At 42.7% G+C, this 144179-nt stretch overlaps 6 protein-coding genes across 7 annotated transcripts in view; 2 read left to right on the top strand and 4 right to left on the bottom strand.

Moving 5' to 3' along the window:
- Nucleotides 1–8556: 8556 nt before the first annotated feature.
- On the bottom strand, nucleotides 8557–22452 carry gprc6a (G protein-coupled receptor, class C, group 6, member A; the record flags this gene model as incomplete). Its single annotated transcript, XM_084356549.1, has 6 exons — nucleotides 8557–10031; nucleotides 12324–12447; nucleotides 12701–12916; nucleotides 15111–15914; nucleotides 17524–17818; nucleotides 22250–22452. The coding sequence occupies 6 exons, from the start codon at nucleotides 22450–22452 to the stop codon at nucleotides 8914–8916; spliced, it is 2760 nt and encodes a 919-aa protein (XP_084212675.1). The 3' UTR covers nucleotides 8557–8913.
- Nucleotides 22453–25270: 2818 nt separating this feature from the next.
- cnih4 (cornichon family member 4) lies at nucleotides 25271–31122 on the top strand. The gene is made up of 5 exons (XM_084357763.1): nucleotides 25271–25369; nucleotides 26153–26221; nucleotides 26437–26549; nucleotides 28266–28406; nucleotides 28547–31122. The coding sequence occupies exons 1-5, from the start codon at nucleotides 25301–25303 to the stop codon at nucleotides 28572–28574; spliced, it is 420 nt and encodes a 139-aa protein (XP_084213889.1). The 5' UTR covers nucleotides 25271–25300; the 3' UTR covers nucleotides 28575–31122.
- Nucleotides 31123–32611: 1489 nt separating this feature from the next.
- On the bottom strand, nucleotides 32612–61899 carry wdr26a (WD repeat domain 26a). The gene is made up of 14 exons (XM_084357385.1): nucleotides 61246–61899; nucleotides 59557–59656; nucleotides 59351–59407; nucleotides 45366–45502; nucleotides 43674–43771; nucleotides 41763–41919; nucleotides 41274–41412; nucleotides 41023–41163; nucleotides 39089–39208; nucleotides 38599–38744; nucleotides 36599–36677; nucleotides 36346–36475; nucleotides 35417–35611; nucleotides 32612–35066 (listed from the first exon to the last, which is right to left on the bottom strand). Exons 1-14 carry the CDS (start codon nucleotides 61542–61544, stop codon nucleotides 35044–35046), a joined length of 1821 nt encoding a protein of 606 aa, XP_084213511.1. The 5' UTR covers nucleotides 61545–61899; the 3' UTR covers nucleotides 32612–35043.
- A 4173-nt stretch (nucleotides 61900–66072) lies between these two features.
- On the bottom strand, nucleotides 66073–102958 carry adcy3a (adenylate cyclase 3a). The gene is made up of 21 exons (XM_084358659.1): nucleotides 102423–102958; nucleotides 100390–101620; nucleotides 96254–96403; nucleotides 92265–92395; nucleotides 88698–88809; nucleotides 86254–86381; nucleotides 85722–85880; nucleotides 84069–84234; nucleotides 83709–83828; nucleotides 81775–81917; nucleotides 81058–81219; nucleotides 80601–80688; nucleotides 77601–77717; nucleotides 77072–77340; nucleotides 76815–76896; nucleotides 74706–74864; nucleotides 74314–74460; nucleotides 73930–74043; nucleotides 73524–73650; nucleotides 72664–72788; nucleotides 66073–70572 (listed from the first exon to the last, which is right to left on the bottom strand). Exons 2-21 carry the CDS (start codon nucleotides 101062–101064, stop codon nucleotides 70393–70395), a joined length of 3354 nt encoding a protein of 1117 aa, XP_084214785.1. The 5' UTR covers nucleotides 101065–101620; nucleotides 102423–102958; the 3' UTR covers nucleotides 66073–70392.
- Nucleotides 102959–109412: 6454 nt separating this feature from the next.
- Nucleotides 109413–119889, top strand: preb (prolactin regulatory element binding). Its single transcript, XM_084357402.1, has 10 exons — nucleotides 109413–109578; nucleotides 110381–110570; nucleotides 111076–111274; nucleotides 113392–113645; nucleotides 114723–114803; nucleotides 116036–116163; nucleotides 116290–116463; nucleotides 118324–118396; nucleotides 118496–118655; nucleotides 118758–119889. Exons 2-10 carry the CDS (start codon nucleotides 110436–110438, stop codon nucleotides 118850–118852), a joined length of 1299 nt encoding a protein of 432 aa, XP_084213528.1. The 5' UTR covers nucleotides 109413–109578; nucleotides 110381–110435; the 3' UTR covers nucleotides 118853–119889.
- Nucleotides 119890–143048: 23159 nt separating this feature from the next.
- lyplal1 (lysophospholipase like 1) overlaps nucleotides 143049–144179 on the bottom strand; it is a 14923-nt gene continuing 13792 nt past the window's right edge. For both annotated transcript variants that reach the window (XM_084356713.1, XM_084356714.1), the window contains exon 5: nucleotides 143049–143456. In XM_084356713.1, the coding sequence (XP_084212839.1) occupies nucleotides 143217–143456 (240 nt within the window). In that variant the 3' untranslated portion in view covers nucleotides 143049–143216. The remainder of the gene's footprint in view (nucleotides 143457–144179) is intronic.

Raw genomic sequence — 144179 nt, forward strand, 5'->3', positions numbered from 1 at the left:
GAGATTCAGTCGAAAATGGAGAATTTGAACGGTTCAACAAAAACAAGCTGGAGATAACAGTTTACAAGAAGTTAATATAGAAATGAAAAAATGTTGTAGTTGTGGTTACAATAATTCTGACTTATCGTACTGGTACTACATAAGTGTGTTAAGACATATGTGTTCTTATGCTCATAGTTAATAACTTCAAAGAAAGGGGGATGTGTTGATATTAATGTGTCATTACCAGTGGGGACCAATAGAGGAGGCTGGTGATTGTGAACAACGGATAGAGGCACTTCCTGTAAAAAAGGTGATTGAGTACCAGAATGAGGATGTAAATAAAAGTTTGAGCGTTAGCTCATATGAAAGACAAAAGCCTCATCATTTTAAAAGATGAACAAGACAATTACGTTCTAGGACATTAACACATCATTAACATCAGTGTGTCGAGCATTTCATTAGTGTGACTGGTATTGTCTCAAATTGAGCTCTTTCCCCACCTGCATCTGTGGCCGGACACCAAACACTTCTACAGTCAGCCACGTCTGAAATCTGTGTAGAACACTTTAGAATAAAAACATGACTCAGTAGAACCTGACGGTAGACATTTTTGAAATATATCACATAAACTCGATCCCTGATTAGTCTTAACACAATAAATGCATTTAAAAAATATTTATTTATAAAATAAAATCTATCAACCATGATGGAAGTTGTGTGAATTTGTTACCTGCTACAATAACATTCATCTTGTATATGACAGGTGCCAATTTCAGGAGTGTTTAATCAAGAACTATATTTCGCATACCTAGAATGTGATCTGACTGTGGACATCACAGACATTCACAAATACAGAGCTAAACATTCTTTCTAGTGCTTAGCGTCCTTTAAGACAGCTGTGTGTCTTTATCCCAACAAACCTGTCAGTCTCATATCCAACTTCTCTGGTGACCTGCATCATGTCACACCAGCACTCTTGTTCTCTTCTGGTTGTAAGGGACTTTTTTTGATGAACATTTAACAGTTGAAAATACTTGTCTGCTGAGTCAAGCATACTGATGCATATGAGCAAAAGACTGTACCTTATTAACAATACCCCGTGACAAAACAGGTTACCAAAGTGAGGACCACAAACTTTACATTCAACAAGCGCTGTAGTTTTGAAATGACTAACCAATTTGGTGCCCTAGGCAAGATTTTGGCTGGCGCCCCCTTGCATCGCAGTCAATTTCACAATCAATTTTCATACACTCACACAGAAACTACATGTATGTATTCAAGAGTTTATTTCTTTTAAGTCAAAAATATCACACCAAATAAAAACTGAAGAAAGAAACAAGTGATAAATTAAAAATACAATATAAATAAGGTATTGCACAAACATATTAAAGAATATTCTATTTACATACAAAATAAAAACAGTCTGTATTCTTTGGGAGGAAACCTTTTGCAGCACAAGCAGAGCAAGCTATCATTCTTTTTTGAGTACATCAGCCAGCTTCTTTTGATTTCTTCCCCACTGACTAAGACTCAGGTAAAAAAAAGTCATGTGGACACTTTCTCCCATCTTTGTTTTTGGGAAATGTGTAACTGTTTTTTATTTGAAATGGTCCTCTGTGAACTAACTCCTTTCTTACTGTGTCAGTTAGAAGAGATGGCCAGTCAGCAGGGTCTGTTGGTGCAGCCTTTAGTTCTGATGCTGTGTCACTCTGGTGTGCTGAGGTAGAGGACAGGAGCACCTGATGCTGTGTCACTGGGGGTGGTGGTGAAATATTTTAAAAGTGCATCTGAAGAGAGAAGAGAAGTATATGTGACCACTGGATGTTACATTTAATAAAGAACAGATGCTTGGTGTGTGCTGTACATAAGACTAATATAGACTAATAATGAAAATACGATGAGATTCATTCAACTATATCATCATTGCAATGCAATTCAGTCTAACCAGAGTGCAAAAAGCAGTAAAGTGCAGTGACATTTATATATGTAGCCTATGAATGATATGGGAAAGCTAAGGTATGGAGTATTAACAGTAATACACTTTAACTGCTCTTTAACACTGATGTAAACTTTAACAAACAAACTGTGACACAATAAACCAAAGGCTTACAACTGCCCTGTTACTTATGAAGGGGATGGAAATCTAATAGCATTTTAACTGACATACAAGCAGGAAAACACAGCCAGCAGGTTAAAATAACACCTGAACAGGCCTGACGTTAACTTTCCAAATGTCCCTGATGAATTTAACGTGGAGTAACATTAACTTACGTCGACTCAGCTATTTACTGATTATTAAACAATGATACTATCGTCCGAAGTAAGCTAGCAAGCTAACACTCTGCTCCAACAGTGGTAGCTACGATCATTAAACTATTCATTTCATTCACTTCATCACGTTGACGTTACTGTACCTCTTTCTTTTTCACGTTTTGCTTCCTCTTCTCTCCTTCTTTTCCTTCCCTGGGCGCCGGATGGTTTCAGTCTTTTGGACATTGTGGTTCTGCTACAGTATCAATAAATCTCTCTCTTGGTCTTGGGGTCACGGTCCGGTCAGATTCAGGCAGCTCGCCTCTCGACCAGAAAAAAGGCCTCTCCACTATTTAATAGGCTTTGTTATGAAGTTATGTTGCTGTGGGCTCATATAATATTTTAAAATAATAGTAGTAATTGCACTGGTAAAAAATAGTTTTTTTTTTTTCTCCCCCTGTTTGCGGCGCCCCCCGTGGATGAGGCGCCCTTAGCATTCGCCTATACTGCCTATGCCCAGGGCCGGCCCTGTGACTGAAACATGTATACTGCATGCATAAATTAATGACAACTCCAAACATGGGCAAGTTGAATTGTTATTTCTCTCTCCCTGCCTCCTTTCTCCCAGTTTAAAGGAGTCAAAATGTGTAACAGCTCGCTCTGTAAAAGGGATATTTTTCCAAACTCTGCAGCTGTTCCTCCGGTGCGTCTTTTATTTGGGTCTAAATGTATTTCTTGGATACAGCTTTTATACTCTGCCCCTTCTGCTTGTGTGACAACTAACTTTCAAAGGTCTGAATATTTCCCTCTATCAAGAGGGACCCGCCAAGGTTGCCCAATGTCTCCCCTGCTTTTTGCCATTGCAATAGAGCCTCTTTCCATTGCTCTCAAATCTTCTTCATGTTTCACTGGTATTTTTAGAGCTGGACTGGAACATCGAGTGTCTCTCTATGCTGATGACCTGTTGCTATATGTCACCGACCCAGTTAGCTGTGTAGATAATATTTTACAAATCTTAACAACTTTTGGATCATTCTCAGATTATAAATTAAACATCAGTAAAAGCGAGTGTTTTCTGTTAAACATAGCAGCTAAACAGAACCCATCAGATGCACTACCATTTCGATTAGCTCATAACAGCTTCCGCTATTTGGTATTAATATTTCTCACTCCCTCCCCTTACTATATAAAAATCTGGTCTGATTTGGTGCGCTGGGACTCTGTCCCTCTCTCTTTGATAGGCAGAATCAATTCTACTAAAATGAATATTTTTCCGAGATTTTTGTTTCTTCTCCAGTGTCTTCCAATTTTTTTTTATCTAAATCATTTATACAAATGTTAGACAAAATTATCTCAAAATTTATTTGGGCTGGTAAAAACCCAAGTGCGCATTGAACAACATTCCAAAGAAGCAAATCAGATGGGGGCCTTGCACTGCCTAATTCTCCCAGTTTAGACTGGTGCATAATGGAAGGTGCTTCTTGCCATCCCTCATCTCTGGCGGCTCTGGTTTGTGCCCCTCTAGCTTCTCGTTGTCCTAGTTATATTAAAAACCCAATTGTACTTTCCTCTTTGAAAATTTGGAAACAATTCAGGCAACACTTCAAACTTTCAACACCCATCCCATTAAGCCCTACTTGCAACAATCATTTCTTTCCCCCCTCCAATGCAGACACAGCTTTCACTTTGTGGAGAGAGAGAGGTGTGGTTCGTTTTTCAGATTTATATTCGGAGGGCTTATTTGCTACATTTAATGATCTCCGTGCTAAATATAATTTACCCCAATGTCATATGTTTCGATACCTCCAAGCGCGGAATTATGCTCGCACACACTTTACATCTTTCCCTCAATCTCCAACAGGATCTCTTATCACTGAGGTACTCTCTCTTCCAATAGCTTGTAGTAAGATTTCAGTATTATTTGACCTCAAATCATCTTCGAATAAGTCCTGCCTTGTGAGGGTCAGGGATAGTTGGGAAAGGGAGCTTGGCTTTGATTTGACAGATGAGTGGGGGAGAGAGGCACTGATCAGGGTCAATTCTACATCTTCTTGTGCTTGTCTTAGTTTAATCCAATTTAAGGTTCTCCACAAAATTCATTTCACAAAAAACAGACTTAGTAGGCTATTTCCAGGCACAAATGATATCTGTGATAGATGTGGTTTATCTCCAGCAGACCATGTTCATATGTTTTTTTCTTGTCCCAAACTAGTCAATTTCTGTTTTGTTTTTTTTAAATCGTTAAAACCATCCCCTCAACATCATGTTAGAACCCGGCCCACTGATATCCATCTTTGGGGTACCTCGTACTCCAACTAGTCTCACTAAGAAAAACTCTGATGTTGTTGCTTTTGCCTCGCTAATAGCCCGCAGATGTATTCTATTACATTGGAAAAGCCCAAACGCTCCTCCTATTTCTTGGTTAAGTGATTTAATGTCTTTTCTGTCTTTGGAAAAAGTTTAATATTTAATATTTCCTCTTAATATATTAAGAGGCTCAGCAGCCAGTTTTTATAAAAGATGGCAACCTCTCATCACATATGTAAACACCCTCACCTCTCTGGACCCCAAATGAATCGATTTGATGCATCCAATTTTTTATTTTATCAAATTTTTTAGTGAGCACACTGGGCATCCTTTTTTTATTTATCTATTATTATTTTTATTTTTTATTTTTTTCTCTTTTGCCTTACTTTATATTATATTTTATTTTATTCTATGGTTCTATTTTATTTAAGGGTGGAAAACAGCTGTTTACTACTGATTACTACAACAATGTAGTAATCAGTAGTGATTACAAAATGGGTCAGACTGTGAATACAGTATGTTGCAGCTGGTGTGATCCCATGTGCACAGAGGACATGAGAGTCATTCATACTGAAGGGTCATATATGAATATAAATATGAGCATACACCTAACCCGACATATTACAAACAGTAAAATACTGTACATTTAAAGGAGTCCACCTCCAGCTGTCTCTACACATGTCAAAAACAAAACTATAAGAAACTGCGTCAGGCTGTTTATCGTTAAATGTGATTATATCCTTCAGTATCAGTGAAAATAGATTACCAGACAGGAATGTCAGCTCACTTATATCCCATTACAGCATTGCATTCTTTCCTAGAAGGAGGCTGGAGTTTACGTTCCTCACAGCTGTGAGAAAGATTCAAGTTTCTGCTGAGCTCTCAGGCTCCTTTTCTCCCTGACGTCATTAAATCAAGGGTTTTAGTGTCATTTTGGCTGTCCACTTCCCACAATCCTAATCTCTCCTTTTAATAAACACACACTCACTGAAAGAAGCAGGATATTGGAGCACTGAAATGGATTTAAACCGTAACTGCGTTGACATTTAATATTTAAGGTCGTCATGTTTCTCCTCTCGCTTCATATCTTATGTTATTTTTTGTTGCACAACCAGACAGACGAGTTTAGATCTGGGGATTTTTCAGCGCGGATGAAACTGGTGACGAGCAGCACCTGAGGCTGTTTACACTCTACCCTAACAGGCTGACCACAGTCTTTTTTATGCATTGGATTCAATGTTTGAAATGTCATTTTAGTTTGTGTTGTGTATGAACCACTTTGTTAAATACTGGCTTTGTTTTGTCTCTGTTAGCATGACATGACACATGATGACTGTATGTACATAAATGTGGTAGCATATTAAACACAAATTGATAAAGCAGAGCAAACAAATTTGGTAGAGAGGAAAGAAGACGACACACCCGGTCTGATGAGCTGTCAAAACAGGAACATCAAACTCAGTGATGAGAATAGGACACTAATTCATGTTCTGTGTAGTTACCTAAAGTTGAAACACTCAAACTTTACCATATTAAAGACGTGATTTGATAAATCCAAAAAGCTGAACTGTTTGGCAGAGGGTTTCCATTAGACACCATGGGCCTATGGTGTCCTAATCTCTTGTGTTTTATTTGATGGACAGATTCACATGATCATGATTCATTTTTATGATCATCTGTGACAAAAGTATTTGTAAATTTGGTCTAACAGTGATGGTTCTCCACAGGACAGAATATGATGTTAACTGCCAAAAGCACAGCATTTGTTGCGATGCAGAACAGCTCGCTGGCTGAGCCACACAAAATGTGGTCTTCACATCTTCACCCCCCCCATCAGCTCTCAGACATGCAGCTCACATTCACACCCTGGAGGGGGGGTGTGGCTGCAGACACGCTGGGCTGTTGTCACCTTCACTCTGGCTTGTTTAGCAGGATTTCTGCCTTCAGGTTAATGGAACAAATGATCGCTTGTATGGAGGTTGGGTTTAGGGGTTTACCCAATATGGATGTAAACACTCGAGTAAACACCAAAGAAAAGTTTAAAGACAATTTTAAAGCCAGTCTCTGTAAGTTTTGCTATTATTATCATTATCACCATTAAGCCATTAAAGTGACTCGGTATGGTCTAATATACAGCAATATCTATCTAAGGTTTGCTAAAATTAGCTACCATAAGACACCATTAGCTATGTCACACCAAACCAAGTTTAATTTAATTAAATGAGGTTGTGATGTTATAATATTTATTGTTGAGATATCAACCTTTCTTTGGAAAATGAAGACTTTCAGAAGTGAGACTGTTACATAATAAAAGCATTGTTTCATTTCAAAGCCATTGGATCAGAGCCAAAACCAAGGACATGCGCATGGTCAGCTAAAGTAACCTATGATTGTTAAATATTAAGACCATTAGACCAAATTAAAGTGCTATATCATGAAAACTTTCAGTTTATTCATTCAGTGACATTGATAGTTTGTATTATTTGCTAGGTCTTGGTTCAAAATCAGAGTGGCTGAAATAAACAGGAGGATCAATTTAGTTGTTTCCCAAAAAAATGTCAAACATTAATTTTAATGCTCATAGAGAGCTCGAGTCGTGCCACTTCCTGTGGACCTTATGGGACTTTATTTTGGAAATAAATTGTACAGAGGTCAGGAAGGAGAGACAAATACATTTTGATCCTGTTTGAGCTGTGTCATGAATCACACATATGATGCTTGTGAATTGAACCGAACACACTGTCGAGTCACTAAAGTGTCAGTTTGTTGTAATGAAAGTAAAACCTCATGTAGCTTTGTGTTACAGCGCTCAGTGAACTACATCGTCTCTTCAGCACACACCACCAGCACCAACATGGAGCCAGCTGGGCTCAGAAAAGGTCGTAAACAAGATGAACATCACAATCACTCTGATCATATTGACAACTGCAGTTCTGTGAGAGGAGAGTTGGTTCTGGTTCAGTTCTGTGAGCTGCTGATACACAGGAGCAGCTCTACAATGTTTAAGTTACAGGTTTTAGTGAGCGTTCAACGAGACGACGTCACTGAAGCGACTGTGGGCTGTGTCCTCTTTATAATGACGTATTTTCACAGTTAGTTTGACAAACATCATCTGTGTGATTCATGACACAATTCAAACAGGATCAATAAATGATTTGTCTCTCTCCGTTCACTACCAGACAATGTTTTTCTGAAATAAGGTCCCATGAGGGACACTGAAGTATTACTACTGGAATGGGTTGCACCATGTTTTGTATAAAAGGAGCACATTGTTTTTGGAATATCGTGTTTCATTTTTTTCAAATAAATAGTTCCAGGTTCCATTGACTCCACTGCATTAGGGTGTAGGAAGATATTTCAAAGCACTAGCTTTCTTATGAATCATGTATAATTGAAAATGTCTGCATGGTTGGATACAATAAAAAGCTGACAGAGAATCTTCTTTGTAATTTGACAGAAATGATCCTTTAAAAAGTGATCGTGTGCTAACTAACCCGGACTACTGACTTCAGCAGCACAGGGTATTCACCATTGATTAAGTGTCCAGACCGTTGCACAGGTTTTGTTCTTCCTCATTCTTACATGTCCTCAGACAGGTAAGCATTTGGGAGAGATGGAGCCATCGCAAAAACGCCATGTGGCATAACCTGAACAGTTAATGATGTTGCGTATGTTATCACTGTAATCACTGACCATCCAAACATAGGGGTAGACATCACCTTTTCTGTGTTGTACATTTTGGTTTAGGAGATATGATGCAAAATCCATAACTCAGTTATGGCGGAAAGCAAAACCGTCACCATGGCTGCCACGTGGCGTTTTTGCCATAGCTCCATATCTGAAGCTGTTCACAGCCCTAAACTGTACAACTGTACCAAGTGCACCAGGTTTCATTCAAGAGGCACATTCACACATCATAACGTTGAGATCTGCCATAGGTGAAAATTAAGTCTCTCTACAGAAGCTTATTTTGGTGGCCTATACTTGTTGCGGACATTGAGAGGAGAGTCTGTGTGATATATGCAGTGTTCGGGATAATGCACCACAAAGTAATCTCTTAGAGTACTCGGATTACTTTTTTGCTGTAACAAGTAACGTAACGCATTAGTTCTGCAATTCAAGTTATCCTTTACTTGAAAAAAGTTGATGTCTTTCCCTTTTGTCGCCACAAAAATAGAAGTAAATCTCTGAAGCATTGTCACTGTTTCTGTTTCTCTCCTGCTGCTTCGGGAAGTCTCTAGCAAAGAATAGAGCAGTTGGTGGCATGTTGTTGCAGAATTGTTTTAGGTCCTGTAACATGTAAGACAAGACATGTAAATCAGATTTTGCATACAACAAAGAAGGTGCCTCCTGAATGGGGTGTATATTAAAAGTTTAAATGCTGGTGCTTCTTCTGAGGCAGTGATGTCTGACTGAACCTCTGTGCAAGCTTAAACAGTTAGTTTGGTCTGTGCAGTTTGTCACCACAGCAGGTGTGAGAGGATTTGCTGCAGATACTGAGAAGACTGAACCACTGGTGATGTCGTGTTGACCACTGGACTGTTTTCCTGACGTTGAACTCTCAGACACAGAGGGAGAGTCAGAGGTTTTGCTCGAGTATTCATACAGATTCTTCCTGAAAGCACTCTTGGTGTTTTGTTCTTTCTTAAAAAGGATTATATAACACTTTGGGAAGAAATGACAGCTGAGGATGCCGTAGTTGGAGATTAGAATGACCACCATCTCCACAGCTGGCAGGTACACTCCTGAAGTGGTGACGTAGACAGGGACAAACAGCAGCCAGGAGATGAGGTAGAGCAGCATGCTGAAGGTGATAAACTTGGCCTCATTGTACTGCTGTGGCAGCTTGCGTCCTTTGAAGGCACAGACAAAACACACAAAAGCCAGGACAGCTATGTAGCCTAGCATCACCCCGAAGGCCAAATATGAGCCCTCATGACAGTCCTCCAGCAGAGTTGTCGGATTCCTGATGATGTGCTTAAATGGACTTTTGAGCACCAGCCAGCAGATGCAAGTGGCTGCTTGTAGGGCCACACAGACACAGACGATGGCGTAAGGCTGGTGGAGCCTCCGCAGAACCTCCTGCAGCCTGGGGTCGAACTGGAAGGCCAGCTGGATCTGCAGGGTCTTGACCAGAATGCAGGAGACACACAGAGTGAAGCTGATGCCAAAGAGCACCTGTCGAGCCTTGCACTGGAAACTGTTGGGCCGTCCGACAAACAGCATGGCACTGATGAAACTGATGACCAGAGAGAACAGCATGGCCTGGCTCAGCGGCCCTCCGGCAGCTTTCACCACAGGGGTGTCACGCTGATGTAGAAACAGAGCTGACACCAGCAGAGCCAGGAGGATGCCCAGAGCAGAAAACGTCAGGAGCACCACAGCGAAGCCATCCTGCCAGGAGAAGAAGAGCAGCGCTTTTGGGATGCAGCTGGAGCTGCCCTTTGGAGACCACTCTGTGTTTGTGTCACAGCTCAGACACTGGTCCATATCTGCAGGGATGAAGGAGCACAAGCACAGGAACACAATCAAACCATCACACACAGGCTCACAAAGGTTTTACTCTGTGCACAAAGAACTCCAAGGAGGGGTTGTCCTACACAGGAGAGCACCTCTCATGGTTGACACCGAGCTCAACTGGATCTTCTATGAATGATAACACCATGTTTCCAGAGAATTGATTAGTCAGAAAGCAGTGCTTTTACATCTGTTATCTGGAACATGCTCCCAAGAAGGCTAGATGTAAACCACGGGTGAGGTCACACTTGAGTTGTTGGTCACATTACAGTCATGTGAGAGTGATTAGCCACATGAAGTGATGACTGCCTGAGAAGGGACATCATCATCATCATGGTGGTTACTACTTTAAACCCACTTTTCACCAATAACCACATCAGGACAGGCTCATACTGATCTGAAGTATTCATGTAGCAGCATGATGTGCACCTGAGAGAGGTAGAGACGAGTCCTCGCTCTGAGGAAAGACTCTGTCCTCCTGGTGTTTATTGTAGTGCAGTGTAATGCTGCTTCACAACATAAGCCAACACACGGCTAATGTGCACAGTAAAGTGTTGCATACATTCAGGACCTGGATATGACCGGTGGTTCTGTTAATACTACACTGGATGTCTGCATACCTACATGTGTTCAAAATATGTTTATGTGTCAAATGTCTAAATGTTTAGTCATGCAGAGTTTAATAGCTATGTCAATGAGATGGGTTTGTATAAAAAAAATGAGGGAGCAAACAATTAGCAACAAATAAACACTCCCCACGTTGTCTATTTTGCTTACCTTCCCATTCAGTCACTCAATAGGGTCATTCCTGCCAACTCACCCAAAATCCAGAACTTTTCCCAGTTCATGTCATGGATTTTCTTGAAAAAAATCATGTTGAAACTTCTGTTAAATCCATGAGACCTTGATAAATGATCTAGCTTTTGCAAGGGAAATTATCAAATGTCTCTTATTATTTTGATATTTTGTTCTTACATATGAAACTTAACAATATAGATACAACATTATCATTTATGTAAAGTGAAATCTTGTGTCTGTTGGCTTCAGACATGTATTCATGTATTGTATATGGTGTAGTGTGCCGTGAAAACTAACATAACAGGAACTCAGTTAAGGAATTCATCCTGAAGGGGGTTTGTGAGTATTCTGTGTATATGTATTCTGAAACTAGGCTGATGTTAGACGCAGAACAATGGTTGAAGTGTATAGGAAGTTTTATTTTTATCCTGAGGTGGATGTGGAGACGATGGGAATGTTGTTTTGAGTGAGATCACATGTAATCTTGCGACTGCTACAATTGTGAGTATTGTTTTCTGCTATTATAAAGGATGAAGAGAGACTGTCTCTCTTCAGTCACCATCTATGCGCTGCTGATGTGTGACTCTTGCTTGCAAGCAATAAAGAACTTCTAGAAAATAAATATTGTGTCGAACTAGGTGAGAGTTGACCAACTCTCATCTGCACTAGACAAGCGATTAATAACACAGAACCAACATTTGGTTGCGAGAAAGTGAAAACTAGTGGAGATGTGAGTTTTTGAAAATGACCGATACTTCATTCTGGTAAAAAATACTTCCTGTTATTATTTTTGATAACTGTAAACATTCAGCAACAATGTGGTCAAATTTCCTCAGGGTCTCTCCCAACCCAACCCAGTGAAAAATAAGTGATTGGTAAGGTTTAGAATACACATACAGAGAATCAATCAGTGCCAAACTTCAAAAATCAATTTGTATTTATTATTTGTATTAGTATTTGGAGTACAGCTATAGGATTTTTCAAGCTCTCATGAATTTAATAGAAGTTTCAACATGATGTCATGAACTGGAAGGCCCTCGGTGAGTTGGTATGGAATGTAGGAGAATAGTGGACTACATAAACCATCGCTCTGACTGTGCTGCTGCCTCTTGTTGTGTATAAATGTGATCAAAACTGTCTTTTTTAAATCAGTTAGTGGTCAGATTTGCCTAATTCATTGGTCTTCAGATGTGGTCAGAACATATACAGGACTGCATAAATGGAACTTTTAGCTCCAAGGATCAAATATCTGCTCTTGTTTCAGATTGTGATCAGATCACAGTTCTTCCTCATTGCACCTTGAGAGTGATCACAGGGTTTCTCTGCATGTAAGCACCAATAGTTAGTAATATGATCACCTAAAGTACAACTTAATATCAGGTGGAAATCAGATTCCTATCAACAAATCAGACACGCTCAGGCTCAGACATGTATTATGTAGTGCATGTAAATGTATAGAGGGGTCTTGCCTGTGTTGTTAGAGTAGTAGTTCTCAGTACAGTTGATGCACTCATAACAGCAAGTGTGTTGGCCCTCGGCTGTCTTCTTGAACTCTCCAGCCACACAGCTGTTGGAGCATTTTGAGATGATGTGCTGAGGAAAGCAGGAGAATCCATAATCATGTTCTTGTTTTGAATTCAATGTATATTTACTGTATTCTACACAGCCTGTTTGATTGTAGAAAACTCATGCTGTATATCTGGATATTTAAACTGAAATACAGTATTTTAGAATTGCTCAGGTCAGCTTTAACACTGATGTTTCCAGTAAACAGACACTGCAGTGTGTGTGTGGTTTTCTGTTTATACAAATGACATGCGGGCAGCAGAGTGCGGGCCTACTGTACCTTGAGGTCCTGCAGATATTGGGTGGTGTTGTTGTTGTTGTGGGTAAAGATGTTATCTTGTGGGTTATACTCAGCCACAACATCATGGACAAGAATGTTGCCTCTGTCTGACCTCCACATGGTCACTTCGTAGCCAAGGTTCAGATCCCCGCTGCTGTCAAACTTATAACTCTTTCCTCGAAGTTTGAACTCCTGCGTCCGCAGAGCTCTCAGCACCTACAGGACATGAGCCATGGTTACATCTATTGAACCTGCTTACTTGCAGGGACATTCTGTTTTGTATTTACTGTATGCATAACTATACTTGAGAAGTCCATCACTTTTTCAGAACCAGAATCAGCTTTAGTGGCCAACTTTGTGTGCACATACAAGGGTTTTGACTCTGGTTTTAAGTAACCCTCAGTGTGACTACACACAGTCCCAGGAACAATACACAGGTAGATAGATAAACAGCTAAAAACAAGGAAACAGAGCTAAACTTAAATAGGTAATTGAATCATATTGCCATCCTCTGGCTAGATGGAGATACAGTTTTAGCTGAAGTTCAAGAGCGGGACCACACCTCAATCACTCCCCTTCCTGTCTAGTGCCTATATAAGTCTCTTTCTAAGTGCTATAATGTAGGCAACTGGACTTGTTTCAGTTTCTTGAAGACGACACCTGGGTCAAAGTCAGAACAAGCGAAGTGGAAGCCTTCACAGAACATATAAATGCTGTTGACAATAACATCAAGTTCACACAGGAAGATGTCAGAGGAGACAGTCTGCCCTTCTGTACGGTGCAGGACTGGGCAGTACACACTGAAGAAGACAGAGGCCTCAACATTGAGGTGTACAGAAAACCTACACACACAGATCAATACTTGCTGTTTGACTCATCACCCACTGGAGCACAAGCTGGGGCTCATCAGAACCCTAAACCATCGGGCTGAGACCGTGCCCACAAAGCCAGAGGGGAAGGAGAAGGAGCAGAAGCACATCAGGGGAGCACTTAAAACCTGTGGCTACCCAAACTGGACCTTTGTCAAAACCTCTAAAAGATCCAGAGCAGACAGAGAGGAGGAGACGAGACAACGTAACATCTTCATTCTCTATGTCGCAGGAACATCTGAGAAACTCAGGGGGATCTTTAATAAACATCATATCCCGGTTCACTTTAAACCTACCAACACACTGAGGCAGAAACTTGTCCATCCTGAGGACTAAACACCCAGGCAGTAACAGAGTAATGTAGTTCATGCTGTTCAATGCAGCCAGGACTGCACAGATTTGTACATTGGGCAGATAAAACAACCTTTCCATAAACGAATGGCACAACACAGGAGGGCCAACTCTATCCATTTAATCCATCTATGTCAAACTGGAATGACTGTCTTTGAACAGAGGAGGTGGCCTAAGACATTACTTATCACCCACCTACAATGCAGTACTGAGTTCTCTCCCCAGACAGCTCAACAACCATTCACACCTGGGCTCACCTAGCCTCAGCAACCCACATGAAGGCCGGTTGGATCAACGACCCACAAGAGGCTCTAACAACTCTGAAACTCAGAGCTCACAAGTGTCCTTAACGACTCTGTAAGGACACTCCCACACAGTTTAAAAGCCTGCAACTCCCCTCCAGTTAGTTAGAACTGAAGAAGCCTCTTGGATGAGAGATGAAACATCTTCAAGGTCCTTCATGGACAGTGATGGTGTGCTCCTTGCTTGTGAACTGATGCATAGATTTTGAACATCATTAATAAATCTACAATATATTCAGTCTAATTGGGTCCTATTGTATTGTCACAGGTCTCAGGTCTCTATTTCACAGAAGGGAAACAAATTAAGGAACTTTATCTTGGCAAACCTTTTCCCCCCACCAGATCATAAAGTCATAAACACAGGAGAGAACAGCTTCAAATAAGACTTGAAAAAAGAAAATCATTTCTTACTTTCACCTCAGGGCTTCCAGACCCGGGCAACAAAAGCAAAAATTAGTGGAATGCTACAAAAACACCTGTTTGGTATCAAAGGGGCATCCTATTAAAGGCTCTGCCGTTCAAAAGAGACGAGCGAGGTTCACCACTGTGTGTAACACATGAATGTATAATGGATTTTACTACATGGGCTCAGGAACACTTCCACTTTCTAACAGTGTCCCAACTTTACGGGGAATTGTAGCTGTAGAACCTGCAGAACCTGCTCCAAACGTCCCACAGCTGTAAGAGAGAGGCTGCCAAAACTCTCAACCCTGTGTTTATGGTAAGTATACCAAGGTATCATATTTAATGTGACCATAATCTTTCCCATCAGCCAAAACCTAATCCCCAACTGTTAGTTGAATCTAACCTTACCATTAATCCTTATAAATGTGACACAAGAGCATTTACACACTTGTAAACACACACTCGTGTATTGCATGTCAGTACCTCCCAGGGTTGCACGGTGCCTGCTGTTTTGCAGTCTCGTCCCCTGCAGACAGATGCTACAGCCTGAGCGATGGCGCTTACAGCCATCTCAATACTGAAGACAGTACCAGCTTGAACTTGTTCTCTGAGTGTGTTCACAGCTTTTGACAGAAGGTCAGTCTCTCCAGAATCTGTACTATCATTTAGCTGCATGTAGAACTCCTGCATGAAGGAGTTATTCACTGTGTGCTCACGTCCAGCTGCCTCCAGCATGCTCAGGTACTTATGGAATGATGACATGGATCCCCTCTTGAAGGTGAAGCCCACAACATGTCCTATGTCCTCCAGAGTCAAGTTCCCTTTCACAGGGCTAGATGAAGACCAGCTGTCACTGGCCACCCACACTCGTCTCATGGACTCAATGTTCTGTCCTGCTGTCAGCGTCTGATTCTTAATCTCCTGGAAAAGGTATATCATGTGAGTGGACTTCGCAAATGACACAACCACCTGTGCTTTGGGATTGTTCCGGATGGTTTTGGCAGTCTGTGTGATAGCAAAGTGGACATCCTGACTGGCTACAGATTTAGGTATGATGGATTTGAAGGCCACACAGATCCCTTTTTCAGAAGCCTGGGACACAAAGTGGTCAAGAGCTGATCGGCCATAACTTCCATCTGTGGCAACTATTCCCACCCAGTTCCATCCGTACGTGCTGAGCAGGCTGACCATAGCAGCTGTCTGATGCTCGTCATTAGGAATGGTCCTCATGAAGGCAGGGAAGCGGTTCTTATCGCTCAGAGTGACGGCGGTCGATGAATAACTGATCTGGAGAGAAGAAAAGCAATGATGTCATTTTTGGATTTGTATCATTAAGTTTGCTGATGATTCTGTCATTGTATCACTACACAGCAGTGATGACTCTGATCAACGCCATGGAAATTCACAGACAGACGACAATCGTCCTTCTTTGCCCTCAGAAGGTCCGAATCTAAAGAGGTGAAAACAGATTTGATTAACAGCCAGGCTGTAACTAATGAGGCTGTCCTCTGAGGTCCATGTTGGTGCTGTGTGCAGGAAGGCACATCAGTGCGTTTATTTTTATTGTAAGCGTCACAGTTTTAATGTTGACAGAAAAGGATCTGTTCTCAGTCCTTACATTCTCCTTTGTCTGCTGGTATGGGAACAAACTGCAGCATATTGTAAAAGTGTGCAGATAAAATGCAGATTAGATTAGATAGACTTTATTTATCCCACAACAGGGAAATTCACTGGTGACCTTGAACAACCTCACTCTGATCTATACAAGGTCAGGACTTTGAGGAAGGCCCGGTCAATCCTGGCTGATCCTAGTCACACTGTCCAAGGAGTACAAGTTGCTTCCGTCTGTCCACAGATACAATCTGCCAGGATGCCTGACCAAAAGACTCAAGTATTCATTCATCCCTGCTACCACCGGCTATCACTGAATATGATATGATCTTTTGTATTCATTGTTTTTTTGTCGTCTGTTTGTCATGTGCTCACTGCTGGCTGCACAACAAGATACCTTGAAGTGTAATGATGACTCCCTCTCTAAAGACCATAAAGGTTTCTACTAAATGTAATGTTAATCTGACCGGTTGATGCTGACGTTGCTCCAGACCAAAGTGTTAGATGGACAGACTAATCAAACAAACAACATCCTCATTCTTTGACTATAGGTGTCATGGTCTCTTCCCTCTTCAGTGGTTTTGCTGCCAATCAGCCCCGTCTCTGTTTCTAGTGTTTTTCCATTCATTACCTTCACCTGTGTTTCTCCGCCTCTCTCCACCTGCACCTCACCCCCTTGTTAGTTTAGTTTGTATTTTGGTCCAGTCTTTTGTTCAGTCATTGTCAAGTCATCTGTTGAGTTTTCCCGAGCCTGCCTTTGTGTTTCCCAGATTATTCTTTGTGTTCGCCTGTTCCTTGTGTTGCCGTGATCAAGATTAAAGCTTCATCCATTGCACGTCCACCTTCTCTGCTCCAGCGTGACAATAAGAGGTGCAAAACACTGTTGTTATTTTTTTTTAGGAATAATTCAAAAGTGATGCCTGTATCTGTAAGAATAGCTGTGAATGAAAAACAAAGTCACTGCACAGTTCCTAACTTAATTAATAATTATCAGAAAACTTGCGCGTTTATTTCCTTCTGTGTTTACTCTTCCAGTTAAAGTCCACTCAGATAGGATGCATCTGTTTGTGTTCCTGTTCATCTGTGGTGCCTCACCTTCAAAGCCTGTTTGATGTGATTCTAGAGTCAGTCACGCATTAGCAGATAATTCATGATCATAAAAGGTCCTGCTGATGTTTTGTCAGCTGCCGGTGCAAACCTGTTATGCTTCAGTTCCCTGTAACAGTGAATCAGTCCTGCCAGAAATGCTGCACTACCTGCTCCCTCACAGTGCTCTCTGACTTACTTGAGGAATCATCTTGAGAGTCAGTTGCCTGGCGATGGCGATGGACGTTTCAGAGCTCGCGGCCCCTATAACAGCCATGACAGGCTGGCCACAGGTGGAACTGTTGCTTCCTTTGCGGCAGTCAGCCTGCTGGGTGAAGTCTGCTGTGGCTCTCAGAGCGGTGCTGACATCAGAGCAGGAGTCCAGGATCCGGTAGCCCAGAGTGATGTTGACCTCAGTCAGCGGAGGAGATTTGTTCATGATCTCTATGGCGTTTATCATAGCGAGCACCCTCGCAAGGCCTCTGCCCTGAAACCTGTGTGAACAGTACAGTTTGATCATCTCATAGTAAATATATTACAGATGTAATGAAAAAATTGTCTTCCCAAGAGTTTAAAGGTGCAGTATGTAAAAATTTTAGTTTAAAAAAAAACTGAAATTATCAAATGATGAATGTGAGGAGATAAGAGTTTTTCTCATAACACCACTCACACCACACCACTGAGCTCCCAGTCCGGACCGCTAGCTGTACAGCTAACTGAGCTAATAATAAGTTAGCAGTTACTCTGGTGAAATGCTTCCCCCTATTTGTTTGGAGTATGAATTCAGGTGGCCAACTCTTACATATTGCACCTTTAATTGGTAAAGAAAAATGACATCTTGAAGAGAACAGCATCAGTATTTACTCTACTTTACTAGTGCTGTACTTAAACTCACTACAAGGAACTTTTAAGTGGTTATGAAACAGCCTCAATTTAATTCTGATGCCTCTTTATAACGTACATAAGCAAACAAGACCATTACTGAGAATGAAATCTATTTTGCTGAGGATGGATGAAGGAGTCTCACAGCCTGAGGACAGCAGCTGCTCTGTAGTCTGGTGGTATGGCAGCGGATACGTCTGTATTGCTGGACAGCAGCAGAACAACTGGCTTATAACGTAATTATTTTTATTGGGCTTGCTGCGGGGTTATATCTTGCTGTTGGCATATTATTGTGTAGACATAACATTATCAGGAAATGTTGATAACTTTAGCACAACAAATGAACTATTGATGATTGATGATTATTATATCAAGAAATATTGGCTCATCTTTTGTACTACCATATACTTCTATTATTGTTCTTTCATAACTGTATTGTAAAGAAAGAAAAGGATTGTACAGGCGTACATCTTTTGGCCTCCCGGTGAGCAAATTTCTCTTTACCCTCTTTAAGTCCAAACTGCAAGCGCTTTTATTTTCATGATGCAGGATGTCCAGCCCTGACTCAGATAGTCTGAGAGCCGTGGCTACATCACAGACACTCATACTTAAAAAAGGCTGTGTCAAATCTTGAACTGAGCAATGCTTGATTTCCTTTACGGTGGACACTAATGTATGTCTTAGTTAAAGCACTTCTCCTGGACAATGTGCCAGTGAGTCATCTTTTGTATTGATCAATTTAAATGTCATCATCCATTTTAACAAAAGGGTGTAAAACCCCAAATCTTACCTGTGCAAGGGCAGTGTCACAACGTACTGTCCTCCCCATTATACTGTCATCCTCATTTAACTCATCAACATGTCTGTGATAATTGTTAGTTAATATTTGTTTTATTTTTATACCAATATTGACTCTGACAATACAGACAACACCCTATGTATACAGTGCATCCAATGTACTGTAATTGTACTTTTGCTGGTCGACCAGCAGAAGAGTTTAGTTGCAGCAGCTACAAAACGTAGGACAGAGGACAAGGTTCATGCTGGCATCATATCGTAAAGCTGGTGTCTGCAGGAGGTATAACATCATATTATGTATGATCTTGCTGAGACATGGAAGAGCGATGTCCCAGGGACGTAGGGGCAGGGAGCAAACTGAGCTAATACTACATCTGACCAACACATCTTGATTTCATTGATTACAGTCGCTTATACACCAAAGCAACGTAAGTGTGCTTGTGGCCCCCCAACCTCACCGGGGCTGTGGGGGGCAAACGTCACCGGCCAGTGACATGTAAAAGAAGTGTATGAGTGGTAACATAACTAAAACAAAGTTTTGTTTGTTTCACCATCGTCACTTTACAGTTATCCTTCAAACAGCTGTGTATGAGAAAGGAAAATCGTATTAAAAATATGTTCACTCACTTCCAAATAAATGCATGTGCTAGCCAGATTAAGATCTTTAAAACAGGAGGTGGTGGTGATCATACTCCTTTTCTCCACTGGGGACTCCAGAATCAGGAAAAATTGAAAGATCCTTGTCGCTGCTTTAAGAGTAGTGCTGTAGTTTAGCTGGTCATTTCTATTTTAGGCTGCTTTATCCTGTTTTCCTTTTATAATTAGGGCCCGAGCACTGACCAGTGCGAGGCTCCATTGTATTTGCTCGGATTCTTATTATTCATCTGCGACTTTAAACCCAGTTTTGGCGGCCTGAACATACCCCAAAACTCACCAAACTTGGAACATACGTCACATCTGGTGAAAAATGTGATAATTCAACATGATTGGGGGTGGGTGTGGCCAGGGGACTCCATAGCGCCACCTAATGTCCGAAAATTTGTGCGAAAAACATTTTTGATCGTCATGAAATTCACAGGACTCATAGGTCTCATCGATTTAGCCACAAATTTCTTTTGTTGGAATTTTTGCCGCGACAGGAAGTCGGCCATCTTGAATGGCCTGCGGAAATTTACATTTTTCCGACACTGTTTTCGCGACTTCAGGATGTTCGCAGACACACCAAAATTGGCCTTTAGCTTCTAACCCATGAGTACGTTAATTCGATACCACAACTTCCCTCAGGCGTGGCACCACAGCTCAGTAGCGCCCCCTAATGCCCCCTTATGGCTTTTCCCATTCAGTACTTGGCCCATGCCTCGTACTTTACCGAACTCCTCCTACAGATTTAACACCACAGACTTCACATTCACTCAGGATCATCCTCAGACCTTAAAGATGAAAAGTTATTCCTGATGGGTGTGACGGTGCGCTCCATTTTCATGCTTAGCCAACTTCAACATACAATTTCCCATCTACATCAAACTGATCACACATGTAGTGGGGTTCGCCCTGAATACGTGTCTGCATCAATACTGTGTCATATCTATAGCGCCCCCTAATGCCGGTTCATGTGAACAACAACTTTCTCCAATCTTCATTAAATTTGCAGGGCTCATAGATCTCATTGATTTACACCGGAATTACTTTTATGGAATTTCTCGCCCCAACAGGAAGGCAGCCATCTTGGATTGCATGCGGCCATTTTCATTTTTCAAACAAACAATTTCCCATCTACACCAAATTTGTCACACATGTAGAGGGGTTCGCCCTGAATACGACTATGCATCAATACTGTGTCATATCCATAGCGCCACCCACTGGACACAGGAAGTCACTTACCATGTCACGGTTGTGTTTTGTGTGACACAGATCCCATTTAGGTATGAACCTTTCCACAGGCAACAGGTGAGCAGACATCTAGGAGCGTGCCCTCCGACGGCGCCGCAGCCCGACATATGTGGGTCGAGGGCCCGTTCATCACTGCTTGCAGTTTGAATTTCAATTGTTTTCCATTACATTTAGTAAAATGATATACTATACCCTTTGCCCTACTATATTGATCTGATAGACAAGCTGTGCAAATCATAATTTAACAAACAAATTTGTCAACATTTTATGAAAAAGGTTTGCTAGAAGTTATAAACATCATAGATTAAACTACCCAACCATCTAAAAAGAGCCTGAGCGTTCATTATTGACAATTAAAATTGTAGTTTGACAAAATTATCTTAACTCAAGGTTCACTTAGTAGCTTCATCCAGAGCTTTGAACCTCATCTCATGGTATTCATGTTTGCTCTGAGCAAAACTCCTGCTGAAGAGCGTGAGGTGTCGAGTGCTTGTCACTGAGACATGATGGAAACAGTACAGAACAGTTAGTTACAGTTAGCAAGTAGATGTTTACTGAACAGTTAAAATTGGCATCTACTTGAACCAAATACAGCTACAATCAGTGGTCTGTTCCCTCCAGGCAGTCTTAAGGTAATGATACCCTGACTATAGGAAGAATCTTAAAGGAGCAGTCTGTAACTTTGTGTTAGAAATGTTAATGAGCAGTGGAAGATCCTCATTGGCTGATTATTTTCTGCCTAAACAGACTAAATAAACAAACTCTCTTAGTTTACATGACTGAATAAACTGAATAAACAAAGTGACCTTAAAGGACAACACAGTTTATATTGTTTTACTTTGTTTATATGTGGCGGACCCTGCCACCTTTCTAGCTTCTAACAGTGTTCTGGGACCTTATTTTCCCCTGAGAACAGCTGGTTTATTCACTTATGGAAACAGTTTGTATTATTACCTCATTAATATTGTAAATATTAAAATTCAGACCTTTAGATACACTTGTTTAATTGTTCCCTGCACCATTTTAATCATACTTTAATTCTCTATTAATTTGTCCCTGATATGATTGTGTTCTGCATTAATATCCAATTAGGATATTAAGGCTTTTAAAATTGTTTCTACTTTTGCTTTAGGTGAGGCTCTGATGACCACTTCCACCTTTAAAGAATATTGAATATCATGTGATTTGCTCTCTTGGTCCTCTTTAGATTCTTGCTGCTTAAATGAAAAGAGTTTGTGAGTTTGGGTAATTGCATCCAAAGAGACAGGGTCAAAAAGGATAAATACAGACTCGAATTGAAAAAGTAAACGCATTCATCATTATATGGTTCATTGCAATAGGTTGATTGGTCTCACCTGATACATGGCTGTAGGTGGGGTGCATAGGAATTGTTCTCTTTGTCTACATCTTCATGAATGAGAAAGATTCCTCCAAGGATGATGTCTCCTGGGGCTGAGGCTCCGGGTGCTCTGCTCCCCTTTTCAGCACCATGTCCACTTTCCAGAATAATAAAGAAAAGTGTGATGTACAAATAGATTACAAGAGCCATCCAGGCCATGCTACAGTCTTCTCAACTGTTCCTCAGTGTTGGCTTTAGGCTGTCTCTTTCTCTCTGTCCCCTCTCTCACTGCAGTTCTTCGCCTCCAGCAGAGTGATACTGTTCCTTTTAAGCATCTTGACAAGACTAAAAGAAAATTCCCTCTTGTTTCCTCCTTCATGGTTTACTTCTCTCATATTCTCCCCTGCAGCCCTGCCCATTTCTTCATGAGTGACAGCAGGATGAGTCACTGCTCTGCACAAACAACCCTCATCATATTTGTTGCTGTGTTAAAGCATTTTATGATTGTCACTAAGCTATTTTTACTGGACCTTTTGGTATGTGTGAGGAAACAAACAGTCACTTTTTTAAATGAACAAATTCTTTGTGTACTGGATAACGCTTGTATTATATTTCTATCAAATTACGAGGTGATAGTTGTGACTAAACTGTCACTAACTGAGGAAGAAGGAGAAGTTTTATTTCTCACATACAATCATACAATGTACAACTGGTTCTCTGCATTTGATCCATCCCTGAGGTACGGTAGGCAGCCAACGTGGCACCAGGGACCAACTCCAGATCCAAGCCAGTGTCTTGGTCAAGCATTGACAGGAGAATTTCACCCACAGAGGCCAGAGGAAAGCATCCAAACTCCTTACAGAAAGGTCCTGCCTCAGCTGGAATTCCAACCCAGGACCATGGAGGATGCAGGAGTGTTTTCTCCATTTCTTTTACATTGTTAGATTAGAGTGTTTTTCAAATTTTTGTTAATTTCTCAGGGATATAGATGATCCATAATGCATGGATCTAGATGAAAAATACCAGGGGCCAAATGTCTAAAACTCTGTGTATATTCAGGTGTACAAATCTGTCTACACACTAAACAGGAAACATGCCAACGCAGTCTTTTTGTCAGATTAATAAAACCCCACGTACGTTTGTTCACATGTGTATGTTCCTCATACGTCTCAATCATTCTGAAATTTTATGCATGAGCACGAGCCGTCTGATCATCCCCACAATTTACTATAAATGGCTTTAAACACACTCCCAATTACCTGGTTTGCATATAAAGAGCCAGAATTTAGTTTAGTGTTGAAGAGAAATGTCAGAAGCAAAGAAGCGGTTGAAGAACAAGAACAGGAAGTGTAATTCTACTGACCGTGAACTTGAAGTAATGATTGATCAAACTGACAGACGAAAAGGAGTATCATCTGGAGGCTTCAGTTCTGGCTTTAGCAACAAAATGAAGCAAGTGAAATGGCAGAAAGTGACAGAAGCTTTAAGCCTGTGAGTTCAGAGCCACAGACTTTGGAGGAGTTCAAAAAAGTGGTCTGATTTCAAGCGAGAGGCCAAGAAGCTCATCTCTGTGCACAGTGAGAGTGTGTGAGCTCCTGGAGGAGGAGAGGAGACCCCCTCACTCCCTCCGCTTGATGAGCGGGCATCATCATCATCGTGGGTCAGAACATCAGTACGGTTCTTGAAAACTTGCTCTAGCCTAAATTGCGCATTGGTAACGTCCTCTAGCAACACCAAAGCAGCTGTTGTGTCATGTGGCACGGCCATTACACAAGACTACAGCCCTTATATAGTGCCTGTTACACCTGAAGGCTTCTTACTCCCCAATAACCCAGGAAAATAATCTTTATTTACGTATATAAAGATCATGTATTTATTTGTTCATTATCATATTTACATATTTACATATTTACAGAAGACAGTAGAAACAGGGGTAACAACTCGTGATCACTGTGATCATAGAGAAGGTTTTTAAACTATAGATGTTATCCTGTAACACAATTTAGTGACTAAATATAACATCATCCTGGTTCACACTATTCTTCTCCTTTTTTTCCAACTCACATCATCACACTGATCACACTGAAAAGAATGTGGACCAGCACACACAGTCTCACCCTCTGTGGAGGTTTATACATTCAGAAGATCTGGTGATCTTAAATGATGGTTAAGCAGTTATAGGTGGTTTCAAATGTAGAGTGCTACAGGACTATAGAGTTTCATATTAAATTAGGCTTGATTGAATTAAAGGGGACTGTTTGGCCTCAGTGGAGGTTTGTGCTCTACTGAGTGCCATTCCAGTTTTGTCATGTTGTCTAACCTGATTCTTGGTGTATTGTATTTGGCTTGTTTCATACAGGTGGGTATGATGTGCTCTCCTATTACAACACAACACAACACACCCTATCCCCAGCAGACTGTGTCTTGTAACTATAAATTACAGGTGCAACTACACCAGGGAACACCTCACAATCCTTTACAGCAATCTCCATGGACACAATAGGAGGTTTGCCCAACGCAGCAGGTTCTGGTTCTCCTTTGAGGAGATGTCTCGAGTCTGTTAGCACATTAGTTATTAGTGCAGGTCTCATAGAGTGGTGCAGCGACGACGTATTTGTAGCTAATTAAGATAATAAAGTTAGCTCTGGCTCCCTCCGTGGGATTATTGAATTGGATTTTGGATTATTGCAGAAAATAATCTCTGTGTCACACACAACTTTATGATACTTACAGGTTTTACATCACCACTAAGTTTCTTACTACACTATTCTACACACGAGATATGTATATCTACTAGTTGTACAATGACACACAATCATTTTGAACATTGTGTATTTAGTGTGTAGTTCCTCTGAAGAGCTGTGTGATTCCTCTGAAGAGCTGTGTGATTCCTCTGAAGAGCTGTGTGATTCATCGCGCTCAGCTGCGGTGGCTGTGCTGTCATCAGTTCTCCTCCAGTCCGCCGGGGGGCAGCAGTGCGATAATCAGCTGTCACTGTGTGGGGCCGCGCGCCGCACAGGATTGCTCTGTCCGGAAATGGAAACAAAGCAGTGACGGAAGAAGAAAAATGGAAGCGGCAGTGTTCATCCTGTCACTTGTAGACTGCTGTGCACTGATTTTCCTCTCAGTCTACTTCGTATCCTTTTCGCCAGTGTGTTCTCTGGCGAGTGTCGAGCTTATTCGCCGAGCCGGTCAGCTGGCCGGAAGCGCTGATGAATTCCTTTCTATATACGAGGCTATGTTACATTAATGCTAAGTAGCTAACCGGTTAGCCGCCTAGTTACAACTGTCGGTGCCATGCTAGCGTCAAACCAGTTAAGTTACCAGGAAACTTGTTTGACCAGCAGAGAAACGGTGTGACCAGGTGTGGTCGCGAGAACGTAAGATCAAATAAAAAGTTACAGTTTTACAGTTTTAAATCAACATGACACTGTGCTTTTGTTTAGCTTGTTGCCTCTGTTGCTGTTTCTGATACTGCTGCCGTGTGTGACTATTACAACATTATAAAGACTTCCTGAGTCAGCAAATGTCTACACTTAACAACATTACAGATGACCTTTGTCATTCAGTCGCAGTAAGTGGAGTTATTCCAGCTACTGTCTCGAACCAAGTCCGTGTCTGCGAAGAAGTCATGTCAAAACTTGTGTTAAATTCACAGAACCTTCTGAAATCCTATCGCTCAACTAAACACTGTCGTTAAACATTTCAGCCCTTGGCGCCTAACAGCATGGCGGTTCTTTACATGTGTATTCTAGTAGTTCATTCTATTCGTGACATGAAGTGGGTAAAGTTCTGATTTCTTGGTGACTTGGCATGGAATGATTTAGTTATTTATAGAATTCTTGTTTCAGATTTAAAAATAAGTTTTCTTTATTCAACACTTTCTCACCAATTTGTGGCACCTTGACTTTGGGCTCAGATTATCACCCTGTCTGATCTAGAATGTGACTACATCAATGCCAGAGCCTGCTGCTCCAAGCTCAACAAAGTAGGTCTTCTACATCCATGCATATATATACATACATATACCTGAACTATTTTTGATTTGAGCCTTGTGTTTGTTTGTTGCAATGTATTATGTGTTGATGGCTATTTGGTTGCTAAAACATATTTCCATGTCTGTGTTTTATAGATGATTGAGACGTTGGGAACTTTATAACTATTCTGATTTCTGATCGTAATGTTTGATATTTGTGTTTCCAGTGGGTAATTCCAGAGATGGTTGGCCAGTGTCTCTCCACTATGCTGATGTTGGTCTCCATGCACTGGTTCATCTTCCTCCTCAACCTACCTGTAGCAGCCTGGAACATTTACAGGTACCCAGCAAGCAATAGATGTCATTTAGACGTCTCGGCTTGATAGAGCCTCAGTTTAGTCGGCTGTGTGCAACCCACTTCTAGCCAAAAGATCTTGAAATTGTTTAGATTTTCTTTTTGCTTCTGCAGCTTGCAGGATGTATGATACTCAATCACGTCAGAAAAGCCCACAGTGATTACACAGTGTTTATTTTTATTTCTTTAACATGCTCTGTGATTAGTTAGTTCCCAACTGAACGGACAAGTCCAAACGGTTTGATTGTAGTTTTTGCCTTTACAGCTTGTGAGATGGATAATATCTCATCTTGTTTGGTATGTCAGTCATAAATACAAGATGTTGTATAATTTCTTTGGCATTGTTTGTGTGTTGCCACAATTTCACTCTGATTTGGACAGGTTACGTGCAGCCTGCTTTTACATCATCACAGCTACAGCCCTGATTTAGACTGGTATCAGTCAGGTGAAATGTGGTTACAACATCAACGTGTCATAAAACACAGATTTGTAATTTGTTCATTAATAGGTTGAAACAGAGATGATATTGATTAGTTTTTAGTATTACTCCAGAGTCACTGTTGGGTGAAATGTGGGCTACATGAAGACGTTATTGCAATGCATTTAATGTTACATATAAAATGTAATTAATATGGAACTAAGAGGCCGTGACCTGCAAACAAGAAGCTTCAGGACATCGTAAAGGGAACATTTTTATACATTAATGTTAAATAAAACATTGCGCTTAGTGCTGTGAAGTGCATGTGCAAATACTTAGAAGAAGAACCGAGACTTGTGGAGCAAAGCGCACAAGCTAAAGAAATGCATATGATGCTTTACACTGTTCAGGTATATGTGGCTGTGGGGACACGTCTGGTAGAGCAGCCAGTCACCAGCCAGGAGGTTTGACTCTCCAAATGAAATTTATTATTGCAATTTAAAAAAAAAAAAAATTCATAATAGTGATGATGATGATAATCATACATTTTATTTATAGGCGCCTTTCAGAGTTACACCTTACGAAAAAAACAAGTTAAAAACAAGCGGCAACGTATCAAACATCAATAAAATCAGACAAGGTAATGGTATATCGTGAGAGCTGATACAATAATTCATAAATCATTAGTATAAAAAAGTCGAGGTGAGTGTCAAGAGTGTAGTCAGAATGTCTTTTGACTGAGATCCAAAGTCGTTGGGCTGAGCGGCTGAAGGCTCGACACCCTGTGGTAGTCAAGAGGGCAGATGTTGTGAGCTGGATGGCAGAACAGGTTCTGAGAGGGCGGTAGGGTGTGCATACGAAGGAGTTCAGAAAGATACAGATCATGTGACAGCGATGTAGTCTGTTTAAAGCCTTACATTAGCTTTTTGCTGCTAGAGATTTGATTTACGCTTCAAAAATTACAGTGTTGTTGTGCTGTAAATATTGATAAGTATCATAAACTTGTGTTTGTCACAGAGATTATTTTCTGCAATAATCCAAAATCCTATTCAATAATCCCACAGAGGGAACCAGGGTGATGCTAATTTCTGTTTTAACCTACGAATATATGTCATCTCTGCCGCACTCTTATCGTGCGGGACACACCACAAAATCTGTGGACACAGACGCTCATCGACAGCCCAACATTGGCCTGTAGCGACCCAGAGTGGTGTGTAGGGGCGTACTGTCCGTGTGCCGTGAGGCTCCGAGGTTTACTCTCTCTGTTCCTGACCGCCCTGCAGGTACATGAAGGTTCCAATGGGAAACATGGGTGTGTTTGACCCCACTGAGATCCACAACCGAGGTCAGCTCAAGTCCCACATGAAGGAGGCCATGATTAAACTGGGTTACCACCTGCTCTGCTTCTTCATTTATTTGTACAGGTGAGAGCGCAGCATTTCCAGACAAACTGACATGTTCAAGGCCTTCAGCACCTCCACCTCCTGTCTGTATAGCAGTGGTGGCTGTTTGTACAAGGTCAATTCTGTACTAACACATATCTCTCCCTCCCCTGTTTTTCCAGCATGATTCTGGCTCTGATCAACGACTGAAGCACCAAGCACACTCTCTGACCCAGCTGCCAAATTCCAAACTCCAGGGTTTGCTGTTTTTCCCCTCACATCTTGGTCCTGTACTACATGCATCAAATATTATAGAACAGCAGAGAGAAGAAGCTCTTTCGCTGTGTTCTTACTGCTGTTCACTGTTATTTGTGTTGTCAGAATCCCAGAGTGTTTACTTTGATACAATATGTATATTTATCCATTCAACACTTCAGTACCATCATGACAAACTCTCCTACATCAACTGCTGTGTTTTATTGTGAAAGCCACTAAAGCAATCAGTTATTTTTTTCAGTCTGTCTGCAACATTGTGTTATTACAACATCATCATTACAACAGCAGCTCCACAGCTTCTAGTAGCAGCGATGGTGCGTGTAGACCAAATGTGAAGTGAATATTCGCCTCAAGTTACCCGTGTGGGTTTGATCGCAGGATAATGTTTTTTTATTCGCCCCAAACAGCCAGAACACTATTCTGTACCGAAGCCAGAAGCTTAGCGGTCAACACAGCATACATGGAAGTTGTGTGTGTCTGTGTTTTTAAATGCAGTTACTCGCCATCAGCTCTGGTTCTCTATCTTCTTTTTTCCCCTCTCCTTTTCATAAAATAAAGTACATTTTCCCTCCAGCTCCAGTTAGCTGCAGTCAACACAGAACATAAACAACAGACAATGGAGGTCACCCACGTGGATCACTGCTGCAGTCAGGTTGATAAACAGGAGTGAAGATAAATCCATTTTTTTTTTTAAATCCCAGAAGTTATTTAAAAGTTATATCTGAGCGTCCCTCTCGTTTGTTATCATCTCCGGATCAGAGCAGAATCCAATGTAAAATCCTCCGGACAGTCGAGCTCTGCAACCAACCCTCTCCTCCAAAGCTGACCGGCTCTGGCCAGTTGGAACTCTGCTGTCCCTCCTCAGTCTACCAGCCCTACTTGGCAAAGCCCAGCGACAAGCAAATTTTTTGCTGAAAGTTCATTATTTTCCACAGGTAAAGTCACAAATCATGCAAAAACTTTGCATTGTCTTGTATGTAATTTAGATGCAAAAAATTAGCCTCACATTTGGTCTGAACGTCCCATTAGAAACCTTGACATTTTCACAGAGAGTAAGCCGGGAGAGCAGATGGAAACAAAAAATAGTTGGTAAAGACGTATATAATATCAGGCCTGTCTGAATATGAGGTGGAACACTTGAGTGTTTTTCATGACTATCAAAGCCACATTTGGAAAAATGCCATTATTGCCTCAAACACCCCCCAACACACACACACACACACACACACACAGTAATGTACCACTTAAGCCTTATGTTGAGTGCTTAAATATTATTGCTTTGCCATTTCTTGATGATTTGTGGTCATAGCAGCAGTTTAAAGTAAAGTTAAAGCTTTGGAGACACTGAATCAACAGACTAATGAAACCCTGCACGTACGCCACCGTTTGGTTCATGAGACCCACCTTCGCCCTAAGAACAGCCCGAGTTCTTCATTGAGTGGATTCACCACTGTTCTGTAAAACAGTGAGATTCTTTAGAGCAGGAGATGGCCGCCCACCACTGAGTCCGGTTCTGCTCGAGGTTACTGCCTGTTAAAAGGCAGTTTTTCACGCCACTGTCGCCAAGTGCTTACTCATGGGGGAAATGTTGGGTCTCTAACTAAATGAATCAAGGAGTATGGTCTAGACCTGCTCAGTTTGGAAAGTGGCGCTATAGGAATAAAGATGAATTGATTGATGTTTATCCACGCCTCTCCTCGGGCTGTGGTGAGCCTGTGAGGACGTTTCTTACCAGGCCGTGATGTTGGGAACAGATGGAGGGAAGTCAGACAGGGACTCACATGACACGTTTCCAGCCTGGCTACTAAAACAATGACCAGAGAGATCAGATCTAACAACACACACACAGGGGGTGAGGCGTGTTGCTCTGCTCAGGATGCCATCACTCCATTATATCATTACATTACAAATAGTTGTTTGCTGCCATATTGAAGTTGAAAATCTCACGTTTGTAACCTTTAAGCAGCTGTATATCGCTCCCTGCTTGGGGCTTCAGAGGTCAGTCTGTAGCTCCACGTTTGGCTCCTGCCATCAGTTTATGGATATGTGACCTGCCAGACTTCCACCATCACACTACCCCCAGACACAGTTACACACACACACACACACACACACACACACACACACACACACTCACTCACTCGAGCGAGTGTTTTTCCATAAGACGGTTGTTCTGTTCAGTCTGTGAAGAAATGATCAAATGGTACTGTATGTTGTAAGTTATGGCTGCTGTTGTGTTAGTGTATGAGTGGCAGTTTGAAGAATTGGATTTGACCTTAATCATGCACTGATGTTGTTTACTGAATGACTTTAGCAAAGAACACACACTGTTGTTTGACGTCTGACATTCCCTGTTTGAAAGTTTCCTGTATCGGCAGGTGTCTCAGTGTGTGTGCACAGTTCATCCAAACTGTCTTCTGCAGTGTTAAGTTTCTTTTTTTGGAGGGAAATGTGGTGTTTCATAAATAAAAATGAAAGATTAGCTGTTTGTCTTTATTTGCCTCAAAATTAGTGACTGTTAAGCTGGTTAAGCTTTATATTTTTACCCTGTAAGATTTATGTTTTTAATTAATATGATTCCACATGACGTGTAAAGTAGAGGTCATTGAAATCTGTTGGTATTATTAATTATATTATGTAGTATTCACTATAAGACAATAAAATACATTATACACAATAACACCATACATTAAAATACATGCATACCAATTAAAGGTCCATTCCAAATGTAGTGTGTAGCTGAAACAAAAGAGAAATTCAAGTTTGTGCCAGAGAACATTGGATGTAATAGGGTCCATACTGATGCTGAAGTTAAGCACTTTAATCAATATGGAGATGCTTGCTTACCTCAACTCAAATGAATATATGATTATAAATAAATGCGCAGGCTGTTGGGGCAGCACAGAGGCACAGTGGTTAGCCCTGTTGGCTCACAGAGAGAAGGTCCTGAGTGTGATACCGGCTGAGGCAGGGCCTCTGTGCAGACATGCATGTGAGGTCTGTGATGAGCTGGTGACTTGTCCAGGGTGTACACCGCCGCTCACCCAACGTCAGCTGGGATCGGCAAAATAATTTATAATTGAGTTAAATCATGATTTAATCGGGTGTAAAAATGAATCCTTGATGGAGCAACCTGGCCTTAAATCTGTCTGTTTATCTGGATCAGCATCAAAAATTAATGAAGCCCATTTTGGGCTGAGACCCATCCTCCATCCAAGTTTCGCAGAAATCTGTGCTGTAGTTTTCATGTAATCCTGCTGCCAAACCAACCAACGAACACATGAGCTGCTTGGTGGAGCACCTGCTTGGGAACAAGTTTGCCTGATCAACCTAAAAGGTGATGATGTGTCAACTTGTTGTCACTGCGCCCGGTGGCAAAAAAGTTAGTGCAGAGTCACAGAGTCTGAGCCATGATCAGCAGCACAGAGACCATATGACTGCACACACTGATTTCACTGTTTAATCTCAGCATCGATATACAAACTACAGAGAATAGTTTTATATTGTGCAACACAGCTCTGCTTAATGTTTGTATTAAACTGTGATTGCATCTTATCTTGGATTAAATTAATCTTTGTTGGTGCGACTCCGTCTGTCTCTGTCTGTGTGCTGCTGACCGGGCCAGTGCACCGGGACATGTAGCTCTGTGACGTGGACGGGAGCTGCTGAGTCAGCTGATAATTCTCTGTAGGTTCATCACTACCAGAGACCCATTTCAAATGGTTTTCACATTCCTGTTATTATACAAATATTAATAATAGCCGTTTAAAATAACAATACAATGTGTACAAATGAATCTAAGACACACTTGCATTTGCTGAAACAAACAAACAAACAAACAAACAACCATAAAACATGCAGCGTCCATGGACACAAGGTCTGAAGGTCTTCTGCTCAGGTGTTGGTCAGTGGATCAGGACAGCAGTCGCTCACACTTAGCATAGATCATATGAAGGACATTTCAGAGTAAATTACATTTTAAAACCCTGAATGCTTTATTTAAAATATGCATACATAATACTTCTCCTACAGAACAATACGGAACAGTACAATCACTTTTTGTAATAACACATTTAAAATGTAAAATGGTTTGTGGCAGAAACTGCCTGCAAGCAAACAAAGTTCCTACTTTGGCTTCTTACAGCGAGAATCGAAAAAAAGAGAAGCCTAAAATACTCTGAATGACCAAACTAAAGAAAATCACAGAAGCAGAAACTAACACACCACATCTGTGATTGAATCAAGTGTGTGTGTGTGTGACATCTATTGTAATGTACCACTACGTGTGTTCTGTGATGGCAGAGTTGAAGCTGGTGATGGCTGTGATGGTATCTGAGCAGGTCCACAGGGTTCCCACTGTCCTGGCAGTCCTGCAGGAAGCCTCCAGGACCAGAGAGGTTGGAAACAACCATTGTCACTCTGATAAACATGTAAAGAGAATCTGTAGAAGCGGTTTGGAAAAATGTCACAAAAAGAAGCAGGCTGAGGTGTAACTTTGGCTGCACTGTACTTTGTGAATCTCAAGACTCATTTTTGCGTGAGCAGCTGTAAATGTAAACTTGCTGCTGCAGAACAGTAGTGCAGTCAGGACCATCTGCTGTGAATTTGTAAAGAGAAGCTGAGAGCTTTTTGAAATCGTCAGGTAGAAAACAGGCGTGGGAACCCCATGAAACACACGTCATCCTGTCTGCCATTACTACGCAGCCTCACAATACATGCCATAACATACAAATATACAGCACGTTACATAGAACATCATATCAGGCAAGATTGTTGTTTTGACTCTCTGAAAGGAAACACTTTGTAGAAGTTCATAATAACTTTATGTTACACTTGTGTACAAATGTGTTACTCATTGATTGTTAAAGATACACTCCATCATTTCTGTATCAAGTGTCCTGTGTGATAAGGCTGGCGATTTCCTTTTTTTTTTTAAAAATCATGAACAATTCTCACAGACCAACTAAAAACAATGACAGTATCTCACTAACAGGTACTGTGTGTATCAAAGCCTGATATATCTTCTTCCTCTGTGCCATCCAGCTCCATTGATGTCCAAAAACACATCAGTGAGCGGCAACGTCGTTCCTGCATGAACATGAACACGCACACTGTGGTTTATTTGGACTCAATGCAGTGTACACCACCCTGCTGCCCCGTATACTCGCTGGAGCACCAACTGTGAATTCATCTGCTGCTGAAACAAGTTGCAACAAATGCGCTCTTTCCTCCTGCTGGAGGGATGTTTGTTAGGAACTACAGTGACTGGCTGGAAATTAATGAACCTCTTTAAACAAACTATACAGTGTATCTGTGAGCCAGGGCAGGGAGGTCACTGTTCAGCAATATGAAACAAAGACAATGTAACACCAGCCTTATCTTTTCAAACAGTTCACAGTTGAGCAGGGATTCTCTCTTTAAATATTACAGCTCCGCTTGTAGTGAATAAAAAACAAAGTTAAAACAAAGTTAAAACATGTAACAACTAAACCATACGTTTTTCTTTAAAAAAGCATATGAAGACTGCTGTTTGAATGCAGACAGAGATGGCAACAGGCTGCAGTGGAAACAGAGTGAAAGCAGAGCAAAGGAAACTACACTCAGATAATCAATATGCAGAGGTAAAGGTGACAGATCATGTTTTGATCTCAATAGGTTTCCACACATCAGCTGCTGAAGACAGACAACAACTCAGTGTACTTAAATAGATACAGCAGGACATACGGCAAGTGTAAAACACACCACTTAATCCATCACATACATTGTCCTGTGCGATCCTATGTGACATGCTTATCAAACACTATTCTTTCTCTGGCTATAAGAAGGAAAGCTGGAGGAAAAAAATATCCTGTATAAAAAAAAAAACACAACATAGAATTTTGCATTTAAAAGATACTGCTCAAGTGGGTGTTACATCCATCAAATGTTCTGTAGGTAAAATCTCTTCAAAGGTTCAGGAGGTGAAAGAAGAAAAAAGTTTAAGCCTTCATGTGAGCAGCTCAGAAACTGGACTGAAGAAAACTAAGAACACACACCCTCCACAGACGCTGCTACGTCACAGCCTAGCACAAGTCAGTGAACTACTCATGAATAAATAATGTAGTTATTAATAAATAATAGGAAGTGGGTGGTCCTGGATGGTGCTGAGGGAACGGGTCCAGGCAGGAGGAGGAGGTGGGTCAGACACTGGAGGTCGTGGAGCCCAACATCACCTGCCGACTCTGCTCTCAATAATGTGGCCGAGTCTGACATCTCTATGTTGTGACATCCTGACACACAGCACTGCTGGCCCCGCCTCCAGGACGTAGCTGTCCAATCACATGTTCAATCAAAGCTTTCCCGGCTTCATCCATTCAAGTGTCTACAGAGTCTTAAAGATCCTCAGGTTCACAGCAGCAGATCATCAGCTGTCCATGCTGCAACATTCTGACAGGAAAGAGACAAGCCTCACCATCATCATCATCATCATCATCATCATCATCTCCACCACTCATAATAATAATAATAATAATCATCATTAAAGCTTGTTGTCCAATAAGGTAGAACAGTCCCAGTACATGCAGTCCATTTAATGTACATCTAGAACCTGAGATGTCACAGTGTAACTGTGCTGTTCATTTAGGGATCCTCACCAGACTTATATGTAAAGTGTTGAGGAGACTGATGAAAGCAGTAGCTTGAAGATAACCAATAAACTGTGAGAGAATGTGCAGCCCCAACTTTGATTCCACACAACCTAACAACTAGACAAACTGCTGTAGTGTTCATGTTCATACCATTCAGCCCTTCTGCATCCTGGACATCCAGAAAGGGGGCGGGTCCCCAAATTCGGACGGTCCCGTCGTCAGAGGCACTGGCCAGCAGTCCGGGTAGGACGGGGTTCCAGCTCACACAGTTGACTGTGCGGGTGTGACCAGTCAACTCTGCAATGGGCAGCTCACTGCGCCGGTGCCAGATGTAGACTTTGTGGTCTGAGGAGAGAGGACACTTCATCAGATGCTACCAGACGTAAACAGTAACTACACCAGTTTAACACATGAAAATGTGTCGACTCATTATGTGGAGCTCATCTCAGTCTGGGATTCTGCTTCTCCAGGCTCCACAGTGGCCAATGTGCTCAGTGGGGTTTCAAAAGTATCAATAATTCTGCACTTTTCAGTTTCACTTGTCATCCGTTAATTATACAATTGATAGAGTAGAGAGTACTACAAAACAGATCTACAATCAGATTTTCAACTCAATTCTGTGCAGAAGAAACCATCAGACCATGCCTAGAGCCTTGTTCCTTTTAACAATGGCATAGAAAGAGGTTTTGAGTATCTTTACTACTTTTTATACGAGTATTGTATCAAAGTATAAAATTCTGGTATTGTGACAGAATCAGTGTAAGGCGGTCTCTTGGAGACGATGGCTTTATACTCGTGTTGTACATACCACTTGTACCAAGCTTACTTTACAACTGTTACATTTGATTTTTACACACATGATGTTTTTTTGAGATTCACAAGATGATGACCTCGGGTTATTCGTAACAACCTTGTGTTGGGTGTGGGTTTGCAGAGATGCTTGCAGTCAATGGCTCTTTGTCAAGTCTGAAGAAATGCCCTGGTGATGTCATTACTGATGCTCATTTTTCTTTCATTATAGTGTGAGTCGTCTCCACAACAGAAATGAGTTGAGATAAACTACTAAACTGTGGACTGACCTTCACTGCCACTAGCGATGAAGTCTTCATTGTGCCCTCCGAAGCAGGAGTGGATGGTGTAGAAGCCCTGGGTCACCCCTTGGTACTTCCTCACCAGCACCCGGTCCTGCAGGTCCCATAGGTGCACTCCCTACAAACGCATTTAATGAGACACACATTTTTTTTTAAGGTGCTACTGTAGCAACTAGCTCAGGTTGAAATGAAAGGAAAGTATACTGTGGTTTGTAATGTGAGACAGTAACAGGCTGCTCACCTGAGTAGCAACATTGAGCAGAGCTAATCTTCCATTCCTGGAAACAGTGAATGACATGATGGGGTGGTCCTCCTGCACTCTGGAGTGACACAACACAGAACATCATCCACAGGCTCAGCAAACACTGCTACACTGCTTAAAGACGGAGCAGACCAGAGACCACTCTGTGAGAACGATGTCAGAACGGTATAACTGAGCTGATCCACACTCCAATCCATTAAGTGGTGGTAATAGACCTAAAGGCTGTTTTCCAACCGCCATTAAGCACAGAAGCAGACGGAGACACAGTAAGTGAAGACAAATATAAAGAACTAAACACTATGGGGAGCCCAGTTTAGACAGCGGAGCTGTGTGGGAAAGTTTCAGAGAGCGAGTGGTGGATCAGAAGAGGACACCAGCCCTTTTCACACAGACGCCACATTAGCGCCGCAGCGGCAGTTCGCCAATTCTCCGCCGTTGGTTGTTCACACAGAGCCGAGCAGCTCCGGCGTCAAAGACGAACCAGAGTGTAATTCACACAGAAATCTGACACTTTTACACAGAGGCGGATGTGAGGAATTGGCGCAGGATCCCCGCATGCAAACGGCAGTGTGAATGGGGCTAGTGTGTCTGCGTTGTATGATAGTGTTAGGCGAGTGGAAACTTGTTGAACATCCTAACACATAATAGACACAATAGATCACTCTGATGTGTTCATCACTGGAGCAAGGCAAAAAATAAAAAAATAAAATAAAACAGGAGTCCAACAACTTCTCCCCATAGGCACAAAGGGGCACAGACATGACTGCTAACATTAACATAGTTGCTGTTTTATTGTCTTTTAAATGTAATTTAAAAAATGTCTTATTTTTAATGTATTAAGACTATCTCAGATGGAACTTTAACTGGGCTACTGTCAGTTAAAAAATAAAAGAAACCTAGCCTTATGGAAATAGGATTTTCTGTTACTTTTTCCACCTTGTACCGAACTCATACTGAACCGTGACTTCTGTGTACTACTCCCCTTCATTTTGACTTTAACTACACACCTTTAAAGTGTAGTTACTGTATCTTGCAAGCTTGTGACACTATGGCGTTAATAGTGGTTACTTTGTTGAAAAAGTAGCCACTATCAATAAATATGCCATGCCTAATCCAGACACATTTCATTTCACATCTTTCACCACGTATAACACGCGCGCCAGTTTTCATCACATTTCAAGTAGGGTGTCAAAAATGCTGGAAGTGGTTAGAGAGTGCCACAGAACCAGCATACCTCGCCCAAGATCAAATAAGGAATCAAATATTTACATGTTCAAACATTTTTGAAAAAGTAAAATTCAAATTAAAGGTGTTTTTTTGTGCTGATTGTTGTGAGAATTCGAGGATCTCTAGCCCTCAAAAATGCACTTCAGCAGCAGGAAAATAATGACCTCACATTCTTTAGTGCTTGGGCCCTAATAATAAACCAAGAGAAACACAATGGGATTCTGCCCCTTCAGGACCTGGACTAACATTTAATCTCTACAAAAACATGAGGTCCCTGGCACCAGAGGTGGTCGTACATGGGGCTTTCTACATGAATATGTAGGCTGCAGACAGGAAACCTCACAGCTGTGTAGTTGAGATGAAAATGAAGATGAGGTTCAAAGATAGGTGTGGTCTGACCAAGAAGACAGAGGTAGGAGGTTCAGGAAGTTCTGAGAAGTTCTGAGGAAGTTCATTCTGCCGGCGTGATGAAGCTTTACATGTGTCATTTAAATCAAAATGAAGGCCAAGTCCAAAGATGTGTGTGATCCGACCTGAGTACTGAGTACTAATGCATAACGTCAACATGTTAATGTGCATCACGGCGGGTGTGATCCAATCGCAAGACGATCTGTAGTTAATAATATTATGAATATTAATAGGATTACTATTATCCAAATTATTTGACCACAATATCAAGAGTATGTCTGGAATCTTCAATCCTTAGAACTACTGTCACACATGGTGGTGGTAATGCTCGGTGGGTGACCTACATGTTTCTATCAGTCAGGTCTTCAAAGTTGTATCCGCGGATGCGTTGGTGGGTGTCCGATGCGAGGACGGTCCGGCCGTCACTCAGACACCACAGGCACTGCACCCGAACTCCTTCCCATGAGTCCAGCAGATTTCCATCCAAGTCCTGGAATTCAGGAGGAAACAAAATGCATTCAAGAAGTCCATCAACACCAGACTGCTGCAGATCACCCCATACTGACTATAAAACAACCAGCCGCAGTATTTGACATATCAGGATGTCATTTCAACACCATTTGTCATTCCAAGGATCCTCTTGTAATAAACAAGCAGCGTTTCAGCTCTGAAATCAGGCAAAAGACTGGAATAGTTCTACATAGTATGTTTTCTAAGTGCACGTCATCAAAGTGTCAATATCAGGACAGACCTATGAGACAAAGGTTGTGATGTAAAAGCACTGTGTGTAGTGTTCAGGCCCCGAGGGCACTGACAGCACAGTGTGATACTCACACACTGGTAGAACTGGCCTCTCTGGCCCCCGGTGACGAAGCGTTTGCCATCTGGATTCCAGGCCACGCTGGTCAAGCTATCCTCATGAGACTGACTCATCTTTGTTCGCAGCTCCCCTGTCTACACAACAAAGCCATGGAGAGAGACATGTGACGAAAAGATCACACACACCACACACTACAACACAGCTGAATATTTTAAGTTTTTTGTGGCCTCTAGAGTCTGTCTACATAACAGGGTCCAGACAACAGTAAACAGTGCTACATGTACAAAGACTGATAGGACGTGTTCCAATGAACATGAAGAACCAGCTTTGGATACAGTTTGTGCTAAGTGTGTGAAAGTGACAGGATGTGACAGCTGGTTGTCATGGAGAAGATGGTTGGCTGTTTCTAATTATGATCATAAAATATATCCGAGCTAGGGCTGCATAGTTAGTTGCAGATAATCAGATAATCAAATAATATAACAGGCAATACTCAAGTATTTGTAACACCTTAAATTCAGAGAATTAAGAGACAATATTTTCTCAGTTCTAAAAGCTGCAGGGATCAATGACACAGAGCACTGTGCTGAAAGGATCCATATCCAACATGATCTTACAGTCAAAACCTGTGAAACCATCAAGCATTAAAATCCAACGATTAAATGGTGAAAAGCTTAAGGTTACTTGCGTGACCTCAGTTCTCAGAGTAATATGAGTGAGATGTCTCACTATGGGATATACATCACTTCATACTCAGAGGCATTCATCTCATTACTTCACAGTATACCAGAGCTTATAAATGTGGTGCCTGTGGCTGAATGGGGGAACAAAACTGGCTTCAAGGCCTGGGGCTCTTTATGGGGGCTTGATCTTGACGATGAGGCCAGCCGTCTTCTTTGCAGAGGAAGTTACGGTCAAGCCAACTGCGTTAAATAGTCCTCCTCTTCTTCGTTGGTTTTACCAGCGGACTAAAAACCACACCGCCATCCACTATATCAGAGTATATAACATCATGCTATTCACTGACGGGTGCGCTGTCTTCAGTGAGTGAGAACGGGATTCGCGGCTCCAAAAATAGAAAATTAATATGTGGCGGCCAATGATGATGTTGTGGCGGACCGCCACAAATAAATTAATGTGTGGGAAACATCGGATTGAGATCCTGACCCATCATGCATTGTGGGAAGTGACAAAGAGAAGTTTTTTGCTCTAAATGACATAATTCCATAATCACCATCAGTAAACAGAGGACCCTGTCTGGCTCTCACTCCCGGAGAGGGATGCTGTTTTCAGGAGGAAGTTCACTGAGGACTCGGTCAGGAGGACTGACCGTCACACTGACTTTTCCTCATTAAATTTGAGATTTTTTTCTGTTTAAGTTGTCAGAGACAGTAACTACAACAACACAATAGAGGAAGGTGACAAAGACATGGTGAGTTCTTTGCTCTAAATCTCGTCACATAATCATCTCCAGTAAATGGCAGGAGCTGCCCGACTCTCTCAGGATGACAGACAGGATGACAGACAGGATGACAGACAGGATGACAGACAGGATGACAGGCTTTTCCACGTACAACTGCTGTATTTTTTTCCTCATATAAGATGCTGAAGACACAACCTGCTACCACATTACTGTTGTTTGGTCCTGTAACATTGCTTTGTGGGACATTTCTTTTTTATTTGATGAGTGAAGTATCTGTTTAGTTGTCAGACTGTGAACACCATCAGACCGACACACTCCTGTCCTGTGCTGCTGGCCAACCCTCACACACAGACGTCGTCTCGATCAGAGGCAGAGCGGTCCCCCCAGCGGAGCCCATGTAACCTTCATACAGATGGCGAGGTGTAATGGAGCAATATTCCCACCTTGAAAAGGCAGCGTGAAAGGGGCTAGTGACAACCTTGCTAGCTGCATGTCCACTCTGGACCTGTGTGAGAGATGTTGTACCTGTACGTTCCAAAGCCAAAGCTCAGAGCAGTCATCAGGACCACAGGCTATCAGATAGGCATCATCAGGGCTCCATGCCAGGTATGAAACACCATAAGCATGACCCTCCAGAGTCTTCATCAACTTCATCTGCTGAGTTTCCTGCCAAGAAAAAGACAAAATACTTATTAAACCAGCTATTTAAACTCTCACATGCCAACTCATTTTTCCTTATCCTAAGTCAAATTCATGATAAATAAATAATTGATTACCATATCGACGTGCCACACAATGACTGTGGTGTCTTTGGACCCGGTTGCCAGTTTTGTACCATCATTGGAGAACTTGCAGAACCAGACTTCATTGCAGTGTTCAGTGAGAATCTGCTGAGTGTAGCAAGGGAACTGTTTCCTAAAGATCAGGGAAAGAGACACATCAGGCAGACATCAAGCTTCATACTGCAAATTAAACAAGACAACGTTTATAATCAAAGACATCGGTTCAAAAAAATCTTAAATGACTGCCTATGATATTCTTTCAATGATTACGAACGATGCTTCACTCAATGCCAATGGGAAAATGCTGATCTGAAATTATTCTAGTGTTCAATGGACCAAATATTGTTTCCACCCACACAGAAGTACAATTCTTTAGGCTACAAATAGTAGCACTGTCCAGTATTAGTAAGTGACGAATATCAGATATTCAAACCAAAACCAAAGCCGCCCTGCTGTGGTACAGTATGTGTGCTGGATCCTTACCGGCTGCAGGCATGGTCCAGCAGCAGGGACACAGAGTCCAGTCCACTATCCAGCTTGGTGTTGTGGTAGAGGCAGCGCTCCCTCTGCAGCTCCACCGCCTGCTTCAGCAGAGTCTGCAGGCGACGAGGAGGCAGCATCACTGATGGAGGCAAGTACGCTGCACACACACACAGAAAGATTCAAATTAGCTTGGAATTTATAGTGACCAACTACAGTGGCAAACATTTAAGGATGGAATTAACCAAAAGGTGAAATTTGACACACGTCGAGCAGCTCTGATAGTTACTCAAGCCGTAGTTTTGTTTCCCCAGGCTGAACACAGGCAGACATGCACTGGAGTCACTCAGAGACATTTGTGTGGCTGTTTCTTTAATACCTCTATCTAGTACGTTTTTATTTGCTTTGGTCAACATTTTGACTCAACCTCCAAAAAGGAAGCAACCAATCAAATTCTTTGATGTGCAGATCCTCACAATGCCTTGTTGAGATTTGGGAGGAGTGTGCCTGCCCCTCTGGGACCTACACTTACCCATAACCTCGCCTCGCACAGAGACATCTCAACTGAACCCATAATATATTTTGAAAATTATACTATATGCCAAGATCATTATGGCCTAGATAAACATACCATTAATGTTATTACCCTATTTTGCAAGGTCAAGATACTAGTTACTGTTGTTGAGCTAAAATCTGATTTCAGTGTGTTTAAGAAAGATTCCTCAGATCATGATCTACACTAGAGACCATCCTGTGCTTGGATCACATCTGCCGCAAATTCAAATCAGTGGTTATGGTGTCAGGAACACATGATAGGAGAGAAATTAAGTTTGGCGACACAGGTGAACTGTGCCAGGTTTATTCAACATGCCTAACCATCCTAACATGGTCTCACGGAGTGGTGGACCTGGACCCATCATTTCCTGTAAAGACTGAGCTTTTCCAGGATGCTCATTTCATACCCAGCATGATAATATCACCTGTTGCCAATGAACCTGTTTACCTGTTTACCTTACAGGTGTTTTCCTCAACTTTCATAGTCTTCTGTTGATCCTGTCCCAACTTGTTTGAAACGTGTTGTCAAATTCACAAATAGCGTTTATTTCCAAAATTGTATGAAGTTGATGTCAAAAAGGATTAGCAACTTTCACACATCACATTCTTAGTGAACAACCCAACAGTATATATGAGTACAGCTGATGATGAAATGAAATGATAAGTTTATTAATCAGTCCACTGACAGAAAATTAATTTGAAACTCATTGTTAATCATTAGTAATTTCAAATACTTTTTTAGGTACTTTTAATAAAAAAATTGTAGTACAGTTTCCTGGCTGTACTTGTATACTCTCACTTAATAATAATATTTTGGTGTTATTGCAGTGATAAAAGAGGCAGTTGGCAGTTGGCAGTGGACTGCTTGAATCCTGTTCACAGGATTCTAGGAAATTCCCCCTCTGACCACAATGTGGGCTGTAGCGGCAGAGTGGTGCGGTGCAGTGACACACAATTATCCTCAAGGGTGTGCACATCAGCTGCTCCTGGATAAATTATGTTAAATTACAGTATTTCACCACCCTTTCTCTGCCGTGGTGGCATTACTACTGTATTACTGCAGCCATTATGTCAACTGTTACAGGACATACTGGGCAAGAGACGCACCATCTTCAAAAACATCATACACATGAGAATTTCCCACCACTGACCAAAAATGCTGCTGCTGCAACGTCAATTTACTGGCAGACAGTTAATGGCAATGACCTTACAGAGGGAGTGTTAACTAAAACCATGATTCCAAAAAAGTGGGAATGCTATCGGAATGCTGCTTTTTACACACCATTCCAACTATTTTGGATTGAGGACTTCATGTACAGTAGAATATAAACTGTAGGGTGTGAGTCAGACAGTACTCACTCTGGAGCTTGTCCAGCAGCTTTGTACGGGATGCCGTGCCTTTGCCTTCCCACTCTGCTTTGGTTCGCAGGTCCTCTGCATGACTGCACATTAGGTACCTTCAAAAACAAATGATGACATTTTATCAGTTACTGTCAGACAAAATCACACCTGCATTTACAGTGAGCTCATACTAATGTATTCCTTTGTCAATATATTGACCTTGGCCTTCTCCTTCACTATTACTACATAAAAAGCAAGGAGGAAAATAACACTTATGCAATACTAGACCAGCACCAGTAGCACTTGTGTTCTTATTGTCCATTACTGCCTATGAGAAGCATAAAGCCACAAGTGAATCTGCCGAGCATAATATTAGGCCTAATAGGCCAGCTTTGAAAAGTTTTGTTTGATTGTTCTCAGCTGTATCATCTTCACAGCAACAGAGAGGGAAATATGCCAACAGTACACACAGAGTATTACACATCAGGCCTGACTGGCTTTTGGAGATGCTGGTCAGGTTGGTCACCTACAGGACTGTCACAACATAAATAGCCACAACATGCTAAATTTGCTGTGGATGTTCATGGTCCCCAGAAGAGAGTGTCTTATGTTTTCACTGTTTATGGGGACTGAAACATGTCCTCTGGCTCGACACAGCACGCAAGATCCTGAACCTTGATGAGGATGTTTTTGTTCTCAAACACTGCAGCACTTTCACTCTGTGGGATGTGATGAACACTGCAGTCCACAATGTTCCCTTGTGCTGCAGGTTGAGTCAGGATCAATCTCTTTACAGACAACTGCTATTTCTTGCAGGAGCCTTCTGTGGATGCACTGCACCAAAAGAGTGGTGTCACTGAAATGCATGAGGAACCTCTAGTTTATTAAACAGAGTTGTTGGTCTGTTAACAGCCCTACTGGGAATTGCTCATCAGAAGGAAGACATCAGCAGTGTGCAAGCACAACTGAAGAATCCTGAATTCCATCTTTACTGACTCAGACCTCCGTTCAGCCGTCTCTGTCCTCAAAAGGAGCTCTCCTGTCAGCAGCAGAGCTCCTGAGGATCTTCAGCTGGCTGTGTAACATCAGACATTTACTAGACAGAAATAGTTTTACCATTAGCTCCATGAGGAGTATGCATGGTTCTCATTGAATGATTCATAGATTGATCTCCCCACCAGTAAGCCAGAAAGCTCACTGCAAAACTAGGAGTGTTTATATGAATAAAACTATAGACAGCAGGACATTTGAGTGATTTGAAAGGTGTGGAGATGATGCTTCCACAAACATACCACAATAAAAAAAAACAACAACTTGCAGTGTTAAAAAAATCCCTTTGTGATGTGTATCACATGCATGTGTCTTGGAGTCTGTGTTGACTGTTCATTCATTTGAGAGAATGGAAGAACCATGAGATGGAAACCTGATAGACATCAGGCTGTCCAGTGTTTCAGTGTGCTGTGATCATGTTGTTCTTTCAGGGGGTTTTCATCCTGCTAAGCATGAACATTCTTCACAGAGGTTATTGCACACTGGCACATTTAATCACTGATGTTCATCTAAGACACAGCAAAGCCAATAGAGAGGCTGCCGAAATAATTTTTACCATACCTCCAAGGAATGCCACACATGCTACTGCAACATATAGAAAGCAAAACCTAAACATCAAAGCTACAAGCAATCATTCACATTCTCTGCTGGTGAACTAACCCGCTCAAGATGTGGATACGTTCTGTGTTGTACTTGAGAGGAGTGAGCTCAGCTCTGAGGACTTGCAGGGCCTCCAAGACCTTCCCATCCTCCAGATACTCCAGATATTTCTGCTGCAGCAGCAGGAACTTCATCCGCTGGACAGGAAGACAAAGAGAGGCCAAATATAACAAAGAACATTAACCGTCACAGGCTGTGAGTACTGCAACATTCACCTATATGACATCAAGACAAAATAGTTTCCTAGCATCAGAATTAATTTGAAAGACTCACTGATTGTGTTCTGTGCTTTTAGTGAATGTTTGTGAAAGTGTTGACCAGTCAATGAAACTGTGAAACCTGTTAGTTCTGAGCATCATATGGCTGGAACTAGTGATGGCACAATAAAAGATTTGATCGCGCATCGTGATATAAACAGGATAAATTGATCGTGGTGAATTTCCATTATCAGGATAGTCTTAAATATCCAATTGAAAAAGATGTCTAGCTCTATAATATGCATATACAATATATATGTTGATTTCCGAATTCGTTTTGATTTGCCACAATGAAGAGCTTGCATCTTTCCAGTAATGTCAAAATCTCTAAACTTGTCACCGTGCTTGAAGCTCCACTTGCCCATTCATATTATATTGTTATATTGTTAGCCGATGAATATAAATCATAATACTAAGCCACATTGCTTTCATGGACTTCACAAGCATGGCCTCTACACACTCCAATACAGAAAGTAGCGGTATGCACCTTTACAGTTGGTTTCACATCCACAAATAAACAAAGAGAAGAAGAAGGGCAGCACTCAATTCATGTCTTGCTAGGGTTCTGAGAGGAGGGAAAATAGTTTAACACAATAAATCGAATTAGACCTGTTGAATTTGAAATCATCCATCTTTGCTCACTACATCTGAGCCTTTCTTACCCTCAGGTGTGTACAACTAGGTCAACTACAGATTACGAACTTATATTTTAAAAATACAAAAATTAGATATTACCGGTTATCTTACCAGTATCGGTATTAATATCAACTGAAAAAATATCCATATTGTGCATCCCTAGTAAAAATTTGGTTATTAAATGTTGTAACACTGTCCACATGATGAGGGCTGGAAGGATATATTTTCAAGGTACTATAACTGACATTGGCACATTTATTATTACTATTATCATTATCACTTACAATGACCTAAAGTGGATTAAAAGAGAGGGGTTATAATTTCACAAAAGATTATGTCCTAATACACATGAAACTTCCGCTGCAACCCTGATCTTGCCGTCACAGACAGTTTTTGGAGCTTGCCGACATAAAGCCCCAGATCAGAGGCAGATTGGTGCGCGCTCCCTTTAACCATGGCTGGTATGCGTGAACTGAGAGAAGTCACAGACGGATCAGACAGCCAGGAATGAGCTACAGCCAATGAGAGCAGAGCCCCCTCTCCTTTCTCCCTCTCTCCTCTGCTGTTATCCACAGCAGCTCTCTGGACCCAGTCTTATCTGGCATCTCTGTGTATGGTGCAGGCACAATAATAGCATATTTTCTATTAGAATACATACACACAAGCATTTCAGTACAGTGCATTCATAAAGTATTCAGGCCCCTTTACTTTATTCCCATTACGTTATGCTGCAGCCCTGTGCTAAAATCGTTTAAATGTTTTTTTCCCCTCAATCTACACTCAGTACACCATAATGACTAGGGGTGTTCCAACAAGGGTACCTCACGATTCGATTCGATTTCGATTATGGGAGCTTCGATTCGATTATTGGCAACGATTCTTCGATTATTGCAATTTTTAATGTTTTTTTCCATACAAGATTGATTTTGTCTTCATCTGTGGCTATATTTGTAAATAAATAGCCTATCAATTAACTCAGTTCCTCTAAAACGACACTCATAAAGTAAATAACAAGGTTTTTTGAACATTTGACTTGTATTTTTCAAAGACACAAAATATTTTATTTTATGACTATGTAAACATTTGCACTTTGACCTACTTAACTTTGACCAGGGAAAGCTCCACTTGCAGGAGAGCCCCCTCTATTGGCGGAAAACACTGAAAACAGTCAAGCCCTGGATTTAATGAGGCGTAAACATGTGACGTGACGTGGCGTGAAGCACGAAGTTGGGCAGTGATCAGTGACAACAAAGTTGTCTTCCAAATAAGAGCTTTACATTGCACCCCATTGGATTTTAGAACTGGGTTCTTAGCGGGGGGCTTTTAATTTGAAAGTAGCGACCGTTCGTAGCTTGCCGCTACACAACAGCTGACAGTCAGCAGCTACTAGCTGTTTGGTTGTGTCCGCTAGCTGTCAGCTACAGAGACCGAGGAGACGGTAGCATCTCCCGGATCTCAGCAGCTTTCCAGTTGCTCATCTTGACATCCGCGGATGAAGTGATGAACTGACTGCTGTGATCAGCTGTTTCCTGGTTTTAAAACTCCCGGCTGCAGGTCGCACAACAGTGCACGTTATCGACACCTCCGCCCATGTCCCGCAATTACCGGCACAATGACGCCTCGGATTTAGATAGCAATGGTAAGTAAGTAAGTGTACCCTCAGAGGTGTCAAATTGGCGGACCAAAACAGACCGCCAATTTGCCGCCTTCTGTCTAAATGCGCGGACCTAGCAAAGCATCGACGTTAATTAATCGATGCCGAATCGTCACGTAAAGCATCGCCACATTGATGAATTGCACCCACCTCTAATAATGACAAAGTGGAAACAGAATTTTAGAAATGTTTGCAAATGTATCAAAAAGGAAAAACTGTTGAAGCACCTTTGGCAGCGATTACGGTATCAAGTCTTCTTGGGTATGATGCGACAAGCTTTGCACACCTGGATTTGGGGATTTTCTGCCATTCTACTCTGCAGATCCTCTCAAGTTCTATCAGGTTGGATGGGGACTGTCAGTGGACAGCCATTTTCATGTCACTCCTGAGATGGTCGATTGGGTTCAAGTCAGGGCTCTGGCTGGGCCACCTATGGACATTCAGAGAGTTGTCCCTAAGCCACTCCTGCATTGTCTTGGCTGTGTGCAAAGGGTCATTGTCCTGTTGGAAGGTACACCTTGGCCCAGCCTGAGGTCCTGAGCACTCTGGGCCAAGTTTTCATTGAGGATATCTCTGTGCTCTGTTCAGCTTTCCCTCAACCCTGACCAGTGGCCTAGACCCTGCCGCTGAAAAACACTCCGAAAGTATGATGCTGCCATGTCACCGTGCTTCACCGTTGGGATTGTATTGGGCAGGTGATGAGCGGTGCCTGGTTTCCTCCAGATATGTCACTTGTAATTGACAAACAGTTGAATCTTGGTTTCATCAGACCAGAGAACCTTGTTTCTCACAGTCTGACTGTCCTTTAGGTGCTTTTTTGAAAACTCCAAGCAGGCTTTCAAGTGTCTTTGATTGATAAGGGGAAAAAAATAATTAAACGATTTTAGCATAGGCCTGCAACATAACAAAATGTGAAATAACAGAGGGGGTCTGAATACTTTCTGAATGCACTGTATAACCACGATGCGAGCAGGCAGTCATATGTTTTTGGTGGAAAAAAATATTTTGCTATCCATGCATCCTAATCCACTCACTCACCTATCATCTCTTGCCCTCCCTTTTTTTCTGCTGCAAATCAGTGAACAAACAATTTGGACAGTTTGGACCGCATCATTCCCATGTCACATGTCGGGTGTGTGATCGCCTAGTGTGTGACTCGTCACTGACCAGTCAGTACTGTAGTGTGGAAATCACAACAAGCATAAGACTCCCAACTACAAGGCAGAAAGTTGTGTAGTGTGAAAAGGACAGCGATCTGACGGCTTTGTGCTCAAGCCATTACTCTGTTCATCCAGTATTGTCGATCTTATACACCGATCAGGCATAACATTATGACCACCTGCCTAATTTTGTGAAGGTTCCCCTCGTGCAGCCAAAACAGCTCTGACCTGTCAAGACATGGACTTAAGACCTCTGAGGGTGTCCTATGGTGTCTGGCACCAGGGCGTTTTATAGTGGATCCTCTGGGTCCTGTATGTAGGGGGGTTGGGGCCTCCATGGATCAGACCTGCTCCAGCATGTCCTTCAGATGCTCGATCAGATTGGGATCTGGGGAATTTGGAGGCCCGGTCAACACCTTGGGCCCTTTATTGTGTTCCTCGAGCTGTTTCTGAGCAGTGTTTGCGGTGTGTCAGGGCACATTGTCCTGCTGGGGGGCCACTGCCATCAGGTAGTGTTGTTGTGATGAGGGGGTGTACTTGGTCCACAACAGTGTTTGGATGGGTGGTGCGTGTCAAGTGGCATTCACATGAATGCCAGCACCCAAGGTTTCCCAGCAGAACATCGCATTGTGATGAGATGATCAATGTTATTCATGTCACCTGTCAGTGGTTTTAATGTTGTGGCTGATCGGTGTATATCTGAAGTCCTTGGACACAGCTGTTGTAGTGATGGGCCAATCATATAACTCTCTCTCACCTTGATTTAAGTCCAGTTCCCTTTCAGTCGATTCACTCGGTACAACAAGTATGGGATAGCATGCCCTCGTGAGGCACATAAACATCCGTCATCACAGTCATTCCTCAGTTCTTATGCTCTTTGCCTTGTTAAGAACACCTCTACCAAGTAGGGCTAGTTCGCTACTGCAAGTTAGCTCTGTTTTCGTCTCTAGGCTACTGCCTACTCAAGGTTTAGCTTAACTTCCCCTATTGGTGTGAGCCACCAAAACCTCTTTAGTGAGTGTGGCAGCCTTCGGAAAAGTACATAAGTCACCTGCTGGTAACTAGGCTGACCACATGGACCTTGCTGATGGGTTAGCCAAGCTTGAGCCAGAGCCCTCCAGGAGTGTGAGCAAGCCTTGCCTTGAACTGGCTGCTCACCATGATGATGATGATGATGTACTGGACATCGGCTTGGGAAGGCATGGTTTATCGGAGGATGAGCAGGATGCTTTATCATCCTGTCAGTATGCTGCCGCTGCTGCAGCGGTTAGCCAGGACAATACTTTGGTACTACTGTACCATTGTGCTGCCTAGAAACTGGAGCTGGTCTGGCCCTCTACAATACCGGCTCACAAATCGCCATGGTTTGCAGAAGTCTTCTGCCCCCTGAACCGACAACGGTCACAAACCGCCTGCCCATGTTCCCAGACTTTGTCTTTGAGTTACCTCAAGAGGAGGCTGATGATTACTCCATCCTGCATGTAAGCTCTCCTCCAGGGGAGGGATCCCGGCCTTTATGCAAGGTGGTGTCCATGGATGCCTCCCTGAGGGGGTGGACCTCTGTGTGACAGTGTGGTGGTAAGTGTCTTGAACCTGAGGGTGGGCCTTCTCTCCAGGGGAAATGTCTCTTGTGAGGCATGGGGGGTGCACCTATTGGTGGTGGCCCAAATATGGGATCGTTTTGGCAGGGCAGAAATGGACCTCTTTGCCTCCAGGGCAAATACCTACTTCCCCCTGTTCTTTTCCATGACAGACCACAACGCACATTCATGGCTAAACACCCTCCTGTATGCATTTCCCTCAGTGGAAATGATACTGCCTGTTCTGGGGAGGGTGCGCCAGCAGGCAATGTCCCTGGTCCTGTCGGCCCCTCAGTGGCAGGTGAAGTCATGGTATGCAAAGATAACCTTGGCAGCTTCATCTCCGCAGGGAGCTCATCTCTCAAGCTGGGGGGGAGGTGATTCATCTGCACCCACAACAGTGGCAGCTGAGTGTTTACCTGTTGAGAGGTCTAATTCAGTAGCTAAGGGGTCTGCCCCCAAGTGTCGTGGCAACAAACAGAAGTGCAAGGGTGTATGCACAGAGTATGCCTAGAAATTGCAGGCACTCGAGCAGTGGTGTCAGGCCCAGGATGTACTCTCATTTCAGTGCTCTATTGTGGACATTTTGTCATTCCCTCAGGAGCAACTGGATAAGGGTCTCTCCTTTTCCACAATTAAGGTTTATTTGGCGAGCATATCTGCTGGCCACGTTGGCTTTGAGGAAGTGATGCTGACGATGTAGCTACAGACTTCTGAAAGGGGAGTCCACCAGCTGACACCTGTGGTTAAGACTAGCGTCCCTTCGTGGGACTTGGTTTTGATCATTGAGGCTCTTTGCTGTCCCCCTTTCAAGCCCACTGAGTCTGTAGATAGGAAATTTCGTTCATAAAAAGCCTGCACTCCTTCTCACTTTGACCCCTGCAAAGCAGGTTGTCGATCTTCATGCTTTATTTTTGTATCCGTTTTTTTTCCAGTTCAGTTCGAATAATAGTTATTCCTGCATAGCTCTATGGCGTTTGAGCCCTTGAGCTTCTGTCCCCCTCTTATGGCATCTGAGGAGCAGAGGAGGTTGTATTCCCTCTGTCCTGTGCATGTGCTGCGCACCTACACGGATCGCACGAGTGTATGTTCATGGGACCAGATGTTGGTCTGTTTTGCTAATCAAGCTAAGGGCAAAGCCCTGTCTAAACAGTAGCTTTCTCACTGGATTGTGGAGGTCTTCCATTGCCCTTGGCTGTGAGGGCACATTCGACTAGGGGCATGGCAACATCGTGGGCTTTGTTTAAAGGGGTATCAGTACCTGTGCTTCCGCCAGTTGGTCATCACCGCACATTTTTGTTCGGTTTTATCTTTTGGATGTGACAAACCCTTCAGTGGCTGATTCTGTTCTTTCTGTTGGGTCTACGAAGAACTGGAGTGCTGGAAGTTACTCTCCGGTTTGGTGGCTTCACATACATCACCACAGATCATCTGCCTTAAAGGAGAAATTCGGCATGTTTTATGTGCATATCCAAATCAGTGATGATGGTAAATGTAGTATATTGAGGCAATAAAACCCCCAGTGTGTGGTGTATCGACAGAGAAAGTTCAGGTTATTAAAGTTTTCCTGCTTGCACTGCCTGCTTACGTGTACCAGGATGCATTGCATGTGACCTCCTGTGCCAAGTTTATTGCCTGTGATCTGTCTGCAGAGAAGAAGAGCTTTGTGGAAATGACTTTTAAAGTTATCCATTTTATAAACAATTGACATTTGTTAAAGCAAGTCATTTGGCGTTTAATGGGTATTTCCAGGAATAACCTACTGTGGCAGTGGGGTGTGGTTGAGGCGCCGGCTGCTGGAGGAGAGGGAGGAGTGGCTCAGCCGGTGCTCAGACAGCTGGACAGAATCAGGTAATCAATCACCAATATAAGCACGCTTGTAACCTGGTTCTGGTCTCTTGCAGTAGGCTGGGTCCTGGGAGAGGACCGAGCACCACAGACGACAGGAGACGGCAGGCAGTTATTCCCCTTGGCCGCGTTACCCTCAGCCGCGACGGCTGTTCCTTTCTGTTTATCTGTTTTTGTGTCGGCCGGCTGGTAAATAAAACTGTCACCATCTTCACCCCACGCTGTTGCCTCCTTCCTGCCCTTCCTGTGAGCACCGAGGCTCACATCTGGCACCTGAACAGGGACTTGGACCATGGACGCACAGACGCCGCTGTCGCTGGCTCTCCAGCACCTGGCGACGATGCAGGAGAGCACGACCGCGCTCCAGCAGCAGCAGTCCCAGGCCCTGGTGGATATCGCGGCGGCCCAGCGGGACGATCGTGCTCTCCTGCGGGAGCTGCTGCAGCGCCCGGCCACCCTGAGCGCTCCGGAACCGGCTGCGGAGCCCGGCCGGGGCCGGCCTCCGCCGTTGGCCCTCCAACGGATGACCGCCGAAGATGATCCGGAGGCATATCTGGACATCTTCGAGGGCACGGCGGAGGCGTGTGGGTGGCCGGAGGGGGAGTGGGCGGTCCGGCTTCTTCCGCTGCTCACCGGGGTAGCGCAGCTGGCCGCGCACAGCCTGCCGGCGGCCTCCCGTGTAAACTTCGCGCTGCTGAAGAGAGCCATCCTGGACCGTCTGGGCAGCACACCCGAGGGACACCGGCGGCGGTTCAGGGGGCTCTCTTTTGAGGAGGCCGGCCGCCCCTTTGCCTACGCGCAGCGGCTCATCGACTCCGCGACGCGCTGGCTCCAGCCGGCGACGAACTCCGCAGAGGACATCGTCGGCCAGGTGGCACTGGAGCAGTTCGTCGCCGGGCTGCCCTCCTCCACCTCCAACTGGGTCCAGTGCCACCGACCCCCCGACATCGCGGCCGCGATCGTCCTCGCGGAGGACCACCTCTCCCTGCCCCGGCGGAGCATGAAGGAGGAGGCGAGACCAGCGACGATCCCGGCGGGCCGTCCCACCCCGGCCCCGAGGCGGAGATTCCCGGCGGCAGCGGCGCCACCCACCCACACACACACATACCCACACTCTCCCCCGGAGCATGCACCGCTCCGGGACACTAATCGCTCTCTCTCTCCTGCTCCGCAGGGCCCGGCCTACGTGTCTGAGCGACCGGCGCCCCGGGGGGCTCCTCAGATGCCTGGGCAGGGGTGCTGGCGGTGCGGGCAGCCCGGCCATCTCCGGGCGGAGTGCCCGCTCATGGAGGTGGGGCAAGTGGTTCGGGTTGCGGGACCGCCGGCCCCCTCCCCCGGTCCGGAAGGGACGTATCGTATACCGGTATGTATACAGGGGGGTACACACCAAGCTCTGCTGGACTCTGGTTGTGAACAGACCATGATCCACCAGCGCTTGGTTCGACCAGGGGCGTTGCTAGAGGCATCGTGGGTGAAGGTGAGGTGTGTGCATGGGGATATTCACGATTATCCGGTGGTGACTCTGGAAATTTATTTTAGAGGGAAAAAGCATAAGGTCAGGGCTGGAGTTAGCACTCGCCTCCTGCACCCTCTAATCTTGGGCACGAATTGGCCGGGGTTCGCTAGCTTAGCGGGGGAAACTATGAGGGTGCAGTCACGTATGTCAAGGAAATGTGAGTGGTGTGCTGTGCTCAGTGGTGAGGCGGGGGTGCCCCGTCCTGACGCTGCCGGGGGGGGCGCGGGGCCACCGGAGCCAGCCCAGCTGGTTCCGGGGGGCCCCCAGATCGCCTCCATGGAAGATTTTCCACTCGAGCAGTCTCGGGATGAGACCCTCCGTCACGCCTTTGACCAAGTGATGAGAATTGATGGCTGCCAGGTTCACCCTGGCACAGCACCCACTCACCCCTATTTTGTTGTCATTAGGGACAGATTATACAGAGCGACACGTGACGCTCGGACCGGAGAAGAGCTCACCCAGTTGTTGGTGCCCCAAAGCCGTCGGGAAACAATTTTCCAGGCGGCTCATCACAACCCCATGGCAGGTCACCTCGGCTATGATAAAACACTGAGCCGGGTCATGGCCCGATTTTACTGGCCGGGCATTCGGGCGGACGTAAGTCGGTGGTGTGCGTCCTGCCGCGAATGTCAACTGGTCAACCCGCCGGCCACCCCAAAAGCGCCGCTGCGCCCCTTACCACTAATTGAGGTCCCGTTTGATAGAATTGCCATGGACCTTGTCGGGCCATTAGACCGGAGCGCACGGGGATATCGCTTTGTGTTAGTCCTAGTGGACTATGCAACGCGCTATCCCGAGGCAGTGCCCCTGCGCACCATCTCCGCAAGGAGTGTGGCACAGGCACTGTTTCAGGTAATCTCCCGAGTCGGGATCCCGAAAGAGATCCTGACTGATCAGGGCACGTCGTTTATGTCACGGACACTACGCGAACTGTACGAGTTATTGGGCGTCCATTCAATCCGGACTAGTGTATACCACCCCCAGACCGACGGCCTGGTGGAGCGGTTCAACAAGACACTAAAGAACATGATTCGTAAGTTCGTGCACGAGGATAGTCGTAATTGGGATAAATGGTTGGACCCTCTGTTGTTTGCAGTGCGGGAGGTTCCCCAGGCCTCCACGGGGTTTTCCCCCTTTGAACTCCTGTTCGGCAGAAAACCCCGGGGTGTCTTGGACCTGGTAAAGGAAAGCTGGGAGACGGGTCCAAGCACCAGCAAAAACGAGGTACAGCACGTCCTGGACCTGCGAGCAAAGCTCCATACACTGGGTAAGTTGTCACGTGAGCATTTGCTCCAGGCCCAGGAGCGTCAACAACGGCTGTACAACAGAGGGGCTAAACTCAGACAGTTTGCACCGGGAGATAAAGTGCTTGTATTGCTCCCCTCCTCTAGCTCCAAATTACTCGCCAAGTGGCAAGGGCCCTTTGTGGTCACACGGCGAGTGGGGGATGTTGACTATGAGGTGGTGCGTTCTGACAGGGGTGGGGCCACACAAATTTACCACCTCAACCTCCTTAAAGCCTGGAGGGAGGTGACGCCTGTTTCTCTGGCAACCACGGTGATCGAGAGGGATGAGTTGGGACCGGAGCTGGCTACTTCAAGCCAGCCGGTGCCGGTCCCCTTTGATGACCATCTCTCGCCGAGCCAGAGAGCAGATGTGGCCTCGTTGCAGCAGCGTTTTGCTGATGTGTTCTCTCCCCTGCCAGGACGCACCCGCCTCATACACCACCACATAGAAACACCCCGGGGTGTGACGGTCCGGTCACGACCCTATCGGCTGCCAGAACACAAGAGGAAAATTGTTCAGGCGGAGCTTCAGGCCATGTTGGAGATGGGAGTAATAGAAGAGTCCAACAGTGACTGGTGTTGCCCCATCGTGCTGGTTCGCAAGTCCGATGGGTCAGTACGGTTCTGTGTGGACTATCGCAGGGTCAACGAGGTGTCCAAATTCGATGCCTATCCAATGCCCCGGGTCGACGAACTCCTGGATCGGCTGGGCACGGCTCGCTTTTATACGACGCTGGATTTGACCAAGGGCTACTGGCAGATTCCCTTGTCGCTAGAGTCCAAGGAAAAAACGGCCTTCTCCACTCCGTACGGTTTGTACCAGTTCGTCACGCTTCCATTCGGATTGTTCGGGGCCCCAGCCACTTTCCAGCGCCTCATGGACCGGGTGCTGCGGCCTCACTCTGCATATGCTGCGGCCTACTTGGATGATGTGATCATTCATAGTGAGACCTGGGAGCAGCATATGCAGCAGGTGGGGGCAGTGCTCGAGTCTCTGAGGCGGGCGGGGCTCACGGCCAATCCGAAGAAGTGTGCGGTGGGACGGAGGGAGGTACGGTATTTGGGGTACCACCTGGGCGGCGGGCAGGTGCGGCCACAGGTGCAAAAGACCGCTGCGGTTGCGGCCTGCCCAATACCCAGGACGAAAAAAGAGGTGAGGAGGTTTCTGGGGCTGGCCGGTTACTATAGGAGGTTTATTCCGGCCTTCTCCGAGCTGACCAGCCCCCTAACCGACCTGACCCGAAAGGGTGCCTCAGATCCGGTCCAGTGGACGGAGCCGTGCCAGCTGGCGTTTGAGAGGGTAAAACAAGCCCTCTGTGGGGAGCCACTCTTGTACACTCCTAACTTTTCTCTCCCTTTCATCCTGCAGACCGATGCCTCGAACAGTGGGCTGGGGGCCGTTTTGTCCCAGGAGGTGGAGGGGGTCGACCGCCCCGTACTGTACATTAGCCGGAAGCTGGCTCAGCGGGAGGTGAACTACAGTACGGTGGAAAAGGAGTGCCTCGCCATACGGTGGGCGGTCGGTGCCCTCCGCTACTACCTCCTGGGGCGCCCATTCACCCTCTGGTCGGACCATGCCCCGCTCCAGTGGCTCCACCGCATGAAAGATGCCAACGCGCGGATCACTCGCTGGTATCTAGCATTACAGCCTTTCAGGTTCAAAGTGATCCATAGGCCGGGTAACCGCATGGTTGTGGCTGACTTCCTCTCCCGCTTGGCGGAGGGGGGGGGGAGTGGGCTTGCGGCCGGCGGGATCCCGGCCTAAGTCGGGCGGTGGGGGTATGTGGCAGTGGGGTGTGGTTGAGGCGCCGGCTGCTGGAGGAGAGGGAGGAGTGGCTCAGCCGGTGCTCAGACAGCTGGACAGAATCAGGTAATCAATCACCAATATAAGCACGCTTGTAACCTGGTTCTGGTCTCTTGCAGTAGGCTGGGTCCTGGGAGAGGACCGAGCACCACAGACGACAGGAGACGGCAGGCAGTTATTCCCCTTGGCCGCGTTACCCTCAGCCGCGACGGCTGTTCCTTTCTGTTTATCTGTTTTTGTGTCGGCCGGCTGGTAAATAAAACTGTCACCATCTTCACCCCACGCTGTTGCCTCCTTCCTGCCCTTCCTGTGAGCACCGAGGCTCACACCTACCTTTTCCCAGAATGAAACCTTCATATGCACTAATATCTCATCCTTTTTCGTCTTTATGATTTTTTACTATACATCTACATTTAAAGGAATTCTTACTGGGTTCGGTTTTCTTCTACATTGCTTAAAGCAACACTAGGTAGTTTGGACTCATTACTACCCCCAGCTGGTTGAGAAGCGCAATTCTCTGCTACCAGTGTCATAAATACTGTCGCTGTATGAGCATCCCTGGGGAAAATGAATACACGTGAATTTGTTGATGGAGCCGGCGAATCACAAAGCCTCGTTTGGAAACATGTCCACCAACAAGGTAAAGTAGCACATGTTGCACTATATTTACAAAATATCATTACATTGTACCAATGAACACCACATAACAACAAATCAACTCAAAGTAAAAGTCGGTAAGATGTATATATGTAATATATGACTTACAAATCCAGTAGCATCAAGGCTAGGTCGCCATCAGTCTTGAAACCAGTTTCTTCTTTCAGCTCGCACCACCGAGTGTAAGCTGGTCCAATATTTATCCCTGTCCGGGCTCTGTTCTATCACTTTCTCTTTTTCTTTTCTTCGCCTCCTCAGACAAAACCTTCTTGGCTTTTTGAGCTGGCTCAGCCATGGCGTTGGTTTACGAAAAATCCAAGTAGCTGCTGGCTTAATCCACCAACGAATAAACGTGTGACGTATGCCGTAAAGCAGGTCGCACTAGACGCCTTTACATCAGAAAGGTTCCTACCCGCTCTGGGAAGACGTCATTCATCCTATTAACCGTTTTTCTTTTCTAGTTTAGAAACATTATTTTAAGGTCGGAAAACCACCTAGTGTTGCTTTAAGCCAATATTTAACCATAAATCATCTCACACGTATTGAGAAAAAACAGCTTATCGCTGCTGTGTATCAATGCCCAGGCCTGTAGCTACTAGTTTGCTGGCCTGGAGACCAAATACTAACTCAGTGGTCATCTTTCCTCTCGGCCCTGGTGGTCTTGTTTTTTTCCAGTTTTTCTTTGGGATCCTGAAGAAGGTCTCTGGCTCACCTGTACGCAAGCCAAGAGTAAAACTTTCATGCAAAGCACATGGGCTGCTTCAGGGTAGTTGTCGGCGACAGTATCTAACAAAAACTGCCCATGCTAAAATGCACTGCAGCAGAAATATTCTGTTTCTGTTGGCATCAGAGGGTGATATGAGCAAAGGCTTCACCAGTCGCTGTTTGCTGACGGCAGTTCTGGATAGTCGCTGTCAATCATGTCCTCGAACGCTAATTCAGATGTAGCTCGGCCTCCCTCCACTGGATTTCTTCAGCTGTCTACTCTGACTCGATTAAATATCCTGCCTGAGTATCAGAGTCAGCCAAAACACTTTAAAAAGTCGGTCCTTCCATAACCTCTTCTGCCTTCATGTTAACATGACACTTTAGCCATTGAACACCTGGCTAATGTGCATACAAGCGAGACATGAAAGAAGTTTTGTTTTTTAGCGCTATCTTACACGCCCCCAATGAATGTATCAGATACCCAGAGGTGGAGACTACAAATCCAAGCTGAAATGGCCTGTAGTTCTTCCAAGTACAAGTGACGTCACTCAGAAGGACGCCAGATTTTATGGTGAAAATTGCAGAAGTCATCCTTTACGGCCTGAATGGAGGTGTTTTCAGTCAGGCCACGCAAGGGTAGAATATCCCATAAAAACATTTTGTCATGTTTTGCAGTGGTTGTTTCAGTGGTTTTTCTGTGAAACTGTTTGTGGTACTGTGGTACTCACACAAATGTTTGAACTCAAGTGCTAAATACTGGAGATGTCTTTTATTTTGTCCCTGTATTCAGAGCTTTGTGATGGCGGCTGTGTTTGTGCATTTGTTGATGACACAACAATGTCTGTCAGTGGTCTGAGGATTGCCCGGCTTGCTACTTACCACTATAGCACTTGGAGAATGCATCAGTGCCTTCAGCTCATTCAGATCGCTCTCAGCCTGAAAAAAGAGAGAAAAAGAATAAATAACAACACTATTGATAAACCTACTACTACAATCATTTTAAGCAAACTAAACCGATATAATTTCATCTAGTTTGTCTAAATACAGTGTACAGATCACTGTTGTTAAAGATCATTTGGTTCCACCTTGTCCCACTCTCCTTCCATGACATGATTGCGGAACTTGGTGGCAGAGGGGTGCTCCAGTCTGCAGCCAGACTCTTGCATCAGGAGGTCCACCGTCTGACTGTACACAGTTTACACAGCAAGATAAAGATCAGTTAACATCATGATCAATGACCTGGGAACGCCTCAGCACTCATGATATTTTTCTAATACAATGACTAGAACTACAACATAAAGTCTGGTCATGGCAACAACGGATCAATAACACATCATAACAATTCTGTGACACTGTGCAGAGTGGGCTGAGACACACATTTGTTGTTGAGCTCACTATTGATACAATCTACACTATCTATAACCATTGAAAACATTCATAATGCTTTATTTAAATAACCAATTATTTAACTGACAGAAATTAATCCTCAAATGTTTAGCTTCTCTAATGTTTGCTGCTTTTGTATGTCTCATTGTATCTTTAGGTTTTGGACTGTCCTAAAGGTACTCTGAAAACTGGTGACGTGCACTTTTCACAAATCTTTTCCATTTTACTAAACAATCAATAGGTTAATGAGTTCACTCATAATACCAATAAAATACACAACACTGTAATGTATGTGTATACAGTACAGCATGAACTCGGGCCATGAAGGTTAAGTGACTTCAGTTTCATAATGGTTTCCCCTCACTTCTAAGTTCATATATACATTCCTAAACATTATGGTGTCTCCCACAGAGTGCCAGTTACAAAACCAAAGGAGCAGTCTGTAGTTTTGTGTTAGATATGTTAATGAGCAGAGTAAGATGTTCATTGGCTGATTATTTTCTGCCTAAACAAACTAAATAAACAAACTCTCTTTGTTTTCATGACTGAATAAACTGAATAAACAAAGGACAGCACAGTTTATATTGTTTACTTTGTTTATATGTGGCGGACCCTGCCACCTTTCTAGCTTCAAACTGTTCTGGGACCTTATTTTCCTCTGAGAACAGCTTGTTTATCCACTTATGTAAGAATAACGTTAACGTTCTGAGTTTGAGTTTCTTCTCCAGAACTACACAGTGCCCGTTTACAGACAGATGAACAGTAGTGTCTCATCAGTGGAGACAACTCAGGCCACAGTCCGTTCACAAATCTAGTAATTATGAGCCACATGACTTTCCGTCCACATGGATCATTGTTTCTGATCAGACTGTGGTCCACTGATCTGCACTGATTGTAACAATGACAGCTTCCTGACGCCGTCCTACAGGAGGTTCTGTTGTATTAACAGCTGACAACCAGCTCACACTCAATCAAACATCGGTCCCGGTGCTGACCCATCGTATCCAATCCACCGTCCCGAACTGTTCCTGGTGGGTTATAGACAGGCCGAATGTACCTGTGAGGCCTCATGTTAGAGATGTAACGTCACTCGCATGTGTTATAACAACATCGCTGACATGTCAGACTGCAACAAACTGGATCATTGTTCGAGCGAGCTTCGGGACGTTTTCGTCTCCTGACTAGAGAGAAGACAACATGTCCTCAGTTATCCTGACTAGAAAGAAGACAACATGTCCTCAGTCACCCTGACTAGAAAGAAGACAACATGTCCTCAGTTATCCTGACTGTCCCGAGTGCATCGTGGATGTCAGTAAGATAATTCACCCGACAGCTGTCTGTCCGGGCTCCCCGGGCCGGTGACACCGGAGCTAAACGGGCTCACTTACTTGAGACCTAGATCGTGTAGATGTTGTCCTATGAGCCGGATCACGTCCTCTTCAGACTGAGACAGCCGCTTCTTCTTTTTGACGCCCGAGTTGGCATCCGCCGTGCTGTTGGTGTTGTTGGACGGAGGCTGGGCGGACACACCGTTGTTGTTGTTGTTGCTGACAGTGTTTCCATTGTTGCTGACTGACACAAGTCCGTTGGAGTGAGCTGCCCCGGCGGAGGACGACTCGCCGTTCTGCGCACCGTTTCGGCAGGACAGTTCTGACTCTCGGTCCTGTCCTGCCCCGTTAGCCTGCATGTTCACACGGTTTATGGAGGTGACACAATGTCGAATAAAACACTGTCAGGCGCAACGGGACACTGCGGGGAGAACACAACCAGCGTAGCAGCCGCCGACAGGCCCACTGACCCAGATGCAGCCCCGAACTGCCCTGTTCCCCCTGCGGCTCAGTCTCCGTGTTTGTTCCGCGGCGCTTGCCGCGACGATGACCCGCTTTTCAACCTGGACGACGAACAAACGGAGGCCGGACTTATTTCGACGACCGCATTTTGTGAGATTCGCTGGTCTCTGTCGCTGTCAGGTCCTGTTAACGCTGCTGAAGTAGTTGTGGGTAGAGCTTGTTATTGTTGCTCTCAGACAGCTGCAGCCCTGCTATGGGCATACGCAGTGACGTCAGCGGAAATTCCTTCACGTCCATTTGCGCGTGCTGCGTCTCCGACAGGGGGCGCTGTCTCACCTGCCAGTCAGCATTACACTCTGAGCAGCAGGTTGTGTAGTTTACATGAATAATTCAGTCAATAATTCAGTCTGACTCTCATTCTATTCATTCCATCGCTTATTCAGGGAAAACAGACAGAATTCACACACATCCAGCTAGATGAAACAAATATGGCAGTATTAAATCCAAATAATGGCAAATAGATCAATAAAAACAATGACATGACGTAAAAAATATGACTAAACAAAAGCCATAAAAACAATGAAATATAGAATGTATATTTAAAAAAAAAAAAAATCTGAACAATAAACAGACGTTTGTGAATTACCCAAAGCAGTTACAATGTACAAGAACCACTTCATTTACATGACCCAGCATCCAGTACACACTTACAGATTGTTCCAGTTGTTTGATGTGAAGAAACTAAAAAAGCTAATTTTCCAAACTCAGTATTTATCTGAGGGACGAAAAATAACATTATGTTGATTAAAATCATACTGTTATTGTGGTTCTTTTATGTATTTCATTGTCTATGTTTCACTGTCTATGTGCATGTCCATGTTCATACACAGCTAAGGCCCACTGGCTCCGGCCTGAATTGATGTCACTATTCTTATTATTGCTGCAGTAATAGTAATAAGACAATTTATTCAAATTTGAATTGAAATGACTAATTTAATGTGAAGGTGAAACCTTTCAGATTAGAATCAAACATGACTTCAATCTCACTTTTGGCAATATTATCATTGACTTATAAAATGTTCTTAACAATCAGCCTACTGTTCAGAGGATTTTGGTTGTTGTCCTGAGCGGTAATCTCAGAGATCCAACCCTTATGTCCTTTGTATTTACATGTCTTACAGGCCGTGCCCATGTTGGAGCTGTAGGTAGGCTTTTATATTCACACAGGGTGAAATAGTCAAATGTTAAATGACACCAGAGCTCCAGTGATGTCATGTGATCAAAATCACATCATTTCTCAGATGTGTAATGGCAGGAGGCACCCTATAGGAAGACAACACGAAGGTCAGTGACATAATGTTTAGACCAGGGGGGCCAAGCTTGTTCCCTTGAAGGGCCACAGTTGAAACTGAATGGTGGACCACGGGCCAAAAAGCACTATATTAGACTATATTGTATGATGTTTGCTGACATGGCTGATATGTTAGACTGCAACAAACTGCCACTTGTTTCCAGCGAGGTTCAGGATGTTTTTTTACTGTCACGATGCACAGGTACTATAGGCCCTGAGAGTAAAAAGATTGTGGTGAGCTATTTACTAAATCTGATCTCAATCATTTTCTCTCCTGTGTTTATGACTTATGAAGAGGTGAAGTCTGTTTTGGATAGGATAATAATTACAATATCAGGATAATATGAATTCCTTTTTTCTCCACTCGCTTCTCGGGGCTTCCATACACTTGCCCACCCTGCTCAGTGATGAGAGGTGATAAATAACGAGGGAGTTTACATATCTAAAGAGCATTTTTACCTCACAAAAAATAAAAATAAAAATATGATTCTTTACAACAATCAAACCTTATGGTGGGCCAGCTTTGGCCCACAGGCCCCACTTTGGACAGCTTTTGTCAAGTTGTGTCTTAAATGTTTATCAAATACTATTATGATATGGTATTGAAATGAGCCTATACTCGCTTTTAGCAATATGGCTGAAAAACAGGACGTTATGATCTGTCTAATGTCGGACAGTTGTAAAAGTAGGCTACATTAGGCAGCCAAAAATGTGTGGAGGGGCACGGACACATTATATTTAATAATCAGGTGTGGCTGCATCTCTGTTACAATATGGGTTTTGTATGTGTGTGTGTTAAAGGGAGACATTTCTGAGTTTTTCAAAACATCTTGCATAGTAATTTAATAAAATCCTTTAACTTCGACCTGTTTCTATGCATTATTATTGAACCCTGTATTAAATGAATTAATCATATATTAATGTATTATATTAATAGCCCTAGTATTAACCATAACCCAACAGGCTACCTAAAGTCATTCTGATGAAAGCATCAAAACGTGTTTGATGTTTTTTGACTCTCTATGTAACATCCACACCTGCAAGCCTCGTCTGCTAACAGTAATAACACTGTCACCATTACTGAACATGGCACTGAGTGTTACTGACCATGAAATGAAGGTGACTTGGGCCTTTTTACAGAGACTTTTCAGTGTCCCACATTTCAGAATGCAGACTGTCTTAGACAACTTGTCATGAAGAGTACTGATATTTCTACCATTGTAATGTCTGCATTTTCTCTTATGGTTGGGTTAGGGTACATCTTGAGGATTTCAGTGGCACAGGGTGTGGAGTTAATGTAATGGCTTCATATTGCAATATATTCTAGAAGTCTGAAATAAAAATAAAAAACACCTCAATTTAATGGTTAAAAGGATGGATGCAAGATCTTACATACGTGCAGTTTAAATTTCATCTGATTGTGTTCATCTGATTCTCAACAGAATAAACAAACAAAAAATACTTCTGTTAGTACTGTCATGTATCATCATATTATCATAAAGATGATAGTGAGGATAATTTGAAAAAATGAAGAAAATTGTCTCTCCAAGAACAAGAAGGTCCAACAATCACTCCTGTACCCGGTACTGCGGTGCTCGGTGCACCTCTTCTCTCCCTCCCCATCCCGAAACCTCGGTGACACATCCCATAATAACAAACAGATACAAGGACATCAGCCGGAATTTTGGAAATCCGCCATCTAGTGGCCGGGACATGGCACTCCAGCGCAAATGATCTAACATGAACACCACGCACTCACCACTTACTCAACAGTAACTCTTCAAACCCTTCAGTGTTCACTCATTGTTTTACACATCCAATACACAATTGAAGATATATATATATATATATATATATATATATATATATATATATATATATATATATATATAGTTATTCTTTCCATTTCTAAAACACTATTTACTGTTGACTTCCACTGATTGACTGAAGCTGGAGTAGATTTTAAAAGTTTTTTATTTTTTAAATCAGGAATCTTATGAAGGGGTGTTGGTCTTAATTACACCCTTTTTTCTGAAAATTGTCAATACAGTTTCTAAATAGTTGTAAATATGTATAGAAATGTGACAGAGCTAGATCAAATCTGTTTAATATGGCTTCAAAGGATCTGACATCATTCTTAATTAGTATAAGTGAATATATTTGTAATTTCTTTTTTCGTTGACCATATTTTAATATATTATCCATTTCATTTGCTATATGAGGATTCCACTTCTCTAGAATAATCCAATGTTTTTTTATTGATTTTTTACAGATGTGTTTCCAGTTATATAGAGCGTTATTAATCCACCTGTTCTGCCCTTTCATTTGAGTGACATCTTTCTTATCTAAAAAAAGGGTAATGTCTTTATTGAGAATGGAGCCAAATCTTTTTCTATCATCAACCATTTTGCTTTGCTTAGCTTTTCATGTGTCCATTTCATTGTGGCAATTACAGTATTTGTATGCTGTGAAAATAACCTTCTTTGGATTTTATTAATGTTTTAAGTTGGACTCAAGGAATGGGAATTGGAGTTGGAATAAAGGATTATCATATCTCATCAGTATTTTGAAACTTTGTGAAGGAATTAAAATTGGTAGGGCTTGAAAGCATGTTTATTTCACATGCACTGTCAGTTTTGTACCCACAACTGGAGGTTGTGTTAATTAATAATTGTCTGATATCTCTATATTACTGTAATCAAGGGACCAGCATGTAGGATTTAGTGGCCTCTTGCAACCAACTGAATACCCCCCATCACTACATCTGAGATTCATTATTTAGGGCAGTACGTAGTTATGTAAAGTACCTGACTGATTATTAGTTACTGTCATTGTATATATTTACAGTTTGAGTATGGTCCTGCTTTTTAGTTCAGTTTCTAGTTTGTAAGTTTAATTTTTTATGTTATTTTTGATCATCTCCCTCTTTATGAGGGTCCTGCTGTAGTTAGCCGTGACGTTGGTGACTCGGGCCGCTGTGATGAAAGAACTGAGATCAGTGCTGCCTCTCTTTTTATCTATCTCTTGAAGTTTCCGCTGACTGTGCAGCAATCACAACACTGAGGCTCTTCTTTATTAGATTTTTTTAATCAACTCACATTATGATGACAAACAAGTGAAATGAAAGAGGGTACACTGACTTCAACTTAAACACCAAGGTTGGGATAAACTGCTCAGAACAGGTTGAGTAGACCTAAAGTATGTCTAATTGAAACCACAAAAACTGAGAAGATGAATCAAAGTTCTGATTCAAATTCAGGCAAAAGTTGAGCGGTAACAGCAACCAGAATCATTTCATTGTTTTTGATGCCGTCAGCTGGCCCTGCTGGCGTGGGCTCTCCAGATGGCATCTCACTGTTCTTGTATTGGTACTTAGCTCAAAGATTCTGTTGCGACCAAAACCTGGAATCATGACAGATTATTCAAAGTGCTATTTTGTTCCCAAGCCTGAGATTCTTTTATAGTACAAATCAGGAAACAGCCGTGGTCCATGTTTTGGCTTTAACATTTCTTTTATCATTGGCACTTTCACATCTGTGTAAGAAAAAACAATGTTCCTGTCATTACCAGTGAATAACTCTGACAAATAAACACTGCCTAAACTCTATGTACAACATTCAGTCCTCTTCCCTCTCTTTAAATAGAACAAAACTTTACATTACACTATAAAAAAATAATTAAAGGGGAAGTTATGATTGAACCTTTTCTTAAAGGAGAGGAGTGTCAGGTCTGTAAGAAGAAGAAACTATTGCACTTTGATCCCATTCTACAGAGACACTAATGGGCTTTAGAATCAACAGAGGACAGAGCTGCAGCTCCCTAAATACTTTACCCTGAAACACACATATAGTACAGCTGCTTCCTGCCAGGTGGGTGTGCTCGTTCTCACGTCAAAGCCTCGTACACCCCGAATAACAATCAGGGGACTAATGTCAGAGGTTCCCCTACAACGCAATCAAATTTGGCGTGTTGTCACAAGCACAAAGACAAGCTTGTGACTAAAAAGAAGCACAGTATTGGGCTTTCCTGCAAGTGAGCAGGTTGGCTCGACAGAAGTGTAAATATATTCTTCATCACATCCTTTTCCAGTGTTCATGTTGATTTGGGTGTCAAATTGCCTTTGGCAGAGGGACCAAGGTGACTCAGCTGGAGGTCAGGCCTGCAGGAGCTGTGAGAGGACACATCCTCTGGAGAATAAATTAGACTGTCTGTGTCCACAAAGCCTCACAGGTTCCAGTGATGTCAAGTTTTTCTCCTGCACGTTTTTTTTTTTTTCTGCCTGCACCTAAAACCTTTGTTGACCACACGTTACACACAATAGGATATGCTGAACCTCGTATGACAACACCCGTCTCCATTTACATGACCCAGCAAGCAGAGAATAAAGCTTCAGGTCAGAATTTACTGGTGAAGTGAGAGCCCATTTCCATCTGGTATCAACGTAAGATCTGTATCTGGATACCTTTTCTGGATCAGAGAAAGCACGAGTGAAGGCAGGTGTAAACGCACATAGGATCCAATTCTGGAGCCGGTTCAGCTCACAGCGTGATCAGATCTTAGCCATGTGAAAATAATGTCTGTGTACTTTGGGCACATTCTGAAGAAAACAGCTAAGTCATGTCTACAATATCTTCCACTGCAAGAAGTTACTCACAGTTGATGGCAACTGTTCATGAAGAAATGTAGAAACCAACCAACCACTCAGGTAGCTGAGGTCTGACCGTGCTGCAGGCAGAGTGGAGGTAATGATAACATTCATTGATTCTAGGTGTAGATGCAAAGGCTTCATAATCACATATAATTACCCAGATACAGATGCTATGTTAATACCAGGTACAAATGGAGTTGATCCAAATCTTGCTCAAACTTCATAAAACCAACACAAGTCAAAGCCTCTCAACTCATGTTGGTGTTGTGCCTGGAACATTCTTTCAACTGAAGAAACAGCAACGAAGTCCACTTTGGAGAAAGCTGCTGTGGCTGAATGGGTTCAGTTCAGAACCCTCACCCAGGACACCAGGTGTGGAATCCCTTTTGGAAACAAAACATTTTTGTTCATTTTTTTGTTTGTTTTCTGTTGCAGTTTAGTTCGGTTCAGGAAAACATGAACCTTGTGAGGCAGCTGAATGTGCGAGATCATGTGATCTCGCAAATCCATCTTGCCAGGCTTCAAGCTATAGAGAGCAGAAGTCATGCCCCCTCCGGTTTGTCCCCATTAGGAAAAACTTTGTCTGGTAGTGAATGAAGAGATACAAATAGTTTTTTCATCCCGTTTGAATTGTGTCATGAATCATACAGATGATGTTTGTCAGTTTGTTGTAATGAAAGTTAAACCTCATGTAGCTTTGTGTTACAGCGCTCAGTGAACTACATCGTCTCATCAACACACATCACCAGCACCAACATGGAGCCAGCTGGGCTAAGAAAAGGTCGTAAACAAGATGAACATCACAATCACTCTGATCATATTGACAACTGCAGTTCTGTGAGAGGAGAGTTGGTTCTGGTTCAGTTCTGTGAGCTGCTGATATACAGGAGCAGCTCTACAATGTTTAAGTTACAGGTTTTAGTGAGCGAACCGATCAGCGCATAATGAACAACTGGCAGCTGCCACTTTGGTTCAGGTGTAATGACCAGAGAGAGAAGACTCTGCTCATTACAAAACATCAGTGGCGGCTCCTCAAGAAGTCATCTTAACTGCTGTAGTTCTTCTTTCACAACTAGAAAGAAGATTTTATTGAGAGAAGAGCAAAGAACGGCCCTTTTTCTAGATACTGGCTTTGTTAAAGTTTTGATTTAAGTAGTGTCTCTGCTGGTGGCAGCACTCTCCTACTGTTGATCTGATTGGTTGAAGTTACTCTGTGATAGGCGGTGATAGACAGATGGTCCGTCAATCACCTAACAAGTATTTTTATTAATCGTTTGCCCTTTAACAAACTGTTTCTAGTGGCTCCTTTCTAGATGGTTCTCTGAAACGTGGTGTGTCAGGTTTGGAAAACAGGTTATGGGTAAAAATAGAACTTTCCACAATGTTAAACACATCTTCCAAACGATAACTTCTTTTTTTTCATTTTTTTTGCTGGGTTGCAAAGCTTTGACAATACAAAAACAGGATTGGTCGGTTGCTATTATGGTCCCAGAGTAACATTCATTCAGATGCTCCAGGAACAACACCAACGGTGATTTCAGATCGAGCTCATTTTACCTTGTGTAGTGTGGACTTCCCTTTATCCACAACCACCACGCAGCTAAAAGATAATTCCAGTTACAACATTGTTCTCGCCAAGTAAAAAGCTGAGATCGTACGTCACAGTGACAGAACTAAAGCAGTCAGACATTCCGACACATTGGACTCCAGAACTCTGGACACATTATTTAAAGCATTTCATGAGGTGACCAGCTTTCAGACTAACATGTTGACTTGAGATACAAAAATAAAACCCACCATGTCATTAACTGGAATTATCCTTTTGCAGCGTTGTGACAGGACTTGTAGAGTTTCCTGTCTGCAGAGTAACTTAATTAAAACATTGCGATCACAACTGTGATAGGCACTTCCATCAATCCGTAATGTGAAAAATGTTTTTGCCATGTGGGCCTCTGGACACCGTCATCTGTCTCTATCCTGAAACACACAGAGTAGACGTCTGTTATCCTTCATGTTCGACACAGCTCCGAGGCACAGGAACGTCCAGAGGCCAGCAGCTCAGTGTGCTGCAGGAGCTCCAGGAGCAGAGAGGAGAACACACGACGTCCACATCTGAATCAAGGAGAGGGAATACTTCGACTGTGGAAAAATACACTATGAGTAATGCGCACACCCATATGACCACATATGGGCAGCGGCAGGTGGCAGATCAGTTTATATCACTGGTCCACTCTCAAATCGTCTTCCTCATCAGTCATTCAGGCTTCCGTACATGAAAGTGTAAATGACAATGTCCAGAATTTAGGCTGGGAGATGGCATCAGAACTGGGGTGTGTGTGTGTGTGTGTGTGTGTGTGTGTTTCTGGAAAGACACAAAGCCCATCTGTGTATTGAACTAGTCTTCATCCTGAAGCTGCTATCTTTGACTTTATTCTTCATTCAGATGATTATTCTTCATGTTCTGAGTTCCATGGTTCAACTCCAACATGTCACTCAAACTTAAATACAATCACTAATAGTACATATATCTTTCCATAAACAGTGTTTGTGTGTTCAGTTGTGTGTGGTGTGTTGTCACAGGTGTGTGTCAGTAGTATCTTTCTGTTCCAGGTATCAGGGCGTTTTTAAGCAAATTACTTCTCATTCCAAAAAACTGTCTTTCTGCATTCATTACACACTAGATGTGATTACTCTGTAGTGTGTGTGCGTGTGCGTGTGTGTGTGTGTGTGTGTGTGTGTGTGGTCCTTAGCTGTCCACCACCTGGTGTGGCAGCGTGACGGAGGAACCGTTGATAAAGGAGCCTTGTTTGTCTCTTCCCTTCAGAAAATATGTGAGCAGTTCTCCTTTGCCCTTCACAAAGATGGGCCCCCTCCTCACAAAGCGGAAGCCGTACTCCTTCAGGATGTTGTAGCAGTCCTCCACCACCTGGGGGCAATGCACACACACAGGCACCCACGCATACACACACATACACACAGTATATCAGAGGGCCTTCAGACTGCTGCTCAGAATAAATGTGACACATTAGTTTAAAACAGGATAGAAAAAACTGCATTTAAAGAAAAAGAAAAAAAAAAAAAAGTCAAACTGAAGCAGCACAGCTTCACATTAAAACCAAAGCTGAAAGCCTTAGTTACTGTCCGACTCTGTTCATGCAAAACAAAGTAGGGTCAATTTGACAAATAATAACACATTCAGACAGTCTATTAGACAACATGTGGTTGACTCTTTAACTGATCCTAAACTCTGAGCTCACTGTGAACTCTGCAGGCTCTCACTTCTTACAGAGGAACTGAGCTGTGAAAGAAGCTGTGAACCCTTCTTTGTACTTGGAGGCAGAAGAAGTGCAACAAGCTGAGAAACACACATCCCTGAAGTAGTGCTATTCTATCAGAGACAAACAACGACCCAGCTCAACATCCAGCAGACACTGAGCATCGTCAGCATTCATTATAGTGTTTGTGGTGTGTGTAAGTCCAACATTCACTCTATTTCAGCTCTGTTGGTCTCTCCCAGCTCCTGAGGGAAATATCAGACTCTTTAGCTGCTAAATGCTCCCCTGTGTTGACCAGTGTGGGTTCTCGTCAGTGTTCCCAGTCTTATACATATATTACATATATTACTGTCCCACCGCCCACACTGTCGTACGACAATCAATCCTGCAATTATAAACTAAAAAGGCAACTTTGTGTGTTAAATGTAGTTAATGTGAAGCTGCAGCAGCAGAAAATGTTAAGTTTGAATTAGCAGTAACTTTATACAGCGGTCTACAGACAGGAGCCGTCTTTTCAGTGTGGTTGGTTACACCGGTGCTGTCACGAGTTTAACGGGTCAGACACTTTCTTCACCGTGGCGTCCGTCAGTACAAGCTGCTCATTACATAAAATCTGTAGATATAACAACATTAGTGCAGGGTTAATTGAATTTTTTCAGAGCTTTATTGAATGGTACAATTAAAAGGCCGTTATTGACACTTCTTATGCTTTACTCTCTGTGCTGATGGAAGGACAGTGCTTTGTTTAATTCTAAACTACACAAACTGAAGTTAGTGTCATCACCTCTCTGTAGTACAGTATACATCTGCTGTAAATGTGCTTACTTTTGCCAACTTGGAACAGTGTTGAATCTTCCCAATATTCCTTTAAGAGCACATGACTCGTTCAGGAAGTCACAAGAGAACTCAGCCACTCATCTAAGGAACTACAGGCCTCATCTGCCCCAGCTAATGCCAGCGTCCAAGACTCCATTATGGGAACGAGACTGGGAAAAATGGCACCCTTTGGCAAGTTGCAAGGTGAATGCCACTACAAGCCAAGGAGAACATAAAGGCTCGTCCCACATCTGCCAAAAAACACACTGAGGGCCCAAAAGCCTTTTGGGATAATATTCTGTGAGTCCATAGTGGAATTTTTGAAAGACGTAACATGTGGCATAAAGCCAACACAGAATTAATTAACTGACTGACTGAACCCCATGAGAACATCATACCAACAGTAAAACATAGCTGTGGTAGTGAGACGGCGTGGGGATGCTTGGCTGCTTCAGGATCTGGCCAACTTGCAATCATTGATGTAATCATGAATTCTGCTTTCTGCCAAAACTTTGTAATGAAGACTGTTGGCTCTTCAGTCCGTCGTCTGAATCTCAGTTGCAGCTGAGTTAAGCAGTAATGCTGCTGTCCTGCTCTGAAGCACAAGAACAAGTCCAACTCTGAGTGTCTCAAAAAGAACTAAAGGTTTTGGAGTAACCAAGTCAAAGTCTTGTCTTGAATCCAAGGAGATGTTCATGCTCAAAAACCAGCTTGGCTGAATTAAAGCAGTTCTGTAAGAAGAGAGGACCACGTTTCCTCCACAGCAATGAGAAAGACTGACCTCCAGTTATCAGACGTGTTTTGTTGCAGCAGTTCAGTTTAGCGCAGCAGTTACTTTTTCACCTGGCCACTGTTTGAATGTGCTGTCAACAGTATCTGTTTGAGTTGTGTAGATGAACAGTGTGGAGTAAAGCCCAGTGCTGTACCTGGACGTTTCCCATAACCCCTGTGGACTCCATGCGGCTGGCCACGTTCACAGTGTTGCCCCAGATGTCGTAGTGGGGTTTCCGGGCACCGATCACTCCCGCTAACACTCCGCCCTTATTCAGACCTGGAGGAGAGTGTTGACACATGTGACATGTAAGGTAAAGACTGTTGTACTGAATGACTGTGAACCTGGCTGATCATTAACTCCACTTGAATCCTAATTCTGCACAGCTCTAAAACTTCATTCCTTTTATTTGTGCTTTTGTCCATCTTTCTGTTCCATTCCAGTAACACACTGAGCCGTTTTACAGCTGAATATTACAGAAGTTAGACCAGCAGCTGCAGCTTTATTACACAATTCAGTGAGAGAAGCAACTCTAGCAGTCAGACAAGACAGGATCTTTTAAAGGGCCATATCACTGATTTTGCACTTGGTTGTCATGGTTTTGGTTCACAAAAAAACGTGCTCAGATTTGTTATGAGAGCAGCTCCATCAGCTTTACCTCCAGAAACTCCCCAGTTATCTACAAAACCCTAAACCACATGGTTAATAATAACCCTGTATATATTGAGGAAGTGGATCGGCTGATTGATTGTGGAACTTTTTGTTTGTTTTTGAGATTTTCATTTATTTTTTTAAATCGCTGAGGCGGCCATGGCAAAACGTTCCCACTAGAAGTGTTGCTGCTGGTCTTTCACAAGCTTCATTCTGGCTCTTCAGAAATGTAAAGGTCACATCACAGTGGCTCTGTTCACAGTTTTCACAGCCAATGCTCATCCACCGCTGATTTCTTTTCACTCCAGTACAACGGCACAAACACATCACACACACATAAATGGGTCAGGTGTTGCTACATACCAATGCGGAGCATGAAGTTGTTGAATGACTGGTAGTTGATATTCATGAGTGTGACCTTCATGGCCAGAGCAAAGTCTGCCAGGTCTGCCAGGTGCTGCCAGCGCTCTCGGTCAGACTGATCCTCCTTCTGCCACACAAAACAACCACACAGCTCACACCATCATCATCATGCCTGGCAAACACAATCAGCATTTTAGGATAACTGACATGATCATCTGAGAGGTGCAAGAGACACCAAGAAAATACACTGTATCATGAGGTCCAAACTGTTAGGAAAGATTATCATTCTCTTCTAATTTAAAATCAACAAATGCAGAACTATTTTCCTACAGGTTCAGAAAATGTTCATGTTCAGCCTGTTAAAGACACACAAAGAATCCCACAGCTGCCATGTGACAATGCTGACCTTCATGCAGTTGTAGCCATTGCTGATGTCTGGGGTGACGCCTGATGCAGCCATGTAGGTGCTGCCAATGGTCTTGATTTTTGTGATGCAGCGGAACTGAGGCTCATCCAGCAGCTGACATGAACACAAGCCAAAGGTTACATTTACACAGACTGAGGGGCTCAAACACACACAAGTGCTCTACTACTGGTCAAGATCAAATCCTCAGCATCAACAGTCGCCAGTACAACTGGCAACGTGTTACATGACCGTCACGTCTGAATGACTTTTAAATCTCGTCACATGTCAAATGTGTCTTGCTGGGTCCTGTTACAGCCTCGTGCTGTCCCCAGCAGCTACACTTATTAACACAAAGAGAGGAAGAGAAGGAGGAAGGCAGCTTACACTATCAAAGTCAGAGATGATCTCATTGAGGAACCGTAAGCATTCGATCCCTCCATTATTGATGCTCTCCTCTGTGTAGAAGTCAGAGAAGTTGGGGATCGAGGCAAACATGACTCCGATCTCATCGTAGGACTGGCTGTACAGCTCCTGGAACGTTACATTAACAAGCTGCTGTCATGCTTCTGATACAAAGATGGTTGAAAATCAAGTTCCCATGTACAATAAAACAATATAAAGCTTCCATAAGTTAATCTTTAAGTCCTCGAAAACAATTTTTACCTCCAACAGCAGGCAGAATACATACAGAAGACACTTTTGGAATTGCAGCAGCGTGACAGAAAAGTGTTCAAACTAGCCAGTGAGATGAAATATCACTGTTGTTCAGATCATACCTCATCCCTTTTCTTGGAGCCCAGGAAGTGTCGAGCTACATGTTCAGGCAGCATGTTGGTCACCAGTGCTTCGTTCCAGCGTCTCATCTCATACACCTTCTCCTTCTGTTCATGGACTTCAATCTTCCACAGGAACAGAGTGCGGGCGAGCTTCTCCACCTGCAGGAAACAACAGGGACTGACTGTAGCGTCTGACCAGTGTATGAAGACTCAAACCTCTTCGTTGGTACATTTGAACAGTGTTTCACTTAAAAGTGTTTTTTTTAAAAAGCTTTCAAAACAGCTTCTACCTCTGAACTAACATTTATTCACAGATTGTTTGAAACGTGTTGCTGTCATCACATTCAGAATGAGCATGTATTTACAAACTGATGAGAGAAAACATGACATATTATTATTATTATTTATCAACTGAGTATATTATGTATCAAAGGCATTAGCATATTATCACATTCTGTTTTCATTATGTTTAATACAACGTCCCAGCTTCTCTGGAGTTAGGACTCCACACTGCTGAGTGTGACCACATCTCAAAGTGACTGTGCCTCATCAGGTCAGCTCTGCTCAAAGTAACATGATGTCATAATACATGTGTCAAAACAGTGTTTCTACCATAGCTCAAGTCAATAGGGATCTCATGTAATAATGATCAATAAGATCAATCAAACCGTATCATCACTGTTACCTTAAGTTAAGGGCAATGGACCCCATATAAGAACCACTGGTCCAAACAGATTCAGAGTGGAGGCGACAAGTGACTTAGGAGAATTTGTGGCACTCAACTGAAATGAATTACAGTACTTGTACAAATTAAATGCAAAATTCATATTTAGTTCACCAGATCATCACCAATCATCAATCATCAATATATGAGGATGTTTTTTTGTGTTTCTTTTAGATTTTAGCATTTTATTGTCATATTTTGGCACAGGGACATTCTCTGGCTCTCACAGCTGCGTCTGGGTCTTTATGCATGTCTCTGTCCTGACACCTGTATCCAGGTTAAAGTCATGCACCCTTCACTGCCTCTCATAGAAGTTATAGGGTGCATTCCAGTCACTTACTTTTTATTTTAGAAGTACATACTTGCATGTAACATGTACAGAATTGGGAAATACCTCTTTGTCATGACAGTGTGCCTTGAACCTTTGACCCTCTTGGTCCTATATCAGTTGCAGTCTTAGCAAAATAATTTGGTATAAAGAACGTATGTGACGCATCTGTGCGTCACATACGTTCACATACGTTCTGATCACTGTGTAGAGGAATGAGGGCCAGAAATCTGGATGTAGTTGGACATCCTGGTATTTTTGGCATGCTAAATCTTTTTCTGGCATACTAACTAGTGTGTTAGTATGTGTATCGGGATGCAGGGACAGACCATGCTGCTGTAAGGAACAGACAACTCAATATCAGGAATCTGTAGGCAGATAAGTATTCAGTTCTTACCCATCAGCTCTGAGAGATGTCACCCATTGCAGTAAATGTTTGTGCTTTTTCTCTATCCTCTTTGTCTCCTGTTTCAAACAGTCTGCATTTTCAAAGGTTTTTTTTTACCTTTACTAGATCCAACAAAGATGGAGTCGAGCGACATTGTGGTCATAATGCCCGTCTATCAAAGCACTACAGACACTTGTTTTAAGCCTGTTCAGTCACAGACAGAAACAGATCATGTGTAACTTCTAGAGATCAGTGAGGAGCTTGTTTTAATTTTGCTTGCTGAGAGGATCTGTGTGTTGATATTCAGGTTAAATTACACTCTGTAAGTGTTCTGGCACCTGAAATGCTTTGCACACTACATCACATGGATTCCTACTCAGGGTGTCACAGCATCGATTCTAAATTCAAAAATCAATCGTAACAGGTTTTCAATATCGATCACTGAATTTAAAGGCAGAATTGGTGAAATTGGAAATCAAATTGAAACATGGATTTTGATTATCATCACACCCCTACACCCACATCTGGATACAGAAACAACACAATTCTAACTAGTATCTTTAGAAAGATGTTTTTTTAGCTTCTAACTTCACATCAAATTGTTGCTATTTTCACATTGTTCTGGGTACTCGAATAGCATACAAAAAGACATAGCAGACATTAACTTACATGTCGGGAGAAATAGTAGAAGCTGACCATCATAATGAAGATCATAAGTGTCATCGTGAACTTGGAGGGCACCAGGTATGACCTGCCAAGAAGAACATTGACATATGGACAATTTCTGTCATGATAAAAGTGCTCAATGATAATTTATAGAACACATGACAACATGCGACCAACCATGCATCAAGACCTCATCGAGCATGTTACATGTGTTACATGTAGAATGATGTACTTCACACAGATGAGTGACACTGCCTCACCTGTAGTCCTGGAAGCGGGCCATGTCGTAGTGGTCGAAGATGTCCCTCCAGCTGTAGATGTTAACGATGCCAGTGGCGACTGTGATGAGCAGCATCAGTGTCAGCTTCACCATGTGACTGACCTGAACCAGCATGGTGGTGGCCATCAGTGCCAGCACTGCGATGTAGCTGTAATATTTGGGGTTGTCCAGGCAACCGTCAGGGCCAGAGGAGAAGGAGGGAGCCACTGTGGGGCTGCCTACGTCTGGGACTCGAGGCAGACAGCTCAGCTAGACAACGGAGAGACACAAAGTCATGAGTCATAAATTATCATTAATATTATTATTTTTAAATATATCCATGCTCAGCCTTGCTTCAGCAGCAACATCCGGAGTTTATATCATTTTAGTCCACAGCTCGCTGAAAACTGGCCACACTTTTATATTCTATACATTTTATATTCCACACAACATTAACTTCTAGAATAAATATAAATCCCCACACTGGTTCGGCCTTCTGCGGCTGTAAGAAACATTAGAGAGAAGCTCACCATATCCATGATGTTAGCCATGGTGAGGATGAAGATGGCTGCCATGGCCCAGGTGTTACGAGCCCAGCGGGTGTGGTCAATCCAAGTAGAAAATGACACCAGCTTCTTGGGAAAGACCTGTAACAAACACAATTTCAAGGCTTAGTAGGGTTTTCCAGACTTCCTTCCGCTTTCCAGCTCCTCCTGGGGGATCCCGCGGTGTTCACAGGTCAGATATTTAGATATATAACTCCTCCAGCTGGTTCTGGGTCTGCCCCGGGGTCTCCTCCCAGTTGGTCATGCCTGGACAACCTCACAGGGGAGGCACCCATCTGATCAGATGCCTGAACCCTTCACCCTTTATTTCGAAAGCTAAAAGTTTAATTCTGTTTCCACTGTCCTGTCACATTTATAACTACAGCTAATGGCTAATATGCCACTAGCTGAATTTGCTGCAGTGACAGGACTGCATGCATGGAAACATTTAAAATGACTGAAAGCAGCGTCTCTCGTGTGTACGTGTATTGTTTACCCGCCTATATGGGCATATCTTACTTTCTCAATCACGCCCTCTTTAAATAGCAGGAAAAATACTGCTCCTTTGACTTCAGACCAGCTTATTGTTGGTCACTGCCACAGTCACATTCTGCTGCCTGAAGATTGCATTGTGTCACCAATGTGTCTGACCCCAGCCTCCAGGAAGAGCATCAGGCTTTGAAGCCAGTTTTCGTAGTGGCCAGACCGTGTAATTACATCGACACGCGATGCGCGGCGGCCCAAAAACACTCGTCTATAAGCTTACATGGTGAAAGAAGCGTCCGTAAAACAGTGGATACCTTTTTTTTGGGCGTCACAACCCCCGAGACATGACTCGTTTTAATGTCGTAATTTGAGCCATTCAGTCCAGTAACATTTGGAAAGTCTAGAAGAACTGCATGATTAAATTATTGTATCCTCATTGAAGTTAGCCAGCTCAGTCGACAGAAGCCTCTAGTGTGCACGCTGCGCAGCTTTCATAGGAATGAATGGGGCTGTGTCCAGTGGTAATAGGTCCATGGTCTGACCACACTGCACAGGTGGGCACTTACACAGCTGATTAAATTAAAGGGCACTGTTGGGCATTGGAGGTATCACTCTACTGAGTGCCATTCCAGTCCAGAATGTTTTTGACTTTCTTCTTTTCCATGGCTTGAGGAGTGCTGCTTGACTGCTTTACATTTAGGATAGTATGAGGAACTGGATAAACCAAGGATTGTGTGGAGCTCAAAGCTTTCAGACTGCTCCATCTCAAGTCTAGCCGTGACCCCCACCCACATGTTCATTGCGGGGCGATGCAAAAATAGACTCAGGTGCTGGTGAATATGTCAAACCTATACAGTAGGCTGTCTTTGCAGCAGATATTATGACTTGACCTCGCAGGCTAAGCACAGGTGGCACCAGTCACATGAATGATGGCTCCATTTCATTCAGTGCCTCAGCAGCTGTACACCTCCATGGACTGCAGCCATCATTAATGTTGTTAGTTTACTGCTGTCATGTTAAAATGTCACTGTTGCTGATGACCTTGTTCAGTGAGGATGATCACATTTAGTCACACGTGCCTCTCTTAATGGACTGTGCTCAGTGAAGTGGTACTGCAGGCTTATTGCACATTGCTTGATAGTTGATGTGATATTGATAAGTACTGAAGAGCCCAGAGCATTTTTTACAGCGACTCTGCATTTTTTCAGTCCATGTGATTGAGCGGCTCACTGTGTGTGTGTGTGTGTGTGTGCTACTGACTGACCTCAACTGAGTGCATCCTGTGACAGCGGCACTCAATACTGGCCTGCCTGCTGCCTATCAATACATCTACATTTCCATGACGAGGTGGAATCAAAAATACTGCTCCACAACACACACACACACACACACACACACACACACACACACACACACACACACACACACACACACACACACACACACACACACACACACACACACACACACACACACACACACACACACACACACACACACACACACAGATTCTGAGGCGTGTTCTCAGTAAGTCTGTGCTTGTGCTGGTTTTGGGCTATCCCACGGTCCAGTCGTCAGGTGCATGAGGGCTCTCTCGCACACGCTCTGCACCCCTTCAGCAAGACTGATTTCTGCAGACTTTGCTACACACAGTCCATCACACTGTACATTAAACACCAGGTTACCATGGGTTACCAGTGAAAGCCCCATAATGTTTATAAACACAATGATAATCCAGATGACGGCACTCTTGAATATCAGATTAATTTAATTATTAACATTTTTCATTCACAAACAGAAATATTCAAAATCACGACCTCACATCTGACACTTTCTCTAACAACTCATTCTCTAATAAATCACTCGACTTAAATCACATTATCAAACAACAACAAAAAACTAATACGCTTCTATTAGTTTGCGTGTGTTCTACTGTGTATTGTTTTTATTATTATATATTCTTAGACATAAAAGAAAAAGTCTCAAACTTACAGGTAAAGTGAAATGTCACAGTTGTGCTTTCCCATTCCTATTAAACCATTTCAGCATTGGGCCAGACTGTCAAATAGCCCATCTACATCTAATACTTGCATGTGCAGAAAAGAAATTCCTGTGCGCAGTTTTTTACCCAGAATGATTTGGCAGTGCACCAGCTGCTGTCTATCAACTACAGCACGCTAGTCTGCTTAGAGCATTTACTTTTGGTGCGGATCACGGGACAGATCCAGGAGGGTTTTCTGCCTTTCTTTAACATTGTGAGACAGGGTGTTTGACATCTTTGTTAATTTCTCAGAGAATAATGCTGATGGATTTGATGAAAGAATCAGGTGTATTTAGGAGGCTGGTATCTATGAATGAGTACAGAACAACAATAATGTAATGTGATTGTGATTTTGGGCTATACAAATGAAATTGATCTGAAGGTGCTGCTGCATGGCACCTAGTGAACACATGATATAACATCAAAGTGTAAAGGTATAAAAGTGTGTTGTTACTCACTCTAGGGAAGATGGCAGCCAGAGAGCAGACTGTCAGGACGAGCAGCAGGACTTCTCCCACTGCAAATGTGATGTAGTTTGCAATCAGCCTGCTCCACAACACGTGAACACACAGAGAAATATTGAGAGAAATAAACAGCACTGGGAGCAGTCAACAAGTCCAGACCCTCCAACATCTGTGTTAATCAACAGCTGCATAGAGAAAATGATACTGTACAGAATAATACTACAGTGGGTTGGGCTGTGCTACAAGCCACTGTAATATGGAGAAAGACATACAACAACTGTGCTAATGAAAGAAGTGATGAGTGTGGAGGATTCCTCACAGGTCAGAGTCAATAATGATATGAATAGGATCATCTAACCCTAGCCAGAAAACAATTCAAACCACATTTTGGCCAAACTGTGACTAAAAAGGTGTGAGGAGCTGGAGGTGCTTGCCAGCCTCGTGAACTGACCAGGGGTCTATGAGTGCCTCCATGGCTGCCGTGAAGAGCAGGACCACACAGGAGCAGCAGAAAGCAGCTCCACTCTGCTTCTCCTTCTCCACCGAGTAACGAGTCTCCAGGTCTGGATCCACAAACCTCAGGGAGAGCCTGTTGGTGTGTTTCCCCTTCAGACTGATGGCACAAGAGACTGTCAGCGTGTATATAAAATCTTAAAGACAAAGGTATCACATTATCCAGAGTTTACCCAGCATTCTAATAGATAGAAGACGAGACAGTGATTTGCCATAATAAATATCACTTTGGTTTGGTACCGTTTTCTACACAAGCACTGACACATTTTCATAAAATTCAGGTCTGTTAATTTGTGGTTCACATCAGGAGGCTGCTCGACCAGCAGACCCAAAAGTGAAAATTGCAGAATTTATAGCAGTAGCAGGTGATACATGTGAGGACAATCTGATCCAAAATATGTCTCTCATAGCTTAAATAACTTAAATTAAAGACAGAGGAGGAAAACTTTGCTCAGGAAGCAATATGGTGTATAGAGTGTGTGTGAGACTTTTCATTATTTGTGTGTGTCGTAACTGACAACAAGGAGAGTGAATGATCTCAGCTCAGTGTGACGGAGCCAGGTCCTCTGATACTAACGTGACGTGCTAACAGTGAGAGAGCGTTATCATTAAGGAGTGGTGCTTTATGGCTCAGAGAGTGTGGCTGTTCACTCACGCTTGGACCGTCTCTCTCTCCAGCAGAGCCTCATTGAGCAGCTTGTTGAGCTCCTGCTCGTTCTCCTGAGCATCGATCACCCTCTCAGCCAGGTCCCGCAGCCGCAGCCTTCTGCGAGGGTTAGGAAACGACGGATTCACCACCTGAAAGAAAGAAATGAAAAAATGGGACACCCACATATTCCATTTCTATATGTGACATTTATTATACCAATGGCAGGTTAGCAATTATGTCAGCTGGTCTGTCCATGTAACACTTCCATCCTCCTCTGAACACTTGATTCACATCCCGCTTTACAATGAAGTTGTGGAAGTTCATGATCCCACTGTCGGGCCCATATGACCCTTGTGGTTGCAGTTCAAAGTCAAATTTAAAAATGATCTTAAATAACTGCCATGATGATTCATGCTCCGCAGAGGATGAATTCATTTTGGGCACTGAGTGAAAAATGTCACCAATGAACACAAAATGATCTCATAGTCTAATATAACTGGGAATAGACAGCTTTGCTTTGCTTTAACTTCTCATTCTGCAGTATATACTGATGTCAGAGTGTGATGGCTGCAGAAAAATGACACCACCTGTCTATAGGTTAGTTCTCTATAAACATCACTTTCACTTTACTGTTTGGTTTGCCATCAGGTCAGATTTCTGTCCGGGACACACAAAGGTTGAATCACATAACAAAGGAAACATGTCTGCCATTCCACAATCAAAACAGGAAGAGGCATTGTTTTCCCCGGTCACTACCCCCAGTAACAGTGGAACAACTGGAGTAACTGTGGAAACTCTACACTGCAAAAGAAAAAGAATCCACTGATGGAGGAGGCAAAGAAGCTGAAGAGGGAGAATAATAGAAACAGAGGTAAAGCAAGAGTCAACGGACGGACATTCACTGGATGCAGAGCTCCGGTGTTGTGTCAAAGTCTGTTCCCCCGTTGATATGTATCTCCTCTTAGCACCAGAACTTGAGACGCCTCAAAACTGCCATTCTTTCTACGAGATCAGTACGAAACAAAACCTGCCTACTTATTAATACACCTCTGCATCATAATAGCACCAATATCAGGGTATCTAGGTCAAATTGGGATTCTTATGGTGTTTTTTCTTTGGCTGGCAGCCAGGCTGTTAGCAGAAGCCATGTGACAGATTTAACGGCAGTTTTCATTTTAAGCTCTTCTACTAGTATGACCTTATGTACCTGGAGAGACCAGATAGTGGCACGCAGATGTTGATAGATATTGTGTCCTACATGGGGGTGGAACCTTAGTGACGTAGCAACTACTGATAGTTATATAGGAGTTAGTTGGTCCAAAACAAAGTTAGTTTCCTCCGTAGGGATGCTGGGCTCAGCCTTAGAGATAGGGTGAGGAGCTTGGTCATCTGGAGGTAGCTTGGAGTAGAGGTGCAGCTCCTCCCCAGCAAAAGGAGCCAGTTGATGTGGTTCAGGTATCTGATCAAGATGCCTCCTGGGCGCCTCCCTTTGGAGGTTTTCCAGGCATGTCCAACAGGGAGGAGACCCTGGGTCAGACCCAGAACTCATTTTGCCTGGGAGCACCTCGAGATTCCCCAGGAGGAGTTGGAAAGCGTTGTTGGAGAAATGGATGCCTGGAAGACCCGACTGAGCCTGCTGGATCAGTGGACGAAGAGGGGCGGATGGATGGAGGTCGACGTTTTGTGATGCGATGTGATTCATGATGCAGATGCAGAAGTGATGTGTGTGTGTGGGAAGTTGTTCTTTTCCTTGGAATTTAATCTGAAGAATTACAATGAACAGAACTGGTTCTGGTCCGGCCCTAGGATGAGCTACGTTATCATCATTTATCGTATATTTTGATGGTCCAACACTTTTGAATTATGAGCTGTAAGAAAGACCCTGCCGTGTCACTCTTGCTACATTACATTCTACTCTGAAGTGATGATTTCTACGTTACCCTCGTGTCCAGCTCTTCTGGTTCCTCCGGGGTGGTGCAGGCTGTATTAACACTGCCGTTACACTCTGTGGTGTTGATCAGCAGCGGGGAGTTTCCATTGGAAGAGGTGACAGACAGCTTCTAATGTGAAACAAGCAAAGCACTGAGTGGTTACTACTGAACAAATACATGTGTTTTAAACGCTCAACATGCAGTTCCTCATTTTAAAAAGAGATTTAAATGTAGTATTGAGTAACATGAGGAATTCAAATGTGACTTTACATGTAACAGTACACTACTGCACATCCGCTGACTCAATATGAGAGCAGCATTTGAATATCCAAATATTTGCACTGTGTGTGTGTGGCAGGTTTGACTCACTACACCATTGATGCCATTCTTTCCCAGAGGTCCTTTAGGAACAACCACCAGGTAGGTCTCAATGCCCCTCTCCCTCAGGTAGTCACAGCGGTCACCTCCGTTGCCTGGCTCCACATCGAACTCACCATGAAGACACTCCAAGGTGCTCTGTGAGATGTGGACGCGACTGGTCCACACATACAGAGAGGTCAAGGGTGAGACAGGTCACTGACCCACCAGCTACCATCAAAGTGCTGTTGCACACTTCACAGAGCCATGAAGAGACCTCATAATCATCTCCTCATTATTTGAAAGAGATTTATTGTTGTTGTATGCATTCAGTCAGATGAATTCATAATCATACTCACTGTGATGACTTGATAACGCAGTGCAAAGTGGAAATACTTGCATGTTGCAGTAAATTTGTTTTTCTACCACAGAACTTCAGATTATTTGACATACGAGCACACAGACCTTCACTGATGACGACTGAACATTCATGCTCAGTTACAGGATTTAGTCTGGGATTAGTTCGTTTATTCTTCAACACTGCAATGAATTATTTTTTTATAGTAAAAATAGTTACATTACAATTGTAGTGTGAAATGTGTCACTTGTACCTGAACAGATTTCTACTGGACTCACATGGAGGACGGGTCTCAGTCCAGAATAGACCTCATTAACTTTGAGTGCTGATCCAGTTAAAGTGACGGATCCAGGACATTTGTTCTCACTCTCTTTAACATTGTGAGATGGGCTGTTTTTCAACATGTTCATTCATGTGTCAGTGAATACTGCTGATGGATCCTGATGAGAAGCATCAGGTGTGTGTAGGTGGCTGGTCTCTGTGAGTGAGAACAACTTGATGCAGATCTGAGATCTGGTGATCTTAAATTATGGTTCAGCAGTTATGAGTGGTTTCATTCAGGGCTATAGAGTTTGACATTGGATAACCTTGATTGATTGACATTGACTGAATACAGGGACTGAGTGCCTCTAGTTGGATTTGTTTTACACTCAGAATGAATGGGCTCTACCAACTGAGCTACCGGGGCCTCACCGACGAGCGTCGATAACTATAATTTGTAGTTTGTTGTGGCTTTAATTTGATATTTTGTCATACATGGAATGCTTTTGTACCTGCAGCTATTGCACCGCTAAACCAACACGAGACGATGCGCTTTACCCATGTCAAGCTTCTGAGTGTGAGTTTATGAGTGTGTGTGTGTGTGTGTGTGATTCTGACAGAGGCTACTTTTGGGGACATATTTCAGACTAAAACAGACTCCAATTGGGAAAAAGCTGATTTGTGGGTCAGTGGTCAAGGTTTGGGCAAGGTTACAGTCAGGGTGAGGGTTAGTCCTCAAAAGTGACATGAATTTACGTGTGTGTGTGTGTGTGTGTGTGTGTGCGTGTGTGTGTGTGTGTGTCATGACCTTCTTGGAGTTGCTATATTTTGAGACTATTTTTGGTTTTATGATGTTACTTGTTGGCTCTCATGTCTTTTTGTTTTGGACTCTTGGGTACAAATAAAGACACCTTGAAGCTCATATTGCATGTTCATCTAAACAAATGAAAACCAAGAAAGATTGACAGAATCCTTGTGCCAACACTGGATGGAAGCAACTTTTTAAAAAAGAGAGGTAATGCACGGAATCAACTGTCTGTTCTTACCCTGGTATTCCTCCAGCCTCCATTTTGTTGGCCACCGTGACGTCTGTGGACCAGACGTCGTACTGCCAGCGTTTCTGACCCAGCACGCCGCCCAGGACTGTGCCACTGTGCACCCCGACCCGCATGTCCACATCTGTCTGTGTTTTCTCTCGGACGTACCTGTAGTTAGTTCATAAAGCAGCCACACTAAGTCAAAAGGAGCCAGAACAACAGCTAGCTTCTGTTTTCATTACAATCACCACCACACCACAAACACCGTCTCTGATCCATCTCACAGCTAAAGTAAATTCATTCATGCACCCTCGTCTGGAGTCTGAACAAAATGTTGCATCAGAATCGATTTGAGCTTAATGACTTCTCATTGCCAACCATTGTTCAATACACTTTATTTCACAGCTGGAAGTCAGTAACAGTCCATCAGAGAGATCAATCCACACTGTGGACCGAGTGAGTGGTCAACTGCATCACATCAAACTGATCTTTATCTCAGGCTGCTCTGTCCAGCTGCAGATGCCCTTATCCCTGTACTCACGAGATGGCCTCCACCATGGCCAGGCCCATCATGATGGAGCAGGCAGCGTGGTCCCCCCTGTAGTCCGGTAGCCCGCAGATACAGTAGTAGCAGTCTCCCAGGATCTTGATCCTCAGCTGGTGATATTTCTGACGGGTGGATAAGATTTAGTCAGAAACATGGACCCAAGAACATTCAAAGAGCAGACTGGGATATCTATGTCCTTCTCCTTCTGTAGAAGAAGGGATGGTGACTCTTTAAAAGATTTAGAATTGTTGTGATTTCAGTTGCTGTTGTAATCTAATGTTGATGAGTCGATAGACAGCGTTCAGACAGAAACTGGGGTTAACACAGGAGGTTGCTTCAGCACTACTGACACATGAAGTACGAACCAGGATGTAAAGTTTGAGTAACAGATCTGTGAAGTTTAAGGCTTCTCAGATGCCACACGGTGGTTTATAACACTGACAGGCAGGATTCTACAACTATGTGAGAAATGATTTCATCTCTCTTAACAACAATCGCAAGGTAATCAGAAGAAATACAAAGTGATCTACCAGGAATGTTCACCTGCAGGTATGGAATGGTCAAAAAGTCTGAGACCAACAGTCAGAAATTCTTTAGGTTAGGTGGAACAAACTGTAACTGCACAACTCTCAGATGAAAATAAATTAAAGCCTGAGTATCCACTGAGTGTTTTTGTCTGAGCTGTCACAGCTTCTACATTCTAATATACATTGTAGTGTAATATAACCATAAGTAAGTAGTTAGTGGTTAACGTCAACTGGTAATAAGTACTGAGATGTTAAAGAATCTAATCAAAATGTGAAGGAATCATACATGAATGGTTAAAACATATACTACTCTGCACTAGTTGATTAAACATGCACCTATTGATTGAATTGATGATTAAACCCCTGTATTGTGTTAACTTGGAATAAAATGTAGCCACAAATGTAAGAGTGAAATGATGTAACACACTTGTATTATTTTTAAAATGCAGAACAAAGAGTGATCAGATTTAATGGTGTATTCTGAGGAAAGTGCCTGTTTTTTTAAAAACCGAACTGAGAGAGCAAAAAGCTATTGGTGTCAGGAACGGCAGGGCACGGCCAGGTGCATCGGAAAGTTCGGGGCTTTCCGAGGAAAAATACCCGTGTCAGCAGAAACGAGGAAGAGTAGGGATTGGTTGAGACCAAAAGGCCATGCCCAGTTTTTAGGCTTAAAAGAAGACACCAAATGTATTAGAGCAGATCAGCTGTTCATGGACATTGTCTGTGTATGATCTCAGCTCTTACTGCTGGCAATAAAAGCTCAACTGCACTCAGCTTTTGAGGACTCCTGGAGATTATTTCCTTTTTTATTGGTGTCTTTTTGAAACTCTGAAAAAACCTTTTCAAACAAACAAAGAAGAAGAAGTCGAGACTCGACAACATTCCAAATACATAACAGTTATACACAACAGAATATTTGATCATTTTGTGTAATCCTGGTCAACATCATTCATCATTCATGTGTACAGTCGAGGTGAAAAGTTTCCATCCACTCATAAAGAACATGTGCATCATGTCAGTCTTCAGCTCCAATGATTCCTACAGCTCTCATGTTTCTGTGATGAATGAGTGGAACACAGACTACTTTGTCACAAAAACATTCATGAAACAAAAACTGAGTTGTTTGACCACAATGAGCAAGTAATATGTCTGGAGGAGAGAAGATGAGGCCTTTAACTCCAAGAACACCAAACCTACTGTCCAGCATGGTGCTGGTAGTGTTCTGCTTAAGGGCGGTTCTGCTGCCAGTGGATCTGCTGTTCTAAAGAAAGTAAATGGAATAATGAAGAAGGAGGATTACTCCAAATTCTTCAGGAAAACCTAAACTCATCAGCAGCAGATTGGCTCTTGGGTGCAGCTGGGCGTTCAACAGGACAATGATCAGAAACACATCAGAAGTGGTAAATGAACAGATCAATCAGGCTAGAACTGAGGTTTTTGAATGGCCTTCCCAAAATCCTGACTTGAACCTCGTCAGAACACGTGGACTGTGCTGAAGAAACAAGTCTGTGCCAGGAAGACAACAAATTTAGTTGAACTTCACTGATTCTGTCAAGAGGAGAGGTTAAATATTCATCCAGAGGACGACCAGAAGCTGGTGGATGGAGATCAGAAGCAGCTAACTGAGGTGAACATGGCTGAGAGACATTTAACCAGATATTAGAATCACTGTATGTATGTTTATGATCCAGCAGGTTTGGTCACATGTTCAGAAGATCTATAATAAATTCATCACTGAACCAAACTTCATGAATGTTTTTGTGACAAAGTAGTTTGTGTTCCACTCATTCATCACAGAAACATGAGAGCTGTAGGAATCATTGGAGCTGAACACTGACATGATGCACATGTTCTTTATGAGTGGATGTGACTGTATATAACTGCAACATGCAAATGTCATGTGAAACTCACTGCAGCCAGTTTGTCAAAGCGAGCAAAGAGCTCGTTGAGCAGTTTCACCAGCTCCTGAGCGCTGCAGGACGACGACAGCTGGGTGAAGCCCACGATGTCTGCAAACAAAATACTGCACAACGAGACACAGAGGACACAGAGGACACAGAAGACACAGAGGAGACAGAGGACACAGAAGACAGCACATTAGTTCTGACATCACAGTGCTACAGTCACATAAAGAGTATCATCCATGAACATTTTCATTTTTCAACATGTTATACTGAGACAGATCTGGGGTTCGGTAAATTACAATAAAATCTACGATCCTATGAGACGGTAACTTCAAAGCAGTAATTACTTTCTGGAATATTAAATGTGAATATTAAATCTGTATTGTTTATGATGCTGTTGGTTCACCTGCTACACAGTTTTCCACTTCACTTGGCATAAATGTGCCGTTCTGTGTGTCAAATGGAAACAGAATGGAACCGGCACAAACTGCTACTGTGCCACTTTTTTGAGTGCACCCATTCATTGTGCAGAAGTATGTGCAGATTGATAAAACACCATAAATGTGAAAGAAACAGTGCACAGGGAAGAAACTGCCTCTCACCTGTTGGGTGTGTTCTCTTCATGTCTGTGACATATTCTACACATACACACATTGAAACTGTAGTGAAACGCTGTATGATGTGGGTATGACAAGAGCAGACTAAAGACACGTCTTTTTGCACTAGCTTCAGGCTAGGTCCTAAATGATTCGTTAACAGGTAGCACTTTATTTAACATTAGCAATCATTATCATTACCCTTTAACAATAATAATAATAACTTTTTGTGTGAGTCCTTTTTATTGCGTTACCTTCTCATCTTGTATGTTTTATTCTATGTTTTTATGTTATCATTGTGTTTTATTGTATATAGGATCTTGTCATGTTTGGTGTTAACTTCACTTTTTATTTGTATGTTCGTGCTGGTTGAGTCTACGCCTGTCGTATGAAATGTGCTATATAAATAAACCTGACTTTTTTATGACCTAATTTCATTTTCAATGTGGACTTTGGATTTGATTTATGACCAAAATATCTTCCATAGACAGGATGCTTTTAGTGCTCTGAAACCAGAACTGTGAATTTCTGAACAACCATTTCTGACTCATTGTTCGAACTAGGGCTGTCATGATATCAGATTTTCACTACATGGGCAAACAAATTCACAGTAATGATATTATCGTATTATCTATAAAAATTTGAAGAAAAAAAAATTGCTAGCAATCTAACTTTATCTTTGTTTACTGTGCATTTTGTTGCCTTTCTGGCTGAATTCAGGTGAAGCCTGGATGAGGTAGAATTTCCCGTTTTGCAGAGTTGAAGTTTCTCACGCAGCATCTCTGGAAGGGAATCTGGTGATATTGTGGTTACTAGTTCAATGCTTAGTTGAAAACAGACAACGTGTTCACAAACATCTGCTGCTAACACAGACCAGTTAAGAGAGCATAAAAACATTCTTTATCAATGTGGACAATGCTCATTGCCACAAATGCAACAAGTCTTCTGAATGTGCAGGTGTTAACACGAGACCTCATTCCCAAGATCTTGGCCTACGTAGCCAAGGGGTGGAGAAATGCACCGAGCTCCACCTCAGGTGTGTTAGCGAGTTAACTACACAAACATGCTTAATGATTAAAAGTAACCGGTGTCTGCTGATTGTTTATGCATTCAGTCAGAAATGGGTGTTTAGACATTCACAGTTTCAGTTTCAGATCAACCTCTGCATGGAGGATAATTGTCGCCATTGTCAGTGTGGTAAGATTATTATTTTACCACACACCTATAATATTTAGGTGAAAAAAAAAAACTCTGAAAAGAAAAGGTAAATTGAAAAAGCTCATTTCAATTGACCTTTTTCAAATGTAAAATGATATGATGATCTGTAAATGTAGGTCGAAGTGAGTAAATGAAAAAACTGAAGTGCTCAAACTGAAAGCATTTGTAAAGATGAAATTGTAAATGTTAAAGGAAATACGACAAGGGGAACATGAAATGTGAAACTCAGAAAGCGGAAGAGTTGAGTTTAAATGGGAATCATCAGTAGATCTCAGCAGTTCCTATTTTTAGGCTACAGCTGTCATGCTAAAGAGTTAAATCAATTTAAAAAATGTATCTGTGAATGGAACCTGTTAATGTAATAAAAACTCAACTCATTCAAGTTACCGCAGGCTGACAAAGGAAGATTCTGAAATTTTTTTTGAGTGTTTCATATCCAAGAATTCACATCATAAACTCTCCCACTGACTACACCAGTAATCAACTGGCCACCGGACACGGCCCAGTCATATATTCGGTTTTGTCTTGTTGTGTTGGTTTCTCATTTTATATTGAGGAAATATGTTGATTATGATCAGTGTCGTTTTCATTGTCAACACATACACTTCTGTTCACTTAAAGGAGCTCTGTGTGGTTCTGGAGAGGAAATTCAAAGTCAGAATTTTAATATGTACAATATTAATGAGGTAATAATACAAACTGTTTCCATCAGTGAATAAACCAGCTGTTCTCAGAGGAAAATAAGGTCCCAGAACACCGTTTGAAGCTAGAAAGGTGGCAGGGTCCGCCACATATAAACAAAGTAAACAGTATAAAGTGTGTTGTCCTATAAGGTCAGTTTGTTTATTCAGTTTATTCAGTCATGAAAACAAAGAGAGTTTGTTTATTTAGTTTGTTTAGGCAGAAAATAATCAGCCAATGAACATCTTTCTCTGCTCATTAACATTTCTAACACAAAACTACAGACTGCTCCTTTAAAGCAGCTACAAGGCCCGTTCATGTTTTGTTGTTTCTGCTGGCCCCTTGTGGACAGAATCGGTCTTGAATTTGCGAGCCTCCACTTGTTTTGGAAACGAGTGACAGAAAGACACAACATAGTTTTAACACTGCTTATCTTTGTGAAACAGCTGTTAGCATGTTGCAAAGCGATGAGGTCATGCATCCATCTGCTGCTATGTGAGATTGGTAACTGTCATATGATGATAGTGAAACAAAGGAATCTTTTTTTTCGTAATCTACCGCTCATACACCTTTGTTTCATGTAATCCTACAGCTAGCAGATCGTGTTGCTAAAGCTAAAGTCATCAATATTTACATGTGATGTTATGCCTTCACAATAATAAGCCAACAGCAAGATACAGTAAAGCACAGCAGCAAGGCCAACATCAAATAAGACCTTTATTCTGCTGCTGTACCACCGGAGCTACGGAGCAGTTTCTTCCCTCAGACTCCTCAATTCATCTTCAGCTACCTGACATAAAAAAATATTTTAATTTTCTGATATAGCCAATCTTCTCACTGATGGTCTTGTTTGTGAGGTCATATGGAAAGTGTTACTTTGCTGCAGAGCCTCTGTAACTTTCTCAAGGATCCATGTAGATAGCTATGTTGACCTTGCTACACAATAAAAAACAAACATTCACACCAGCAGTGTTATTTGTGCTGGTGATAACTATTCCATAAGCTCTTCTTATTGTAAAAGATATTAGCCACCTAAAATTTACCCTGAATGTGATAAGCCAACAGAGACACCAAGTTACCTGACGTTTTCATGTCTGTACATGTACATGGTGTTGAACTGCTGCATCTCTTTCTGACTGGGCTCCTTCTTCATGTCCTGAAGCATCTCGTCAGCTATGTGCTTCGGAAGGATGGAGAGCAGCAGGCGTTCCTGTGGGGGACGAAGACAGACACATAGAGGACATCACAGCTCCCGACTATAAACATACCACACTTCTATTACAGATCTGACCTGCCCTGTCAGCATCACTGATCTGATGGAGATGATGGACTTTAGAAGAAACAAAATGAAAGAACACACTTCAGAGAGAAGGTTAACAGCTCATTGTTATCCCCACATGATTGACAGGGCTGATAACACTGTCAACAAATGGGGACAGTCTGACTGATTTCTGGTGATCTGACTACAATGACACTGCGAACAGGAGCGAACAGTCGCGGGATGAACAACGTGTCGATGAGAAACTCTGTGGTAACCTCCTCTCTGAAGTGTGTTCTTTCTTTTTCTGGAGCCATTTCTGCATCAGAAGTCATACGATGTAGATATGTTGGACATGTTTTAGTGTGCTTCTCCATCATCTCCCATAGACTTCAATACAGCTGTCACCACAGTTTGACACTAAATTCAGTGATGTAATGGCTATTCCTTCTTTTTTAGGCTGTTTGAGCCGAACCGGGAAACATATCAACCAATCGTGTTGTTGCGCTGATGCTGTGCACAACTGAAGGATTCATGGCGGTTTCAACCTATTTGGTGCAGTCAGAGTTGGAAAAAGGATGGAAGGGGGATATCATGCTTATTTAAGCTTAAGCTTATTTAAGATATTAAACTCAGAACAGCGTCACAGCTCTGCTCTCTGGACTGAGTCATGAAATATGTTGGTGTCGAGAAACTGTCCGCATGTCTTGTACAACACAGAGAAGTAGTATAACCTGTGTAAAAATACATTGACTGAGAGTAAAATGATGGCTTCTCCCCATTCATTTTGATAGGGGCCTGCTCATGTTAGCCAGTAACTGCCTGGGGGTGCTGCCCAGGTGGCTGCTGTGTGGCGCGACTTACCTAAAAGGACTTTGCTGTCACCAAGACCCAGACTTAAAGAGAAGAGCTAGGAACACTGTTGGCACAAAATCGATTTCCTCTGGTGTACGGCCAGCAATTAATATTGGAGCCTGTTACACATGGTGTAAAATGGGATGACATCTGGAAATGATGCTGCTCTTCTATTCATATTCTAGACAGTCTAAAATGTAAAGACCCAGAATACACAGGAGGCACAGACTAGTTATATCTAGAGAAGAATATACAGAGAGATGAATTAAGCTTTCCTCAACCTGATGAAGGTGCATATGGTGTACACAGCTGTCTGTGTAGAGAGTAATGTTTACAGGGAGCTGAATGGCCTCAAACTGTCAGTCAGTGTGTCTGCAGAGATCCTGCACAGTGACCCAGACCCACGCAGACAAACACTGATGTGTCAAACTAAACAAGAAGCATCTATTGCACACACACACACACACACACACACACACACACACACACACACACACACTTGACCTGTGAATACATATTCAAAACAGGCCTTCACACATATACACACAGTGTACATGGGGGAGGGGGGGCAGTGTGCCAGCTTTCAATATTCTTATCAAAACCTGACAGCGAGGCAGAGAAGCAACAAACGGCTGAGCGTGTTGGCTCTGTGATTACAGCTGACACCATCTCAGGAAGATGGTTGCCATGGTACCCAGCAACAACCGGATACCTCTTGATTGGTTGGCGGGCCCTTGTATCCCAGAAGCCTGTGCTTCTCCATTAGTATTCTGAGAGTTTCTCCCATTCGTGGCTTTATCAGCCCTCTTGCTGTCTTTTTTCCTCTCTATCACTTCTCACAACACTTTCACTCTCTTTTATATTCTCCTCCATGATCAGCCCTATCTGCTCTCCCTCCCTTCCTTCTCACTCGTTTTCATTATTCCCTCACTCTCTGTGGCACAAACCATCTGTTCCATAAATAGTAGTGATGGAGAATGCCCAGTGGCCACAGATGTGAGGAGAGGAGGGGAGCTGACTGCTGACACAGTACAAGCCACATGCACAAACACAACTGAAAGAAATCTCACACAATGCATTTTGCCCTGCACAATCCGAAGAGGACAAGATGTAACAGATAGACAGTATGCTGCACATGCAACATCTGTCCTCTTCCATGGGTGTCTCATGAAGCAGGATGACTATGAAGGGAATCTTGTTTCTTATCAATGTAAATCAAAACGCTGCAAATAAAATACATTTATGATGTAAAATGTATTAATGTGAATAAAAGACTTTTGTTTACAAAGTCAACATTTCTGTTTGCAAGTCAGGAAGTTTTGTTGAAACCTCCACGCTACGTACTTCCTGTTCTGTGTTCGTGAGTCACTTCTGCCATGATTGAGAGTGAACCTGACTGGTACAGTTCAGCACCTCCAGGCCAACTTTCCAGGATTAACATCCCTAGATATTGTTCTTTTAGCAGAGCAGCATTTCTCCGTGGCTTCTTCACAGCTGGAGCAGGATAGAAGTTATCCTTTGAAAACGTTATCTACAACTTTGAAGTTAAGTGGCTGACTGAGTTGACTTACAGTAATGTTGTACTGAGGGCGTACTCACACTAGGCAGACTATACCGTGCCCAAGCACGTTTGAGCCCCAGAGTCCAGTTTGTTTGACTAGTGCGCAACGTGGACATGAAGAACAACCATGCGTATTACGCTGCCTTGCATATTCAAGAAATCCAGGAATGTGAGAGGGCTGTCTATGCCCAAAACAACACAACAAGTTAATCATGTTCTCTGTGTTGTTCTCCATTGTGCTGCGACCGCATTATGACGTATGTACAAGAGGCACGGTACGGAGCGACTGGGCTGAGTGTGAGTGCGCCCTAAGTTAATGTTAGCTAAACACCTTCAGATACCTCAGCTCAGTGTTGTATGATGTTGACAATAAATCATTGTCACGGGGCAGTCATCAGGAGTACTACCTGTTTTTAGACGATGAGGAAGCATGTTTATACTGTTTTACTGCAGTTGCAGATTGTCTCAGGCTCACTATAAACCCAAACCTGACTCTATTGTAAAGCAAGTATTTGGCAGCTACAACCAGGTTTGTCTTTTCTAATAATCCTTCTAACCAGATAAGTCTGTTCTGTTCTGTTCTTCAGATTTCTGAGACACACACACACACGCACACACATTTTGTCTGAAATATCTTTATGTTACTGTAAATTGTTCCCCACGCTGGAACAGAGCCTATCCAGTTGAATGGATCAACATGCAGCTGTGTAGCATGCAAAGCTCTATGCAACCATCTCTCAGCCGAGCTGTTTCAGAGTGCCCATTACAGCATGATGCAGGTGAAGACACTGCCACTATCTCTGAGCTGCACAAGCAATCTGCAAACATAACAGGCACAGGGACGGACACAGGTCACTTTGTGCAACACTGTGTTAAACCCTATGACAAAAACTGGTGATTTACTAAAGCAACACATTATAAAATCATGGCTGATGGTTGGTTTCAGAGCCTCTCCAGGACTGAGTGTTGAAGAAACCAAAGCCCTCTGCCCTTAGCATATGCTAATATGCTCAAGCAGTGATTGAGTTTGAACACACTTAATTATTTATTCATTTTTCTCGCCTTAATGTTTTAATGTAAAAGCCAGCCTGCAGATGAGCTGTAACTGCCCCATTAGCTGGAAAGACAATGGCTCCACATCATATAGTCTTAAATGGTCCAAGTTCAAATTTAATAACAATGTCATTAAAAAATGGCCACTTAACACTTGTTTTTCTGAGGAAATGTCCAGGCACCTGGTGAGGAAATTATAGTTGGGTAGTTTTTAAGGTATTTGATCAGTATTGGGCTTAGACTAAATCTGTACTGCAAACCGTGAGCTGATGCTGAATTCAATCTTCTATACCCCAGAGGTGAAAACACAGAATGCTGTAGGCTACTGCTTGACCTCTGACCTGTTGCTGGCTCTGCTCCTCCAGGTTGAGTTTGACCTCCAGTGACTGTCTTGCCTCCAAAAAGGCCTTCCGATGCTTCCTGTCAGCCATGTAGTATGACATGACGCCCACGGTGATGGCACAAACATAGATCACAATGTTGGCCAGCAGCTTGAAAACGAAAAAGAATGTAACAGTCAGGGATCTATATTTCATGAACACATGGACAATAAAGGCAGGAGGAGGTTTTCATGGAGATATTTGCAACGTTCACAAAAGGAATAGCAGTCAAGTTTCCATCCAAATTTTAGAGCAAATTTTCATAAAATTCCATCAAAAGCATTGAGAGAAAATGCAAATGAACCGTTATGTGAATATTAGGAGTTAGTTGGTTCATGGCAATAATAGTTACTGGAGCTAATTTTGCAGTCGTTGCCATTAAACCACTGCAGAAGAAGATGACACAACTAGATGATGTCATTTAAAATCACTCAAGTCAAGCTCAGACTGTGGGAAACCATGTGAAGAACATGCTGGAAAAGTAGGAAATGAGTTACAATCTCCTCATCGCTCCACACGTCTCATTTGTTCTGACGCCATTTTTTCTGTCTTCAATGGAGCAGAACTTTGGTGACGTTGAAGTCACATGCTTCATGTAAGTCATGATTTATTTACTCAGTCTTTTTCCATTGCACTTAACCCAAGCTCATCTTGTTGGCCAGTAAAGAGAACTAATGACATGGTTAAGGAATAGAGATCCCCGATCGATTGGCTGATACTCAGTAAAAATATGCGGTTGTTATTAATGCTTTTCACAATGCACCGCGCAAGAGGAGAGAGACCCCGGTGTTACTGGCAGACGGTCCGTGCACTGTGTCGACGCTAGCTGTTTTATATACTGTACTGCTCTGTCAGTTGAATGGACTAAGTATGAGCATGTTGTTGTGAGAATAGGTGACCAACAATATTGACAATGCAATGTCAGAAAACCACAGATTTGGCCGATCCTATTATTTTTTTCAGGGTGATTATTTTTCAGGGTGATTATTTATTGAGTGAAATTTTCAAGGAGGCGCACTATTAATTAAAAAATGTCAAAAATAGACCAAAGTATCGTCTCCAACAAACCAACCGGTGATGGGTTGAGCCTGTTGCCGACAGACGATAGATTCGTCCAATCGCCCAACCCTAACCCACAACCCCACTTTGGACTCCCACTCTAAGAAAAATATAAATATTGTAATGTACAGAGTTAAATTCCTGCTGGGGACCTTTGTTACATGTCATTTCCCTTGTTTGATCACCAGTTTTCCAATCCATCTGTAAAAATTTCAACTAAATGCAAAACGCCAATAAAAAGTAGTTGTAAAAATAGACCTGAAAACGACCTGTAGACAGTCATATCGACATCATACCAGCGTTTCACCACAGTTTTAATGTCTGTATGTGTAGAATATGTCACAGACATGAAGAGAACACACACAACAGTTGACGGGCAGTTTATTTAGCTGTTCACTCTTTTTCTTTCTCAACCTCATCCCTCTTTTTCTCCCCGTCTTTCCCACACTTTCAGCAGGATAAAGGAAAAACATGTCATCATATTTATTGATAATTATCAAAGGCAAACTCCATGTGAACAGAACGGAGCCTGCGCAGCAGCAACGCAGCCTAAGTGAACATGAATAGCGAGTGAGAAGCAGCAGCTCAGCAACACAGCTGCCACGCAGTGCACAGGCATCCAGTGTGGACCGCAGGTAATACTATGTTGGTATGGACGAGAATGTGCCCACAGAAATCAGCTGTCATATTCTTAATTTTGCTGACTTATTCTATTGTCAGATCAGGTCTGATTTTAAAAGATCTTGCCTTGTTTCCCTGCATGGCGTTCATAAACACAAAGCAGAGTTCATGAACACAAAGCAGAGTTCATGAACACAAAGCAGAGGTAGACATCAGTGTGAAAACATGACAAGAGCTAGACTTAACACAAAAATACAATACAATTCTAATGATAATAATAATACTAATGATAATAATAATATTAATAATAATAATAATAATATTAATAATAATAATAATAATAATAATAAGAGCTGCAACCTGACCCTTGGGAGGATGCTGGTCCACTCAGAGCTTACGGTCCCTTACAGAACTGGCTCCACACCTTATGGTCAAGAGCCAGCTCTGTCGGGAGCGAGTGGTGAGTGGTGGTGAGCGAGTGTTTTTTGGTTGTTTGTGTCTTTAAACATTTGTTTTTTTCTTCTAGCTGGAGGTCCTGATCCCTGCCCTCACCCTGCCCAGCCACCCTCCCAACAACACTGCTGTAGCACACTGTGGTGCCACAACACATCCTCAAAATGAAAGCATGTAGAAGAAGGAAATATTGAAAAATAAACGAGTTTATAAGAAAAAAAAACATGAATAAGAATAAAGTGAAGGACGCAGGGAACAAAATATGTCTATGTAGAAATAGAAAAATCATTATTAGAAGTATACAGTAATAATAATATCATACTAGTACAATTATACAGCCAACAATATACAATAGTAATATGTTTGAGTGATACTACCACTACTACCACTACTACTACTACTACTAATAGTAATAATAATATCACTTTTTAAGCAAATTTTAAGCAATTTCTTGAATTGATAGTTAGCATAGTAAATCCAATATATGAAATATGTTGGATGTTTTTCCATTAGAAAACTGTTTTTACCACCGACTTATCTATGTTTGATGCAAAATCAGAGTGGGAGGAGTTAAAAGAACGGATAAACTAAACGCCATGTTACTTAAATTATAAACTAAACAACACAAAATCCTGACTTTATTTTAATCTGTCTCTTATTTGAATCAATACGGAGGCTACTGAATGGCTAAAATGTGATAACATCAGTTTATATATAATGTGTTTCTGTGATTTTTTTAAATAACTAATTACTTGTATTTTAATTAAATACATTTTGCCATACCAGTAATTTGTATTTTATTTTGATATATTTGATAAACAAGGATTTGTGATTTGTATCAAGACACTTTGTTATGTGTATGTGCCCGTCTCTTCTATTGGTTAAATTCTCAACAATGATGAATCAATTGATAATTAATCATTAACACCATAATAATTACAACTAATAAGTGACATTTAACACATAAAGTATCGGTACATATTAGGGGGGAGGACCAACTATCGATGAGACAATATATGGTGATACTTCCTCTTCAGATACGATTATTGATACACTGGCGCCAAATATGGATATTATTATTAAAACATGTGGCACACTGAAGTGATGATGGAGAAGTTGCAGACAGTGTGTGATAAACAGACAATAAACTAAGACTGTGCACTTTATACATTTTCTCTTCTCATTGAGTGTCACATTCTGTGAAACTGACACCTCAGTGCTGTGAATAAATACTTCATTCATGTTCTTTGCCTCTTTACAGGTATTTTGGATTATTCAGTTAGACAGATATTCTGCTGTATCATCAGATTATGGTCTTGCAATGTTATCGATTATTGCAGAATCGCCGTGTTGTGAGACTGTACGTGGGCAACATATCGTGAATCGTACTGTATAATGAGTTACTCTGTGATTCCCACCCCTAGTATACATATACAATTATTACCTTGCCTATTCTACAGTGCCTTTATGAAGTCCTGCACTGCTGCTTGTGTTCAGATAACATGTTTGTAAGGAATCAAAGAAAGCATCGATGAAGAACATGTGATAACGCTCAAAAGCTCAGGAACAAGGTGAAAAGAGAACTGTGAGATTACATTTTTTTTCAAGGCCTCAAGTTCAAGAATCAACTGTCCGACTAAAATTTGAGCTTAATGTGGCTGGAGCTCTCAATCATGAACAGACTACATCTGCTGATGAGGACCATGTGAGATAGCTGAAAGCTCCAGAACACACAAGTGGACCATGAGTTGGGCTTTTTTTGTTAGGGTAGGGTAGTTTGATTGGTTTTAAAACAGCTGTGGTTGGCTTTTAACCTGCTGCATCTATGAAGCTACTTTTGTGTTAAGAATCTAGGAAAAGACTTCCATAAGTGGACGAGGTCTGGCTACATGAGATTACACACAGATAATAAAGGCGGACAACCCGTCCCTCCACCCCACCTCCCTTCCTGTCCTCTAACTTACCTGTCGGCCAAGTGCTGCCCCCTGGATGTCCTCCTGCTGCTGCTGCGCGATGGTGACGCCCAGAACCAAGGTGTGGATCCCACAGGATACAGCAGTGATGAGCACGATGGGTGTCAGCCTCAAAGGCAGAGTCAGGAAAAAGGAAAAGCTGAAGAAAGCCTGCCAGCCCACTGTGTCACTGGCCTGGTGGAAGCGAGCATAGTTCAGCCCCAGGTAGCAAAATACCTGCGCTGCTATGAGCACCCACAGGGCATAGGGCACCACCCGTCTTGAGATGCGGTCTGGCAGCAGCCCGAAGCGGCACAGCAAGTAGAGGATAATATCTGCCGCCAGTCCCACTGATGCTACTAAAACAGAAGCCAGTTTGTCGGTGGTGTAGACCACCGCACACATGACGATGATGTAGCTGTCGAAGAGGGCGGCGAAAACAACCAGCACCAGCAGGGTTTCATGTCTCTGCCGTCTGAAGTAGGTCTGGTAGAGGTTCTCAAGAGACTCAGGCACAAAGGTGAGGCGCATGAACCGTGGCAGGCAGAGGCAGCACCCTGAGCTCCGGACCGTGACCTCATGTGTTCGCCCCACTGCCTGCCCGGGGTCAGAGGGCAGCGTCACCGAGCAGTCCGCAGAATACTCCGCAGAGTACTCTGGTTCTGAAAAGGCTCGATTCCGAGGCATGGCGAACACTCAGAACTTCTGCTTCCTGCCTTCTCCCTTCTGTCAAAAGATGGAAAGCTGTTAGTCGTCCGACAGGAGTAGACCAGGTGCTGATCACTCTCAGGTATACATCATCTGCTCTGTTCTCTTCTGCTGAGTAACCGCCTTGCCCCCCTGAGAGCCCACATATGTGGCATGAATCACAGCAGTGTGGTGATTGTCAGGACCAGCACATCGGAGTGATGTCTTCTTACATAGCTGCGTCTGCGGTCAGTCCATCCAACGCTGTCATTTGACTCAGTTCGTCCTGTGTCATGTGCACGGATCGAGCACGCCTACTCTTCTGTAGCAACGTGATCCAAAGAATGTGCACCTCTTGTTTCCTCATTCAGCTTTACAAACATGACCGCTCACTGGCTCTCTTCCATCTCTGTGCTCCACAGTTGTGTACCACGTAGGAGTCGTTGGATTCTCAAACACAGGAGTTTATGTTTGTATGACTCCCACCGTCTCCATCTCTCCTTTGGGTCGGACAGCTTTGTGCACTCTGGCCGTCCATCGCCGGACCTCACGTGGCCTGAATAAAGAGGGGCACATAAGGAAGAAATTCAGCATGGCTTCATGTCTCAACACACAGAGGCATATGTTTTCCATTCAACAAGACCTAATGATGAGAGGAGGCAGGTACGGTCCCTGTGCTGCACCCGGCCCCTCTCACCAACATCCATGTCAAACACCAGCTGTGTACACCCGAACCCTCTTTTATAAATAAAGCTGTTTCACGTATATTAAGACACTCTTGACCTCAGACTAAACTTAAGTTTCTTTTTCTATTTAATATGCTTCCATCGCACCACACCATCTTTTTATTACAGCATATCCACACAGTGAGGTGACAGGCAGCGGGCTGAGTGAAATACATTTAAGATGGAAATTTGAAATGTGTGAAAAGCCAACTGAACAATCCATCCACAGTCTGACAGAGCACCGTGAGGCTGCGAGCTGCTGTGGCCGGGCTGTGCAGGCCTCCTGCTACATGTTGCGCCTGGTCGGATCCACAGGCTGTGAAACACGGAACCAGTCCACAGACAGTCAGCGTGTCTGAGCCACAGACAGCCAGTGTCAGTGTGTCTGAGCCACAGACACACAGGACCGATGACACCCACTTTATCATTGAAAAGACGTGGTTAAATGGCTTCTGATCGCCTCGGACTCCTCCGTGTCTCTGGGAACAGTCGGGTCCACTGCCAGCCTCTGCTGTCTACCGTCTGATCACCTGCGATGATGGGAGCTGCTAACTTCGCCTGTTTTGTCTCCATTCTGCCAGATGCTGTGAAAACCACGGACATGATCTACACCGATGCATCCTGGTCGCTTACCGTGTGTAAAAGCCGGATTTCTCCTTCGGGTGCAGACGTGTTCTCCCCTCTGGACAGATGTGGGTGTCCTCACCCGGCCTGCAGCCCAGCAGCCTCCGCACAGCTCGGTCAGCCTCCGTCTGGACGAGGTGTTTTAAAATGGCTCATGAAGTCTCCTCGACGGGCACACGATCCCCCGCTCCGGTCTTTTTTGGTCTTGGGTGTTTTCCGCAGAAGACAGAGATCAGCTCCAGCGTCAAGCTCGCACACACAGAGCCGGACTTCTGGTCCCTGACAGCGGGAGACCTTTCAGCGCAATGTGCCTCCAACAGGAACAGCATGGACACGAGCTGTGAAGGGGACCAGGACATTCAGTGACTTGTGTTGTCAAATGCTCTTTTCTCTAAATGTGTTTTAATGAACACTCAGTCTCTTCTCATCACTAATGAACTAAACTAATACTTTTAAAACAATGACAAGCTTCACTAAAGCTTTCATAGAGCAGAGCCTGTTTTTACATGATCGTGTGGAGAAGGTTGAGGCCTGGCCTGTGCTCTGGTTCAGGCTTCCCTCTGTTCATTCTTGGCTTTAAACATGGTAACTGAACAAGAGGAAGCTTCTCTCAAGGGCTGCTCACTTTGCTTTCCAGAGCTTTCAATCACATCTTCCAGTGGAGGCTGGATGTTTGCTCCGTCATCATGGAGCTGGTGTGATGACAGATGAGCCATGTCCATAATAACAGTGATGGCCTGGAGACGTGCCTGAAAGCTGCAGTGGACCCTGAGTTAAACTGAGGGGTTTGTCCTCTCAGCACAGGTCAACAGTCAGTAGGAGCTTCAGAGGCTTTGTTGAAGTGTGGCATTCTTTCTATGACACAATGTTATTATCATTGTCTAAAGGCTCAAACACCACTCAGGCTATTTAAAAAAGTATCAATGTGTATTTTCATACACATTGATGCCGACTGCCGTGCTTTTATTTTGAAGACACATCTGGCAAAGCTTCCGTCTCCAGTGTATAGTTGTGTGTGTAGCTTGACGCGGACACCTCTCCATGTCCACATTTTCTCCCTCGGTGTCCCCGCCCCCTGAACCCACCACCGCCTCCTTCCCTCCGTCCTCCTGGAGGTCAGATGCGATAGATGCGTTTGGTGATCCAGACGCGTGTCAACAGGAGGCTCTGCGTCACCAGGTCCGCGTTAAACACGCACCATAACACCTGACCATGTGAAGGGAGGCTGGCAGCACACCTGCCCACGGCGGGCTGCAGCTCCACTGTGGGAGACGCTCCTGTCAGGTGGTCTCATCAGGCTTTAACACACAGTGAGACAACTCAGTTACACTGACACCTGTTTATATCTCCAGTGTCATGATATGATCAAACTCTGAACCAACAACAACACTTTCAACACACTTTAAAATAATGCTACTGTAGAGCACGTTCTACAAATGTATTACAGAAATATACTTTAAGTTTAAGTTATGTGTCATTCACTTGAACTTTGTTTTTCAACATATGAGCAGTCTGTAGATTTGTGTTAGAAATGTTAATGAGCAGAGAAAGATCCTCATTGGCTGATTATTTTCTGCCTAAACAAACTAAATAAACAAACTGACCTTAAAGGACAACACAGTTTATACTGTTTACTTTGTTTATATGTGGCGGACCCTGCCACCTCTCGAGCTTCAGTTATTTTCCTCAGGGAACATCTTGTTTATTCAGTTGTAGAAAAGATCAATACTTTGTATTATTACCTCATTAATATTGTAAATATGAATAAATATAAATTCTGACTACATAGTGCCTCTTTGAAATGATCATTTTAACAACACACTGAAAGCTTATCTTAAAAATATACTTTGCAATATTCACAAGTTTTCATGTATTTCAGGTAACATTGGAGTGTAATTTTCTAAGTGCACTTACTCACTTAGGCTACTTTAAAAATGATACTAAATTATAAATACTTATAATACAATATTTAGTGTTCTAATACAAAGTACACTTATGTTCATGTCTTTTGTAAAACACGGTCAGTATGCTTTCTTGAAATGTACTTTAATTTGACTGCAGTACAGTCTTATTTTAGTAGACCTCCACACAGTGCACTGTGATGTTCATTCAGTTCAAGTCGGACTTTTAAAAACTATACTAAATTGCAAATGGTGGATTACAGTGGAGAGTTTGTTTACTTTCAACAAATATTGTACTTTAATGTACCTAAATTAGTTTACCTTTGAAAAGTGTGATTATTTCTTTGTTTAAGTCCTTTGATATACAGGCTATGCTTTATTAAAGTCGAGTTTAATTTCAATCAATTATACGTGTATTTAAGAATACTTACAACCAGGTTTTGTTTTTTGTTAAATATAAAATCTTTAAAAATGTAATTGTGCCACACATGCACATGCACACACGTACACTCACACACACATAACCACAGGTTATGAATTTGGGTCTTGGCTTGTTTTGGACCAACAGCTGCAGGTGACTGGGTGAAGAGGGAGAGAGGGGCGGAGGAGAGTAATGGAGTAACGGGCGGAAACACACAAGCATACAGTATGCTGAACTTGGTAAGTAGAAGGTTATTATAATTTTGATTATACAGAAACGCAGAATGTGTTTTTTTACAGAGTTGTTCAAAGTCTAGAAAGAAAACAATTCTTGAGTGCCAATTGAAAATCTACTGCTGACAATATATCAAGAGTCATATTTCCAATAACAATGTACATCACATGTCAGTCTGTCTTCGTGTTGTTTCGGCAGCACCATTGTGCATATAGAAGTGGTAAATAAAATACTTTTTGAAGTGAACTGCTGGATTCAGCTGTTCCTGCTCATCAAGCTGGTGCCATGAGAAAGAATACATAAACTATATATTCTGTAGAAGAGCTGTCTCCACCTAGTGTGGCTGTATTCTCAAACCCAGTGGGAATGTTGAGTTTGACTTCTGACCCTTTGAGGTTGCTGTAGCTGTTCAGTGTTGTGGAGTGTTGGAGGTGCAGGCAGTGGCGGAGCAGCAGATTGAGTTAACAATGTGAAGTCAGCAGTTACTAGTTGTTTTCCACAGATCACAGGACAGCAGCAGGAGATCCAGCCTGTGTGGAGATGATCTGGACTGCTGTTACATTTCCAGCCTGAATAAATATCCCAGCCTGCCCCTCCAGATAAGGCTCATTTAGTTTGTGTCATCATTATGACTGGGTTTAATAAATATAAATATAAACACTGATCATTTTATGTCACATATTTATTCCCTGTTATTATGGCATTGAACTAAATGCTCAAAAAACACAAATTATTTTGTTGTGAGATTAAAAAAAAGAAATCAAACTGTTGTTGTTGAAATGCTTCAGTGAGACACATTTATTTTGTGTCAGGTGTACTCATAACTTTCGTGTTACTGTACTAGAAAGTTTTGTGTGCGAGTGGTTCCCAAAAAAGTCTTTGAGTGGAGTAAAAAAAAAAAGAGTTTGGCTGAATAATAAAAAACCTTATTTTAATTTGATTTGACTGAATTATGATAAAAATCACTATAATTGGGTTTGATAAACATAACAATAAACATTCAGTTACCTGATATTTTACATCATTATAACATATATTCCCTGTTATTAAAAAAAAGTAGAATTTTTGTTGTTGTCTGATTAAAAGTTCTGTTGAACGACATACATTTCTAGTTAGACAAGAGACATGTGACCCTTTTTTGATGTCTGGTGTACTCAGTTGTTGTTACTGTGTTGTACTAACCTAAAGGTTTTGAAAAAAGCGAGTGAGTGGAGGTTTACAGTGGAACATGTCATAGGTGTTGAGCTGGGTGGAGATTTGGATACTGTGAAGGCCACAGGATATGATTGACATTATGTTCACACTCATCAAGGCGCTCAGGTGAGCTTTAAATCTTTTTAAAGTCACATTTGTCTTTCCCCTTGTCATCTTGATGCAAACTTATGGTCACTAATGTTTTTGACATTTATCCGGGTGTCATGGAAACATATTACTGAATCCAGGGCTGTAGCCAGGATTTTACAAACACAGAGGTCACATGTCCTGGCCCTGCTAGGTGGCTTCATAAATGAGTTATCACTGAAACATTTTAGTAATAATTATCAGAGACACAACTTTATATCTGTGACTCATTACCTGTATATGTCCTGTCTGCAAATATTTAAACGCATACATGTGTAAATATGATAGGCCGGTATGTCTCTGACCCAGCTGAGTCAGTTCCTCAATGGATATTTGCAGGCTGAAACCTTGTAATGAAACCTGAGCCTGAAAGATAATGTGGTTGCACAATGCTGTACAACACTTCCAGTACATTCATGTGACTACATCAAACCTGTCTGACACCAGCTCATTTCAGTGACACCACAGTGCTGCTATGTCTGTATTGATTGTTCCACTGATGAGTACGCAATTGTCCATCGACCAGAAACATTTTGTCAGTATCGTCTCCCAGCTTCAATGTCCCAAATCAACTCTCAAGGTCACATTGCAAAAACCCACAACACACACTTTCCCCATTATGTGCTTTTGGATTCACAGATTAAACAACACACTGTAATAGGAACATGTCTTCAGTCTGGGGAATCCAAGAAAATTAACCTTTGTCTCAGCCAGGCTGTAGTCCACAGAGGATTGCCAGGCTTGTGGGTGCATCATCAGTAATTAATTTACCTCTGGATCTCCCTAATGATGTTACAGTGGGAGATGGAGTACAGAAATATAATTAATAAACTATATGCTTTAATATGAAGAGCCAGCACTACTGACGGTGAAGAAAGATTATGTGTTGGGCAATCATTTGCAGCATCATTTGAAATCTGAAGCTTGCACTAATATCGGTGTTTGCAGGCAGCGTCTCTGTCCTGTTAGGACAGTAAGGCTATTGTTCTATTTCTATGAAAGAACATTTGATTTCCAACCAGAAACAACAACAGCAACCTGTCAGACCTCAACAGCTCCATTCAGTCACTTGATGAATGGTAGACATTTTTACTTACACGCCTTTTTGGTGACAGAGTTTTAGTCTTTCATACAGGTTTTAATACGGTAAATATGTTTTTAAAGCGAATATGCAGATTTAATACCCAGTGTTGTCAACCTTACATTAATAAATCATTTTCATTTTCACAAAAACTAGTGATTAAATAAGATTTCACTTAAAGGGGCTCTATGTAACAATTTGTAGCAATTTACATGTATTCATCACTTTTTTATTGGCCATAGGGGAGCAGATTGTGACATGAAGTGAAGAATGAGACATTCTCCGTCTCTCTTTGTTACCTACAGTATACAAGCCTGTGGGAGATTTGTTGAAGTTGTTTAATGCTGCTGGACTGTGGATGTCTTTGTGAAGGACTCGGATCAGATTTTCTGTGACAGTCCAAAGGATGTGACATTATGCACGTTCTCGAGTGGCTCATCTCAATGCCTCAGCAGCTAATGTTAATTTAACATTATCATCTTGAGGTTGTTAGCTACCATAAGCTAACAACCTGCGTTCAGCACAGCACAGAGTCTCACAGAGCCTCTTTATTTATTTATTTATCAGATGCACGTCAGGAATAAGTCGTCTTTGTGATGACGAGTCGGGGGAGTTTGACAGTTATAAATGGAAATAATCTAGTTATATATTATAGAAAGTGTAACTCAACCTCCCAGGAAAAAACATGTCATCACTGCGTTGATCAATCTGGCCAGATGTCAGCACATGTTTTATAGTCTAAGCAGTGTGTTTTCAAAGAAAGGGGATACTTGGTGCTCTTTCACTGATTACTAATTCATTTCTTTGTGTGGAGAGAGAACTGTCCTCTATCTTTAAGGGGGGTTATATAAAATTATACGCACTTCCTCTGCCATGTGACATGTCATGAGAACCAATGGAAGCCTTAAGATAAGAATTTTCTCATCTGTAGCTTAGAATATACGTATAATAATATATATATAATATATGTTTAGAAGTTACAACCAAAACTCATTAGATGGCAGCGTGGTATCCTGTAAATTAGCAGACCTGTGAATCAAAATTTATTACATGTCCTGAAACACAAGATATACATTTATACTGGAATCAATGAAATCTCCTTGCACAGCCACAGGTCGTCAGGTGCTGGTAGGCAGCAGGAACGTGTGTGATAAGATAAACAAACAAATCCTCCGCACACTGACATAGACTTCACTATAGTAATTTATTAAAGTGAACAACGCGTTTCACATTCAGCGTCATTAGGTTCCTGAGGTGAACCTGATGACGCTGAACGCGAAACGCGTTTAGGTTGGATGAAAGGAGAGAGGACCCTCTTAATGAGGAAGGCGGTGTATTTCTGGCTCCTGACAGGTGTATGGCACGACAATGAGGATGCAAAGTCTGTGGCGGGTGGAACAAGGCATGTCTTCTCAGTTCTGTTCTTTGTCTTTCTTGACAACCTTCCTCCTTAAGGTCATTGTGTCAGTGTGTGTCTCAGTGCACTCCAACACAAAGAGCCTATAGATTAAAGCATAAAAATGTTCATGAAACTTAGTTTCTTCTTGTAGTCCTGTTTGTTCCCCTACAGTTTCTTTTGTGAATTCTAACACATATATCCAGTAAAACATGGAACACCCATTTAGGTTTTTAGACTTAATAAGTACTCTAAAAAGTCCAAGATTAATCAAGATATTCTAGAAAAAAAATGACAATTACTTTCCTCTTCTTATCCATAACATAGGTATTACACATATCAAGCGCTTTAGAAGAGTCAAGAAATACAATGACTGACAATGATCCCACGTCAGCTTCTCTGAATAGTCAAACAAATCTAAAACTCATCTTATAGTCTAGTATTGGCTACTTTATTTATAATTTCTCCAAGATCTCTTTTTAAACGTCTAGAAAATATAAATTCAAATACTGTCATACTGTGATCTGTCTCCTTTCCTCCACACAGAAACTTTGTTTGGAAAAAAAAAAACACAACAAAAGCTTGCGTTATTGTGGTGACGTCATGACGCAGCGTACGCTGCTGACGTGTAGGTAGGGAAGTGGCTGTCGAGCTGTCTTTAGCCGCTAGCTCCTAGCTCTTCCTCTTCATCAGAAGCCGCTGCCATTGATTGCCCACAATGGAATCATCTAAATTACAACTTGGCTGTCTGATAGAATAATAACGGGAGACAGAACGGGCCAGCAGGACAGGTATGAGGACTTGTAGTTAAATCACTGGCAGGCTAGTAGGCTGCAGTGCTAACAGTAGCAGTGCTAACAGTAGCAGCCCTGACTGCTGCAGATAAACTGTTGACATCGTTGTTGACTCTGGACTCTACCTGCACTTTGTGGTTGCAATATAACATTGGTGTTTTCTTAAGTTACTTTTCACAACATAAATGTTTTTTAATGCATAGTTGTCACAGCCGTTTTACTTCATGCTGGTGGTGACAGGTTGCTGCTAATCTTGTCAGCTGCTAACTATAAGCGTTGGCCCTAACGTTACAGTGTTAGCCCAGGTACACATAATGCTGCACTAGAGACATGCTACGCTGACGTTACCTTACGCTAACCCTAACTGAGCTGAGTAGAACGTGTCGACAGGTAGCACAGATCCACATAACAGGTCTACGATGACTGACACCGACATTACAGTCAGTGAAAGCACTGAAGAGAAAGCAGGAGAAGAAGAGTGGGCAGGCTGACTGCACTGACCCAGCAGTCCATAACACGTCACAGGCTCAGGGGCTCTGCCACTTTATACTTCTTATATGCTGTTGTCTCATGACAATCATTTACAGTGATTTACTATCAATACGCTGGATTTAATTTACATTTAGGGTATTATAATATGAAAGGGGTTGTGCTGTAAATATCAGTTGCCAATTTATTAGGACTGGTGGACAACTGACGTGTGATGTTCAGTTTCTACACCAGATGTTGTGAAGCAGCCTGCAGCCCCAGCAGATGGAGCGAATGCCTCTGAGAAACTGAAACTCTCTATTTTCCACAGGTGTGGTTTGATGCAGTGGTTTTAAGAAGAAGTGTGAGTGACTTACACATTAACAATGGGGAAGAGGAGGGTGCCAGACCTGTACAGAGCCCCCTTCCCCTTATACTCCATTAAAGTGGACCCTAAAACAGGGCTGGTGATCACAGCAGGCGGAGGAGGGGCTTCCAAAACAGGCATAAAGAATGCTGTGGTAAGTACTCAGGATCAAGACAACACTGTATTTGTGTGTGTGTGCATTCAGTTGTATTATGTCTACACTGTTTCCCACAGGTTGAGAATTTGGTTGTGGTGGTTGACGGGTGGGTTCAGTAATAAACTGCTTAAACAAGCTCTGTTTATTGCAAACAAATACCTGATCAGAATAAATAACTATATGTCAATTAAAGTAAAAATAATTATAATTGTCATGAGAAAATACATTTCACATTTTCAAACTAAATTCAAGAGATCAAAGCACTTTAACTTTTGTTCCACTGTTTCTCTCCTCCGCCTGTTGTCGTGTGCCTGTTTGCAGAGTTGGAACATTTTATTTTCCTAGCAACTCTACCTTCATGACATTGAAAGTCCTGGCTTTAGACTCAACATACCTTACTGATGCATTAATCTGGCTTTGTAGTCCACTTCCCAGGATGATAGGCATGATGAGAGTGTAAATCAGCAGCAGTAGCAGATTCATGCCTGCTTGTGTGTTTCAGCAATTCCTGGATCTACAGCTGGTTGGAGAGCACCAGTACAGTGCCACTCTCCTTCACTCTCATGATACGGACACACGCGCCACCATGAACATGGCTGTAGGTAATGGCATGATTGCTGCAGGACAGGACGGGACCTGCTGTGTGATGAGCTTTAAACACTGCACACAGAAAGAAGGAAGCAAAGCTGCTGCTAAAGATGGTGAGATACACCTGCTTACTTACAGGACAACATAAATATGCTACATTTATTGCACTTGTTTGATATGTGTCTATTCATTTGTTGATTACAAATACACGTGTTCTTCTTTACTTAGCCGTGATAAGGGCCTGTGTCCACATAATGTTAATTTTGGGTAGGAAGGTGCTGGCTGTGCGCTCAGGAGCACTGAGATGAAGCATTTGTGCACTGAGAGGAAAAAGCGCTGCGGGTGCGTCCTGTCTCTATGACAACAATATCTTGACAACCACCGCTGTATGATCGACACTGCCCCTTTGCTGTACTATCCGTTTTTTTATTTGAAATCGGGACGTCAGAGCGAGGAGGCTGTGGGTGCATGACGTGATCCATAGGAGACAAAATTATGTTGAATATTTTCACCCAGGCCAGGGAAAGGAAAAAGTGTGATGGTGACAACACCAGCGCCTTTCTAAAAAGTTGAGAGATTCTCAATAACATAATAATCTCTTAATAACACTAATACATCAGAAGTCTATACCATAGATAGAATGTTCAGTGTACAGGTTATCTGCGTCCTTTCTCCTCAAAATTCAGGCTCTGTATGTGTCCCACTGTGCTAGTGTCAGGGTAATTGCCAGTAAGCACAGCCAAGGCTACACAAATGGAATTGTGGGTAATGTAGGTGGGCAGGTTTTGGAAAGCAGTCCACAGGTCTAGCATTGCACTCTTATTACACTGTTGGGCTCATAAAGGTCAGTTTAAAACTGTAAGGTCAGAACCAGAGATATCATTCATTCAACCTTTGTTTAAATCTCAAAAAATCATTGAGGACAAGCCCTCACTTTCAATGATGTCGAGAGCACAAATAACAAAACAGGATAGGTGCAACAATGTGATAACAAACAGAAACAACAAACATAATTACAGAGCAAATAAACAGAATAGGTACATAATAAGACAAGAAGCAATGTGACAGAAAACCAATAAAACGGAAAAAATGCTTAAAATGATGAGAAACTGCAGCAAACGAACATGACAAAACACAAATCAAACTGAGGTGCATAAAAGGTAAATGGATATCTCCACGTGTTCTTCCTCCTTTTCAAAACCCTGTGCACACATTACCCACAATGCAAGCAGCCACTGAGTGACATCACTGGAGGTGATTTATCAGATTACACACAGATTTGTCTGGAGACACAAAAGGCTTTTTTCTACTTTTTCACATATGCAGCCATTCTCCCCAAGACCTGTAAACACACTTCACTTGTAAAGTGCTGCTGTTACTCTTTAAACCACTGTGTAGGAATCTGACGAAGACCTTAACCACAAAATGTGCAATCATTTGTTCTACAACAAATGTATAATGATTTAAAGCAAGAACTGTAAGAAAAGGCAGATGTCAGTCTTATTACTCTACATGAGGTTTATGATTTTGATTACATTCAAATGCACAACGATTCTCGATGCGTCTCAGCGTGTGTCATCCTCAGTGATATATATCACTGCACATGGTTACTTTTACATCATTTAAATTCCTCTTTTATTCTGAAGGTCCTTCCAACAATTAGACTATAGCAGTCTACAAAATAAAAGCTGCATCTTTTCAATACATAAACATTACAAAGACAAAACATGTATCCATCTGCAGTGTCTTACATGTAAGTTGTTATCTACAATAATATTGTTTTTACATGGCGGCTTTAAGATAAGGCATCTATTGACTCTGCTGCACACACCTCTCTCTCTCCCCGAGATGACTGTTTAAAAAAATACTCTGAGTTTGTATTATCACTCTCAGATGTTCTCTGTCTCCCTCCGACATCCCTCCTACATAAGTAACATTAGCCTAATGTCCACCCACAATTCAAAGCATGAGCGCAACGTCACGATGTAACGTCAATGTCCAGCTGAGGCCGGACAATCAACATAAGCTGCAGACCCTCAATTATGCTCTGTCTCTGTATCGATGCAGGATCTTCCACATCGGCATGCGATGCATCTTATAATCGAAAAAATGTCCACACCTCTTCTCTACATATACTGTGTTTCTTAATTTGTGTCTTAGTTAAAACAAACACTTATGTTTCCCATTGAGATGATTTGTAATCAAGTAAAATTGTGTGTCATCTGTGCAGTAGGGAACAGCGCACAGCAGGGAGATACCAGGCGACGAGCTGGGAAAGGAGACAAAGGTGGGCAGGATGGAGCTGCAGCGTCTGGAGATATGCCCAATATGAAGGATGAGACAGCTCACATTGCTGTGACTGGTTTGGCTGAAGTGCAGTCAGACCTGAACCCTCAGGACCCACTCCAGAAGGTGGTCAGGTTCAGTCCTGACCTGACCCTTCTGCTGACAGGAGGCACAGACGGGCACATCCGAGTCTGGGAGGTAAACAATGTGTTGTTGTTCATTTCACTTTGAGAGTGTCCTCAGACCAGCCATGCATGTACTACTTCAGTTAGATTCTATTGGAGTGTGAGAACAATATTTTTGAACTTTAGTGTAGCTGGCAGAAATGCTCCTGATAGCTATGTGTCCTGCAGTTTCATCATAGTTCAGCCTTCCTTACCCCCAGAGTCCACCAGGCCTGTTTGCATTGTGTTGTGGCCACGAGACGGTCACAGGAACAGATAGCGGCCATTCTAGATAATGCCCGCGTTTCCACCAGCTGCGCTAGGGCACTATTCAGCAGCGTTCCAGAATTTTGACAAAAGTGGGCCACAGTCATGTCAGTCCACACAGAGCAGATCAAGCCACACAGGAAGCCACACAGGAAGTCAGACAACGGAACGACATAGTGCATCCAGGCAAATTTCAAAGCTAAACACCCCGTGCAGACTCGGGATCTACAGCACAACAAAGTTGGAAATATTAACAATAAACACACTTGTGTCTGAGAAAGTCAACAACATCAGGTAGGCATGACCCTCTGCTTCTGATACACTCCCAGTGGGATATGAAGTCGCGTGGAGTACGGAACAAAACAGGGCTGCGCACAGCAGGTAGTTTACGTCTCCACAGGCATCGTTTGACATGAGGGCATGCAACGCTTCCCAGCTATGCACGTCTGACACAATCCAACAACCACGCAAACACTCACCGGCTGCACCTGATTGGATGAACTCCACTTGTGGGCTATGGGCTCCGGGATTTCAAACCGGACCAACATGACGACTCGTTTAAAAACCCTCTCTCATAGTACAAAAATAGCTCAGCAAAGTGTGTTTCTGGAGACATTTTAAATTATCTTATAAATTATAATCTGCATGTTCGGTATATTAAATGTTATTTTGACTAAATTATATCAAACTTTGTCTTGACCATTGGAAAAAAAGACAGGTAATAATAGATTATGATGGAATTTTTACAATCCTGTCCGTCAAAATGATGGACAACAAGAAGGTCTAACGCAACCTCTGGCACAGATGTCTTGACTTTGATTGTATGTTCTTGACTCTTCTATAGTTTCCATCCCTGAAGAAGAAGTATGACTTCAAAGCACATGAAGGGGAGATTGAAGACTTGGATATGAGTCCAGGGAACAAGGTAAAGCTTTCACACCTCTTGGTGTGGGTTTTTAATGTAAACTAATGCAGTGCCTAGTTTACAACAAACGTGCCTGTTTGATTGCTTGGCTTCTAGTATTGCTCATTGCAACAGCTCATCCAAGTACATCACACTCTGTACTGATTGTGCAGGGGCGCCAACATGGATGTGGGTATAAAGTAGTCTAGGGCTGCACATAATGATTATTTTTCTATAAATTAATGTAATGATTCTGTTATCAATTATTTGATTAATCTGTAGACTAATTTATAAATCATTCTAAACTTTGAAATTATGTCTAAATTAGTCAGTAGGTTAATCAACTAAAATCTTTAGAATCTGAAGATTAAGTTTGAATTATGTAATTCATATGAAAATTAATTTATCCAAATAAATATTAAAAGCTATTCTCATTAATTTTTCATTATTTTATTTAATCCTCTAATCGTCATCTTGTAGTTTCTACATCACTACTGTGTTATATTATAATAACAATAGGCCCTCAGTGTCAGATGTCTGATCAGAAAACTACCGCATCTCAAATTCAAAAGATTGTGACACATAAATTAATTTAATCACTCAATGTCATAGAAACTTTTTGTCTGAACTGGAGAATTGCTGTTTTTGCTCGAGTACTACTGTTTATTTTTTTCTCCAAATGACATATTGTGATCAAACGAGGCAGGTCTGACCAATTTACGCTGATGACACTGCACTTACTGTAAATCAGAAGCCTTCCCTACACAAATTTGAGGAAAAATCTGCTGTTAACCTCCTCTCTGAAGTGTGTTCTTTAATTTTTTTGAGGCATTTCTTCATCAGAAGTCATACTGTACATTGTAGATATGATGAGTTTTAGAGTTTCTCCATCTTCCATAGACTTCAATACAGCTGTCACGACAGTCTGGCACTGAAGTGAGATTCAGTGACGTAATGACCCTGCCTTCTTTTTAAAGTTCCTTGCACTGGTACTCCTGCTGCTTCTCCAATGTAAGGGCATGCTGACTGCAATCTAGGCCAACTATAAGCTCTGTTTTCTCTGCTCTTCTGTTTTCAGAGCACATGTGTGAAATTACTTTTCTCGGACTCACTTATAACGCCGACTGTTGACGACTTGAGTTGAACCCTTGGTTCTTGAAAGACAGACAGACAGAGATTCCTCGCTTTATAGTTAGATAATAACATTATTATTGATTTATCAGTAATGAGCAATATGTTGCGCTCTCATGCAGCACCTGGCGACTGTTGGCCGGGACTTTGCCTGCAGTGTATGGAGTGGCAGCCAGTTGGCTATGGGTCTTAATTGGCTTGAAACCATGCCTCAAATACCTGAGAAGACTTACCGATATATGGCTTGCAGGTAAAAAAGAAAAGAAATCCCAAAACACGAAATATCTTCTTCTATGAAAGTGTATCCCAGCTGTTCACCTAACCATGTAGATGATATGACAGTGACTTAACATGGTTGTGTTTACATGTATTTCAGGTTTGGAAAGGTGGAAGACCAGAAAGACGTACTGAGGCTTTACACAGTCCAGATTCCCCATAAACGAGACAGAAAACCTCCTCCTTGCTACCTCACCAAGTGGGACGGCAAGAGCTTCTTGCCCATGCTGACGGCTCCTTGTGGAACTGAGGTCATCTCCAGTCTAGCTGTCAGGTAACTAATAGGGTCATATTATAACATGTTAACCATTGATGCTGAGAGACTTCCCTTAGAAGGAAGGTAGGGTTTGGTCAGGACCATCTGATGGCCCTGTCTCAGTCAGGTTACTTGTTCTCAGAGTTAGCCTTGCCTATTGTGTTAACAGCTGGTTCACTTGACCCTTTTTTTGTCAAATAGGATGCCACACACTCAAAACTTACAATTTACAATTTTGCAACATAAAAGGAGTTCTATGGACAGTTTAAAATGTTTCTGATACTTACGTAAAAAATGTGTCATTATGGAATCGAGAGAATTAAACCTCATGGGTGGTGGACATGCAGGAGTCATTGAAAAATGATCATTTATTTTGGTTAGTTTTGTCATCCTGGTTACTTCATCCTTTTGTTTGTGTCATCTTCCATAGTTTTGATAAATTGGTTAAAATTGAGGTGCACAAGCTCCGACAGCTTGGTGGAAACATTAATACCTCGGTATCTTTTGGTGAGTTGTACAGTGTTTTGATCCAGTTGATAAATGACTCTCCAAATCCAAATGTATTTGTGTGGTAAGTAGCAGTGTCCAGTTGACTCGATCTAAAGCTTTCTCTGCATCTAGTGTAGCTATTGCTTCCTCCTTGTTCTGGGTTGTCTGATGAATTATATTGGATAGCCTGCATGTGTTATTGTATGTGTGTCTCCCTTTGATAAAACCTGTTTGATCAATACTAATTATGGACAGGGTTCTAGTGGATAATGCTTTGCTGATGATTTTTATGAGATAGAGGGCAGTAGCTGGATAGGAGGTCTTTATCTGGAATTAGTATTACTGTAATGTTAGCAGTGTTCATGTGTGATGGGTTTTAACTGTTAAAAATAAAGATGAGACGGTTCGCCAAAAATGTCAGAAAAAATGATTATGGTTTTTATGAGTTTCTAATTAGGATGAAGTCTATACGGGAGAATGTGTGGTGTTGGATTGTTAAGCTGTTGCCAAGTCTAACCTCGATATACTTTTTTATTGTCTTGGATGATTGTCATTTTCTGATTCCTGTTCCTGCTTGGTCTGTTGATGGGTTGACAACTGTGTTGAAGTCGCCTTTAATAATAACTTCTCAGTCTCTGAATGTACTTAGTGTGTGAAAACAGTGAGGGTTGTCTGTGTTGGGTTCATAAATATGTGCTATAGTGAAATCGGATTTGTTGATGAAGTTTTTAAGATGATGAATCTGCCATCCTGGTCAGTGATGGTGGAGCTATGAGTTCAGGGCGTATGCAGGGTCTTGAAAATTATCAAAAGTTGATGAGTCAATTTAGCAAAAATCGAGGCCCTTAAAAAGTACTAAAAAGTCTTAAATGCCATTTTCCAAGGAATTACATTTTCTAGCTTGTTTTCAATATGTATATTTATCCAAATAGGTCAAGTGTGCCTGAATGGAATCATTGCGTGACCATGAGTTATTACCAGACATTTCCCCTTAACTCCTCATATGGTTTTATTTAAATAGATATCTGAGGCTCTTAGAGGTAAAACTCTGAAGTACTTCAGAAAAAAGCCAAGATTAGACTTTCGTTCTGGAAAAATAATACAGATTTGTGGAGCTGAACTTTTTTCCTTATTTTGTACCCCATTAACAATCTCAGCGCCCCTCAGATTTATCTCGTGAACCTTTGGAGGGCCCCGACCCCTAGGTTGGGAACCACTGGATGAAACTACACTGCTCAAAAAATTAAAGGAACACTTAATCATCACAGTATGACACAGAGTCAGTTAAACTTCAGGGATATCAATCCATCTGATTATCAGACTTTTTAGGATAAAGCCAATTAAATTCCTGCAGCGTAGAGATGACAATCGGAACCCTGTCTTTCACAGTGACTCTGGGACATTTCTTGGCCTTGGGACTGTGACAGGATCCGTGGCTATCTACATCACTTTCTCCCTACAGGTAAAGACAGCACGGACACACATTACCAAACAACAAATGTATAAATCACCCAAATGTCCTGTTGTGTAATGACGACTTGGTCTTACTCTTTGTGTGTAGAAGCTGTATTATGTACAGGAGTCCCATGGCATTGTTGTGACAGACCTGGCCTTCCTGCCTGATGTGCTAAAGGGCAAAAATATCAAAGGGAATAATGAAACAGCCATGTTGAGTGTAGCTGTGGACAGCCGCTGTCAAGTACATGCTGTCCCCAACCGAAGTAAGTCCTGGATCATCGTCCAGTGAGCATTCTAAGGCCCTGTATCATGACCTCAGACTGTCTAACCTGATCTTATGTTCCTTTGTTTTGCATTTACTCCAGGATCCTTTCCTATCTGGCTCGTGCTGTTCTTCTGTGGCCTCATGGTGGTGGGAATCGTCCTCCTCCTTCAGTACCTCTTTCCAGGATTTATTTAAATCATGCAAGTCTTGTCACGGTTCAGGGTTGATGGAGCTTGGACACATCTTTGCATGACTTACTTTGCCACCGTCAACATCAGCAGTCGTTAGTGTACCATCCAAACCTCAACCTTCTGCTGCGGCACAGCTCCCAGCTGAACCCGTGAAGGCTCTTCCAGCTGCATCGTGTCCCTGAACAGCTTTTATGACACCCTGACATCGTCCCCCTGGCTCTTACTCAGGGTTGTTCCTCTCAGACCTGTAAACCCAGAATCAAACCAGGACAGACTGTGGGTTTTTATCTGCTTTGATCTCTATCAATTATTCTTAATCTTTCTTGGATCCATGTTGAAGGGCTCAGGTTCATGAATGTTTAAAGGGTGGGATCTTTTTATTGACATATTTAAGGAACAATATAAAAATGGCACATAATGTGTCTAATTTTGGTTCCTTGTTTACACATAGACACCTTGAATTAGCCATTGTCTTTGAATAACTGCTTTTAGGGTTTTCGATGTGTTTTCCACTTTATCCACTTGTGGGCAGCAGAGACCAGACAGTTGACTGTCCTCTGGTTCAGGGCTGCCAGTGAAGATAAAATGCTAAGCATGTTAAAACATCTATTAGTCTCAGCACATTGGATTCTTTTTAAATAAGACATGTTTGACAAGTTCCTCTAAGTGTACAAGCAGCAGAAAGTATGTGAAAGCATATTGATTATTTTTATTGGAGCGAAAGCTTGATATTCCTTCTTGTATGGAAGACATTGTCACCTTCAATTTTATTTAAACATTCTGACTGCAAATATGTTCCCCAACAGATTTAGAAGAAATGTGAATGAATTTTGTAAATGACCATGCCCATAGTATTGTACCATGGCAGAATGACAGAAGATAAATAAATAAATAAATAAATAAATAAATAAGACAGCTAAAAAACACTTTTGCTTTTTGCTTCATAATCAGCGTGTCTGGTCTGTAAATACAGTATATATATTTATATGTATGTATATGTGTGTATACATTGCTCAAAAGAAATTAAAAAATTAAGGAACACTTAATGGTCAAAGTATAACACCAAGTCAGTTAAACTTCAGGGATATCAATCTGTCCATTTAGGAAGTGATTGTGAATCAGTTTCAGCTGCTTTGGTGCAAATGAAAGTGACAACAGGTGCAAAAGCAAGACAACCTCCAAAAAGGGAATGGTTTTGCATGTGTTGGCCACAGACGATTGCTCTCTCCTGATCCTTCCTGACTGATTCTTCTCTAGTTTTGTGTTCTGCTAGTGTCCATGAGGCGGTACCTGCAGCCCAATCAGGCTCACAGGTAGTCCAGCTCCTCCAGGATGGCACATCCATATGTGCGGCTGCAAGAAGGTTTGCTGTGTCTCCCAGCCAGTGTTGGGCAACTTACTTACAAAATGCAATACATTACATATTACTAGTTACCTAAAGTAATTTATTATGTTACAATATTACTGCCTGCGTAGAGTAATATATTATTACACTACTTTTTAGTTACTTTCAACAACATGCCCAAATAACAGATACAATAATAGAAGAATTAAACAGCCTAGATCTTCTAAACAATTGTCCCTGGACACAGTGATGAGCAGGCAGACAGAGCATCACAGTCTGATGTATTATGAGCTAGGAATAAATATTTTTAATTGTAGGCTCAGTCATATGAAACACAATAGACCTATACCTCCTATAATGTAGCCTATAATTACATGACAAGACTAAAATCTTTTTATTTTAGTCCACAGAACAAGGAATGCATGGTGTGATTCAAGAGTGTAAACATTAAAACGGTTCACTTCGGTCAGTAACGTGGATTGTAATGTGACATAACTCTAGTTATATATTACTGAAATATTATTAGTAACGCCATGCGGCATGGCACTTTGAACCCTAGCCACACACACATACACACACACCTGTATATAGTACATGTTAGTTAGATTGTGTGTTTTCATCTTTGTATTGAATAAAAGACTTTTGAACCTTCATGCTGTCTATTTAATATAATAATATATAAAGAGTTAATGTTGCCAACATCTTCCCAGAAATCCTTCGACCATTACAGCTGTTATGGTAATTTTGGTTGTAGTTATTAAGTTAATCAATAATCAGAGTTACAAACTGACAGTTAAGTACCTTTTTCTGAGACTGATTTGGTGAATTGGCTATATTTTCCCTTCTTCAAGGGTGGTGCCCCGAGATGATCGAATTGAAATTGGATCTTATTATTTATTGTAATTAATAATTATCCCTGAAAATCATTCATAATTATTGATAGCCAAATTTTTTGGTGGGGGGGGGGTTCCTCCTGGTGCCTCATGTGGCCAGAGTGTGCAGGCAGTTCCTGGATGAAGAAGGCATTGATGCCATTGTTCCCCTGACCTAAATCCAATTGAACAACTATGGGACGATATGTATCGGTGCATCCAACGCCGCCAAGCACCACCACAGACTGTCCAGGAGCTCACTGATGTCCTGATCCAGGTCTGGGAGGAGATCCCCTAAGACACCATCCGCCGACTCATCAGCAGCATGCCCAGACGTTGTCAGGAGTGCATATGGACACGCGGGGGCCATACACACTACTGACTCACAATATGAGCTGCTGTGGTAAAATTCACACAAGTCTGATCAGCCTGTGATTTCAATGTTTTACTTTGATTTTTGGTGTGATTTTGAATCCAGCCCTCAGTGGGTTGATGGTTTTGGTTTCCATTGACCGTTGTTACGTCATTTTGTTCTCAACAAATTATACAATGTACAGACATGATGCTTAGAATTAAGGCCAAGCAATTCTTGGTTTCATCAGACCACAGAATCTTGTTCCTCACAGTCTCAGTGTCCTTTAGGTGCTTTTTTGCAAACTTTCACTGAGGATAGGCTTCTGTCTGGCCACTCTGCCATAAAGCTCAGATCTGGGGAGTGTTGCAGTGATGGTTGTCCTTCTGGAAGTTTCTCCCATCTCCACACAGGATCTCTGGAGCTCAGCCAGGGTGACCATCGGGTGCTTGGTCACCTCTCTTACCAAGGTCCTTCTCCCCTGATTGTTCAGTTTGGCCGGGCGTCCAGCTCTAGGAAGAGTCCTGGTTGTTCCAGACTTCTTTCATTTAGGAGTTATGGAGGCCACTGTGCTCTTTGGGACCTTCAATGCAGCAGAACTTCTTTTGTAGCCTTCCCCAAACCTGTGCCTCGACACAATCCTGTCTCTGAGCTCCGCAGGCAGTTCCTTGACCTCATGGCTTGGTTTTTGCTCTGATATGCATCGTCAGCTGTGAGACCTTATATAGACAGGTGTGTGCCTTTCCAAATCATGTCCAATCAGTTGAATTTACCACAGGTGGACTCCGGTCAAGGTGGAGAAACATCTCAAAGATGATCAAGAGAAATGGGAGGCACCGGAGCTAAATGTCAAGGGTCATGCAGGGACATATTCTGGCTAATGTCAAACCCTATATTGAAAATAGATGTTGCCCATCCGTGGCTTTCATTCTGAGGTCTTTGTTGGTTCTCCTCACATAAGCTCTGAATACTCAGTCCCTTGATGCCCCTGGTTACCAATGGCCATAAACCTTGAATACTTGACAAGGTAACGATTGGTCCTCTGAATTGGCCCAGCTAATACACCATTAAATAAGTCACTGACAACTGATGGTGGCAACGATATTGCAAACAACAATGGATACACTAGTTATGACCTCTGAATTCAGGCGGAGAAAACAACATTCCTCTATGTGCTAAATTTGAAAGAGCTTTGTAATGGGACAGCCCGGGTCAGCCGCTGTGACGTATTAACACGCACTGTTTAAAGGCTGCAGCCCCAGAAGTGGCACACAATTACAACCTGGCTATGTGGATCATGGTTTGGTGGGTTGGCAGTGTATGACACATAAAGGTCTAGTCAACTCTGTGTGTGACCGCTCTGATGTCCTGGTGGTTTGTGGGCCTCGCTGCTCTTACCCTCTGTACTAACTCAGCAGTGATGGAGCAACACGGAGCCAGGCTGAGTAAGACGGGAGCTCCAGAGAAAACCCTGCAGTTTCTCATCCCACACACTCACACACCACAAGCCTCTGTGGGGTCTCTGCACACTGACGTCAGTCATGGAGCCTGTTGGCTCATGGTTTGAGTGGGTGGGAAAGATGTCACACTGCTAAGAATGGATGACCACTACACATGCAAGTATGCCAGATACCAAGACCACACAAACATGGGGGGAAAAGTGGCCACAATTTATTTAAAGTACTATTCAAGGACAGCGTGGGTGCACAAGGTCATAGAAGCAGAGAAGCACTTTGTAAGTATAATAAATAAAAGTTTGACACGATAAACACAGTGCGGAAAAAGTGCAGGTTGAACATTTTAAATGCGAGCTCCAGAGACAATGATGCTTTGAGCAATATAAACTTTTAGTCTCGCTTTATTCAAATAAATGAGGTGGACAAACATTAGGAACACCTCTCAGTATAAAACAACAAAGTTCAACAGTGCAGACATGACTGTAAAGCTGATCTTACACCTCTGTTAAACAGTTTCAACAAAAATGAAAAAAATGAATGAATATGTCCAAGCGTTTATTCTAAAAAGAAAACCTTAAAGGCAATTAAAACGTGACTGAGGTTAGAGAAAAATCATTGTTAGTTTGAGACTGGATGTAAAGTTCAATGGAGTCTGAAAAGTGAACGTTATACACTCACGTTGTTATTAACTCATCTTTTAACTTTCACCATTAGTTGGCTTTAAAAGCATACTCAGCAGGATTCATAGTTGCTGTTGTTAGACACACCATTTAAAGTTAGCCCCTCCTCACAGGCAAAACAAAAATGGTCTATGTCCATTAGAGGTGGGCGGATCAATCCAAAAATATCGATACTACCTACACCACGTACTCCTTTTGCAGATTGATACAAGTGTCAGTTGGATATGTAAGCCTTCTCCTGTCGAGTGCACGCAGCTCGCCCCGGTGCTCACCCTGAACTGGTTTAATCCAACATGCAGTGATGGCTGAACGCAAGAGGCGTCGTTTGGAGCTACTTCACAGCTGTAAATGAGAACGCTGCAAACTGTGGTGTGTAGGGAAGCTGTTCACTACTGGAGCAACACCACAAACTTATTGAAACACATAAAAGACCATGAGAAAGAGAACACAGTCTTTTCAGAGAGGCAGGGAATATACAGGTATCTACAGTAAAATCTATGCTTCCGTCAAACTGATTAAATACAGCACACTATATTCATACATCCAAATAATATATCAAGCCCATTGGAACTTGTTATCTAAATGAATTATTTTAATGAAACTTAAAAAAATTATAATATATCTCAAACCTGAAGTATGAAAATGGCTGAATATAGTAACCATTTTAAATATAATTAATTACTTATAAATACAATGATATTATAATTATCAATAGTATATATAATAACCTTTTGTATGTATCCACTTTCACTTTACATTAATAACATAAATATATTTGTTATTTGCCTTTAAAAAATGTCCTGTGTTTTCATAATAAAAAGTATTAGTATTGATATTGGCCTTGAATTACTTGGTATCGGATCAAAACCAAATTTTGTTTGATTGCCCACCCCTGATGTCCAGATGAGTGTTGAGAGTAGCACTGGGACTAAAACGCAGCCCGAACAGGTCTGCATCATTTCCAAAAGTCTTCACTGTAGTGTAAATGCTAGCTGCAAATGTAGCAAAAGTGTAGCATTTTTTTAAAATGAAAATGTATTTGTGTGGATGTAGCTAGAGAGAGAGAGCAGTGGTGGTCGAGTGAGCTAGAGAGTGAATGAAGAGAAAGAGTGGCATTAATGAGAGCAAAGCAATGAGTGGGAGAAATAACGTTATTTCCTGGTTCCTGATTGTTTCACAGCGGTCACAGCGGTTACACCCTCGCACAACTCTCCACTGTTGCTCTCTGCTCTTTGTGTGTGTGAGTAGCCCAGTTCCACCCTCAGTCAAAAACACCTTAAATTCTTAAAAACAGCCATAACAGAGTGCAAGAAGAGGAGAGAGATGTAGACGGCAGGGCAAACTGTTGTTTATTATTGGCTGGAGGCTCCACACCACTGCTCAAAGGTTGACACAGAAAGTCCTGAACACAGCGAAACACTAAGAAAATAAGAAAATACAGACAGACAGTAGAGACCAGGGCAGGTCTCTACAGATACAGACAGTGCCAAACACTGTTAGTGGGTCGTACGTGACGATTGAGAGGAATTATCCTTGTATGAGTCCATACATTATTTTGTTTTGTTTGTTAGGAAAATCCTGCATAGCTTACCTTTAAATCATGCATTCAAAATCTTATTTCCAAGGGAGAGTTTGTCTGAACTTTGGCTTTTTAATCCACATCTGTGTATCTGGTTGTGATGCCCTGTCCTTCCCATGTCCCCTCTGTGGCCATTGTGGTTGGCAAGGTAAGGAGTGTTTGTTTCAACCAAAACCCTTTAATTTGATGACTGTTTTGGCGAACCAGACTGACTGAAGACGATGACTCCCTCTGCCTCCTCTCTGCTCTACGTGTCACTGTGGCAAGCTCTGTGTATTTAGCACCATGGGACAAAATTACACAGATGATGGGGACGTTACTCTGCACACACCCTGCTTCCATTGTGGGGTAATACAAGCATGTCTGAGGACCAACATGGAAAAGAAAACAAGGTCCCATTAAGCCGAGGCTTTTGGTTTCTGACAAAAGGGGTAATGAGACAAAGAAAATGACAGGGTGATTGAACCACCATGTTGCTCTGTCTGTCTGTGTGTCTGGGGTTGACTCCCTCTCTCTAGCGGTGACTTGAACTCTCCTTTGCCACAGAGCAGTGACTGAGCCCCTCTGAGGGGGCAGACAGTGGGAAAAATGATGCTTTGAAAGAGTAACGGGATCATCATGCACCACATGTACCACTGACAACCATGTCTGAGGCCTTTTAAAAGTCTTCATTTGTTAGCATTTAGAGAGGGGTGTGTGAATGCTTATTTCTGCTAGTTCCCACAGATGCTGCAAGACACAGCAGTCTCCCACTGATGACAGAGATGTAGCTTTACTACTGTATGACAGTCACACATACACTGTTAGCACACATGTGACGATCTGCAGAGATTTAGGCCCCAACATTAATATTCACAATTTCAATTTTCATTTCCCCTTCGAAACACTGAAATAGTTTCTGCTCCAAGTGATCATTCCTCCTGTCTTGAAAGAGCCCTTCCTCACAGGCTTCAATGTAAGTGATGGAGGATAAACTCCACTGTCCTTGTATGTGTAAATACGCTTTTAAATGTATCATTCAGTGAACAGTCTGAGGGAAAGATAATCAATCCAAATTTAATAGAATTTTGATATAACATTCTCTCTGGACAGTGTTCCCATGCTGAGTTACACAGTGTCAGAGCTAGAACAAATACACAAGGAGGGGACAGCATGGTGACACAAAATTACTGGCAAGTGGCAACGTAGTCGCGAAGCTACTACAGTGACCCAGCAGACGTGACAGTCTACAACACAAGCAGTCACAAACAGTGCTATTTTTGGAAAAGGCCTGATTACCAGCATGCCTATGTTGTCACAAGTAATGATCATGAAGATCCAGCAGCTGTCATTTTGAACCAAATCCAGCAAAAATTGTCCAGTGTCAGAGACGTAAAATGATAAATATGTCCAATTACGTTGGAACACTTTGTCTTATCTCTTCCTCACTACAATTATCAAAATCACAGCTGCTTTCCTCCATATTGACCACGACGTAGCGGGTTAAATAAGTTAACAAGCAGAGGTATCAAGATTCAACCTCTGCTTGCTCCATGCTGATTTGTACCACATTTAGCCACCACATCACATGCAGTGACTCTGTAAGTTATTAATTACTAACAGCTGCCTGAACCTCTGATATTTCCCACTAACCTGAACCGCAGCATGGATTAACATTCATAAACGAGGACAATGACAAGAAAGTTGGAAGCTCAGACACTCCGTTGTCTGGATATGAAGGGTTAATTTGCTTTTTGTGCCCTCCAGGAATATTAATCTAACTGGTATTGAGTTGTTTCGAAAATAACGAAAAAAAAAAAAGTTTTATATTTTCCTAAATCCTGTTTTTTTTTTTTTTTTAACTGTGCATGCAAATGAATATCAATCAAACTGTTGTTGCTGTTTATTAAATTAAGAATGTCCTTTGCAAATGAACTGTTGATACATCCAAGGGTTTGCTGGCCAGTCAAAGAAAAATCAGTTGCAACTGCCTTCATATGCAGGTTTGGCTTCAGAGGTTTGTTTTACATCAGAGATACCTTTATATACTCATTACTAATGGATGTAGCTTGGCCAGGAGGAGAGGTTGTCAGGTGGTGCCCAACCTTCTCAGAATGTATCAGTCATTAACGTCAACCCTTCAGTTGGCAGGTCAGCAGTGGTGGCCAGGTTACTGCCCCTCTCCTGGAGGCTTCCTGCGATTGTCCTCCCTCTTAGGCCAGACGAGGCTCTTTCTGCCACTTCTCCCAACCTTAACACATCTGTTTTCCTCTTGTGACCTTTCACTCCAGCTTTTGTCATCAGATAGCACACCAACTGAGCTGGGAATCCTTGTGTTGAAACCACCATGTTGTCCAACTTTTGTCCTGACAATCCACACACTGGACTGTTCTTTCCACCAGGAGGATTTTCTTTACCACATGACTGCTGAGACCACATGCCAACTTCTGGTCTCAGAGTTGTTACATTACTATAACTGGGAACAGAAGTTTTCTCCTCATGTCGACCTGTATGTGTGATGACCAAGACAGGTTCTCAGTGACGGTAATTCCAAGGAACCTGTGTTGTGTAAAAAGGTAGGGCAGGTGTGGTTATTAGCAATTAATAATTACTATTAGTAATTATTAAATTCATAATACAAATTATTAATTAAATCAATAAAACGGAGCACCACAATGGAATCAGGGACCAATAACACCGGAAAATAGTCTCAAAAGCAGGGTTCACTTTAAATGTAAATATTAATAAAATATTTAAAATTAAAGAAACAGTGAAGGAAATTAATCCGAGCACTGACCATCACAACCTGCTGTTACCACAAACCATTTGCACAAAATAATTACAGAAAACTGCTCTGTACAATATAATAGAATGTATTAATGTGCGCAAAACTGATAAATGATCAATAATACTTCAATCGACAAACATTTATCATTCAACTACAGCTAAACTATGAAACTAAACACAAAGACAACTCAAGCAACAAACAAACAAGTGGTGTACGTGTGTGTGTCGGAGAGACAAAGAGGGAGAGAGAGAGCCAAGATGGCTGATGCAATCTCTTGGAAGATGACGTCATGGAGTGTTCAAGATGGCGGATGTGGCCAAGTCACGCCACGGGCTGGTCAATGGAGGTGACTGCGCGAGGCTTGAACAAACAATGGCCGAACAGCGTCTGTCGACCTACAGTAACGTGCCTTTAATCACAGTGTGGTTAGGACAGAGCTGGACTCTGAGGTTCCCACTTTGGTGTAGGTGCTACTGAAACATGTGTCTGATGTTATAGCGGAGTCGTTAACGATTAGTTTTCAACAAGCTGTGTGTGCGTTTACCTGAACATATGTGTGTGTGTACGTGTCTGTTACAGACAGAGAGAGACAGAGAAAAAAGAGCTAACGCTCGGAGCGCAGCAAGGAGGGAGAAACAGATGTAGAGGGAAAATACTTGCCTTTCTATCACTCAGTGGCTGGTGAATGAACTCTGGCTCGAAGTTGACGTGGGTGAAGAAAACGGGACAAAGCCGGCCACTTTTTGCTGAGGGGAGAAAGATCCTCACTTCTGCAGGGATGAGAGGCTGGGTTCCGCAGTGTCTTCTCTGGATCCGGGACGTGTTTGGTAAACACAGGGCAGTCTTGGCTCGCCCAATGAGGTATAAGACTGCAGCCTAAGCGATGGTAAAATCCAAACGTTTGGTTGCTCCCTTGTAGTAACCGCCGCGCAGTAGAAAGCTAATGCTTCCAGCAACATGTTATGATGGGACTGCCTTCAAACGGGCGTGCAGCTGTTTTTAAGGTTCTCCATGTATCTGGCTGTTGCGCGAACTGACAATGCATTCAGGTGCGCTTTCAGCCAATGGGAGAAGGGAGTTTCAACCTTGGGGACTGTAGCAACCAGGCACCACCTCCTGGACATTTGGGTTTACACTCTTTCCTTTGTTTACCGGACTTTGTTAGTGCAAGGAGGCCACATGTAAGACTTTGGTCTACATGCACGCCACTCTATTGTTAGAACCATGTGGATAGGTCCCAATGCCTGTAATTGTTGACCTGCTCCACCTCAACTCCACTGATGTAGACAGTGGTGTGTGTCTTTGCCTACTTTTTTCTAAAATCAACAATCAGATCCTTGGTTTTGCTGACAGAGGAGGTGTGACTGCCAATCCGAACTCTCTGGGGTCTACTTGTGAGGAAGTCCAGTATCCAGTTGCAGAGTGTTTAGATCAGCTTCATAGGTGAGATTGTGTTGGATACTGAGCTGAAGTCAACAAACAGCATCCTGATGTAGCTGTTCTTATTGTCCAGGCGTGTGAAGACTGAGTGGAGGCCAGTAGATATGGCATCCTCTGGAGATCTGTTGGTTCTGAAGGGAAAGCATACTGGTGAGGGTCCAGGCTGGCAGGGATGTTGTCTTTGATGTGCTGGAGATCCAGTTTCTCAAAGCTCTTCATCAGAATTGGGGTGAGAGCCACATGGCGAGTCATTAAAGGAATAGTTCACTCTAAAACAAAATTCAGTCATTATCGACTCACCCACATGCTGATGAGAAGTCCGGTGTAGTTCCTTATTCCTCAAAGTGCAGCTGGAGACCCGCGGTGCTTCCCTCCGGCAGTGGCGACCGAGAGGAAAATGTCCATAAAACTACACAAAAACGTTGTAATATTCCTCCATACTGCTCGTCCGCTGCAATCCAAGTGTCCTGAAGTGGCGACATCCAGAGTTTACTAGAAACAACGTCATTTAGTATGTTTTTCTAGCCTAAACAGTCACTATGCTATGTTTACACGGAGGCACGCTCCGCGTTCACGCGAGTCTCCCTCACAGCCGATTGCACTACGGAAGCCGTGCCGGACAAGATGAACGAGACTCGCGATAGATACACACCACCGCATTTACTTCCTGTTTTGAGGGACCGCGCGACACACAAACACAAGAGGGATCTGCTGCACTAGTGATTTGAAACTTTGACACTCACAGCAGGATGTAGGTACAGGAATGATGGCTGTCTTGAGGAAGGAGGGAACAGTCTCCTGTGAGAGTGAGATGTTAGAAATGTCAGTAATAACATCAGCTAGTGAGTTTTCTAACATCCGCTGTGGTTACTGACAGTGGCCGGTCCTCTGGAGGCAGAGTAGACTTCACAGCTGAGTCTTTGTTGAGGAGATGTAATGTGTTCAGCTCATCCAGCAGTGTGACCTCACTCATGATGGGGGGGCTCCTGCTGTTGTAGCCTGTGACATTTTGTATCTCCTGCCACATAACTGGAGTGCTGTTGGTGTTGAGGTCTCTCTCCAGTCTCTGCAGATGTTTTCTCTTTGCCTCCATGATGCCAGCTGTCACCCCTAAATTCCACCAGATCCGTGTTCGGTCCGGCTCCACTCCATTATGGCTCCGCTGTGTTGTATATCTGTTCCGCAGGGCTCCTATTTCTGCCAGATGCCAGAGCACGACTTAGCAATTCAGTCAAATTCAGCACAGAGCAGACAGGAAGTCACACACCGAAACAACAACATAACATCCAGTTAATTTTCAGAATAAAACACTCCGTGTTGACACCAGCACAAAAATCTCAAAAAAGGGACAAATCCAAGCACTTCTTCTAATCCTTCGGTTGGGAACACGTGTTGTTGTGTTTATAACACATACCTATAACTGTAATCATGCTTGATTATGTAATTATCGCGGGAACTTCTTGGTCTTGCAATTCCAGCTGTCCGGCAATGCTGCGCCGTACCCAACTCAAAACGCAGCCGGTGGGGGTTGCTGGATGACGGACGATGAGCAAAACCATACCGGAGCCGTTCCACAACGGACATGCATCCAGTGGAATTCTAGAGTCAGTCGTGCTCTGGCAGTGTTATATGCTTTCTTGTCACCTGACTGTAAGGCACCTTTTTTGGCTCTGAAAAGAGCCCTCACCTCTACATTTATCCAGGCCTTCTGGTTGGGGAATGGTCTTACTAAATGGGGAGGGCCATCTATGGACTCTCAAAGCACAGAGGAGCCACTGTCTCGTGGCAGTAAGAAAGTTAGAATAATATATATGTTGGATGAGGGCCCACTCTTTAAAATGGAGTCTACTCAGGGCAGTTGTAAAAACTTCATAGAACTTGCAGTGTCTCTCTGTGATGTCAAAGGCCCTCTAAAAAGTTTTAAATTGAATCACTGTAATAGACGAGAGGGGAGATTGGGAACAATAATCTACATGAAATTAAATTTCCTCCAGTGCTCAGGTTCCACCCGCTCACGTTCAAATATAGAAGCCATTTGTGACTTGGAAAAGAGAAGGAGGGGGGAAAAAGTGCTTGCGGTACTTGATGATTTGATCATGCTTTGAAATGTTAATAGGACAAAATTTGAATATGATCCCTCTTCAAAATAAGCAGGGCCAGGGAGGGGCATATTGTGATTGGAGGGGTTAGTGTTTATCCTGTGCTGGGGCTCCGCTCTCTCCTTCAGAGAGGTTTTCTCTGGCAACGATGATCCAAACCAGCTCAAATAAAGGGCCACATGGTTCAAGAAACGGATGAGTTTCTGTCACCCTGAGAACTTCAGCAGCCAAGCCCCCAAAACAGCATAGGAAAACATGGCAGCCCCTGCAGGGCCCTGAGTCAACAGGCCTCCTTCCTCTGCTGGATGCCAGCAGCTGCTTTTCCAATCACAGGAAAACCAATCAGCAGCCAGTTGTGGACACAGTGCAGCTCACTGCTATCTTAACACTCCTTCTCTGACACACACAATTACAAAATGCAGCGATCTGATATATAGGGACAATATCAGTCTAATCAGTGGTGGAAAGGGGTACTCAGATCATTTACTTAAGTAAAAGTAACAATACCACTATGTGAAACCACTACTCCATTACTAGTAATGGATCTCTCGTTCAAAATCCTTCTTTTTTTCCAGTTTAGTCTTTATTGATGATTCCAACATTTATAAGCATATAAATTAACCCAAAACAGAATGATGCAGAAAAGAAAATCACTGGTTTGAGAGTTACACTTTTAGCAGTCCATCCATTCTCTCAGCTGCATCGACTCAATCAGCTAGTCCTTTCCATAGTCTGCATTGCTGTTAATAAACACCATATCCCCGTTCACTTCAAACCTAGCAAGGACTAAACACCCAGGCATAAACAGAGTAATGTAGGTTATGCTGTTGAATGCAGCCAGGACTGCACAGATTTGTACATTGGGCAGATAAAACAACCTCTCCATAAACAAATGGCACAACACAGGAGGGCCAACTCCTCAGGTCCAGACTCTGCTGTCCACTTACATCTGAAGGAGACAAATCATTCCTTCAAGGACAACAATGTAAACATCTTGGCCAGAGAAGACAGATGGTTTGAAAGAGGAACCATCAGCAGTGGTTAAGCTGCCTGGGGAGGGAACTCAGTACTGCACTGTAGGTGGGTGTTGTTCCAGTTTGACAAAGATGGATTATCTTACTCTTTCAAACTATCTGTCTGGACTGCTTGGACCGTGTCATTCCTGTCACATCTTGGTGTGTGATCTTGTAATGGTGACCCCCCTCACTGATCAGTCATGTACCGCAAGACTCTAAATAACAAGACAGACAGGTGTGTAGTGTGTAAAGCACAGCGATCTAATGACTTTGAAGGCCATGTTGTGTGGCCAAGTCATAAGTGGCAGTTTCTGCAGGTAGGACAGAGTCAGCGGCTCTCGCCCCCTCATCTCCAAGTTGTTTGATATTGTGTCATTTATATATCAGTATTTAACGGTGGGTGTGTACCCCTAGAGGGCACATTTTACCCCTCCCTTGAGGCAAGATGTGCCATAGGACAGCTTTTTTATTGGTCATTGTTCTGAAACAATCATAGTTAGGTAACTTGTTTTAATTTCCATGTGTAGCACACTTGAATGAACAACAGTGCGCTTGGAGTTGTATGTTGTTTTATTTTCTTTTGCAGACATAAACATAACGCTGCATTGTAAATCATGTGCTCCTCTCTGAGCTTCATCAGAACAACACAATGCAGGTATTGACCCGTGCTGACCAACAGCGACCCTAAACCACAAACTCCCTCTTGTGGTGAAACTCTGGAATTACAATGCCTAACTCTTTTCCTTTGAGCCACAATAATTAGTTGTAAATAACACATAAACGAATTAAACAATCACTAAACAGTCAATATCAAATTAAATAAACAAAGGGGGGAGTCCTTTTAAGCCACTGTCCCACACATGGGTACACAACAACCTGATGTATATACTGTGTAAGAACAGTAACTGTATCTGAAACAAATACACTTTAATCTTTGCAGTAAAGTAAAATAAATACCCTCCGGCAGTCTTTGAGTAGACAGACTGTTCTAAAAGCAGGTGTTTAATGGTCAGGTCATATTCTTTCACAATAAAAAGTGTAGTTACACCATGGCAAAGACTTTTGTGATTTGCTTCCATGTTCAGGGACAATCTGCACATGTCATTTACTCAGCAACATGAACTAACCTGTGATGAGGTGTTTTCCACAGACAGACAGGTAGTGACTGAGTGGGTCCCACAGTTCATTCAGTCTGTGGATGGCCTGAAGCCACAGATCTCCTGTTACACTGCCCTTCATTCTTTGGGGAGGTGAAGAAACTGTGGTGTGTTTAATGTTTGATGTGTGACTGTTTTCACTCAAAAGGGGGGTGTGGTCGTTCTGGTGATAGGAAGGTGATGTATGGCTGCTTTCATCTGTACCTGCCAACACTCCCGATTTTCCTTGGAGGTCTAACTATTTTTGACCCTTTCTCCCGCTGGGCTCCTGTTTGTTAATGTATCCTTAAGTGAGCAAGTTTTAGGCGAGTGTGTGTGATGCTGTGATGACATACACACACATGCCAAGTATACATGATCATCATGTGATATATGTGATGTCGGATGCAATGTCAGGTGTGTTAGTATGGACAGAGACTGCACTAAAACACTCGTTTGGGGAGACTGTTTTGGTTTTAAAACCCAGTTTTAAAAAATTCCTGTGTACGTGGAGTAGGTTGAAGAAAGCCGTGAAGGCACATTTATCCAGTTTACTTACACCTGGCTTCACCTGGTTCAAATCCCCAACCCGGCTTGGCCAACCTGAAATGTATAAAACCAGAATGCACTGACTAGATTAGGACAAGCCTCACTATTTCTGTTAGCCTGGAGTTCTGAATTCTGAATTTGTGTAATAGCCGCCTGGCTGTGATCTGATTACAATGAAAGCCCAACCACCTCCAAATGTGGTCTGGCCGATCCAGTCACATTTTGATTGCAATGCATTTTGTGTAAATTTACACCTCAGTTAACTAGTTTTTATTTCTGAGGTCACAGATACCCCATAAAAATGGCTCGGGTGTAAAAAGGGGTGATATGACTTGCCAGCATAAAACTATGATCCAGCTGCATCCACTGCATTTCTGTGAATGAAATACAATGACTGGGAAGCTATCGTATTGCCATTGTGAAGAAAAAATGTTTTTTTATATATTGACTGTTCATGGAAGAGGGAACTAAACTCTCTAGGACTGGATTATTTCATAATATTAAATGAGGATCAATGTGATCTTCATCATTCAAGCTACGGTCTGTGTCACCGTTGACATATCCGAGGAGTAGTCCTGCACCGGTCACAGGTATCATGATAAGACTGACTTCAAGGTTTGCACAGTTTTTACCTATCAGCCCGTATCACACATACAGATGAGTAAAGCCCTGATACTTTGATCATCCCATCTGCCTGAGATCTTTATTGAAGAGGTGTGGTCAGATGAACAATCTGGAATCTGTCAACACTTCGGCTCCCTCGGCCGGGGATTCCTTCTGTAGCCTGGCCGCTCTGGAGCCGCTCCACATGGAAAGTAGTGCGCAGTGGAAACTGGCAGCCAAAAAAACTCAGACTTTGCAGTCCGCAACTCATCCAGATTAGCATTCCTTCCCCCTGACACATAGGATGAGGAGCACATTATCATCTGACCAACAGGGGACGCACGTCAGGCCAGGGTGAGGGGGCTGCGGTGGAAATAATCCTCCCCTGAAGAAGAGGGTGATTAGGGAGGGGGTGTGGAGTTCGGCAACACTGTGTGGCCAATGTGCACTTTACACACCTTTATGTTGAAAACTGGGCAGAAGTGCTGAGACATTAAATCACTCAAATCAAGAGGAACCTCATCAAAGCTGAAATTCTTCACAAAAAACAAAGAGGATGTTTTTCCTTTTTCATTTGCTCCAGCATTCCCATCATTAAATCATAAAACGCCTGGACGGTGATACAGCCAAAGGTCTGCTCAGCCAGTGAGGGGGAGGGACAGGAGTGAGGAAAGAGAGGAGTGAAGAGGAGGTTGCCAGTTCATCAGTGGGGGTGTCGGGTGGGAGGGTTACTGCTGGCTGCTCAACAGTAGCATTCTTTCACACGTAGCTGGAAGTAATCAGCGATGGAGGCTAGAACCAAACTCTGAGCTCCTTCTGTTTGCTTTGGCTGCACCTCCACTCTCTCCCCCCTGCCTCCACCCCCTCATGCAAAGGTTTCTCTTTGAGCCCACCTCCTCCTGCCTCTGTATAACTCCCCCCTATCCATCCGTCCACACCAATCCACTCCAAATGATCTCAACACTGTTGCCTAATCAGAGTGCAACTGATCCTCACGGTTCCATCCTTCCTGCAGGAGAGGACAGTCAAAAGAGAGAACAAAAGAAGGTGAGAAGAAAGAAAAGACTATATGGTTTAGTTTGTGGGGCAGAATACGGGCCGAGGAGAATTCACAGATGGCTTGTCAGGCAATTATCTTTTCTCGGCTAACTGCATCCACCAGAAACTTCTCCCCTGGACTGGAACACACTATATCTCTCAGACCCTGTTGAGCACAGACAGAAGTCATCAGTTCGGAGTCAGGCACACTCTACAGGGGTAAAACAGATGCTGTAGGTTAATGCTTCCTTGCTGATGTCGAGAACAGGATGTTGCATAAGTCTCGAATCCCAATTGAATTCAAATGGCCTCGTTGGCACTATAAAAGCAGCTGCAGAGCTGCCAGAGCTTTTTGGACCATCACTTTATATGTTGGAATGAGGACAGCCATGGGTGTAGTCATAACTGTTTCATTGCAGCAAGATACATTGTTTGTGTCCCTGTTCACTGCCCCGGCCATGTTAACCTTTCCTTCATGCATTGTAAGACCCTTCAAGTCCTCCTCAGATCTCACGTCTTCTCCTTTTTTCAGACAAAGAAAAAATGAAAACCAAAGACTTTCTCATGAGATATTAATATTTTTTATTACTGAAATGAAGATTGACGGTTCTTTGGAGAAACCTCAGAAATGCTTTCCTGAGTGGGCGGAGCGTTGTACATGTTTCACTGACGGCTGAGCCAGCACTGACACAATGTAAACAAACTGTCAGTAATTGTAGCTTCCAAGCCTCGGACAGACAGCGTTCTGTTAGCAACACAAACCGGCAGCAGTATCTCGTCTCTTGGGAGTCTGAAACTTGTTTATATTGAGCATGTGATTTACATACTCAGCCCCACTGGATTTTCAAGAGCCGCAAGTAAGAAACGAAGTGGGGAAGAAATGTGCATTAATAGACGGTACAGGGACGGACAGAGTACTGCAGTATTTTAGTAAAGGTAAGGTTACTCAAAGTTGTGATTGAGATAAAAGTAAAAAGTAGTGCAGTTAAAATGACTAGAAAAACTAGAATGTGTGTGTGCATTTTACTCTTTTATGGTACAAACTCAAGGATTGATCGATACACCAGCTGTCCGTCTCCACACTTCAAACATGGAAGCTGTATGTTTTGTCAAAAAAGAAATGGACGAACAGTAGGAATTCTATGTCTTGGTAATGTTGTGTAACTATGATTACCTGTAGCACCCAGAAACAACCTCGCTCAAAGCTGTAACATTGTTGGCCCGCTGGTCAGTTAGGCTGAGGCTAACATGGATCAGATTCCTGCTTGAACATGCTATGAACGGTTTAAAACTTGTTATTGTGGTGACATAGAAGAGCAGCTGATTCGGTTACAGTGATTTCCTGGTTGCAAAAAACACCACAAAGCCTGCTCAGTCATGTAGGAGCTGACCAATCAGAGCAGACTTGGCTTTTCAGGAGGGGGGCCTCAATGATGACATACAGTATACAACATTCACTGCCACACGACATCGCACTAGAGCACCAGCCTCTCAGACCAAAAAAAATTTAAAAAACAAAACAAAGAGAACTTCTGGTGAGTGCTTCAAGATGGCAGCATAGATCCCCTAACTCTCCCAGTCAGTTTGACATTAAACTCCACCAAAACACCAATATTGCACTTAGAATAAACTAAAACGACCTAGAATGAGTGGGGTTAAACACAAGAAAGCACTGGGGACAACGATGAGGGGAAAGAAAAGAAAACAACGAATGACAGCAAACCCCGGGTTGGAAGGACGGAGTCAGGTGGTGAGGAGAGCCACTTAACCATCGCTAAAGCTATCCAAAACCTGGGCAGAGACATACAGAACCTGAAAACGGAACTCAAGCAGGAATTACTGGACTTCAAAAACGATCTCAGCACTTTCAAGAAGGAGATAAATCAAAAGTTAGAGAGTATTGTGGGAGATGTCTGCAACCATGGCACGAGGCTAACCGAAGCAGAGCAACGGGTGGAGGAAATGGAGACAGCTAACACCGAGCTAAAGGACGCTCTGCTTTATTCTCTTAAACAACAGAGACTGCTTCAAGCCAAAGTCAATCCTGTCTATCCTGGTCAATTTCCAGAGATATGGTACCAAAGACAAAATACTAAAACTGGCTTGGGCTAAGAAGATCACTTGTGAGGGGAAGGTCGCCTTTTCACACGACTTTCCTGCAGAGGTGAATAACAAAGTGAGAGTATAAAGACATACCAAAATCCTAAAGGAGAAACAGGTCTGCTTCCAGACACCGTACCCTGCCAAGATGAGGATTCACTGGGAAAATGGACCCCGCGTCTATAACAGTGCAGCGGAGGTGTCCGATGATTGAGAAGGAGAGGCTACATCGTGGACCCGCCACCACAAACCACGACCACCGTCTGGGAACAGAGGCTCAGCGGAGGCGGACACTGGAGCCTTCCTATGTTTCTGTAGGAAGAAGGGAGTGATGTGAGATGACCATGATACGTTCTCTGATGTTGATCCCCAGAAACCTCAAACTGTTCACCTGCTCCACCTGAGCTCCACTGAGTTAGATAGGGGTCAACAATCAGCCCCTTGGTTTTGCTGACATTGAGCAGTAGATTGTTCTCTGTGCACCACTCTGTAAGATTGTTTCGTTGCTTGTAATGTGGCCGATGATGGTGATATCGGCTGTATACCTCACAATAGAGTGCTCCTGATGACTAGTAGTGCAATCATGGGTGTATCCTCTGGGGATCTGTTGGTTCTGAAAGCATACTGGTGAGGTCCAGGCTGGCAGGGATGTTGTCTTTGATGTGCTGGAGATCCAGTTTGTCAAAGCCCTTCATCAGGATTGGGGTGAGAGCCACATGGCGATAGTCATTAAGACTAGACACAGCAGACTTTTAGGTACAGGAATGATGGCTGTCTTGAGGAAGGAGGGAACAGTCTCCTGTGAGAGTGAGATGTTAGAAATGTCAGTAATAACATCAGCTAGTGAGTTTTCTAACATCCGCTGTGGTTATTGACAGTGGCCGGTCCTCTGGAGGCAGAGTAGACTTCACAGCTGAGTCTTTGTTGAGGAGATGTAATGTGTTCAGCTCATCCAGCAGTGTGACCTCACTCATGATGGGGCGCTCCTGCTTTTGTAGCCTGTGACATTTTGTATCTCCTGCCACATAACTGGAGTGCTGTTGGTGTTGAGGTCTCTCCCCAGTCTCCTTGATGCCAGCTGTCAGTCTTGCTCTGGCAGCGATGTATGCTTCCTTGTCCTTTGTTTATCTGTGGTATACATAAGAAAGTAATGGCGCTGAAGAATAAAGTAAATATACACATTTAATAAAGTAACTTCTTTCTGATCTATAGTAATATAGCAATGCCCCTCTTGTGCCTTGATTTGTGGGGGGAATAAAATGTATTGATAAACCCCATGTTTTTAATTGCTCATGCTCTGCATTAGAGAGATGTGTCTGTTGCCAAAAATGTCTTGTTTAATTTCCCTTTTCATTTTAGTAAGAACTTTTTTACTAGATTATGTTACCCATTCGCATTGAGTGTTATTACCTTTTATTCCTGATAGTGCATTTACTCTGTTTTTTCAGTTCTTGATGGCCCACTGCAACCTAAAACATATCCCCCTTGAACTTGGATATAAACAAGTACAAAGATGTGGACAAAACAGAACACAGACCAAACAAAACAAGCGGGCTCCTTAAATCTAAGGGGAAGACCTGGTTTAAGGTAAGGGCCCCTCTTTAAAGCAAGTACGGCTGCTTCCAAAACTGTAACAAGTAACACTCAGCTCTTCTATGGCAGCTTTTTATAGTTCTCCCAGTTTCATGATAGCATCCTCTCTTAAGCTAAAGGTAGTCACTCTAATCAGTCAAAAAGAGAGGGAGGATAAAAGCTACATCAAAACATTTTCAGATTACCAGCATGCCTGCTGTAGCTTAATGGGGTCATCCCCGCTCCGTCAGTGCTGTTGAGATCAGGTCTCCCGAGGGCTGCAGCCAAAAGTGCACAGCTTCAGTCTTATTTGCTCCGAGTGAGAAGCTTGCTAGTGATGCCGCTCTCCTTATGGGAAATCCTTTCTTCTGCATGTCATCGGCAGCCTCTCTTGCGCTGATGTAGATCGAAGGTCTGCCATGCAGATACACCTTTAGCTTGACAGGCAGCTGGGTCTGAACTCCTCTATCCTTGAGTACTCCTCTTATTCAGCATGCGGTCTTCTTTTCCTCATTATTTCTCTCGGGTAGTCCAAAGTCAAAATAGCCTCCTCTGTCTTGTCTGTCCTTTTTCCACATCGTGGATGGAACCCGGTCTTTGGGGTTTGTACTCCAAAAGGTTTATCACTATGGCTCACAGTGGAACCTCCCGGGGTGGTCGTGGGCCCAGAGCTCTATGGTAACGCTGTCTTTTCAGTACAATCTCACCCAGAGTCAACACTAACTTAAAAAATTAGGCCACAAAGGGATGCCTTAAATAAGGATGTTATTTCACTGTGATCATAGTTGAAAGTCGGTCACTTTTTGTTTCCATGAATTCCTGTGCCCGTTTCATTTGCAGGAGCGCCTCTTCATGTGAGATGCTGCACTGCCTCTATTTCAGCAACATGCTGCTCTGCTTCCGACTCGTGTTGAGGTGGATTTTGGCCAGTGAATACTGACTATTCTGTAATACAATATTTGTTGTATGTTACTTAGACACAACTAACTTAAAATTAGTCTTGGGATGCCCAACCACTTTATTGCTGAAAAAGTAGATGCAGTGGTAGGTTACCTTGTATTTTCCCTTCAGATTCATTTTTTTATTAAATCCCAGGGAGCCTGTTTGGACCAGGTGATGTAGCTGCGTAGGTATTTAAAGGGGTGTTTTTGTATGTTCTTCACTCGAAATGTCACAAGCCGATACAAAATAAATGATCATGGGAGCATAATCTAATGTGCGGACTCTCCTTTACATTTATTCACGTTCTTCTTTTTCACATCAAAGACCGTTGGATCTGAGGGCACTATTTGAACCTAAACTTTGCCCTCCTGTCTTTTTGACCAGACTTTCTGGTTTAAGTCAGTCATCTCAGTTACCAGTCTCTTCTCCATTGCCAGTCTTGGGGTATAGTGTGTCTGAGAAAAGTTTTAACTCTCTTCATGGTTGAGAAGCACCTCTCAGCTTCTGCTGTGGTCATGGGTGTGGTGATGCGGATTTTTAAGAGTAACAGTCTCTGAAAATACTTCCTTAAACTTATTCTTCATGAACATCCTCAGGAAATTCCATCATGTACTGTCCAAACCTGTCCCCCTGCAGCAAGGTGGCACTGACCAGGTGGTTTGTGTTTGAGAAGTGTGAGAAGTTTTTGACGTTCCCTTAAATACAGTGGTGCTCAAGGTGCTCTTTTAACACTCCATCAAGGGAAGTAACGGAATCCACTTACCCACGGAATATCTCGAGGTTATCAGAGGTCTCATTGTCATCATTGCTACGCAAAGCCAACTCAAAGGATCCGCAAAATATCACAGTCTATTACTCTTGACAGGATATGTCGATTTTTAGTCACCTCTTCGTTGTGCCTTTCGAATGCCAATCCTGTAGCCTTCATCTAGCTGTTCAGCAATGCTAAGTCTTCCCAAAAATTGAGCTTCATACTGTTGTCTAGATGGCTGCGACTAATTTCATGTCGTTTGCATTTTTCAAACAGATATTTTAAGTCTTGTAGCCTGGTCGTAGTCCACAATGCTTCAATGCTGACACTTTGAAATAGCAAACACAGAAAGCAATAAAATGCATTACTTTGGCCACATCCAGCTAGCCTACTCCTTTTGTCATTAGCTCGTCCTCGATCACTTGCCTGCTGTTGATCGTGTAGATTGGGTAGGTGCTGTTCAAATTTCCTTATCCTCTTTTTTCCTCCAGTGAACGCCTTGTGAAAGGATGATTTTGCAAGGAAATTACCGAATTTTCCTTTATTTCCACGGGTCAACTTGTAGTCACCCTCACCTGAAAGAATCGGTTTTGCTTGCCTGCTAACGTAATGTTAATCTTGTCAACTGAGCAGGTGTCACGCACCGACCTTGACAGACAGCGTTGCGGTTGAGAATTGTCCAATCATAGTAGATTACATAACAGTAGCTTTCATTTGGCTGCCATCCTTTATGCAAACGTATATGTATTCACACAGAAAATAACCAAAAACAAATTATAACACATTTATAATGAATGGTGACATACGATGACAGAACACCAGGCACATTTGATCATGATTATTTCGAGATTAATTTATATTTAACATGTTTTAAGTTTATGAAGTATTATTAACACATAAGACCTCTATATGGGGCCGGGGCATTAACGGACCGCCACTGCTTGTGTTTTAAAAAGTGACAATAAATTTACCTTGTAACCTTGTAACTTGTAGAAATTTATGATTTATTTATTTAGTTTGGCCACAGTGAGCAGCAATATGTCTGGAGGAGAGGAGATGAGGCCTTTAACCCCAAGAACACCAAACCTACTGTCCAGCATGGTGCTGGTAGTGTTCTGCTGGGGGGGTGGTTCTGCTGCCAGTGGATCTGCTGCTCTAAAGAAAGTAAATGGAATAATGAAGAAGGAGGATTACTCCAAATTCTTCAGGAAAACCTAAAATCATCAGCAGAAAATTGACTCTTGGGTGCAGTTGGGTGTTCAACAGGACAATGATCCCAAATATTAGAATCACTGTATGTATGTTTATGATCCAGCAGGTTTGGCCACATGTTCAGAAGATCTATAATAAATTAATCACTGAACCAAACTTCATGAATGTTTTTGTGACAAAGTAGTTTGTGTTCCACTCATTCATCACAGAAACATGAGAGCTGTAGGAATCATTGGAGCTGAAGACTGACATGATGCACATGTTCTTTTTGAGTGGGTGGAAACTTTTCACAATGACTGTGTATTGGTTCACTGCAACTCAAGAGAGTAATTGGACATTTGTATGGCAGCCTATTGCTGCCACTATAACAACAGAATATTTGCACACTTTTAGATTAAGATCTTTAACATCTTATTCCAAGATATTTTTGATATTTCCATGTTATTATGACATATTTTCTTGCGATACTAAATACATTTTCTTGTTATAACACCATTTCACTTTATGTTGTTATATCACAAAACTTTTATTTCACAAACCAACATACTTCATTAAAAGAAGCTTCTGTATGACATGGTAAGCTGATATGCTGTTCTAACATGGAAGTTCAACAAGAAGAAAGGTCCATCATTTTCTGAAGACACACTGAAGCCCGGAGAAATCTTAACACATGATGATGTGGACATGTGGATAGGTGTTTTTACAGTATGTTTTATTGCTGTGGGTTGCCTTAGTTTTGTTTACCCCCGATATGTAATCAGTGTGATTGTCACTGATCAGGCTACAACTCAGTACCAGTCTGCACAGATCCAGTGTCCCAACTTCTGGCCATATAGCCTCATAATGATGTAGAGTGAGTTAGGAGGAGATGGTGGGGGCAAGCTTCTCGAGGATCCAGCTTCTCAGCAACTCCATCTCAGGCTGGGAGAGCTGGTGGTACAGGCCTGGGAACGAATGAAAGGTAGTGGTAATGCCAGCCTTCCTTAGCAGCACTGATGTCTCCTCCCCCCACTGATGCAGCACAAGGTCATCACTGGTCCCATGGCACTGGAGCAGCTCAGGTAGGGACAGTCCAGTTCTGTGCCGCTCCTCCACTGCCTTTTAGCACACAAAGCAAAATATGTCTAAAAGTGGTACTACTCATTTCATCAAGTTGCAGGATGATTTTTTAATAACAATCTATTGCATTATTATCATGATTACATTACTAGTGCTGTGCTTGTTCAAGCTGAGCCTAGTCAGAACAGGCCTTTGCTGATGGCAGCATGATGTTCTCGAGAACTGCTCATTGAAACTACTTCACACTCCACACTGACTGCAGAGCGTTATCAAAACATTAATATTAAAATAACCAGAGGTGACATAGCTGTGGGTATAAAGAAGTCTAGTGCGGTGCCTAACGATTATTTTATCTAATGATTCTTTTTTCAATTAGTTGATTAAGCTATCAGCTAAATTACTGATTATTGTGCAGATTATTTTTGATCCTTGATTAATGACCTTTAATTGACCCAAAACAAATATCAAAAACTTCTCATTAATATTTCAATATTGTATTTAATCATCTAATCATCATTTTATCGTGTCACATAATTACTATGTTATGATATTTATAATAACGGTAGATGTCAGATGTCTTATCAGAAAAATACTGGACCTCAAATTCTGAAGATTGCTGTGACACATTGAAAATGAAAAATGGTTATGACATGGATCTATTTCAACACTGGAGTAATATACGTACATTTAAGATCATCACTGGTAAATGTATTTGTGCATTGTGTGGGGCTGGGAAAATAATTACTAACAGACCCTTTCAAC

The sequence above is a fragment of the Pagrus pagrus genome (assembly GCF_965226575.1).
Source record: "Pagrus pagrus genome assembly, chromosome: 7".
Lineage (NCBI taxonomy): Eukaryota > Metazoa > Chordata > Actinopteri > Spariformes > Sparidae > Pagrus > Pagrus pagrus.

Bases quoted from the DNA above. Each gene is read 5' to 3' on its own strand.
- cnih4 (XM_084357763.1), top strand. From the start codon at position 25,301: ATGGAAGCGGCAGTGTTCATCCTGTCACTTGTAGACTGCTGTGCACTG. The intron at 25,370-26,152 runs GTATCCTTTTCG...CTTTGGGCTCAG, and splicing joins TTTTCCTCTCAGTCTACTTC to ATTATCACCCTGTCTGATCT. The intron at 26,550-28,265 runs GTACCCAGCAAG...ACCGCCCTGCAG, and splicing joins GCAGCCTGGAACATTTACAG to GTACATGAAGGTTCCAATGG.
- wdr26a (XM_084357385.1), bottom strand. From the start codon at position 61,544: ATGCAGGCTAACGGGGCAGGACAGGACCGAGAGTCAGAACTGTCCTGC. The intron at 43,772-45,365 runs GTTAGTTCACCA...TTGTTTTTGAAG, and splicing joins CGTATCCACATCTTGAGCGG to GTACCTAATGTGCAGTCATG. The intron at 35,067-35,416 runs GTATGAACATGA...CTTTCCTGTCAG, and splicing joins GGATGCAGAAGGGCTGAATG to AATGTTGCAGCATGGACAGC.
- adcy3a (XM_084358659.1), bottom strand. From the start codon at position 101,064: ATGCCTCGGAATCGAGCCTTTTCAGAACCAGAGTACTCTGCGGAGTAT. The intron at 86,382-88,697 runs GTGAGTTTCACA...TCCACCCGTCAG, and splicing joins GCTTTGACAAACTGGCTGCA to AAATATCACCAGCTGAGGAT. The intron at 77,341-77,600 runs GTGAGCTTCTCT...TCCGTTGTCTAG, and splicing joins TGGCTAACATCATGGATATG to CTGAGCTGTCTGCCTCGAGT.
- preb (XM_084357402.1), top strand. From the start codon at position 110,436: ATGGGGAAGAGGAGGGTGCCAGACCTGTACAGAGCCCCCTTCCCCTTA. The intron at 118,397-118,495 runs GTAAAGACAGCA...CTTTGTGTGTAG, and splicing joins ACATCACTTTCTCCCTACAG to AAGCTGTATTATGTACAGGA. The intron at 118,656-118,757 runs GTAAGTCCTGGA...CATTTACTCCAG, and splicing joins ACATGCTGTCCCCAACCGAA to GATCCTTTCCTATCTGGCTC.